We start from the raw sequence: 120,501 nt of genomic DNA, 5'->3' as shown, positions 1-120,501 counted from the left end.
GTTTTGAGGTGCCAGTTGATAACCCCAGGTATTAGGAGAGAATTCCATGTGCCTCTTGCTGGCATCCCACAGCCAGATCCACCAAGATCTCTCCCCAGCCAAATGCGTTTAATCCCCAGTGAAACACATCTGTGTCCTTAAAGTTAAGCATTTTCTAAGTGTTTTGTCAGAATGTTGTGGAGTGAGGCACAAAGGTGGCCTGGGATGGCACAGCCTGGGGCAAAACACATTTCACAACGGGCTGAGGAATCTGGGCAGGGTCAGTGACATGGTCCTTGCAGGGAAAACATCATGGAAGCTGCAACAGCCAGGAGCAGAGCTCTGAGAGCCACAGAGGCTCAGCCTCGCCCAGCACTGCCAAGGCTCCCTGCCTTCCCCATCCTGCTGGGAAGAGCTTGGCTCCAGCCCCAGCGGGCTGACCACAAGCCCTGTCTGCAGGAATATCTTTGTTAAAACGCTCATTCACACTGCAGCCACAGCGCTGGCTGGGAGAACACAGATCAGGCTTTTTGTCAAACAAATCCCATTCCAAGTGTCTGGGAGGACAGGGAAAGCTGCCGTGGGGCTGCTTTGAAGGGTTTACAGTTCACTGCAGCATTTTACAGCTGCAGTTGTTTCCATAACCAAGTCCAAGAGAGGCTGTGAACAGGAAGGAATTAGGCACTCATGCAAAGACCATTAAAGTCAAGGGGAATCTTTCCATTGACTTGAGAGGGTTTGGCTCCCAGCCCTGGATATCAGGGTCTGTTGGGAGTGGGACTTTGCAGGTTTTCTCAGCATTTGTGATGGAGTTCAGCACAGAAGGTCTCTGTGGCCGTTTCTCTGCATGTAAATTAAGAAGTGACTGCTCCTCTGAGGTGCAAGGCCCTCAGTGACCATCCTGGGCACCTCCTCTGCCATTCCTGCGATGACAGCCCTAATACCAAATGGATTGGAGTAGCACATTCCTATGGGAATTCCTATGGGAAACAAGATTTCTTTATGGGCCCTGACTTGTCAGCCCCTGATGCATAAACCGCATATGATGTGTCAGTCCAAGAGGCAAAATACCACGAACCAGAAGCTTTAGCAGATCTGAAAATTGTGTTCATCCCAAGCTCAAATTCCCATGGGGAATGAAGCTCCCACTGGGATCCAGGCAGCTTTTCACTGACTCCAACCCTGCCTGCTCACTTACAGCCAAGAGCTCTGCACAGGTGGGCTCTGTCTTTAGATGGAGGGCAGGAACCTGCACCAAAATGACAGCAGATCTGAGCTGCCTCCACTGCTCCGTGCAGAGAAACAGGGATCTGACCTGCCCTGCCCTGCCTGGGACCTCACCTCTGGAAAATGATGCTTTCCAAGGAGTGTCTTCCCAGGCACCCAAACTGCCAGCACAGGAACCACAGCACACCCCAGGAAACTTATGACTCTTTTAAAAAACACGTGAGAGCCTAATTTGCTGCTAAGAGGAGCAGTGATGCTTCTCTGGGTTGGCAGGGGGAGAACTGGTCAGGTGAGTTCAGTGCTGTGCCAGGCGCAGGTCTCTGCAAGCCAGGGGAGGGAGGAATTGGCACAGGGGAAGTGCTGGGTCATTTTCTGCCTCAGCCACTTCATTTTTCCCGTGCTGGTAAAAGCAGGGAGGACAAATCTCCACCCCATGTGACATGGGAAAGGTCAGACCACAGCTCCAGGAAGAGGGAAATGAGGAGGGTTTGAGCCTGGCCAGCTCTGCTTTCCCATCAGCCTGGGCTCTGGGTGCACAGGAGAAAACATCCAGGGGCTGGAATTGTGCTTCCCACTCCTCCTGGCCTGGGAGTATGCCTAGGAGCACAGCAAGGCGGCCAAGGAGGAGTTATTCCAGCCACAGGCTTAGGAACACCTCTGCCTCCTGGCAGATGCTCCTTACTTGGGCTGGGTTTAGGAAAACAGAGGTGAACAAGCCCTGCTGCAGCCTTCAGTGGGAAATAGAGGGATGAGAGTGTGCTGAGCTGCAAGAAACTCGATCCCAGAAAGGGGAAAAGGGGGGGTGGAGAAGGAAATTCATCCTAAACCCAAACCAACTTGGTGACCCAAACCAACTCTGCAGAGTCGAGCTCTGCCAACAGACTCAGGGAGCCAGAGAGGACAGAAACATCCAAAACACTGATTTTGTGGTCTAAAAACTGATCTTGGTGCAGTCAGTGCCACATCCAATGGGCTTTGGGCAGTGAGTGTCACCTTTCTGACATGGCCTGACAGTGATTTGACTCAAGAGTAATGTGCTGACCCCAATAACCTCTGTGGAGTGACGGTCTGAGTGTTCCCTACGGGAACATCCATCCCCACACCCAGGAGTCTCCACCAGCCCGGAGGGAGAGGCCACGGGAAGCCAGTTGGGGCCTTTTGCTTCCAGAGGGATGTGGGTTTAGGAAATGAGCTTTTCTACCACCTGCTGCAAGTTCAGAGGGCTGAGTTGCCAAATCTGACAGGAACTGGGGGCTCATTAACATGGCTGAGGCTTTGGCACCGGGAACTTTCTCCGCTTCCATTTTTAGGACACTGAGAGGCCGTGGCAGGAGCTCAAGGAGGGCAGGTTTGCAGCACTGCATTATGAAGTCTAGACGGGGCTGGAGTCTGCAGGCCTGGAGAATCCCTTTTCCCTGCCACTCAACACCCAGCAGCATTCCTGAAGCTGGGAAGTGTTTCATTCTCTCATTCAGACAGACCCTCCTGCACTATTGTGTCCCTCCAAAAGCTCCAGCTCCAAAGCTGTGCCTGGAAAACAGCAGTTGCCAGCGCTGCTGACCACATGCCAGCATCAAGTTTGGTTTGACCAAACCCGGCCAGGCTGCTCGGAGGAAGGAAGAAGGGAAAGAAAAGTTTTTTAAATTGCCTAAATCCTATATTTTCATTCCTGCCTGGAATGAAAACTGTAGTTTTGGAGCAATTCTTGAAATATCTGCTTTTAGCTGGTTTTATTCCTGTCTTTTCCTCACTCTGAGCTGACCAGGGAAAACCACCCACCTGGGGAATCCACCAGGCAGGGCTCCCTTCTCCATTAAAAGATGCCCAAGAGGTGCTCACCGATATCTGCCACCAGCCCCAAAAGGAGCAGGAGACTTTCGGAACCTAAACCAAAAATTAAAACAGAAGCAATTTTAATTTATTGGAAGATTTCTGTTGGGCCTTAGGTGCTAAATGCACTTCTATGAGTTGAGGGGCAGCTTGTGCAGGGATAGCATTCCAGCAGCTCCTGAAATACAGCCTGGGGGCAACGCTGGGGGCTGGGACAGTCCTTTCCTGCCCAGCCTCAGGAATGGAGATGAAATCTGGGCAAATCCACCTGTAACTGCTCAACCTGCCGGAGATCCAGTGGCGAGGCCTCAGTCATTCAGCAGCAACTCAAAGAAAGAAAAATAGGATCCAGTGAGGCTTTAGGATTCCCAGGCTGCCTCTGGCAGCACAGGGAGCACGTCTGTGCTTTCCCTAAGTGGATTGAGGAGCGCCCAGGATCAGTATGAGCACATGCCAGATGCTGGGGAATCATCTCCCACTTAGAGCAATTACGAGGATGTCCCAGAATCCAATAAAGCAATTGAGGAGAGGAGCATCTGGTGGTGCTTGTCATGCACAGGGAGATAAATCTGGGTAATAAAGAGGTGTGATTTTTTTTCTCTCTTGAGTCATCACATGCCATTTGGCACTGGGCATGTGTGATTCCTCCTCCTCTGGTGGTTTTCCTTGGGAGGAGATGAGCTGAGCATCCTTCCCCCAGCAGGGATGAGGAGCTGCTCCCCTTCCCCTGACCTTTCTCTGCTGATACCAGACACCAGGAGCTGATCCCCCAATCCCATCAGCATCCCCCAGATACAAATCAACACTTTGCAGCATCCAGCAGCACCTCCAGCATGAGAAATCCCCATGTGCAGCCTTCTCCCTATCTCTGACCTTGTCCTCTCCATGCTCCCAGCCATGAGAAAAGCTCCAGAGCTCCAGATAAGAGAATCAAGGGTCATGGGATTGTTTGGGTTGGAAGGGACCTCAGAGATCATCTCCTTCCTGGAGGTCATGGGCAGGGACACCTTCCACTATCCCAGGTTGCTCCAAGCCCCGTCCAACCGGGCCTTGGACACTTCCAGGGATGAGGCAGCCCCAGCTTCTCTGGGAATTCAATCCCAGCCCCTCACCACCCTCACAGGGAAGAATTTATTCCTAATATCCCATCAGAACCTGGTCTCTTTCAGTTTGAGCCCATTTCCCCTTGTCCTGTCCCTACAATTCCTGATGAAGAGTCCCTGGAGTCTCCACATAACCTTCTCCCCAGAGAACCCACAGCAAGTTCAGATTTAAAGGAGAGGCAAAGTGGCAAAGCAGGGAAGGTTTCTTCCCACATAAACCAGCCAGAAAATAATCACAGTGCAGAGGCAGCACTGCAGATTACACAGCACCGATCCCATCCAGCACAAACACACGGCCGAACAGCTCCTTAAAAATACTCCATGGATGATTCCTAGAAGTAATCACCAGCAAATTTTATTTGTGGGAAAGTGCAGCAGAGCTGAGCTATGTTTAATAGTGGAAAGAAGATAAAAGTAATCTCCAAAGGTCTGAAAATGCAGACCCTGTGGTTGGATAAACTTCAGTACATCCTCATGCAGTAAATGCCAGCACAGTTCAGGGATGTTTCTCTCAGTGTGGGCAGCCATTCAGGGAATATTTGGTTTTCAGATCAGAAGCAGTCATTAAAGCATCTTCCCTGAGCTTCTTTTCACCACAAGCTAAAACATTTCATCCAATAACTGGAGACAGTTGGAGGCTTGATAATTCAGAGCTTTGCAATGAGTGACACTCCCCAGGCCAGGGCCAGCTGAGCCAGGGCCCTTTCCCACAAAGGAATTCACTCCCTGCCCTCACAAACAACTTCTACTCCCATTTTCCTTCCCAGAGACTTCTCAGACAACACTGGGAAAATGGGCTGAGGGAGAGCAGCATGAAGAAAAATGAGTGGGCAAACACTGGGGAGTTTCAGGGACAGCAAACGTCACTCACTGGGACCGCGTGCCCTGGAAGCTCCAGCAGCCACAGGGAGTATCCTCCAGGCTCCCAAACCTCCCACCCTCCTCAAATCATCCTGTCAGGAAGAATTCCAGAACTCAGTGGTCCTTGGAGAATCTGCTCCTTCTTTTTATTCCTTTTTCCTTTGGGCTTTTCCTAAAGCAGAGCTTTTTCTCCCCAAGTAATTTCCTCCAAACTTCTGCAAAGAAACACGACCGGCGTCTGTTGTGGCAGCAGCATCCACTCAAAAAGCACTGAGTGGCCCAAAGTCACCCAGTACACTCAGGGTGTCACAATGTGAACACTGGAATAATTTACACGCCAATTTTTATGTAAATTGGTGCTCTCTGTTTACTTTTGGTGAGATTAAAATGCTTGGCATCAGCTCTGGGTTTTCAGGGCTGTGAATTCAATTTGCAGAGGGCACCTGGGAGAGAGGGGGATAGGTTTTTTTCCCAGGGATTAATATTGCTTGTTTGGAACATCTTAGAGGCTGGGAAACCACCATTCTAGATCACAGCTTATGTGAAAGGCAAAGTTTAAAAAAAAAATTATATTTGCAGTCAAACTCACTTTATTCCTTTCAAGAAGCTGCTGCTTTTCTTCTTAAACCTTTCACTTTGACCATTTCTTTGTTTAAAATCTGCCTGTTTGTGTCCCCAGATCCTGGCCTGAGTCCCCCTTCTCTTGCTTGTAGCACAGGCCTACAACTCTATCAACTGCACAAAATGCACTTTTAATGTCCCCACTAGGGGCCATTAAAAATGGGCTTTAAAGTATGAATTTAATGACTTTGGATAAAATTGAGTTCATGCACAATATCTGACTCTAAAAGTGTGTGTAAATATTTAACTAATTCATGCAGGGAACAGAGCTAAGGGATTTGGGGGGAAGGGGAAGGGGAAGGGGAAGGGGATGGGCACTGAGTGCCATGTCCAGTCCTGCTTTGGGCACCTCCAGAGATTGGACTCCACCACTTCCCTGGGCAGCCCCTTCCAAGGCCTGACCACCCTTTCCAGGAAGAAATTCCTCCTGATTCCGACCTGAACCTCCCCTGGTGCAGCTCGAGGCCACTTCCTCTTGTCCTGTCCTTCTAATGTCCCTTTCTGCACTGTAACTTGTCTGTCATTAATAACACGAGAAGCTGCTGATGTGAGATCCCACACTGAGCAGAAATGAATGAATTCCCAGCCTCCCACTCTAGCCATGTCCAGCCCTTCCTCACCATCATCACCCACATTCCAGCAGGCTCCTAAACAACAAAGGGCTGTGGCCAAGCCCAGAGCTATTTTTGCATTGTTAATGCCCCTAGGAGCCTGTGCCAGCTCCCACAAAAACATCCAGAATATAATGGGAGAAGCCAGACAAAGAAAGAGCTCAGTTGTCACCTTTTTTTCAAGGACATTTTGCAGTTGAGCTTCTCCTACTTAACTGCGTCTCCAGCTAAAGCCAAACGTTGCCATACGGGCAAAAAAAATTCCAGCCCTTAGGAGATGTGGATCCTCAGGGATCCAGCAAAATGACAGCAACCTCAGCTGCAATTATTGCCCTGTAATCTGCATGTCATGAATAAGTTGGGAATTCAGCAATAGCTGCAATCAATGCTCACAGTTTGATGGGGAAGATGGGCAGCAGTTGAGTGCTGTGTAAATATTCATTTTCGAACTTTTCCTGTCAAAAACCCTTCACATTTTTCCTGTGGAGGCCCCACGCAACAAAAAGAGGGAAGGAATGCAGGGCCTGTGTTCTGCCCCCCCCCCAGACCCCCCCCATCAGAAAAATGGATAATTTAGAAAATGAGAAAAAACTTCGACCACAACTAAAACCGAGGCTTTTCTCCTCCTGTTCTTTGAGCCATTTGGTTCCCAGATGTTTTTAAGAGCTCCCAGAGTGTGGGAATCAGAGCCAACAGGGCACCCACACCACAGCCAAGGGGAAAACTTGCTGTTCTGAACTCATTTTGGGTGCATGGACTGAATGTTCATGTTTTGTGCAGTGAAAAACACCGAAAATGGTGATTTGGAAATGCAGGAGGCCCCATCCAACCCACACAGCACAGTGCCAGGGTGGAGGAGAGGAACAAACACCTCTGGCACAACCCAGATCCAATGGAGAAGGTGATCACTTCCAGCTATCCAATAGATTTTTGCTCATCAGCTTGTTCCCTCTGTGATTTATTTTTGACTCTGGAAGTGCTTGGGCCAGCTGGTGGAGCTGACGCAGCTGCAAATCCCATGAGGAAGGTGCAGACCAATCTCTGAACCCCCTCAAAGAGACACCTTCCATGTTAGAGACAGGATCCCACTTTCTTGAGCAGATTTGGAGCATGGGAGAGAGAGAGGGGAGGTGACCTTGTGTGAGCCCAGCAGTGCCGAGGGCAGGTCCCTCACCCCTGTGAGCCCAAACTGTCCCTCTCCCATCACTCTGTGGCCCTCAGAGATGGCTGCAGGGTGGCCCAGAGGAACATCTGGAGCAGCAGAAAGCAAAGAGATGATTCCAGCAGTTTGCAGGAACAGCTGGGGCTCCTCTCACTGCCAATTAAAGAGCTGCCCTGACAGTTTCTTACATAAATATCAGACATCCCCACACATCACCAGCTCCACCAGGCAGGACACAAATGACAAGGACTCCTCAGCTTTTTGCTTCCCACCATCACAGAAGCCCGGCTACCAAGGGCAGCATGAAAAAATCCCTCTCTGTGGTTATTGCACACAGCAGATGAACAAATCCACCTCACTGGCATTGGCCTCTGAATGAGCAGCAAGGGCAGAAGAATGAAAAACACAAGGACAAGCACAAAACCCCCCCAAGAGCCCTTGTAGCTCGCTGGAGAAATGGGATTCTCTGGAAATGACTTTGGCTCCAGCTGAATCCATGTGTGAACCGGAACTGAGAGGAATAATTCACTGTGCACTGACTTTCACCATGGGCCCCGAGATTCAAATCCATGTTCTTTCCAAATGACTGTAATTTCCAGCCCATCTCCTGTGATGAGGTACACAGCCAGCTCGAAATTCCCCCACGGCACTTGAATAAATACTTTAATCTGAGATATAATTTACTACGATTTAAATGTGAGCTCGGGAAGATCTATTTCTGCTGCAGGAACTTGTGCTAAAATTGGCACCAGCTCTCTCCAAGGCTTTCTCCATCCAGAACACTGGGCTTGGGGGAGAGAATCTACCTGTGTCCTTCTCCATGGACTGCAGAGACTTGAAAATATGGAGACAAACAAGGTCAGAGACATTTTCCACTCCTGGAGGCACTAGGAGAGGAGAACAGGCATTAAACACCAGAACCTGCAGCCCAGGTGCCCCCTGATCTCACTGGTCCTTGGTGGCAAAGGGTCAATAAGGATGTCAGGGAAGGACAGAGCTGAAAAACAGCTGAATTTTCTGCTGATAAGAGACCCCTCCTCCTTCTGAGCCTTATTAAAACTATCCTGGCTATTTTCTTGCTTGAAAAAATGTCTTACTGCCAGTTCTCCAGAAAGACTGGAAGTTTTCTGGTGTGAAATGGGATGAACCAAAGGTAACTGACCCCTACAGCAGCACTGGAGGGCAGGTTCAGCCCAAGATCATTGCTCTGGCACAGGAATTCATGTTTAAAATCCTGGGGGCATTTTACACAGAGACATTTGAACCTACACAGGGTCCCAGCATCGTAATTTCATTTTAATTTGATCTGGGCACACGATTGTGCTGGAAAAAAACACAGATTCCTGGGAGAACACTCCCAGGCTCAGCAGGAATTCTGTTACTGCAAGGGATTCATGGATTCTCCTTGGATTATGTTCTACTGGCAGAGAACATCAACGCTGGTGCTGCTTTCCAAGGAAGTGAGAAAACTGGAAGCAAAGTTGATGAGCAGTTAAGGCCCAAACAGTGTGATGGTCAGAAAGCCAGAGGAGGTGGCAGGTGATTGGTCAGGTTGTGATCACCCCAATCCTGCAGCCACATCCAGCCCAGCACCATTAGGAATGAGCTGTTGCTCTCTCGAGATCCTTCCCAGCTCCTCCTTTTTTGTTGTTGCTTCTTTCTTAATTTCTGCCCCATTTATTGCAGAATAAGCTATTGAACGAATCCCTACATGAGCGCTGTGTCCCAAAATCGTGTACTTTTATTACCCAACCCTGTGTCCACAGAGACACCCCCCACCACAAGAGTTACTGCCACCAGTTCCTGTGGCCAGCACTGAGCCAAGGTTAAGGTGACCCTGGTGACAGCAGAGATTAATAAGGGCAGGAAGAGGAAAAACAAACACACACATCCCCTAAAAAAACCTCTGGAAAAGCTGAGCAGGGCCACGGTGTCCCAAAGGCTGCCTGGGAAGAGGAAGGATCTTCCCCACAGGCTGACACTGTGCTCACACACACCTGCCCAGCTGCTCTGCAGTTTGCTTTTGACCATCCCAATTTGCTGGTGCTTTTAAATTAACAATTTCCGCTCTGGACTGAGGATGAAAGGGCTTTTCCCCCTCCCCTTAGTATAGCAAACACTGAAAACCAGTTTGGGATTGACACGTTCGCTCCCTTTCTTTTCTTCCCTTAGCAGTTCTGAAACGTGAGGGTGTTTCCCAAAAGTCAAGGGATAGAGAGATGCTGGAATGAAACAGCAGAGGAGGAGGAGGAGGAAGGGGAAGGGGAAGAGGAAGAGGAAATGGAAGGGGAAGGGGAAATGGAAGAGGAAAATGGAAGGAGGAAAAAAGGAGAGGAAAAGAGGAGAAGGGGAAGGGGGAGGGGAAGGGGAAGGGGAAGGGGAAGGGGAAGGGGAAGGGAAAGGGAAAGGGAAAGGGAAAGGGAAAGGGGAAGTTGGTTTCTCCTTCATCCCATAACTGATCCCTTGGCACTTCCAGTGCCATCCAAGGTCCTTCCCAAATCCCTGCTCTCACCCATAACATGCCCCCAGGATACACAAGCATCCATCCCTCCCTGCTTTAGCAGTTCCACTTTATCTTTCTATTAAAAGCCTCATTTCCCAGCCTGGGTGTGCCTGTGGTTTTCCCTGGGACAAGATGTGCCACTGTAAGAGCAAACAGCAACGAGGTCATAGAATTTCCTCTAAATAATTGAAATCAGTGTTCCTGCAGACACAGAGGAGTTGGGCAGCCTCCTCCACAGAGAGACACAATGTACAATTAACTCCTGAGGCAACTCATTAGCTACTGGAAATTAATGCTGCTCTTTTCTTTAGAGTATTTGCTTTTGAGGATAAAGATGTCCCAATGTCCACCACAGCCTGCCACGCCCCAAAACTGGAGATTGGCTGTTTTCTTTTGTGGTCTGCATGAACCAGTGCTGGGCTGAGAGCTGGAAGTTTGGGATCCATCTATGACTTTCCCATCACTGGAAGGAAGAACAAAGCCCTTCATTTTCTCTGGATTGTGCACAATCCTTGTCCCATCCGCTATCACGCTTTTAAATTATTATACAGGGAGTCCCCACCCCAGCCCTCAGTGGTTTTACTGAGAAACTGGTGGGGAGAGGAGCTATTTCAAGATTTGGAAAATGTTACAACAGCTCGAAGAGAGGTTCAAACCCTCTGCCCTGGGTTTGGGGCCTGGCCCAGACAACAGCAAAGGGAACATCTGTGCCTCTTCCCAGCCCTTCTGCCTGGTTTCCACTGCACTGCCTGCTAACAATAGACAAATAAAATAATAAAAGCTCCTCTCTTCAAAAGCCATTAAAATAAAATAAAAACCCTCTGCAAGCAATCTGTGTTTTATCTTCTTAATGGCCCCAAAGCCTCCAGTTGTCCACAAAAACAATTTCACTCAGCAAGGGTTGAGGAATATTCCTTTCAAATGGTGCACCAGATATCCCATGGAGACCACTACACAGTTAACTACCCATAAAAGTAATTCCACAAACTAAATACTCATTAAATAGTGCGTGAGCACAGCCCGGCGTCATTTGCAGACGAGGAATGTGATTTGCTGTAATTTAACCTTTAATGACACCAGCGGGCTGTTCCTGTCTCCATGGCAGGGGCGGCTCCAGCCAGCGAGTCCATTGGAGAGGGATTGTTTTGTTTTCTCTATCTTGGAAATCAGATCCCATAAACTCAGCACAGGCTGAGCCCCTGCCCGGCCGGCCAAAAACTGCCGCTGTTGCTCAAGAGGTTGGCGCCGTTTTCCGGTCAGTCCCAGCATGTCCAAGACAAACAGCCCCGTGTCACCCACTCTGCAGGGACGTGCAGGCAGCCCGGCCATGTGCAGGACACCCTTCTCCACCAGCTCTGCTTGCAGAGCTTCTCCAGGCCCCCAGGGTTGGTGTCCATCTGTTGGATTTCAGACGGGAGTGCTGGGAGCCTTCTCAGCCCCCACACACCACACAAGGGTTCATGACTCACCCCACCCTCCTGGAAGAGGATGGTTTGGTGTTGGGATTGACCATGGAAAGCTGACAGAGCTCCCTAGGATTTTGCTCTCAGCCAGCTCCAGGGATGCTCAGAGGGAGAGAGAGAGGGTGGAAACAAAGCTGTGCTGGAGGCCCCAGCACACGAGAGCCGCTCGCTTGGACCATGGAGGTGCTTTCCTCTTGTTTGTGCTTAGCTGTGCAAGTTCACTGCCAAGTGGGAGAGGATCTGCCCAGATTCCTGAGCCCTGAGCAGCTGGGAGCTCACCAAAGCCAAGGGATGAGCCTGGAACAGCAGCCAGGAGAGGTAGATGGAAGGAGGGAAATGAAACCACTGACAGAGCTGCTGCCAGGGATGGGGAAGTGTTAGAGGTGCCATGCCTGGGGCACCTCTTCCCTTCTGCCTTCCCTGTCCTGCAGTGAAGGAGGCTCCTGACCCCTTCCTGCTTTGCGTGTTCCTAAACATTGCCTTTTATACCCTATAATTGCATTTTTGTACCAAAAACCCTCTGGAGTGAACGCACTTCCTCTCTCAAGACTCCTCTCCAATGCAAGTGGAGAGGCACTAATTGCCCTGTCAGGGTCCCCAGGGCTTTCTTCGTTATTGTCAGCTATCGAAAATGTGCTCTTAATTTAAGCACTTAGCCCAAATATTTCGTTTTTAATTACAAGCTGAGACAGGGCGTGAGACAGCCCAGAGCAACAGCAAGAGCTTCTCCCACCGATCCCAGGGAGGGATCTCACACCGTCCTGGGGGTGGGAAAGCCCCAGCCCTGGGGGGTTCAGGCAGAGGGGAACACCCCGAGAGAGGTGCCACCTGCCAGGAAAATAAACCCCAGTCCTGGCATGAGGCTGTGCCCTGGGTGGGAGATGGCCTTTGGGGACCTTGATGACAACCAAAACAACCACCATCACCACCATCACCATCACTGCCACCACCAGCACCATCACCACCACCATCACCACCACCACCATCACCACCACCACCAACACCACCACCACCATCACCGCCATCACCACCATCACCACCACCACCATTGCCATCACTGCCACCACCATCACCATCACCACCACCATCACCACCACCACAAGCACCATCACCACCACCATCACCGCCATCACCACCATCACCACCACCACCACCATCACCACCACCACCATTGCCATCACTGCCACCACCATCACCACCACTACCACAAGCACCATCACCACCGCCATCACTGCCATCACCACCACCATCACCATCACCACCATCACCATCACTGCCACCACCAGCATCATCACCACCACCACCACCATCGCCACCATTGCCACCATCACCGCCATCACCGCCACCACCACCATCACCACCGCCACCATTGCCACCATCTCCACCATCACCACCACCACCATCACCACCACCATCACTGTCATCGCCACCAACCACCACCATCACCACCATCACCATCACCACCATCGCCACCACCACACAGGGAGAACATGGACCTGCTGCTGTGAGTCCCGGCTGCACCAGGAACAGGAGCAGAGCTGCAGGATGTCCTCCTGGCATGTCTGTGCTCAGGCACATCTCGTCAGTGAAGCAGCAAAGGCAGAACTTGGCTCCTCCAACTCATATTTTTCTTTTCTTTGTAATGTTGTGTAGCTGCCTTGGTGTTTAATCCTCATAATTAACGGCAGTGAGAAAGGGATAATGCTCATCTCCTCTCTTTTGCAAACATTACAATCTGCAGGGTGGGACCGGGGCAGCTCTGCAGCATTTCAAATTAAAAGGACAAAAAGCAGCAGACAGAGGCATTTACCTTTTGGCAAGTAAAAGGCGTCTCTAAGGAACATGGTTTTAAATCCATACTGTGTGAAAGAATTTAAATTACATACTTACAACTCCAAATATTGTAAGCTGCGTGTCTGGAAAAACAAGAGGAATTATCCTTTGTTTATTAAAAAATGACTTTGAAAGGACCTGGCTGGCTCCTATCTGAAATACAAAGGAAGTATTTCTTAACCTGAGATGTCATCGTACGTTTATTTAAAGCTTTAATGATATGTTTTGGGACATCATCTATGCCTGAACATTTCTCCACTGCAGTTGTCTGGAAGAAGGAGCTTTTTTCCCCCCATCTTTAAATAGTAAATGAGGCCAATTATCTCATGGTAATTCCAAACGGTAATTTGGTTCCGCTGGAGCTGTCAGTGGCCTATCAAAGCAATATTTCCAGGTTAATTTTAGGAACACATCCACCCCTTCCAGCAGGCTGGGATGAGCTCTGCTGAGCCCAAGGCTGGGAAGTGACACTCACCTGCAGCCCAGGGACACTGGCTATGCAGGAAGAGCCATGAACCAAGGAAGCAGAACATGAGGAGATGCCCAGAGATGTGTGTGGCACAAGCTGCAGCAGGATCCCCCCTGCTCCAAGGGACTCCAAGCCATGGATGAACAGGGAAGCATCGCTGGGCTGGCACTGTGGCATTATGGGGCATCACTGAGTTGTTCTAAATAATAATAACAGTGATTTTGCATTGCAGCCTGTTGGGAGCTGGCAGTCCCCAATGCTTTGGGAAGGACTGTAGCACTTCAATTTATTACAGATTAATGGGATTGATTTATTACTTTTTGTTTCTTTTTAATTAGCCTCATTAAAAGCCGAACAATCTTCCTGGAGAACATGCAAACAGCAGGGACACGGGCCCAGGCACTGCTGGTTCCTGGTGCCTTTGTCCAGAATTAGCGTTGCAAACCAGGAAAGATTTATTAATGGTTCCCGGGGGAGATTAGCAACGGGGAAACAGCTCAGGGAGGATTAGGAACCAAGCAAGTATCAGCCAGTTTCTGATGGAGTGTTTGTCAAAAGTTGCTCTTTGAGTTTGAAGTGAGTCCATGAGCTCCCTTCAGCAGCCACGGAGCGGGGCTTACTCCTGGGGATTCATCCGGGTTTGCTGAATTCCGGGGTTTAACTTCACCTGGGTAATCTTTTCTAAAGTAAGTTAAAAAAAAAAAAAAGAGTAAGAAGAATCCTGTTGTTAGTCCTAGGCTGTTGCCTAATATCGGGTTTATGATGTCACTGTTTGGGGGAGCTGCCAGCTCACCCGGCCCGTGCAGGGGCTGAGGACCGGGGTGTCCCCGGGCAGAGTGTGCAGCTGCAGCACACGCCCCTTTGCTCTCCCCTAAGCCACCCGACTAGCGAGCTGGCGGTCATTTCCCCCTGTTTACATCCAAGTTTATGTCCTGAAAGCTCCTTCTCTCCTCCTGAGGAGGATCAGCTCTGAGGCTTCCCATCCTGCAGACCCCAACCCTGCACTTCTGAGCAGCGCCCCTGCCTGCCCAGTGCCCCTCAGGCCTTTCCAGTACAGGCAGGACCATAAAACTTCCCCTTCTGGCACCTCGTGTCTGGTTTAGAGCCTGAAGGGCTCCAAGTGCAATCATTTTACCAGTTTTGTCCCCAAAGGGCACAGAAGGGGGGCACAGCTGGTGTCCCCAGAAGCCCAGCAATGTGGGGAGCACATCCCTTGCTCCCAGTGATCCTTGCTGCTCACAGCAGCACCAGCTGCAGTTTGTGCTTATGATTTCTCCGTGGAAAACACATAAAATTTGGTATTACAGAAAAGAAGTTCAGAGCCAAAACCCCCCAACCTGAAACCCAAACTCTTCAAATATCAAAAGATTGAGCAATTTTGAAATTGCATTTCTAAAGGAGAGTAAGAACCGTCTTCCAAAGATCGGGACACCAAGGGGACAGATGTGCTTCAGGTCCCTGCAGCCACAGCCCAGCCCAGGGGATCGTTTTCTCTTCCCCGCCCCACCCCCCCGGATCGAAGCAGCATCTCAGACTTCAGGACAGATGCTCGTCCAGCAGCCCCTCCGATGCCGTTTTGCTCAGTCCAAACCCCCCATCCCAGCGCACTTCCCAGAGCCTCCCCTCGCCGTGCTGCACGCAGAACCGAGCCCTGCTCCAGCCAGCTGAAAACAAAACCGCGTTTTTCCCCTTTCTGCAGTTTATTTTCTGTTCCCCCTTCAGCACAGCCCCGGAGCCAGGCCAGTCTGGTCACGCTCTCCCCGCGCACAGCCAGTTTCTCCTCTGCTCGCCCCCCTTGGCCCGGTGCTCTCCGACCTGTCCCTTGCTGGGCTCCGCACCCCGCTCGCAGCCGGGCTCTCCGTGCCCCCAGGACGAGCGCGATGAGTCCCAGCCCAATCCCATCCCCACGGCCCGGCCTCTCCCAGCAAACTGCAGGGAGGAGTTTCCCCAACTATAGGGGTTTTTTTAGGAATTAAGAAAAAGCGGCGTCTGAACCATCTGCCAGCGAGCACCGCGGAAGGGCTGCAAGCCCGGCTGTGGGGGGGCAGAGCCCACCCGGGCCCTGCCCGCAGACACCCGGAGGGCTTCGAGCACCCCATCCCCGCGCCCCGTTCCCACACAGCACCCCCGCATCCCATGCCCGCACCAGCAACACCCAGCACCCTCCAGCTCCTGCCAAAGCTCTCGCCGGGCCGACTTTCGCTTTCGGGAGAGGGGACGGAGCCCCGAACGAGCTGGCGACGAGGGCGGGCGGGGGACCCGCCACCTGCGCGGGGGCTGCGCTGGGCGAGCGGGCGGCGCTCAGGGGGCGGGCGGCAGAGCCCGGGGCTGTCCGGCTCGGTCCCCGCCGGCACCGGCACCGGGACCCTGTCCGGGGGAGGCTCCCACGCTGCCGTCCCCCCACCCACGCCCGCTCCCCCGCCCCGGGCCCCGAGCGCCCTGCCCGGTCCCCGCCCCGAGGTGCCCGCACCCCCCGACTCCGCCGCTCGAGCTCCCCCGTGCGCCCTGCCCCGGGAGCCGGCGGCGGCGCGCCCGGCGCTGTCCCCGTCCCCGTCCCCGTCCCCGTCCGCACCGGCCATGCCGGGGCCGCGGCGGGACCGCCCGGCCGTGCTGCTGCTGCTCGGGGCGCTGCTGGCCGCCGACCTCTACTTCCACCTCTGGCCGCGGGCGCGGCGGGAGCTGGGGGGGCTCTCCCCGGGCTGCCCCTGCCCCGCGCCCCCCGCGCCGCGCCCGCCGCCCCGCGCCCCCCGCGCCGCCCCCGCGCTGCGCCGCCTCTTCGCCCACCCGCTGTACCGCGCCGCCCCGCCGGGCCCCGCCGAGCCGCTGCTGGGCGCCCGCGAAGCCCTGCGCTACTACCGGCGGAAGGCGGCTCGCTGGAACAGGTGCGTCCCGCAGCCGCGGCACCCCCGCGCCCGGCTCCCCGCACCGCGCATCCCCTGCGCGGGCAGCTCCTGGGCACCCCGCACCGGGCATCGCCTGGACACCGCTTTCCTGGGCATCTCCTGGTCACCTCCTTCCCCGGTAGCACTTTCCTGGCTATTTCCTGGGCACCCCGGCATCTGCTGGCATCCCCTTGCCGGGCATCTCCTGGACACCTCCTTCCCCGACACCCCTTTCCCGGGAATCTCCAGGGCACCCTTTTCCTGGACATCTTCTGGGCACCCTCCTAACGGGCACCCCTGGCATGATCCCACGCTTCCCGGGCATTTCCTGGGGACCCCTTTCTTGGGCACCCACTGCACCGGCATCTCCAGGCCACCCCCTTCCCGGGTGTCCCCTGGGCACCCCTGCATGGGCACCCTGTTCCCAGATATCTCCTGGACACCCCTTTCCTGGCACCCCTTGCATGGGGACACGCTTCTCTGGCATGTCCTGGGCACCCCTTTTTTGGACTTCCCCTGCACCAGGACCTCTTGAGCACCCCCTTCCCAGGCACCCCCTGTGAGTGCATCTCACGGGCATCTCCTGTGTACCCCCTTTCTGGGCAACCCCTGCACAGGCACCCCTGCACTGGCATCCCCCAGCCACTCTCGCCAGGCACTCCCTGTATGGGCACCCCCAGGCACCCTCTCTCTGAACACCCACTCTCAGGTACCCCACAGGTACCCCACAGGTACCCCCTTTCTGGGCAGCTCTCCTGGGCACCCCTCCCCTGCTCAAGCACCCCCTGCCTGGGAACGAACCCTTGGGTATACCCTGGCATCCCCAGTGCAGCTTGCTCTGGCTCTGTGCCCCACTGCCCTCCCCTTCACCCTTCCAGCCCCTCACGTCAGGCTGGGCTGGGCTGAGGGGACTTTGCCGGGACGCTCCTTCCTGGGGTGTCTCCCACTCTGCTCCACCATCAGAGCCCCACAGAAAGGCACCCCCAGGTCAGAGCCCTCTTCCTGCTGCCTCTCCCAGTCCCAGCAACAAGAAAACTCCCTCATCTCCTGCTCCTGGTCCTGCTCCTGGGGTGGGACTGTCATTGCCCTGTGGCCACTGCCCCGGGGGGGACGGTGACCCTCAGCTCCAGACATCGATCATCTGCACCTTGACTCCCTGATCTAACCCCCTTTGCATGAGGGCTGGGGCCAAGCTGGAAACATCCAGCACCCCCCAACATTCCCCGAGATCCTCCCTGCACCCCAAGAACTTTTCTATCCATGCACAACCTCAGATACAACAGAGCACAGAGCTCCTGGTGTCACTTCACTGTCCCCTCTGTGGGACAGGACACCTGCAAGGGGATGACAGCATGTCCTGGGGACCACCCCAGGGATCCCTGTCCCGGCACTTCCCCACTGCCCAGGTTTGGTTTCCAGCATGGGAGCGGCCCCCGCTCCTCCCATTACCTGTGTGGTGTTTGCTGAGCTGCAGAGGCAGCATTCCCCAGCTCCCGCTCTCTCCACTTCTGTGCATATTCCTCCTATTTCTGTGGGACTCACCCAGTGCTGGTTCCATGTGGGATTCACTGGAGGAGATGATGGGAAGCAAAAATGGAAGGAACAAAGAATGACCTTCACGGCCTGAGCAGCACCAGGGTCTGGAACCTCCTTTGTGCTCGGCCAGGGTCACCCCTGCAAGGCTCTTCCCTCACTCCCGTCTGGATTCTGTTGAATCCTCTGCCACAGCACCTGGAATCCATGGATGGTGGGTTTGGGTATCCCTGGCTGTGCCACAGACCCACCTTGGTGCATCTTCTCAGAGCTGAGCAATGTCTTCTGAAGACATCAGGATTTGGGTACCAGGTGGATGTTTCCCAAGCAAAATCCCAGTGGGACACGGCTTGATGGCACCATCAGAAGCCCTGAGCACTTGCTGCAGCCTCACTTGCAGGACAGTAACAAGTCTGCATTCCCCAGTTTTATCCACCACTCTGTTGAAACATGGGATTTGTGAGGAAGCCATGGCTCCACTTTGCCTTCTGCCCCAAGGCTTGGTTGTGGTGCGGCTGGGAGGAACACGGCGATGCCATTTGTCCTTGATTGACTTTGCTTTGCACCTCCAGGAAGGAAAGGAAGGCAGAGTATTGATTATTCCTCAGTCACTTTGAAATAAATATGTGGTGCTCATAAGTGGGTGAAACCCCTGGAGAGCTCGCACAGGCTGAGGTGACACAACCCCTCCTGCAAAAACCTGCCAGCAACCATCGGTGCTGCAAATTGAGTGTGTGATCAGGTGGCACTTGCCAGGGCTAGTGGATTTTACAAGATTGTTAATTTGCTGTGGGCACAGAGGAGTTTCTGCCTCACCAGAAGCACTGCAGAGCCTGTGTCCTCTCTGGTGTGGCTGGGGAAGGAGCCCAGGGCAGGGTCCTCGTGGGACTCAGGAATCCATGGCTCTCTCTCCCACTCCATGGGTTCAACAAAGCTGCTGCTGCTGTTGAGTCCACAGCAGCTCCACATCCAGAGGCAGGCAGCAGAGGGTCAGGGCTGTGTGTCCATGGGCAGCCTCTCCTCAGCCTGACACGGTGACAGCAGATTTCTCCATTGCCTGTGGATCCAACTGTTGGCAGAGCAGCTTTGGGAGCAGCAGGACGCTCCTCTGAGTGGAACAAGCTGCAGTTTAACCCCATTCCTCCAGCACAACGTGTATGCCTTCATTTCTGTGGCCAGATGGACATCAGCTGGACAGGGACTTGGCCAGCTGGAGCAGCCCCAGGACACATCCCGTTGGGATACCCATGGCCAGAACCTGTCCTCCTCCACGGTGCTCCCTGCAAACTGGCTGCTGCCCGTCCTGTCTGTTCCCAGCACTTCAATCAGGACCGGGAGTTTGATTGCAGGATGCAGAACCAGCTGGAGAGACTGATGGCGATGCAGGAAGGAAACAGCAAAAAAAACCCAAGACATCCACACCTCTTCAAAACAAAACAAAAAAATCCTTTAAAAACTCCAGAGCTTATTTTTATCCTTGAAGAAGCAGCTTCAAAATCCCAAACTCAGGATTCTGGTGGCCTAGGCAGTGTCACCCCATGCTGTGCCCCCCCAGCCCAGCAGAGAGCTGGGAGCCAGGGCAACCCCAGGGCTATTTATAGCAGGGTAGAAATGAACCCTGGTTTTATATCATTATGCTTTTTGTAGAGATCTGGTTTTTTCCAGGGAAATATTTCAGGAATCCTGAAGGAAGCGGGGAGGCAGAGAGAGCTGTATTTTGGGTTGAAAGGCTGGGAAGGGCCTGGCTCAGCCGGAGCAGGGACCATGTGGGTGCAGGGCTGGGATCTGCCTCCCCTTGCATAACCACTGCATTTTTTTCCCCCTCAGTAATCCCTTGCTCTCTGCCACCCTGGGGGAACAGCCTGTGTGTATGGCAGGCAGGAGAGCAAATATGGTAAAATATTTGGGCAGCTTCCCTAGGGAAAAATCCTGAGTCATTCCTGTACATCACACTGGGGTTTATTGTCCCTGGCTGTGGCAGGGTTAAGGTTGTGCCTCACTTATCCACGGGAAACCTGGTGCAGGGAAGCAGGATGGGGGCTCAGGGCACTTCTGCTGGAGCTGGTGGAATGCCAGGCCCACATCCTTGGGCACAGGGAATTTTTTGCCTCCTTTGCAGGCAGCCTGAGTAAAGAGATGGACTGGGAGAGAAATGCTCCAGCTTCCCTCTGACCATGCACACGTGGAGTTCATGCTGTGGTTGACCCAATCCAATGGAAAGACAAACAAACTGGGAGAGGGAACAGGCTCCCATGAGCTGCACATCCAACCTGTCCCTCCAGTTCCTAGATGTCTCCCAGGATACCACTGGAACACCTCTGGGAAGGTTCATCCCCTCTCACAGCCGGACTGGACTAACCAGGCTCAGCCTGCTTGGATGGAGGATGATGGAAAAATCCCAACCAGAGCCCAGCTGCTGGGCTGAGCAGGGAAACAGAAAAACCACCACCACCCAGGAGCCCTTGCCAGCCCCCAGTGCCATTCCTTGGCTAATAAATGCATGGTCAGACCTCACTTGCTCAGGCTCTGGATGGGGTCTGGTCGGGCGTGTGGCCCTTCCTGCTCTGCAGCCACTCCGTCCCAGCCTTGGTTAATGTCCTACTCCTTATCAGCCCCCAGCTCCTGTTTGCTTTCATGGATGGATCCTGGCCCTTTCAGTGTACCCTGGGCTGCATATTCCCTTTATCAGCACTGGCTGCTCTGTACACAGGCCGGACAGTGTTAGTGAGAAACTACAGCTCCGTCCTCTGCTGACTGGAACAAGCAACATTTCAGTTCCACAGTCCCAGCCTGGAGGTCTCGAGGTTGAGGAAAATGCTGATTGAGTGCAGAGATGGTTTTGGGTTATTACTGAAACTGGGAGGCTCCTTCAGCTCCAGCCACCAAAAAAAGGGTGGGGTTGAGCCTTGATTTTAAGAGGTGACGGGCAGGATGCTGCCAGATGACCTCATAGCATCCCTGCTCACTGTGAATTTGGTCACAGAGGCAATTTGTGGCTTTTAGTGACCTTTTTTTCCCCCTCCTGTGACCTTCAGGGAAAAAACTTTCCCAGCTTCAGGAAAAAACTCTGTCAGAGATGGTCAGAGACTCTGACATCTCAGCCATCTCTCCCTGCCTCAGTTTCCCCGTATCCACCCCATGCTCTGCTCCTGGCAGCCTCCCCACTCCCCAGCAGACTCCAGGCTCAGAAAAGGGAGGTTTTCCTCCCCGTGACTCATCCTCATCCCCAGAACCTCTCTCTTCCAGGAGACACAAGCTCTACAGGGAGGAGCTCAACCTGACCTCCCCGGCGGCGCCGCTGCCGCTCCGGCCCGACGCCAGCTGGCTGCAGTTCCACCTGGGCATCAGCCGGGATGGGCTCTACCCCCGCTCCAGCCCCGCCGTCACCAGGCTGCTCCGGGACATGCAGGAATTCCCCATCATCAGCGCCGGTGAGCAGCCTCCTGCCACAGGGATGGGGATGGGGGCAGCTGCGTGGGGCTGGGGGGCTCCGGGCCCCACGGGTCCCTTCTTGGAGCCCGGGAGCAGGGTCAGCAGCAAGAGATGGAGCCTGGCGGGGTCTCACTGCTCCTCCTGCCCTTGCAGACTACAGCCAGGACGAGAAGGCGCTGCTGGGAGCCTGTGACTGCAGCCAGAGTGAGTGTGGCACTTGGGGTCCCAGCTTGTCCCTGCATGCCATCGCTTGGGCTGGCCCCAGTCCCCAACTCCTCCATCCTCACCTCGGCCAGGGACATGCCAAGCCAGGCTCTGCTCCCTCCCGTTAACCCCAGCAGAGGCTGGGATCACAGATCATAAAATTATTTGGCTTGGAGAAGTCCTCTAAAATGATGGAGCCCAACCCAAGTGCCACATCCCCACGATTTTTTAGCACTTCCAGGGATGGTGATTGCACCATTTCCACGAGCAGCCTGTTCAGTGCGGGTATCAGGACACCAGTACACCACTGGTTCCTGCTGGGCAGGGAGGGAGGGAAAAGTCCCCAAGGGGAAGTAACAGAGGGCTGTTGGGAGAGGGGCTGGAGGGAAACCTTCTCTATGGCACAAGGGAGAGAAGGAAAATAACTGGAAAGAGAGAGAGGCGTAGCTGGAAGGGGTGATGGGATGCACTCACAGGGTTGGAAAGCCAGGTCATGCGGGGTGTGTAACGGGGGTGTTCCCAGGAGTTAACATCCCCTTTCCTCTCCCAGTCGTGAAGCCCAGCGGTGTGCACCTGAAGCTGGTCCTCAGGTTCCAGGATTTTGGGAAAGCCATGTTCAAGCCCATGAGGTAAGGCCAGCAGAGCCCCCCTGAGCCCCTGCAGGGAGGGCTGCGACCATCCTTGGTGTGGACAGCCACACCACAGCCACACCACAGCCACACCTTCCCTTTCCTGCCCTCAGCTACCTGGGCAGCTGGAAAGGTTCCATTATTTTTCATTATTCTTGGCTGCTCCCAGGAACACACGTGGATAAACACTGGCGTTCCCACACCGCTGTTGGTGTTGGAAATTTCTCAGTTCATGGGTGCCAGGTGGTGAAGGACCTTGGGACACTTGCTCTCCTGAGATCTTTGCCATGAGGGACTGCTCATTGCCTCCTTTTCCCCAGCTGACTTTGGGGTTTACCTTGGTTTTCCTTGGATTCCCCAGCGTGTTTCCAAGAAACAGCCATCAAACAGGGTTTAAATTGCTTCTGCACTCATTTGCAGCCCCTTGGGACTCTTCACGTCTATTCCCTCTCAGTTTGCTGTCCCTGTGTGAGCAGAGCAGCTGGCAGCACATGGACTGGGATAATATCCTCACCCAGAAGGCAGCCAGCTCCTCCTCCATTGGTTTCCATCCACCTCTGCCCAGTGTCCATCAGGTCCTGGAGGGGAAGGAAAGCATCCACACCCTGCTGAGCCAGGAGGGCTTTCCTGTGTCATGCAGCTGCCTGGGACAATGAGCATCAAATTCCCATGCTGCACATACTGGGGCACTGTGTGACAGCCAGAAAATTCAATTTAATGCAGTTCCCACCTCAGGGATAGGAGAGCATTGGACCAGAGCCCTCCTCTGCCTCCCGGGGGGATGTGACAAACACCCACCTGAAACTCTGTCCTCAGAGGGTCGAAGCTCTGGCACAAGCAGATTTAAAGCCCCCAGCCAGCCCTTCTGCCTCCCTCACCCCCCTGGCACCACCAGGGTGCAAGTGCTGCTCCCTGGCACGGTGGGAGATGGCTCCAGCTCAGCACTGAGCGCTTTTGGCCTGGGCACTGGTGTGGCCACACAACGGCTGTCCCCAAGCCCACCAGCCGTCCCTGGGTGCACTGTCCTTGTGCCACCACTCAGTGTCCAGGCTGCCCAGCAGCTTGGTTAGGTTCACCCCCTGCTTTCTCCCAGGCAGAAACGTGAGGAGGAGACTCCAGAGGACTTTTTCTACTTCGTGGACTTCCAGCGGCACAACGCCGAGATCGCCGCCTTCCACCTGGACAGGTAGGGCCAGACCCTGCCCCTGCCTCCTCCTGCTGGGCCAGCGCCTGCTGCTCTGCCCACGAGAGCTCTGGGAAAAGCCATGCAGAGCTCTGCAGAGCTCTGGGAAGGGATTGCTCTGCAGCACCCCCGAAGAGCTGAGGTGTCATTTAGGGAAGGAGTGGCTCTGGATCTCATCTGGCACCCCAGAGCCAGCTTTGCCTCAGAAGAGATGAAGTCCGGGTTGGAACAGGTCAGATTCTCTCCTGGCTGTCACACATTGTCCCTCCTCTGCATCCAAGTGCAGAGCTGAGCTCTGGGCACAGCCTGGGTGCCCTCCTGGGGAGGGAGGCACACACTCAATCAGCAATCAAGGTGTGCTTTGGGTTGATAAACTGCAGCGATGCAGTTTTAAGCCCTCAGATAATGAGCAATTAACCTGGCACCTCTTCCCAGCAGGGTTTGTGTTTAATGAAATCAAAAATACCCTTCTCAGAAGATGAGGGCAACAGCCTTTCTCCCCTCGGTGGGATGAGCACTGAACACCAAGAGAAGGCGATTTCTGATGGGCGGGTGGGGGTCTCCAGTTGGAGATAAGCAGGACTAAATCAAGTCCTGTAGCTCAGACTCTGAGAAAGGCAACGAAGGGAGCTGAATTCCTTTCCCAGTTCTGCCCCACCATCCCCACAGTGACTCTGCTGCACTCAGCCACCACCACCTCGCCCCTGCAGCTCCCCCGCCACAAAAATGAGGCCAGACTGCTTTTGTGAAGTGCTTTGTGGTTTTTAGAGCTGAAAGATGCTGGATGAAAGCAAATAATTTTTTTCTCTCTAAACATTGCTCAATAAGTAACAGGCTAAATCCTGTTCTGTGCCCAGTTCCCAGGAGCAGAGGGCATTACCCAAGGAGCCAAACAGAGCATCAGCCAGTTCACCCCGTGTTACTGACTCAGCAATCTGCAGCAGCTTCCCTTTGACTGCCAGGAATGCTTTCCTGCCCCAGGCCCTGAGGTTTTTAAGAGTTTTTTTGAGGAATTAGCTGGGCATGAGTGCCTCTGGAGGGCGAGTGCCTCCTCAGCCATGTTGTACCAGGATCAACATCCCTGCTCCATGTCAAAACAACATTGTGGAAGGGCCTGAAGGGCTGCTTTGGCCCTTGGAGGGCCCTGTGTGTGTGCAAGGGGATGGGAGAAACCAAGGCAATGTTAGGGAAAGAGGCAGGAATCCTGGAGAACATCCAGATTGTTCCAGGCAGCAGCTATTAAAATACCAAAATCCAAACTGAGCTGCATTTCGGCCCAGGGGGCAGGGTGGCTTTTTGCTGGAAAGAATCTGGGTGCAGTGATGCAAAGGCTCCTGGTTCACTGATGGAAGGGATGAGGGCAGCACGTGCCACCCCGCTGTGCAGCAACATCCCCTGGCACCACCCACTGTCCCCTCCGTGCAGGATCCTGGATTTCCGGAGGGTGCCGCCCACAGTGGGGAGGCTGATCAATGTCACCAAGGAGATCCTGGAGGTCACCAAGAACGAGGTCCTGCAGAGCGTCTTCTTCGTGTCACCAGGTGGGCGAGGGCTTGGCTGGCGTGAGCTGGGAGGGGGCCCTTTATGGTCTCCATGGTCTTTAAGGTCTCTTCACACCCAATCCCAACCTGTGTTGGTCCGTGGTGGGAGGAAGGGCAGGGGCTGCAGGAAGAGGGGCTGCAGGACTCGTGCTGTGGTGCAGAGATGAAGTTCCTGGGTGAAACAAGCACAAAGATGCGGTTACAGCAGAGGCTCCCTCTCCCAGCTCCAGCTGGAATCATCTGCAAGCTCTACTCCTTTGGCCTGTTTTCTTAACCTTTCCCTTAGCACAGGACCCAAATCTGTGATTGGGCAGGTTGACATTGGTGAGATGGATGCTTTGGGTTTTACCTTGTTTTTCCTTGGATTCCCCAGAGCATTTCCAAGGAACAGCCATCAAACAGGGGTTTCAAATTGCTCTGCACTTATCTGCAGCTCCTTGGGACTCTTCATGTCTGTTCCCCTTCCCTTTACTACCCCTGCCACAAGAACTAGTCACTGTCCCATGGTGGGGAAGGGCTCAGGCCAGGCCACCTTGCATCTTCCTGGAGATCACGGCCCCTTTTCCCCGTTTTCTGCTCTCCTTCCAGCCAGCAACGTCTGCTTCTTCGCCAAGTGCCCGTACATGTGCAAAACAGAGTACGCCGTGTGTGGGAACCCTCACCTCCTGGAAGGCTCCCTCTCTGCCTTCCTGCCATCCCTCAACCTGGCCCCACGGCTCTCCATCCCCAACCCATGGATCCGCTCCTACTCGTTCGATGGAAAAGAGGAGTAAGTGGGTAAATGATGCTGCATCCCATACCTGCACTGCAGGGTACAGACACACAGACAGACCTGCAGAAATAATCCAGGCGGAGGAAGGCTGAGGCTCTGGGTGCCCGTAATTAGTGTAATAATTAATGTAATGACCCTTAAAGCCTGGGCATTGGCTGCGTTTGAATCCAGTCTTCTGCAGGCACAAGGGGGGATTTATCTCCTCCTCCTCTACATCTTCACATGGAAGATGGGCTTGGGGAAATTTTCGGGACATGGCAGTAGCAGCTGAGAGCATCTCCTCTTCTCCATTTCCTGCAGGTGGGAAGTGAATCCTCTCTACTGCAACACGGTGAGGGAGATCTACCCCTACAGCAACAGCAACCGGCTGCTCAACATCGTGGACATGGCCATATTCGACTTCCTAACAGGTAATGATGGAGGGCGAAAGGTCCTTCCTTCCTGCCTTCCTTCCTGCCTGCCTTCCTTCCTTCCTTCCTGCCTTCCTTCCTTCCTGCCTTCCTTCCTGCCTGCCTGCCTTCCTTCCTTCCTGCCTTCCTGCCTGCCTTCCTTCCTTCCTTCCTGCCTGCCTTCCTTCCTGCCTGCCTGCCTTCCTTCCTTCCTGCCTTCCTTCCTGCCTGCCTTCCTTCCTTCCTTCCTGCCTGCCTTCCTTCCTTCCTTCCTTCCGAATTCCTTCCTTCCTTCCTTCCTGCCTTCCTTCCTTCCTTCCTGCCTTCCTGCCTGCCTGCCTTCCTGCCTTCCTGCCGAATTCCTTCCTTCCTGCCTTCCTTCCTTCCTGCCTGCCTTCCTTCCTTCCTTCCTGCCTTCCTTCCTTCCTTCCTGCCTTCCTGCCTGCCTGCCTTCCTGCCTTCCTGCCTTCCTTCCTGCCTTCCTGCCTTCCTGCCTTCCTTCCTTCCTTCCTGCCTTCCTTCCTTCCTGCCTGCCTTCCTTCCTTCCTTCCTTCCTGCCTTCCTTCCTTCCTGCCTTCCTGCCTTCCTTCCTTCCTGCCTTCCTTCCTTCCTTCCTGCCTGCCTTCCTTCCTTCCTTCCTTCCTTCCTTCCTTCCTTCCTTCCTTCCTTCCTTCCTTCCTTCCTTTCTTCCTTCCTTCCTGCTTTCCTTCCTGCCTTCCTGCCTGCCTTCCTTCCTGCCTTCCTTCCTTCCTGCCTGCCTTCCTTCCTGCCTTCCTTCCTTCCTTCCTTCCTTCCTTCCTTCCTGCCTTCCTGCCTTCCTGCCTCCCTCCCTCTCTCCTCCCCACAGCCAGCACAGCCCCTTCAATGTGGAGGCACAGGGGAGCCCCCAGACTCTCCCCAGCAAGGGGAAGCAGCAGCTCTGACCATTGCAGACACTTCCAGCCCAGCAACAAATATTCCATGCAGGTCTGAAAGAAAGCTTGGGATAGTTTCAAAAATTCCCTGCAGGGGAAACTCTGTCTCTCTGTGTCCTTTTGCAGGGAACATGGACCGGCACCACTACGAGATGTTCACCAAGTTTGGGGACGATGGCTTCCTCCTGCACCTGGACAATGCCCGAGGGTGAGGCAGTGGGGGGGAGGAGGTCGGGAGGGGGAAAGGAGGAGGGCACCACTGAACTCTGCTTCACCCCCAGGTTTGGGCGGCATTCCCACGATGAAATCTCCATCCTGGCTCCGCTCTCCCAGTGCTGCATGTAAGTCCCAACTCCACCTTCCTTCCTGCCCAGGAATGTTGGTGCTCCTGCTGTCACTGGGAAGTCACCCAGGCCTGGCTCCATCCAGCAGCTCAAGAAGAACCTTCTAATCCCAGCCAAGGGGCAGGCTGGGTGCTGGAGCATGGGAATCACAAGTGGAAAAGCATTCACTGACAGAGCAGGGGGCACTGTCCATTGGATCAAACTCTTCCAGAAAGTTCTAACAGCCTTTTCCAGCCCATCAACATGAGGTGCTATCAGGAAGCACAAATCTCCATCCAAAATCCTGGTGGAACTTCGATGCAGTTAATCAGGTTTCCTCTTCTCATGGCATGAAGGAGAAGCTCATAAATTTAACCCTATGTTCCCCCTTCGTTAATTCACATAAATCAGCAGCTGAAAGTTAAATTTAAGAGGCAGAAGCAGCTGCTCTTCCCTGGGGTTTCTCTTCAGGAGATGTGTAGCCTTTTTCCTTGCTGTACCTGCTCCTTGTCCCCCTCGGGGTGGTAACTGCACTCTCCCCACACAGCTTTAATTTTAAGAACTGTTATTTGTACTCAGCAAGTCTTTTCATTTCTAATTGCAGGCTCACAGGGAATCCTTCTCTTGAAATTTTGTGCAGTTTGAAATTAACTCTGCCTCTTAATTTGATCTGCACACCGTAATATCCACAGGTCACATCATTCCTGTTCTTCCAGGTCCACCTCCCAGAAACCACTCTTAATTTAATTCTTGTGAAAGGCAGTGCTAAGAGGACCTGAACACCTTGTCATAAGCAAACTAGGGCCAGGAACACCATAAAAGCAACTCGTGCTGTCTGAGGGAGACACACAAACCCTCATTTCCCACAAGAGCCGATCCATTTGGAGTGGGAGAGCACCTAAAAACCACTTGGAAAGGAAGAGAAGAGGTTTTACTTGAGTAAGCACATGGAGACCACAAATTTCAGCCTGCCCTGACCAACAGCCTGGACTCAGCCCACCGAGTCACCTCCTTGCTCCGACACCAAGCTGAGCCACGTGAGCAGGAAAGCTCCTGCAGCCACTCCACGTGGGAGCTCTGGGAGCGCAGGGATGCTGCAGGCAGCCTGCTTCCTTCCCTGTTTAACACACCCACCTCATCCCCAGCTGAGTTCTGCTCCAAGTCTGGCTTCCAGCAGATTTGGGTCTGTATTTTTAGCTGCCTTTCACAGCTCCCAGCCCAGCCCCTGTCCCACACGTCGAAGCCTGCAGGTCTCCTCTCCCAGCACAGTGGTTGGCACAGATACAGACATGCCATGAGCTGGTCCTTTCCCTGAAAGCATCCAAACCCTCCTGGAGGCACAGCCAGGCCTGAAAACAGCCCTGGTGAGCCTGATGAAGTCCCTGGAAGGCTCGGGGTGAAACGTTCAGCAGTTCAGCACAGCCACAGGGTCACAGTGGGAGCGGAGCAGGGCCGGGGCAGTGTTTCCATCTCAGCCCTCTCCGTGCTCTGCCTGTTTGTTGTGTAACTGTTCCAGCACTCAATCAGCTGCTCCCCACGGGGTCAGAGCAGCCCGTTCTCCACCTCCAAGCGCCGTCGCTGTTGGGACCAGAGCAAACACAGCTGGTGTTTACCCACAGCAGCTCCTGTGCCGGCCCTGCCTCGAAGGACAGCGCACAGATGCTCCTTCACATCTGCCCTGGGCACAGCTTTCCAGGGCAGCAGCAGCAGCAGCAGCAGCTCACAGCTGGGGTTTAAGGCTTCCTTGCCAGCCCTGACACTTGATCAATTGATTATTTTATTTTTTCCAGCGGTATTAATGCAGGAAGCTGATGCCTGCCCCTGTGGCAGCAGCATCCTCCTTCCCTCGTGCTACACGCACACTGACCACAGACACACACCTTGCTCAGCTACTCCTGATTTAGGTTAGATATGAGGGAAAAATTTTCCTGGAAAGGGTTGTAAAACATTGGCACAGGCTGCCCAGGGAAATTGTGGAGTTTCCATCCCTGGAAGTCTTTAAAGGATGTGTGGATGTGGCACTTGAGGGCATGGTTCGATGGTTCTGGGACTGCAGTTGGACTTGATGATCCTAAAGGCCTTTTCCTACCTTAGTGATTGCCCCCAGGACCTGGTACAGCCACAACCCTTTCCCAAACAGCACGTGGCCTGCTGGAGCTGCAGAGATCCAGATCAACATTCCCAGTGGATGACCTGGGTAAACAACAGCCACAGAAAGACAAATTCTGGAGTTGGCTAAAATGGATCTAACTACACCTTTTTCCACCTGAAAATTCTGGCTTGGCTGAATCCGAACGGTTCCCCACACATGGACCACTTTGTTTCCAAGATTTAAAGGGCAATGACTACAACCACTGATTCATTTCAGTATTATACACGCTGAAGTCAATACATTTCTGCTGAGGATTAAACAAATGATTTCAGAATACTTCATTTCATGCCCAGAAGCATTCCAAGATTGCAGCTTTTCATCCCATTTTCTGTCAAAGCAAATCATATTTGAATCTCGGTACCCCTTAAGGTGAAAAGTCACACTTACATCAGTTCCAGGAAATATTCCCTCTTTTTTTTGCTCAGAGTTTTGACAGAAGGTATTTTCTCATTCTTGCCTTATTATTTACCTCCCCCTCTGCTCCCGTCTCATAAATGTCATCCTTGGGGGATGGCACCACCCTGCAGGAACCTGGGGAACTGGGTCACCTCTGACTCACTCATTACCGAGAACTTCAGTCATCTTTATCTCTCTGCTGACAGAAATTTGCAGTACAAATACTCTGGGAAAACAAAGGCAGAAGTAGAGGTTTCTGCAAAGAATTTCATTACTCACCAAAATTAAAATTAAAGAACTTTCATTGCAAAGTTCTTTACATTTCTTCACCCATCTCTGCCCTCCTGCTGCCAAGGGGCTCAGCTGCTCTTGCTAGGAGCCACTAAATTGTTGATTTGTTTATTTTCCAGAATAAAGAGGACGACATTACTGCGACTGCAGCTCTTGGCGGAGCCCGAGTACCGGCTCAGTGACGTGATGAGGGAGTCCCTCCTGCAGGACCCCCTGGCCCCTGTGCTCACTGAGCCCCATCTCCTGGCCCTAGACAGACGGCTACAGCTCATCCTGGAAGCCGTGGGGAAGTGCATCGACACCTTTGGAGAAGCCACGGTGGTGGCCAACGACACCGCACAGCCCCAGAGCCCTGCGGCAGACAGAGCGAAGCTGGACACTTAAACAGAGCTCAGAGCCAGGGAAAACCCTGCAAGGCAAGTGGCAGCTTCAGGAACTGGTCATTTCTATGTACAAACACCTGCAGAGACTGAGAGGGGAAACTCCAGAAGATGAAGAATCACTCTGGGCTCCTCTGCTGGTGTTTAACCAGAGCTCCTGTGCTCGGCCAGTGTGTTGGTGTGACTGCAGCAGATCTTTACACCCCAAATACCAGCTCTGGGCTGCAAAAGCTGTGATCTCCAGAGCTGGAGTTGGCCGTGCCCTTGGGAGGGTGGGGGAACACCTGACCTTGGTTTGCTCAACCTCCACGGGGGCTTGGTCTTGCTAGAGAAGGACACGAACTTGACCTGAGGATGAGGGTTGAATAAAGAGATGCTAAGAGCATTTTCTTCTTATTAAGTCTTTGTTCTGCAATCAGGAGTGTGTATTTGAGGAAAGGGCAGCCCCTGCCACTAAGACAGGACATTGATCCAGCTTGGTCAGACCGAAGGGCATCTGCACGTGCTCGCTGTCAGGCCTGTGCTGCAGCAGTGTCACCCCACATCGACCTGTGCATGTCACACAAAGCCTCACAGGGCAATAAAACCACTTCTCCTGCCTGCCTGAAGAGCCAGTGTGGATATAGAGCAGAGGCAGTGTTGCCTTAGACCCCAAAGAAAAAAAACCAACCTAAAAAAACCAAAATCAAACCACTCTGAGACACACAAGTGTATTTACAACTCAAGAACCCACCCATTTCTGGGGAAAACATTTTGCCAGAGCGGGGGGAATCTCTCTCAGGTCATCTCCTCATATCTTTTAAAATAATTTAGGTTGTCATAATTAGCTGGAAAATAGAAATGGTATCCCAGTCTCTGCCCCCTCCAGGTCTGCATTTTGAGGAGATGCAACAGAAACTGGGGACCAAAAGAGGGAGGGAGTTATTGTGGGTATTTCAGTTCTCAGTTCAGCCTTCACCTCCCAACAAGGTTCAAGAATAACTGGATTAGTGAAGCTCTCTTTAATGGCTTTTTCCTTAAACTGTTAGGAATTATTACACTGAGCCTTTTGGCAGCCTGGGGAAAGCAGCTGAGAACTCTGTTGATAATTTATCATCCTTAAGGGGGAAAAAAGCCAACAAAAAACCCCACACCATAACCAATCTACCAGAAACTCATTCTAAACTAACCTTTAAGTTAAACAAAACCCACCCACAGCACTGCAGACCTTCCAGAGGATCCCAAAATCCCTGCACAAAAGCTGTCAGGCAGCATTTCAACAGGATCCCAGCAGGCTGCTGCACCACCACTGGCTTCTTTTCCCATGGACTGGAATTTTGCCCGGCCTAAAGGGAACTCAGTGACACCAACAAGTGCCTGGATGATGCAAGGAAGGAACAAAGCTCATTTGGCCACAGCTGTTTTCCACAGGGGATTGTGCTGGTGCTTCATTTAACTCCACAATAATCTGGCAATGCACCTGTTCCCAAACTGCAAACCACAGGAGAGGCTGCAGTTCTAATTTAAATCTAGGTGTGGCCCTACAGGTGCCCAGTTGTAGGTTTGAGGAAGTTTGGAGTGTTTCTTAGTGAAGAAATTCCTCCAGTATTCCGAGGCCACAAAGGTTAGCAAAACCCCCACACAAACCCCACCAAAAACCCCACTCCAGGCTCCTTTAGTCTCCCAAATCGTGGTTCAGACAAGTCCTTGCATTTCCAACTTTCCAACAGTCTCTAACAGAATCCTTGACTTTTTCACTCTTGGGGACACAGAACAGATGAAAATAGGATTCCACTCCCTCTCAGCATGTTTGCTGTGTTGGTTATTTCTGTCCAGGACAATGAACTCCCGAAGTTTTATCTCCCTCTACCGGTGACTTTTTGTGCTCTCACCACACAGAACAAACCCAGAATTAATTCCATCGTTTGTCATGGAATGGTGACCGTTTGCTGCTTCACCAGGAAGCACATGGCAACAGAAGATAAGCTTAATTTAAAGTTGTAGTTATAGAGTATATACTTCCAGTTATGAGGCTGGAAGTGGAGGGTTTAAAGTTTCACTTTAGGTAATAAAATTCTGGTTTCAGCCTGGTTTTTTCAGTAGGGGAGGACTGGGAAAGGGAGGGCAGGGTGAAGGAAACAAACCCACGGATATTTAAATGGCTGGTCCAGTAACAAAGTTCTTATTTTTGTTCTCCTTTACATGATAGATCCATTTTTATTGTACCTTCAAAGCTGGGTGATTCAGCTTTCTTGGAGCTGGATGTAAAACACATCCAAGTCTGAGCTGCTTCAGGTCACTCTTCAAATTTTTTTCCTACTTCATCACAGTTGAAAACCCCCCTTTTCCATTTCCCACAACAACTTATTCATGATTATCCATCACATGTTCAAAACCTTCTTTAAAGGGGTTGCAGAGATGGGAGCAGCCGACTTGGAAGGGCTCCTGAGCTCCAAGAATCATGGCTGAGCTGGGAATTACCAACTTGGAGAGATCAAAGCAGCACAAGTTGCCAGGAGCCAAAGAGGACACAGGCACCTTCTTGCTGCCAGAGCTCCAGAGGAATTCCCAGGCTGGCACATGGAGACAAGCTCTCCCCAGGCTCCAGGGGGAAGCCAGGACCTGAACTCACCCCTCTGGAGTTTACACCAGGATAATCCATTAAGCTGCTTATTTTCTGCTGCCTCATTCATAACAAACCCTCTAAAGCCAAAGGAAAACACAAGGCAGGGGTGGGGAATAAAATAAAAGAGGCTGATTGCATTTAAGAATTTAAATCATTTTATTGCTTTACCTGCCATTAGGACAATCTATAACAAAAGGAATATAATATAATATATTAGCACATACAGTAAATCAGATTTATAGAGTCAGGTAACAATACAAAAATGGTCCTCTGGTTGACTATAGCTTCCTAGGGCAATAGACTTCATCAATTTGCTGAAGATAGACTAGCAAAAAATTACTTCTAAAGCCCTGAATGTTAGCTAAGGCAAAACTATGCCAATTGTGGTTTTCAAACATATTGAAATTGCACACAAAGGTAAAGCTATAACTGTGTTTAATATTTAACTCAGACTTAGCTGATTTATCTTAAAATCTTGTAGGTAAAACTACAAAAGGGAGTAAACAGCAAGCTAAAAAGATGCAGTAGTGAAACTTGATTAGAAAGCCTTATATAAAAAAAATGTGCATTTTTTTTTTTGTGGAGCTCTAACTGGTTTACACAGTTTTTGGTGCTTTAATGTAACACAAAGAACACATATGAAAAAAAAAACCTGCAGAGTTAAAACTTAAGAAAAAAGTTTTACCAAAAAAAGGAAAAAAGGAAAAAAAAAAAAAAAAAAGAACCAAAAAAAGGTAGCATTTGCTTATTCCTTAAGAACTCTGGCAGAAATCCTCCATTCAACATCTCCTCAATAGAGAACTCAAACCACAAGCATTTCAATCCCCTTCTTGGGATTTCAGTTTCAGAAATACCCTGAAACCTTTTGTAAGGGCTGGATACCTTCAGTATTATTCTGCATCAATTAGCAGACTCTTCCTGATTCTCTCCATGCCTGGGAAAACGTTGGATTTGAATCCACACCACCTCAGAAAGGAAATAAAACAAGGGCTCCATCATTAAAGTAGTTGCACAACAAATGCCAAACTGCTTGCTGTCACTCCCAAATACAAACCTATGCTACTTGATATAAATTACAGTTTAAAGGAAACCTTAAAAATTGCCTACAATTATTGAACCGTGGAATTCAGTAAAAACTTTTGGGAAGTCTTGGTGAGCACAGAGTAATGGAACACAAAGCTGGGAAATACTGAAATACATTTAAGACTCCGCAACAGATTGGACTTGGAAAAAAAAGAGTGAGGATGAAATGAGTGTGGTGGAAATTCCATAAGCAAGAAAAGAGAATGCACCTTTTGGCTTTGAACTAGATTTATAGTGAACCATTTTTTAAATGATGAACTGACAGCTCTAAAACCTTAAAAGCAACTGAGTGTTGCAGGAAAGTTCAAACAAACATTCAGTTTTTCTGCCTCACATTCTCTACCAAGAATAATGGAGCTCTACAGACCAGCAATCTTGTCACCTGCAACTGATGCTGGCCAAAACACTCAGCATTTATTTTCCCTGGTAACAAAGGGTCATTTGAACTGATGGTGATTTTTTAAAAGTCAACTGAGGATTAACAAAACAATTCACAGGGAAAATCAAATGTTTGCTTTCGGCTTCTACACCAATCTAAGCACTCGAACAGTACTAACAGCTGGACAGCTGCACCGTTCTTACACCAATCTAGTACATAGAGACCAAAGTCAGGCATTTAATGTAGCATTTGGTTCTTGCCACCTGGAACAGGAAGAGTTTTAAATGGCAAATCTATGGCTGGAGAAAGAACAAGTGAAAAAGATCAGTTGCGGCAAGTCAGCAAATGGATCAACAACTGCAGTAGTTCACCAGAACTATTAACCTGGAAAGCTTTTGATTTACACTTGACAAGAACAGAACTAAGCAATCTTAAACCAGCAGACACAGGAACAATTATACTGGTAAATTCCAACTGTGGCTTTCTTAGCAGCTGATGCCTCACGATTGAACCCAGGATTACAGTACCCAGAAAATGAAAAAGAAACCCAGAAAACCCCAAGCCCCAAGAAGCTCAATTACAAGGGTAGCTCTCATGTGAAAAGAAATACAGCAGGTGATGACCACAGCCTTAAAATCTGCCCAACAATTTGAGAAACACCTTTAAAAGAACTTTTTCCCCCCCCTTTACTGTCACCTCCTTACTCTATGGCAATGGTGTGGTGCCAGGAGGTCTCTCCCTCGCTGAAGCAAGGCTGCACTGGCCTGAGTTGGACACTGGTGCACAGAGAGAAGCAAACGTCTCCATTGAACTTTTTCTATTAATTTAATGGGACAGAGAGCACAGAAATAATATGCTCTAAATTAATGACAGTGCCATGATAAGCAGTTTATTTTTTTTTTCCTTTTTTTTTCTTTTTTTTTTTTCTTTTTTTTTTTTTTTTGTTTTTAACCAGACAGGAAGCTGCAAATGCCAGTGGTGATGTGGCTCTGCACGAGGGAAAGAAAGCAGTCTGCATTCGTGAAGCATAGCTTGGACAGGGAGGAAGGTTTCAGACAGACAGTGATACAAAACTGTTGTACTGCTGGATGTTCCTCTTGAGGATATCCGAGCAGGGACCCAGCACACGCTCGAACCGGGGCCGGTCCAGCTTCACACATTTCAAGGGGCCACGAGCCACGACGGTGGCAGCACGAGGACGGTTCATCAGCAGAGCAATCTCACCTGGGACAGCACAAAGAGGGAACAGAGTTACCAATCAGCAGGCAAAGAGGCAAAGAAGTGACCTTACTCCATTTCAAATCACAGAGAAGGTAATTCAGGCTTTAGCACTGCTCAGGACAAGTACCTGGTAGTTATGTTAGAAGCACAGTGAAGGCAGTTTAAAACCAACAGCCTACTTGATGATTGTGCTATTAAAAAGCCCGTCCACATTCAAGTCCCTCTGAAAAAAAAAGCCTAAAAGATTTTCAGTACTGTGTCTGTTTGACAAAAGGTCATGTTTCAATTTTCCATGTAATTTTCCTAGCCAACAAGTAGTTATTTTTCTAATAGTACTGCTCAATTCTGGTATTTCTAGGAAACTCAGGACAACAAGAGCATGGTTCTGAAGTACACAAACAAATAAAACATTCATGCACCAGAGAGAAGCCTTTGACCCACTGCTGGCCAGAACAGAGACTCTGTCACGGGGCTGTGGAAAATGAGCATTTTGAAGTCCCACTGGATCCCCATTTCTTAAGTTATGCACAAACATGCCAAAAGCTTTGTTTCAACTGCTGAGCAACATATTTGGAAATGAAGTTTTCAACAAGCCCCTTTTATCAGGAACAGAAACAACCCCTAACATTCCTGCAACAAGCATGGAAGAAAACACAGCAGCAACTTTTGGGTTTCGTTTGCTTGGTTTTGGACTTGAGCTCTCTCCATGTTCAGGACTGAGGAAAGAACTCACTGTTCCTTGGAGAACACTTCTGCCTGCATTATCAGAAGGGATGTTCAAAAGAAATGAGAAAAGCTTCTCCTCTGTGCCCAATTAAAACTCCCAAACTCAGTCACCTCCAAAAGAGAAGCTTGCAAAAGAATGAGGAGCTTGTAAGGGAGAGCTAAACCCCTCAAGGAAAGGTCTGCAATACCTGAACACAATGACTGTGATAATATTTCCTTTTAGAGTGGGAAACTCAAGAGAACACAGAGGGAAATATAAGAAAATATGAAATGACACAGATAGAATGAAGTCTAATCCTAGATCCTGAGCTAAGCAGACCTTTGGGTAGAGCCCATGCACTTGAGTCCATCACAGGTCAGGCCTTGCAACAGAGGATCTGCTGCTTACATCATCTACAGAGCTGAAAACCTGGACAACCAAAAGGTTTTAGCAAGAGGAAAGAGAGGAACTACCTAAAACATGAGGAAAACATTCGGGGTTTTGAGAGGGAGAGGGCTGTATTTAACCATTAAACAGCAGGTTCTGACCAGGTTCCTTTCTGACCTGGAGAACAGAAGGCCAAGGAAGGAATTTTCTTATCTGACTGCTGTCTTCAGCTGTGTAATGAGTGACTACAAAGACAAACCCAGGCTGCACAGTGAAAGACAGAGAGTAAGCAACAGGCTGCAGAACAGGAAATTCTTGTCAGGCATGAAGTAAAAAACCACTCCAACAAGGCTGGTTAGAAAGAGAAAGAACCTGCCCAGAGAGGCTGTCGGATCTCCATCCCTGGAGACACAAGAAATTCAACTGGACACAGCCCTGAGGAATATGATGTCATTTCAAATTTAGCTCTGCTCAGGGCAGGGAGGTCAGGCCAAATCATCACCAGGCCTCTTCTACATTACAGCAGTGTGGAACAATCATATTTCTGTGTGCACACCTGAGTGCCAAGTGACTCTGATACTCACCCAACACTGAGAGCAACCGCATGAGCCCAAAACAGTAATTAAGCAAATCCATCTCATCTCTACCATTGACACAGCACAGACAAAATGGTGACAGTGGTGTCTGTAGCCACAGCTGTCACAATATAACTCACCAAAGTAATCAGAAGGTCCCAGTCTGCCCACTTCAACAAATTCCTCATTTTCTGACCGACGCTGTAACACTGCAGCTGTGCCCTTCAATAAATCACAGCAGTCAAACAACTGGAATTGCCACATCACTCCAAACACTGAATTTCACACAGAATCAGCTGCTTTGCAGAAATAACTGTTCTGAGGTCTCAGTTAAAAAAACATCACAGTCCCTGCACAGTTCACCTAACTACTGTGTAAGAACAACTGCTCCTCTCCTCTCTAAGCATAAAACATCTTGAACATTTACATATCCATAGTGTCTTCTTCCTGGTTTTCCTCATAACGGCAGGAATATTATGTTATGACTAGCAAAAAATCCACAAAAAACACAAACCACCAGACAGAAGACAATGACACCACTAGTAAGGCATTACCAGCTATCTAGAACAGGTCCTCTGAAAAAGATAAACTGCTTTCAGTCAGAAACTTGTCAGTTTTTTCCTGAAGTACCATTTGTGAAAACAGCAAAATTAAATCCAAGCTACTGCATGCCCAGCAAGATGATATTTCTTTAGGGATTCTCTGGAAGTACATTCTTATGTTTTGTTCTTCTCCAAGTGCCTGCTTAGGGACACAATAAAAAAAAAAGCCAAGTTCTGAGCTTTTAATTTTTTAATTACTTACCTCTAAGATAATGAAGAACTCATCTCCAGGCTCTCCCTGGACCACAATCTTCTGCCCATCCTCAAACTGTACCGGTTCCAAGGCATCAGCCACAGTGAGACGCTCCCACTTGTCCAGAGATTCTACAGAGTTAAGAGTTCATTAACTGGAGTGTCTTCTCAAGGCACAAATTACACCTTTTGCTCTGTATTTATACAGAGGTCAGTGTATTTCTGGCTGCATTTATGCATCAGTGATCAAGACCTGAATTAGAGTTATTCTGGATTGATGCAGAGAAGCAGTTGTGATGAATTATCACAACAGCCTGTAATCATCATAATGCTGGGCAACAGCTTCATTACAATGTGGCAATTGATTCCACTCCAGAACAAAAATCTTCTCACTTACCCAATATAGATACTTTACTAAGGAATTTCTCATACATATTTCTCTTTCTCAAAGTATTTCCCTACAAAAAAAAAAAAAAAAAGAAAGCACACAAAGTAAGTTTTCTTTCTACTCCAAATAAAACTCAAGACACAAACAAATTTAACCAGACACACTGTGTTCTGTCTCACAGACCCCAAACCCACAAGACGAAATGTTTTGAAATTGAGTTCTCTCAGTAATATTCCAGTTGAGCAACATTCCTAAAGTACTCAGCATTTACTGCAGCCTTGTTACACTCTCAGTTCAGTTTAATACTGGTATTGTTTTGCTCAGTAATGCAAGATTCCCCCTTGCCCTGTGCCTGAGAGATGCACGTTGAGTAATCAGCTTTCTGATTACAGAAGAGACAGCAGGATTTGGAATAAATAACTCCAGCAAAGGACAGGCACAGGCAGAAGGTCAGATACACAGGATACATAAACCCCAAAGCACAATTCCAGGTCATGAGGGATACTTGCCATCAGGATCCTTCTGTAGCTGTCCCTGTCAATGCCCCACAACTTGACGTTCGTCTTGGCTTTGACGGTGGCAGCTCGGGGGGTGCCGTAGATGAGGGCGAGCTCTCCAAAGCTCCCCCCCTCACCCACACTGGTTGCCCACTCACTGTTCACGTAAACCTGCAAGGCAGAGCGTGGTCAGACACAGCTCAGCTTCCTGCTGCTCTCCATTCCTTTGGGAGTAAAAGGAAATTCTCACATCTGTACAGAGTTGATCACTTCAGGGTTTTATCAACGCTTCAACCCCAGCACAATTTGTGCTTTAATTGACAAAGGGATTCTCCTCTACACCACAGGCACACACTCTGCACCCACAGACTCCTGAGAAATAACATCTCAGCAAGGTCTGTGTCATAAAGAGCTATGAATTAGCTGGGCTGGAAAATAAAGTCTGGTTGCTCCTAAAGCCTGTTCCACACCTCAACTCCACCCTGCGCTCATAAAACATCTGTATTGTGTCCAAATAATTCGTTTTGAAACTCACTCTGTGCAGCCAGACTGAGGCATTAAGGAGCAAAACAAAATTCTATAAGTAAGAACTTAAAATGAGAAAAGCAACTAAAGGCAAGGTCTGTAGAAGAGGCCTACAAATATCAGAGTATTCTTCTGCTAGGAATGAATGTATCATCAATAAACTACCAGGAATGCTTACATCCATTTCTCCTTGATCAACAACATAGAAGTTATCACCTTCATCACCTAAAGAAGAGAAGAAAAAAAATTATTATACACAAACTTGAATATATTAAGAAAGAACTGGCATCTCTGCCAACTTTGATGTTTAGACTCCAATAAGGCTGACAAATTTTTGCAGTTTGCAGGGTGAAATGTCTCATTTTGCTGATTTCACACTCCTCTCAGCCCCGTGAAAGGGGACATCTACTGGTATCCAGGAGATCAGCAGCAATTCCAGGATTACTGGAAAGGCGAACCAGATCTATAAATCGACATAACATTTCTACAGAGCCATCAAAGGACAATATTCCCAACAGATAATCTATTCAAGGAAGCCACATCTTCCTCCAGTGGCTCCCACTCCTCTCTTCAGTGTGAGCTGTGCTTCAGGGAACACAACAAGAATTGTCTGGCTGCAGTGACCCCGCTTTTATATTAAAAAATAAACACAAACTACCAAGAGCACTAGACCAGAGCCTGCTCCCCACCTCCAGTGATTCCCCAGTGCACACACTGTCACTTGCCTTGCTGGATGACAGTCTCTCCTGCGATGTAAGTGACGGGGAACATCGCATCGAAGATGTCACTGAAGGAGAGGACACCAAAATCAGACAAAAGCCTGCACAACTTTACACATCAGTATCCCCAACCCACCAAGGCTGCTCCTGGAGCTCTGTGTGGTTCCACTGACCACTGCAGAGTCACTGCAGATTTGTGACACGTTTAGCTCTTCTGAACTCTGCCCATCCACAAACCTTAACCCCACAAAGATTTGCTCCTACCTCCTTTCATTATCATCAAGATGGGTAAACAGCACATTCTTCTCAATAGCTTTTGCCAAAGCAGCCATGGTTTTATAATCTTTTGGAATAACCTAGGAGAGAATCGGAGAAAGCAAATGGATAATTTTTCTCATTAAAAACATCTGCATTTCCCATGGTAAATAAACAACTTAAATTGCTACAAAACACTGGCTGAGTTTTTCCATTTTCTTTCAAGCACTATAAATACAACCCCAAATATAGTTAATGTTTACAGACAGTTTGAACACAAGGAAAATACAATCTTGTATTTTATGCAACTGAAAAGCACCATTCCATGCTCAGTTTTTTTTTTTTTTTTTTGCAAGACGACAAATACCTGTTCAACCTGTATTTTCCTGGGAACAGCAGCAAGTCTGCTCTGCCATTAGGCCAAATGTTGTTGCAGCTGCCAAACAACTGGAAGCACATTATATATAACATATCTAAATATATGCACATCTAAATACACATGACTTCAAAGGGAACAGGTCTAAGTAATGCATGAATGGTTTAATTGCATGATAGGTTATTCTGTCCTCCGGTTAAACAGCCACACACAGCTCTGCTTTTCCCAGCAATTATGACATAACAGGCTCCAGGAGCCTGGTGTTATTCAATACTCTGGACAGAAGGCGGGTTTAGATAAACTCCTGGATTGTGGATGTAATTTTTAGCAATGTTAAAGAGTCAGAGCACCTTTCTAACATAAGAGGCAGCATCCTCTTCTGTGTAGACTTCTGCACTGATGGCCCCACGTCGTGATCGATATTTAACCACAGGGTTGAGGGGAGGAGGAGGGGAGATCTCATCCTCCCGGGAGTCGGAGCGAGAACCAGACTTCAGCTGATTCAACAACTGCTTTGTTTCCTCCTAAACAGGAAGGAAGACATGTTTGTGTCACATAATCCAAAGGAGAAAAAAAAGCAGCCATATATCATGTTCCAGCCCAGCCTGCCAACACCAGGGAGCTTCCTGTGTACCATTATTCCCATATGAAGGCAAACAGGAGACTGCAGCATCCAAGATCAAAGGCCTTTCAAAACACATGGTAGATGTGCCTTTCATTCCTACCAGTCACATCACAATGGTGTTTATCTTATCGAGTTATTCTCCATTTATTAAACTATTAGTGTGAACGATTCCACTTTCTGCCAGTGTATTCAGCAGGTGATGAAGGCATTCCCCAAATGCTGAAGGCACTTCCCCAGCTGCAAACCCCCCATTTCCTCCCCTCAGCTGCACGGTGTTAAAGCCTTTTTGGAGTTGAAAGACAGAGGAGCAATTCCTCAGAAATCCATGTTACATGAGAAGCTTTTGAAAGAGGTTGAGTCATGGACCAACTTGATACTGATTAACCAACATTTATTTTAGGAGAAAGAAACATGAACACTGCTTTCAAAAGAGCTGGAGGAAGGATGCTGGAGGCCAAAGTGGGATTTTTTTATGCAAACCACATGCAAACCTTGCACAAGGTTACACGTTTTCCTTATATCCCTCAGTTACCTCTTGTGTTGTAGTGATACTGTAGAAGACCAGGGTACTTACAATAAAACAAATTCTAATTAACTTGACACACAGAAACTTGAATTCTTCATAAGATTCACCTCAATCAACTAAAATCAGATTAAAAACAAACCAGTCAACCCTGGAGTCAGAGCATGGACATCATAACAGGTCAAATGACTTTCCCAGTGTAAGGAAACAGGGGTTTGGGACATTTTGTAAAAGAACAAGGACTCATCTGTTCTCCCAGAGCTCCAGCCCTTGTAAAAGCTGGGTTAGTCCCAGTGTCCTTGATCCCAGCTGGGCAGCGAGGCTCTGGATAACAGCACCGGCCTGAGGAAAGGGCCATGGGATAACCATTCCTGGCAGTTTACATTCCCCCTCTCCCAGAGCCAAGGAGCTCCACCGCCTCACATTTCACTTCCTGCTCTTTGCCCATTGATAAAATGGTGCTACATTTCCCAGCCATGGGAGCAAAATGTATTTAAAACTCAATTCTGTCATCTGATTTTAGAGGAACAAGTCTCAACAGAGATGAAATTTAAAATAGCCTGAGCAGTAATAAGTGTTTGGTGTAAACTGCCTCACCATCAACCACAGAACATGTTTGTTCACATACAAAATACTTAACCCATTAAAAAAGACACTTTTTTAAATACATGAACACCAGCTGCTGGGCTTTTTCCAGTATCACATAAAATATTAAATATTGTGATCAGAGATTGAAGCACTTCAGCAGCATTTAGTGAGGGAGCTGTTATCAAAACACTCTTCAAGAGACTCCTCAGGGCAATGCCCTACCCAGGGAGAAGGAAACTGCATTAACACAAAAAAATACAACTGGTAACTCCTGTCTGAATCAAAATTTAATATTAACTTTTTTTTTAGTATAGTAAGGTAGGGATGGACACAGAAATAAGTTACAGGTGGGTAAGATAATGTATAAACTTAAAATATGCCAGTTATTCTAAATAGCCCATACACACGCTCACCAAGAAGATTCTCCCTGAATGAGACAAATCATAGAATAGAACCATAGAATGAGGTTTAAAAAGACCTCCAAGATCATCAGCTCCAACCACCACTGTGTCAGCTAAACTATAAGTCTCCAGATATTCATACTACACACTGCCAGACAACCCTGTGCCATGGAATGACATCCTACAATCTCAGTTTTCATCTTTCTAATAGATACCTTTTATAATTTCTGATACTAAACCACAATTATTACACCAACAGATCAGAGAAAAATTACAGTAGGGCCTGAAGAAATAGAGGCAGTTGTTGTTCTCAGTTACCTTTGGATTTAGCCAGTGTTTATGAGAAAAAGGTGTTTGTCCAAGTCTGGAAGCTCCTCACCACTAAACATATATTGGATAAAGACACTCAGTTTGCTCTGTACTCATCAATATAACCATTCCCAGGATTTGAGAAAGATTTAGGAATAAAGTTCATCTATTTATTACATCCAAGTGTTGATCCTGATCTTTCAGCTGATGAGGCAGTTCACAGTTTTCAGTGTCAGACACTAACTGTAAGCCTTACTTTTTTCCTGACAAATAACAGATGTTTATTAAGTCCATTTAGATTATTACAAGTAATACTGAAGTGGTGACACTTCACATACTCATAGTTAAGTTTATCAGCTACTGAAGAAAATCTTCACAATTTCAGAATTGTACACTGTAAAACCTGCTAATTGTCATTGCACCAGACACAAGTCTCAACTTCTTCTGGGTAATTAGTATTTCATTTATATCATATTTTTAAACCCCCAAACACTCAGGAGCTATAAAAGCTTTTTTTTTTTTAAAGCTCTGCCATAAACTCACAATTGCACAGTATAGCCTTCTAAACTAGCTTGTTCTGCAAAAGAAACACTCAGAAAAATGAGAAAATATTCAGCTATTCAGGTATCTGAGCAGGGCAGGTTGTGGGGAACAGGGACAGTGACTACATGCCCATCACACTTCCTAATTCCAGCTTTCTATAAAGCCCAATGTGCACATAACTGCATCACACACAATATTTCAACCATGCACTTATTCCAGAGGACAGTCATGTCCAACAGCCAGGATTCATCTAGCAGGCTGCAATAATGATATCTACATTAAATGTTCCATGCATTACACAGCCCAGCCCTGCACTGGAGAGCTATTACATCTTTAGCAGGTATTGGTATTACCAGACATGTTTGTACAGCAAAGAGAACAGAGGCCTTAGCACATCACAAAGAGATACAATAAAACCATTTATACAATCAATGTGTAGTAATTAGATTCATCTAACAGCTTTCATAACCCAGAAGAGGACATTTGAATTCCTATAGTAGCTGTAACCATCTCAGAGGCAGCAATTTTAATGTTTCTGAACAGAGATTCTAAAGCATGTTTAAATTTCTCCAACATATTTTAATAACATGCCAGTGAATCAGCTCTGTTTGTGTGCAGTGGAAGAGATGACTTGTCAAGAGAATGAGAGAGAAAATAGCAACCTCAATTCAGTTTCCAATGGTGTTCCTTCAAAAAATCCATCTTAAAAAAAATACTGGATGATACTGAGGTTGAGATAGTTGAGATAATTTTCAAAGAGATGAAAATTCAGAAAGCACATTGAAAAGTTGCTCTGCTTTATTACAGATGAAAAAGACAGGATTTTGGGAGGTGAAGCAGATTGAGTTTCAGGCATTTCTGCTGTAGCAGAGCTGAGGACTGGCTTGGAGCTGGTTAATAATAGTACTGAGCATTTGTGCTCTCCAGACACAGATGTCAGGAGTTTCCTGCCCAGCACAGGATGTTCACTGCTCTGTTACCTGATAGCTGTGGAGGTACCACATTACCTGCATCAACTCAGCCCAGCCCAGGCTGAGTGGGGAAGCCACCCAGAGGAAGCTGCAGCAAGTTTTAAATCCTAGGAGGCAAGAAAAAAATGCTCCAGTTTCACTTGTAGCTACAGCTGCACTAGAGGGCATTTGGAACCCATGAGAAAAGACCCTGACCAAAATTGTGAGAGCATTTTAAGGGGAAAAAACATTACCTAACCAGTTTTATTTTCAGCTTCAGTGTAGGCTGACCGAGTACACAGAGAGCCAATGTGCACCAGAATAAAACCATCAACTTATTCAATTCCAACATTCATGTCATTAAATTCAGAGCTGGACTTGTGGTCTTGCTAAAAAACAAATTAAGTTCCTAAATACTGCATGTTGACCATAAATCCACTGCACAAAAGCACCTAAATAATCCCATTTTATATCCCCACATATGGATTGGTTTAGGATTTATTCTAAGCACACTAATGCCATTTACTTGGTAAAATTTTGTCTATAGACACCCATGGTGGTGTTTTAAAAATTCCCAACCCAGCAGCACTTCAAAACGCAAGAATCCCAGGAGGGGAAGGAGGCATTGTAAAGGGCACAGACAAAGGATTTTTAAGAACCCCATTATTCACTGGTTTGTTGCTGATACTCACACATGCCCCTCAAAAATAGTCAGAGCTCTTCATTTCATAAGCAAAATGTTCCCCAAATACATTATGAGCTACAGCAGGTAGTCTGCACCCCTTGGTCATTCTCTAGTATTTATCCTGAACACTTCCATTAAAATACAATTTCCACCAGACATATTTATGACCTCCAGTGTTAATTTCCTTCTTCTTTACATCAGCAATTAGTAAGTCACTAGAACAAAAAAATAAGATCAATATCTAACTGGGCTATACAAGTACTGAGAGCAGCACCTGCAAACAACTGCTGCACAAGGTCACAGCTGCATTATTTACTAATTCCATGTTCTGAGTACAGTTGTATCCAACCTTTCCTCTGCACAAGCCTTTAATCTTCCCATTTCCACTGCAACTTCTCTTCCTACCTGCTTAGATATCAATATACAAAATTGACAGGTCAAAAGAGTGTGAAATCACTGTTTCAACGCGAATGCTTTCCATTCCCGAGATCCCAGAATGCTTCCAACAACAACAAAAACACCAAAGGCACCTCAGGACAAACACAAGAAGACAGAAACACTGAACTCCCAAGAGAAGGCAGAAACAGGCTCATTCTTGCAGAGACCTGGAATGCAAATACTTCCATTTGAGTTCAACCAGGCCTAGGATAATACCACTGGCACCACTTCTGTGCTCTACCCAAATTACTGGAAATCAATATAAGAATCCAAATGCTACCACCAGCATCCCGCCAAGGTCAAACTGCACAGTTTTCCAGCTCCAGACACACCCATGAATGCTGTGTATCAACTTCCATGAGTAAGCACTGGATTGGGATCACATCTACATCCCAGCTGGGTAAGTCTCCTTGTCAACTTATGCTCTGCCCTACATGCTTTGGTATGACAGAGGTGCACAAACTACTGGGAAACAGGATCTGTTCTCCAAAAGCGCCACTTCCAATCTCAAACAGCCAACACAGACACTGGTCAAATCTGCAGCTCAGCCCCTAAATCACAAAGATACATTTAAATTTGTTCCACTCTCCTTCCCTCCCATTCTATATTTTTACCTTCTCCAATCTTTCAAAGTACTCTCTGATGAATCCCATGGGTCTTTCAGGTCTGACTGTGCATAACTGTACAATGCAATCCTTCAGCAGCTGCTGGATGTTGTGTTTCTGGATGTAAAGTTCACATTCCCGAAGGCTCCGCTCCTCCTCGCTGCTGCTGCTGCTGGAAGCTGCCATTGCTGAAGGGAAGAGAAGGAGAAGGTTAAATAACTACTGGAAACAAAGATGCCGCTGCCTAAAACAAAATTATGCTGCATTATCTTACTGATACCACAGCAAAAATCCACCTTTACCTACCAGAGCAGTAACTACACTGAAGAAAATACTGTGAACTTATTTAGCACCTGGAAAGAAATCAAAAATCAAAACTCTAGGGGCTCTACAGCCACAGGCAGAAAAGGAAAAGCATTTGGTTGAGCTGAAAAAGCTTCAACAATTCAAGCCCTGTGAGCACTCCAAGCCAGAGGAGATTCCACCTGAACTTCCTGCTGCTTAAACTGAGCATTTTGTAGGACTGAAGGCTCACATCAGGAGCTGTGTGGTCTGTGTGGGGTCATGGGGATGGACGATGGCCAGGAGAGAGGTGGGTGGAAGCTGGAAATGTGAGAGACCAAGCATGACCAGTATTCGGAAGTGAGACATGTTCAGGTTGAAGCCAAAGCCGGTTCTTCAAATGTCAAGGCAGAGTCTGCTAAAGGAAGTTATGGATTACAGGCATCACTCCTAAAAACTCCTGTGTAATTTAAACCTGCTCATACCTCATCGCTTATTTCACAGATACACTGCAATTCCAAAAATACCTCTTCAGCTGTAAATAACAAAGAATACAGCTTTAAACATCTGTTATGATGCCAGGTTTTCAAAAGACTTCATCAGCTCAGCTGTGACCTTTTAAAAATGTTCTTAAACAGTTTTTTCCCCCCCTTTCAGGTTTGTATTGGGTTTGCATAGCCAGATTTGGGGAGCTATAGGGAGGCTTCTGTGAGAACCTGCTGCGAGCTGGAGCTCATGTGAGACAGCTCCATGATGAAACTGCCACTGGCCAAGGCTGAGCCCATCAGGGACAGTGGCAGAGCCTTTGGGATAATGTATTTAAGGAGGGAGGAGAAATGGCTACTTCAGCCAGAGAGAGGAGTGGGAATATACACGAAAAACAGCCCTGTAGCCCCCAAGGTCAGTGCAAGAGGTGCTCCAGGCCCTGAAACATGGACTGCCTGGCAGCCTGCGATATAGCCCATGGTGAGGCAACTCTGCCGTGCAGCCAAGCGAGGTCCATGGGGAAACAAAGATCCACCCACAGCCCCTGGAGATCCATGGGGGAGAAGAAATCCCCCTACACCCTCTGGAGGACCCCGCACTGGAGCAAGGGAATGCACAGAGTGTGACCCCATGGGAATCCCGTGCTGCAGTGGTTTTCCGTCAGGACTTGTGACCATGGAAGGGAAATGAGGCTGAAGCAGTGCATGAAGAGCTGCAGCCTGCAGGAAGGATTCATGCTGGAGAAGTCCACAGAGGACTGTCTCCCATGGGGAAGGTGTGAAGAGTCCTCCCCTGAGCAGGATAGAGCAGCAGAGACAACGTGTGATGAACTGACTGCAATTCCCATCCTCTGGGGTGGGGGGTGGGGTAGAGAAAATTAGGAGTAAAGTTAAGGCTGGAAAGAAGGGAGAGGGCCAGAATGATGTTTGTAAGATTTGGCTTTATTTCTCATTATCCTGCTCAAATTTAATTAGTTTAATTTATTACCAATTTCCCTGAGTCAAGTCTGTTTTGCCCATGATCACAAGTGGTGAGTGATCTCTCCCTCATCTCAGTCCAGGAGCCTTTCCTTATATTTTCCTTCCTGTTGCTGAGTTGAGGAGGGGAGTGATGGAGCAGTTTTGGTGGGTGCTTAGCATCTAGCCTGGCTCAGCCCACCACAAGGTTAAAAAACCATTTTAAAATATATTTTTTACATATAAACGTATACAGACACACATTTCATGTCATTTTTTGCATAAGAAAATTACCATTGTGAGAGTTACAGAAACAGGAAATAATTTCTCAGGGCATTTTTGGATGAAATATAAAGGAAGTTACCTGGTACAGGGAGTGTGGCAACAGCTTATTAATATGCAGTAAGATATGTTGATCCCGGGATCAGCTTTTGAAAGGGAAAAAACGGATTCAGTCACAATAATTTTGAGAAATGACAAGTCACTGAAGTCACATCCTGGGCACAGAGACAACATAACAGTGTGCCCCTCCGAATTCTGCTGCTGGAGATTACAGAAGGCTTCGAGTTAATATGGAATTACCAACACTTCAAACAGGTTTCGTTCTTGTCACACTTAATCCCTGCCCAAGCACACACACACGTGTATTGTGCGTTGCATAAACACAAAGCGTGGCCTTCCCACGGGCTGAAAAAGCGCCGAGAAGTTCTCCAGTTACTCCCTTTTGTTTTGCCAGCCCGCACGGTGAAGGTCAGCGCTAATTAAACACCCCGGAGAACCCCGGGGACTCCGTGACCGCCCGCAAATTACGCTCCGTGAGCAAACACGGGCACGGGACACGCGAGAAGGGCAAGACCGGTGCAGGAAATGCGGTATCGCTGACAAAACGAAAACTCCTCTTATTTCTACGAGGCATTTTTTCTGCACATTGCCAAAGCTCCCCCGAGCCCCCCAAGGCGTGGCTGCCCCGCCCAGCCCAGGCCGCCCCTCACGCAGCGCGGGGCTGCCGCCGCTTTAGACTCGCGGCCACCGGAGAGGCACCGACCCGGTACCCCCGGGACGGGGAACAGAGAACCGAGGGGACACAACCGGCCCCAAAGGCCCGGAAGCGCCGCCGGGCGCGGCCCCACATCCCGCGGGGGCCGCTCGGACACTGGCCCGAGCAGGCGCCGCTGCCTCCGCAGCGGCCCCGGAGCCGCGGCCCCGGCCCCGGCCCCGCTCCCTCGGCCGGGCCGGGCCGGACCGGCCCCGCCCCAAGGCCGCAGCCTCCCGCTCCGCGCCCACCCCGCCCGGTTCTCGTCGCCCCCGGCCCCGCTGCCGCCCCGGGGCCGCCCGGCCGCCGCCCCCCGCCCCGCTCACCTGCGGCGGCTCCACCGGGACCCCCCGCCCGTCCCGGCCCGGCCGCGGCCTCCTGCAGCGGCGGCACCGGAAACCGACCGGCCGGACGGGCCCCGCCCGCCGTGACGTCAATGCGCCTCGCTCTCGCCCGGGCTCGTCGCTGCGGCAACCTTAAAGGGGCAACAGGGGACGCGGCGCGGACACGGCCGAGAGAGCAGCGCGGCAGGAGCCTGCGGCTTTAAGGCGCGCGGGGCTGGCGGGAACGGGGTGGGGGCGCTCGCTAAGGGGCGCGGGATCCCCTGAGGGGAGCGGGAATGGCGAGAGGAGTGGGACACCCCGAGGGGAGCGGGAATGGCGAGAGGAGTGGGACACCCCGAGGGGAGCGGGAATGGCGAGAGGAGTGGGACACCCCGAGGGGAGCGGGAATGGCGAGAGGAGTGGGACACCCCGAGGGGAGCGGGAATGGCGAGAGGAGTGGGACACCCCGAGAGGAGTGGGACACCCCGAAACGCTGGGGGGAACGGGACCCGCCGAGTCATCAATTCCGCACCAACACGGCCGCGGGTGCTGGTGAACCCCGGCCTGGAAAGGACCCGGTTAGGAGATCGGAGATCGGTGTAGATGGAGGGAAATAAGCGATATTCAAGTCTGGCGAAGATTTCGCTATAATCGATCTAAATTTGCGTGGGGAATTATTTCATGTGTCTTTATGTCTGAGATGAGCCCTTTGACTCCCTTCACTTTGTCTGACTGTCAAAGCTGTAAGAAATCACTTTAAAAGTCACCGAATATCCGGGCTATGCTGGCAGGGGCAGAGCCCACCTGGGCTCGGGAAGGAGAAATGATCCCTAGAAATGAACCCGGAATTGTGCATTTGCTGATCTTGCAACGCAGAACGTAACTCAGCTTTTTAATGTTACATCATTTCAACCAACACTCACCTGTGCATAACTCACATGGGAAAATCACGTAATGTACGATGAAAATTACTCTCAATGGCAAGAGTTTAATGTACATTTTGATGTAAGAAGATAGTGGTGTTTCTGCAGTGACACACAAGCCAGCAGGAACTACCTGCTGTGGGGTTTCTTGTTTGTTAGCTTTTACATTAAAGAAATAAAGAGTAGTGGCTTGGGTGTAGATCTTGGACCTGCATTTCTGACAGACCCCATCCAGCCCCTGAACTCACATTCCTCAAATGTTTGGTAACTTCTGTCTGATCCGGGCTAATTAGAAGCCAGGGTCCAGGATTTTCTGGCATTAAGCCCAAAGCTGGTATTTTTACAAAAAATATAAGTAATAGCCATTAATATTTGTGAAACACTGTCAAAAGTACAGCATCAGAATACCAAATTACTTGCTCACCTGGTTATAGTTCCTTCTGTAACTCAAAACTACTGGAAATTTCTGAACACCACAAAAAGTCGTCTGCGTTCCCACCTACACATTTATTTTTTGGCTTTTTACCTTCCCTTTTTTCTTTATGAGCTGCCTGCTAATGTCACATCTCACTCCTCCTTGTTTGGACAAGTCCCGGTGCTGTTTTGGGGTAGATCCCATCTGGAACAAAGCTTGGCCCCGTGTGTAAAACCTGTTCTGCAACGTTCTCTCTCTCAGGGAAACAAGTATTCCGTTGTACAGCGTTGATGCAATCCCTGCCGGACTCCTGGAGCCAGGAGAGCAAGGAAGGGAACAGAAGCAGCTTTCAGGAGGAGCCTTGTGATGCCAATCCAGGGTCACTGGACTTCTGTGAAGTCCCGTGAGTCAGCACTGGTTGATCTTTCAAGCTTAAATCACACTTCCATAAGCTGATGCTCCTACGTCCCCATGTGTTAATTCTCACACCGCCAAAGACGTAAGGGAAATTAAAAGCAAACAAAGCCCTCTTCCACTTGGTCTGGTCTGAATTATAGTCAGATCCTGGTCTTAACCATCTAATTAAACATTCCTGAGTAAATAACTCGCATTACCGTCAGCGCTATTCCCGCAACTTTCATTTCAAACAACTTTACGCATCGGTTTCTCATGGAGCAATCTGCTGCCCAGGGCTGTGGCTGCTGGAGACCAGAGGAGAGCTCAGGGGGAAAGTGTGTGTGAGCCAAGGTGGGAAATAAGAGCACAGACGTCACCTACCCCTGCTGTGTGCGTGGAACAGAAAGAGCTGCTTGAAAGGTACGTCAGTGACAGCCAAATTAACAGTGCCTGTGGGGAGCCGGGGTGCTGCACAGGGGCTGGAGTGCCAGGGCTTCTACTGAAGGTACCACCCAACTTAGGACCATGTTCTGTGAGGTGCCAGCATCCTGGAGCAGCCTCGGGTTGAAACCAAATGAATCAAACGAGTGGCAGATTGAAGCAGCCAATGGTTATGTCACACACACAGAGTTTTAGGTGTTAAATCATGCCATGCCCATCACCCTTGAGGTACAAATGGGGTTTCAAAGAGGCACAGCACAACCTGGAACACTCCCGATCAGTGTGGCTGCAGTGTGTGCACTGTCTTGGGGTGGGGTGAGTGGGGAATGAAGACATTTTAGTGGTACACAAATATTTAATCTACAAACAGAAGCTGCCATTAGCCCAAACAGCCCCAAAATCCACATCAGAAAACCAGTGGAATTAAAACCTGTGAGCTCACTGCGGACCGTGACATGTCAGAGGTAGAGTTCACGCTGTGTCCTTTAGGCTTGGCTCCTTGTGTTTTATTTAAGCTTTAACTAGCACTGAAAATAAACCTCTCTTGCTGCTGCATACCTTGGCTCACTGCACCATACAGTGATTCATAGGAAGATCCATAGATTAGAAACCAAAACACACAAAAATGTATTCTCATTTAACAGTAGATTATTTGAGGACTTCTGGGTCCCTGGCCAAGCTCTGGAGTTGACTGTAGGAGCTTGACAGCTTTCAGTGTGACACTCCAGTGTACCTGCATGCAGGCACAGAAGGACACTTGTCACCCAGCAATGCACAGTGTCTGCCAGGGAGTCTGAGCCTCTGGATGAGTTTCACAGTGTAAAATCTGTGATTTTGCCACATGAAAGCTGATAAAAAAAACAGAGCAAGGAATTGATATGATCCAAAAACGGTCTGGAAGACAGCACTTGAACTTCCTGCTCTGACCCCACCATGACTCATGGGCTACAAACCCCTGCGGACCCGGAGAGGTGGCATATGGAGGCTTTGGTCTGGCTGCACATCAGCTGTGTGCCATGGTCCCCAGTGCAGAACCAGTTTGCTATGGGCAGTTCCCAAACCATTTCCATATGTTACTTTGAAGAAGAAAATGACTGGTAAGATTCAAAACAGAGGAACCAAGAGCCAAGAAAAAAATGCCCCGAAGTGCCCAGATCTAACAGATAGACCAGTCAGGGAGTCCATGTCCATCTGCCAGACATGCCTGCTGCAGCACAGCCCTTCAGACTCCCAGCGTGGTTCCCAGCTGGAAGGCTCCCAACACCCAAGGGGCAACACTGGGAACATTTTACCTCCTGAGTCAGTGCTAAAGAGCTCAGCGTGAGGGAAGCTGTGATTATCAGAGCTATGTCACACAGCTCTCCTGTGTTGGCTTAACCGCAGGCTCCATGGCATTTTGAAAAAGCCAGGATACCCTGGTTAAATTCTGACACTGATAATGGTGCTCTTCCTGCCACCCAGCCAGGTTGAACTTGAACTCAGCGTTCTCTTTTCTGACCTAGGGAGTTCTGTCCGAGATCAGTGATTAACCTCTACCTCAACTGCAGGGCAAGAAGCCTCTAAGCACCCTCCTGAAAATGTTTATTGGCAACTCCTTGCTCAGGTGTCTGTGCACAAGCACTTCAAGGACTTTCCCTCTCCTCAACTCCAGGTGAGGACAGGGATTAAAGCAGTGGGAAACAGTTCCAGGGCAGGGTTAGGCTGCCCCACAAGAACTGGGAGATAGAAAACAGCACCTGAAGTGGGGCAAAAAAAGCCCCTGCAAGGCTCATGTCTCCAGAGAGAAGGAAGGTGATGGGAGAGCAGCAGGTCTGTGCCTCCTGCAGTTTAGATGTGAACAAGGCTTTGTTCTGCATCATTAACTTTATACAACCTCTGGGCAGCCTCAGCAGTTCATGAACTGGCCAAGCATCTGCAAATGTGATTCTTGACTTTGAGATCTCTCTGACGCAAACCAAATTAAAGAGCATTGAGATAGTGTGCAGCTACTGCCGACTTCTTTTCCGGGAATGCCTGTGAAATACTCCCAGTGTTTCTTTTGTAACAGAATGTAAATACCCCCACTGAAAAGAATCCTCAGTTCTTGAGCTTTTCACATAGTCTGGGGAGAGTATCATCTGAGACACAGTTCTCCTGCAAGATAAATGAGCACATAAAAGCATTCAAAACAGTCAATTTGCGTATGTGTTTTTCTCTGAAAGCAGGTGGCAAAGTAAACACATTGGTCAGATCCACTCTCCTTGGTCTGGACTGACATCCAAACAATGTCTGGACCGACATCTAACAAACTGGCTAGATCAAGCCATTTCTGAGGCAAGTTGCTGCCTCCCTCCCCCCAAGATAATAGAGCATTTTCCCAGATGGAAGGAACCCACTTGAAAAACAAAAGGTCTTTGAAATGTCAGCTCAGGCTTGCTTGGCCCGCACTGTGTGCCCACAGGAAAACGATAGAGCCTTTTTTCATTCTCCAGCTGTAACACTTACATCTGAAGCAGCAAGATGATTAAGAGATACAGCTCTAGTTTCGTGCTCTCCTACTGATTTCCAGCCTCTCCTGTGGAAGTCATTTAGCCTCGCTCCATCTCCAGCACAATGAGGATAAAAGCACTTTCTGGGCTGAGGGTAAATCCAAGCTCATGAGAGGTTTGCATGCTCCAGTAATGGGGATCAGTAATTGAACTGCTTGAACAAGCTTCCAGCCAGTCACAGGAGAACTGATCCAGTGTGGCTGGTGAAAGAAGTCAGGAAGCTGCATGGACATGGATGGAGGCTCCCTGGGCTCTGTGGGCACCACAGTGCTGTCGACAGTGTAGGTGCTGCCCTGCATTCTCTGTCTGAACTCTGCCATTAATGCATTTATTACACCAACGTTTTGTGCCACTTCTCCTCCAAACCCCTCCTTGTCTCCTCTAGCATGAAAGAGCAGAAAAACCCCCAGGTCATAAATCTTCTGTGCTAAGAGCTTGGGCAGTGAGCCTGCCTCTCCCAAAGTTCTCTCTCACAGCTGCTGCCTGCTCTGGTCGCACCAGGCTGTGTGGGAAGCTGACGTTCCTCTGGTTTTCGGGACCTCCACGTGTTCCCAGTCTCCCTCTCACAATGCAACTTGTTCTGATCTCTCACGTCAGAACATTTTTTGATCTTTAGATAATTACAGAAGAATTACAATTAGTGCTGTATCCAAGAGTTAAAGAGAAGGCAAAAGTTTCTCTTTCCCCATTCCAATTTTGACCCCTTTGCTCTCTGTGGTACAAGCCTTATGATTCTCAGCTGAAAACACTCCAAGACTTTAAAGAGTCCAGTGTGCACCCCAAAGAGACAGGAAGATGAGCCACCCTTGGCCTGTGTTGCTCCTGTGAGCAGTGTCAGGCCTCCAGTGAGATAATCCATGACCAGGGCAAGTGTGATGTCCTAATGCTACTTAGGGAAACGGAGTATTTGCCAGAGCGAGGACAAGATAAGGAGCATTAATCCAACTTACAAGGAAATGCAACATCCAGTTGCGAGCTCTCCCCTGACCTCATCACAGCACGTCTGCAAGGGCTGCTTCCAAGCACAGTTCCCTCCCTGGCAGGATCTGGGACAGGGTCAGCACCTGAAACCGAAAAGGAGCAAGTACCAAAAGCAAAGCTCACAAAGCCTTGGTGACATCCAGCCTGGCTGTGGAGTCTGCCATGACTGCTCCTGTCCTTCCCTTGTCCTGGCTGATGCCAGTGCCGGCACACAGCTCTCAGGGTCTCTCTCCATGAATCTTTCCCAATTTCTGTACCCTAAACAGAGGGCAATGAGACTTCCATGTGCACATGGCACACACACCTCCACCGTGTTCTCCTTCCCCTCCCCACATCACGTTAGAATCTGTCCAGACAATTTAGCAAGACAAGCCAGTCTGCTGGTGTCACAAATGTGTTCTGTCCATTTTTACTTTCCCACATTTTTATATTTGATACAGGAAGCATGATATATTAAAAAAAAAAAAAGAGAGAGAAAAAAAGGGTTGGAAATTATGACTTCTGTAGTACCTACATCTTGTTACCAGGATTCTTCCAAACTCAGAATGGCCTCTGACAATCAATGCAGCTCTCTGCTTTCTTCTTTTTTCCATGGCCTAAGAGGAAAAATCTCCTTATCAGCCCTGACAGAAACCACAAGTAACTCATCAGAGCACGAGGAGAGTGCAGGTATAAAATGCACTTTCCCTTCTCCAGCATTCTATTATATTAGCAGGGCTGTTCGACTCTCTCTGACATCAGTGCTTCTTCCTGCTGGTGCAGGTAATCCATTGGATAATCCACAGAGCAGGATTTAGCAAGCCCGGTGCGGAGGCACGGCTGTGTGTGATGTGATGCTGGCCCGGCACAAGGCTGTGTGCAGCCTGCTGGGGGCACCAGATGGCAGCATTTATTCTGTCTGAGATCCTAAACCAGCCGGCACCGGCACTTCAGTGCTCGACACTTCATGTATTAAAGCCCCTAAAGGTCGGGCTGCAGCCCCTTCTTGCTCCTCCACCTGCACGATACACTCGGGAAGGGTAACAAAAAAGAGCAAAGCAGTGTCTGTGCTACCTCTTCCACAGGAAAAAGTGGTTTCCTTGCTCTGAGGAACACTTGCTCTCCTTACTACACATTCACCTTTTCCCTTTTTCTCCCTGCCTATTCTTCTGCAAGGCTCAACAGGTTTCTGGTTATCAGGAATTCCGGTGAAGGATATAAAGATGTTTAACAGATTTAGCTCTGCCAAGAACTCTTTTTTTCCTCCTGTAGCAGATTTAAAATACCAGACCTATCAGTGGAGCAGGCTTTTATCTGAGAGGGAAGAATTTAGCTGGAATTTAAACTCTGAGCCAGGGAAAAGCCTAAAAGCTCTCAAAAATTATGGAACTCTTCCCACGTGGAATGGCAGCATGCAGGATGCCATGGCTGGGAGAGGCTCTTCTGGGCACAGCACTGGTTTCCCAGCTTCTTCACCTCTGTTTCCTCTTTAAGGCTTCAGTACAAACACCCAGGGTGGAGATCACAAACCAACATCCCTCACACCATGTTTTCTGCACTGGAAAACATTTAAGATCAAATGGTCACACTCTGGACTGGGTTTAGAGTTAATGACTGAGTTGAGGTTGTTACTGTCAATAGTTACTGCAGTCACAGGATTGTCAGGAAAGGGAAGCAAATTCCTGATATATTCTTCCCAGCAAGCACACGCATCAGCACAAGGACTGTCCTTCTGGTGTCTGGCAGGGCTCTCTGCTGTCCTTGCCAGACCATTTTCCCCAGGTGTGACATATACTCATATCCCAAGAAATACCTTGGGATTTAACTACTACCCTAATTACCACCTCCCTCCAAAGCTGTGTTCCTGAAAAATCACTTTGGCTATTTCTTTATGTTTGAGACACCTCATTTCTTTACCAGAAAGACTCACAGTTTCCACACAGAGCACCTCAGCTTCTATTTCACAGCCAGCACCCAACTGCTGCAATGTTCCAGAGCACAGATCCTGAGACTTCCAAGGGCTCTGTGCGGCTGGGCTTCACCAACACACAGCAGCTTTTCCAGCCTGAGGAGCAGCTTGCCCTGATCTTACATCCATCGTGGTGATATGGCTGGACTCAACCTGCTCCAAAGGCCACCAGCGCTTTTCACGCTGTAGCAGAGGACAAGTTTCTCCCACCTCTACTGATTAAACAGCCATTGCAGGCAGTGAGCTCAAAGGAGGATTGACCAACATGGTTGCATCTGTCAAGCTGCAAAAACAATTGTGTTACCCAAGTCTTGGGTGCTTTATCAAGGTTTCATTTTAAAACCATGGTGATTGCCCAAGCAGCAAACATCCAGCTGTAGCCGTTGCTCAGAAACCGTTTGTTTTTTTTTTTTTTTTTAAACACTAGGCACTGTCTCCCTGGTTTTGTTTGTTGGAGGGCTTTGTTTTGTTTTTAAACTTTTTCCTGCTCCACAACCCCATTTCCTGTCTGACATCCCTGTTTCAAAATCGAACTATGCTGGTCCACAGGGACAATTTCAGGACATTCAAAAACAGCTTTTCTGTTTCATATTTGGGTTTTGTTAGAACTTCTACTAGGCCCCTTGGAAAAGAGGATGTTTCCCCCCCCCAAACATGATGTCTTTAAAATTATTCCCCTGCAGTGTCACTCAGGTGCTTTGTGTCCTAGGGATGATCCACCATCCACCTCTATCAAAAACGGTGTTTTGAAGATGTGTGTTTTCCTACTTCCTCCCCAAAATCAATCATCTTCACAGTTGCAGGTTCCAAACTCCCTCACAAGGGAATATTACGGACACTCCAAGGCCCACACGCTGCAAAGGGGGATTAATCCAGGCAGATATATGTGTCCACATGGAATATGCCTCATGGAGATGGTATTGCATGTGGCTCTTTTTCCAAAAGTCCTGTGGTGCACATCAAGTGATCTGGGGCCAATGACTTCAGCACTCACATGAGGATTACTCATCTAATTAGGGGGTTTGCAGGCTCTGCCCCTGCGTTTCTGTGCACTGGTAATGTCATTGCACTGACTCCTGGAATATTTGTCATTTAGCGACTGCCTCAGGGGCTTATTTCCCTTTGTGTTTTCCCTGGTAGATTTGAACCCCCCCCCCCCCCCCCCAAGGCAGCAGAGATGTTAAGCACAGGAGTAATGCACAAATGCCGTTAGGTTTAGGGTGCCAATGCTGTAAAGAGGGAAAAACAACTCTCCAAAGCACTGTTTAGCCGAGGAAGTGGAGAGGCGGACTGACTCGTTTTCCGGTCATTGGTATCACCGCGGTGTCACCATCACTTTTCTCCACCCCACCCCCTCGCCCATGCCTTGCCTAAGGCCACCCCAGGCCCCTCCAGCAGCCCCTTGTCGCTGTCCCGCCTCGGCAGCACCGCTCCGGCCGCGCTCCCCAGACGCGCTCCCCAACCTCTGCCCGCGCCCGTCTGATGCAACCACAACATCACCACGTGGCCACTCGCAGCTGTTCCGCGCCGCCAGCCAATGGGAGGCGGTTCCGCAGCTCCGGGGGGCGGGCCCGCCCCGCCCGCTCCTCTCCGATAGGTCACTCCGCGCGTCCAACAGCGGCGAGCGAGCCAATGGGAGGCGGCACCGCCCGTGCGGCGGCGGAGCGGGGCCGGGCGCCCGCAGCGGCCGAGGCGCCGCGCCCGCTCCATGGAGGCCGCGGCCGAGGCCCCCGGGGCCCCCGCGGCGCTCAGCTGCTTCTCCTACAACCAGGACTGCACGTAAGCGGGGCGGGCGCCGCGGGGCGGGGGGCGACGGCGGCCGGGCCGCACCGGGCGGGCTTGGTCCGGCCCCACGGCCCGGAGCGGGGCGGGTCCCAGCGCCCCCGTGGCGCTACAGGTCCCCACAGGGATGGCCCCTGTAGGACCCCCCCTTCGCCAGACACACACACACACACACACACACACACACACAGGGGCCGTGGTCGGGGCGCTTCATCCCCACCGGAGCGGCCCCGGCCCCGCCGGGCACAGCCGGCTGTCGGTAAACACTCGCCACGGCCCCCGGCTGCGTCCCGGCGAGCCCGAGGGAGGCAAATTCAGAGCGACCGCCGGGTTTTGCCTCCCCCGCAGCTCGGGAAGCGTTTGGGGATGGCCAGAGCCGCGGCGTTCTCCCAGGGCTTTGTCTGTTGAGCGCTGTGTGGCCACTTCGGAGGTGACTAGCGTTTCCCAGGGCTACCAAACCGCCCCGGGAGGCTCCTGGTGAGCAGCCCGTGCCAGAGCACCGCCCCACCTCGGGATAACGCCCGCGTTCCTTGGAGCCTCTCAGCCTCACACCCTTGCTAACGTGTGGTTTACCTGCTTCAATTTATTTAAGAACCGTTTCCAAGCGGGACAACAAAAACCTCCCGAAGCAGTGAGCCACACACGGATGTGGCAGCCGTAGCCTGGAGCCAGGATCGGCCCAGATCGTGGGGAACGAGATAAGAATCAGAGATATGAGCTTCACACCTGGAAATGCCGTTTCCTTTGCAACCCTGCTTTGCGTTACTGTGCCCAAACAAAGGGTGCTTTGAGGGACGTGGATGTGCTGCTGACGTGAACCTGCTGGTCACTGCCGCCAGCACAAACGCTGTGCATTGCTATTATGGGCTAGCTGCTAGTTTAAGACCTAGATATTGCTGCTTGCTACATCTGGAACTGGGCAGAGACAGCACTTGACAGGACTCTGCCCACTACCCTTAGCAGTGAGAGCAAAGGTTCCACAGCCCAGATAAGTCACTGTGTCAGTACAGGTGGATCAGCCCTGGCTTAGGAAACAGCTCCTTCTGTGTCCCACGGGTCCTGTCTGCAGATCCTCCCAGGCAGATCTGTACCATCAGGGTACAGATCAGGGCCACAGGAAAGGATGAGTTTGCTGTCTCAAAGGGTACTTGCCTTCTGTAGGTTGCAACAGCCTCCAATGGAAAACTGAATTCCTGAGCTGGTTACTCTGTATTATTTAGGTTGGAAACTGAAGTTGTGCCTTCACCGACTGCTGTGCCAGGAACTTCTCATTTCCTCTATGTCAGGGTTTAACCCCAGCCAGTTCCTCACTCAGTGAGGTGGAAAGAGAACCAAAAGGGTAAAAGTAAGAAAATGTACGGGCTGAGATAAAGGCAGTTTAATAATTACAGCAAAAGCCACACATGCAAGCAGAGCAGAACAAAGAATTCATTCCCCACTTCCCATGGCAGGCAGGGGCTCAGCCATCCCCGGGACAGCAGGGCTGCATCACACACAGCAAGGAGGCCAAAGGCCATCACTCCAAATGTCCTCCCCTTCCTCTTTATCCACTGAGCCTGACACTGCGTGGCCTGGGATGTCCCTGGGGTCAGCTGTCCTGGCTGTGTCCCTTCCCAGCTCCTTGTGCCCCCCCAGCCTCCTCACTGGAGGGGTGAGGAGCAGAAAAGGCTTTGACTCTGTGTAAGCACAGCTCAGCAGTAACAAAAACATCCCTGTGTTATCAACCCTGTGCTCAGCACAAACCCCAAACACAGCTCCATACAAGCTAATGTGGAAAAAAAATCCCATCTCACTCAAAACCAGTGCACCATCCCTCAGGGACTCCTGCTATCACCTGGAGGCCTTCAGCTCAGAACTAGCAGGTTTTTGCTTTCTCTTTGCAGCTCCCTGGCAATTGGAACCACAACTGGATACAGACTTTTCTCCCTAAGTTCTGTGGAGCAATTGGACCAGGTCCATGAAAGCAGTAAGTCTCCTGTTTACCTGGGGAGGAATATGGACCAGCAGTGCTTTCAACTGGTGGGAATCCTTCACCTTTGTTAGAGCCCAGCTTCTTTTCCCCTGCTGTCACCCTTAAGCAGTAGTTTGTGCTGCAGCCTAGCATTCAGAGGCAATTTCCCACTAGAATGTTTCAGGTACATGGGCAGGAGCCCACAGGCTTCCAGCACAGCTGCTAGATAACTCCCAGGCTTTTAATCCAGTGCGGTATTTATGAGCAAGATGTTTTTAACAGGTTTTCCATGTAAAGAAGGTCATTCCCAGCAGGCCTGCAGCTCTTAGCTGTGCTCACAGCAGCATGCAACACACACTTAACAGCCCAAAACAAGCCTGGCCTCATGGAACACGGACTCCAGGCTGCTTCAGGCCAGAAGTGCTTCAGCTGAGATGCACTGAAGATAACACTTCCCAGCTGGATGTGTTCATCCCTCTCCAGTGGCTACAGAAGGAGCCTCAGCAATCAGACACAGCTGCCTCATCTGGAGCAGGGTCCAAGCTGCTTTCCCAGAGTCAGGCAAAGGGAAGCAGGTCCCTGCTGGTGATACACTCAGGGTGATAGGCTGAGGCACAACCAGTCCCACATGACAACTGTGAGGCAGCCTTTGTTCCTCCAACACAGCCCAGGCCAAACTGAGCATCACTCTGGGCTGGGGACACTGGAGATTGCAGTCCCTGGGGATTTAGATGCAGGGCCACAGGACCATTGCACTCGTGCCTTCTCCATACAGCAAGAGTCATCCCAGACAGACCAGCCACTGTTTGCTTCCCTAGGGAGGCTGGGAGAAACCAGACACCACACACAAGAAACACTGAGCCACAGCCAGCTCATACCTCACCTCAGTAAAGCCTTCACACTCCCTGACCAAATCGAGGGAGCTCCTCCCTTTATATCCCCTTTGCAAGGATCAAGGGCAGCTGGAGAGCCCGAGGATTAGCTTCAGCTGGGCCCTGCCCAGGAGAGAGAGGCACAGCAGCACTGTCAAAGAGAACTGTCTTCATTTTAGCCTTCAGGGGAGGGTTCTTTAACCCCTTCCTGCTCTGACCTAATTACTTTGTGCCAGGCATGAGAAATTTTTCTAAGAAACAGATGTTGACCACCTTAGCACTGAGCCTTCCAACCCGATCCCCTCTTGAGCTGAGTCTTGTTGCTTCAGTCAAACCAAGCTGAAGGCTCTGCCTTGCTCTCCTTGTGTGCCCAGATGAAATCCCAGATGTTTACATCGTGGAGCGTCTGTTCTCCAGCAGCCTTGTGGTTGTGGTCAGCCATGCCAAGCCACAGCAAATGAATGTCTACCACTTCAAGAAAGGGACAGAGATCTGCAACTACAGCTATTCCAGTCACATCCTGTCCATCCGGCTGAACCGGCAGGTGAGAGGGGTTATCCAGAGTTATCCCACTCTGGCTCTTTGCTGCTGTTGCCTTTCCAGCCGGGACCATCCTGGGGAGGTTTGCAGGGAGACTGTGAGTGGGATTGGAGGGGTGGGTGCCTGTCCACTCCTCCCAGCCCCACACGAGAGGCCCCTCACAGGAGCAGGAGGGCTGTGGGTGTCATCTGCCATCACTGTTTCCTTGAGGAAAATGAAGCCAAGGCCTTGTTTTGGTGGCAGATACACAAAGGCTTTTTGTCATCTGCTCTCGTGCCTGTTCAGGGGACAGCTCTGCCAAAAAACCACCTTTTCATCTTCCTCCTTCCCTTGGATTCCACATCCTGACTTCAGGCCCACGTCTGCCATCTTGGTTGCAAATGAGACCTTCAGAGTTGGTTACAAAAATCCAGGAGTAACTTGAACTCTGTGGATAAGGCAAAAAGCTGCTTTCCAAGTACTGCCAGCAGCCTTGTTTTGGTTTTCAAGGTATAAAACCCACTCAGGCCACTTAGAATGAGGCTTTTAGAGTGTTATTCTCTGAACTGACACAGCCTCATGCAGCCCTGAGCTCTTTTGGAGGATTTTAAGTCATCTTTTTGTCCATAATTATTTTCCAAGTATATGCCCTAAGAGGCAGAGGACATTTTACAATGAAGAAATAAGCAGTCTGGGTAATTGTATATAATCAGCCTCTCCTCAGTTAGCAACAGTGAGACCTGCAGTGGGTCTCTCTGGGCTGAGCTTCCAGTAAAGCTGTCTTTGACCAGGAGTTCCTGTACTACAATTAAATCTGTCCTAAATTGATTTTTTTCACTTAAGCTTACAGTGAAACTGGCAAAAGAGAGACTTCCTTTGAATTGCAGATAGATGTGTGTGTGTGTGTAAAAATAAACTGGGAGGTTCTGCTGAGCAGCTCTGGGAGATCAGTGTGAATAAAATAAGTTCAGGCTACTCCCCGTGTGCTGCTCTGGAGCTGCCTGAGGGTGATGCACAGTCCCAGTTTCTTGGCTGCGTTATGAGCTTGGGTTCAAATCCTGAGCTGAGCTCATCCTCTGGCTGTGCCCCAGACACACCTGGAGGGATTTGAAGATGCTACAGATGTTTAGAAACACAGAATCATGGAGTCATTTAGGCAGGAAAAGACAGATAAGACCATCAAGTCCAGCCATTCCCCAGCACTGCCAAGGCCACCACTAAACCCTGTCCCCAAGTGCCACATCCACACATCTTTTAAATCCCTCCAGGGATGGTGACCCCACCACTGCCCTGGACAGCCTGTTCAATGCTTAATAACCCTTTCCATGAAGAACTTTTTCCTAAAGTCCAATCTAAACCTTCCCAGTTTGGGTAGGTTGAAGAGAAATCATTGTTTCAATCTATGTTCAAGATTTCAACTGGCCATTATGATTGTCCATGTGACACTTGAACGCTTACCTGGGCTGCTGTAGGAAAGCTGTAACTCCATTGGAAGTTCACAGGACAAATCCCAGACAAGGCGTTAACGCAGGAAGATGGTGACAAATTAACCAGGAACAGGTCTCAAACAAATGGTGCATGTTTCAATTTGATCTCTCTGTGAGAAAGTCCTCACTGTGCAAACAAGCAAATCCCTCAGTTGTTGTTGTTGTGGGAATCCTGAGTTCCAAGCTTCATGATAACTCTGAAGTGTGTTAAGGTAAATCCTGATTTGTCTCAAAGTGGGGAATCAGACTGTGCTGTGAGACTGCTCGGAAGTTCCTGGGTTTTCATTCACTGCTGAAGACCTGCTGAGCTCTTTGGAGAAGTTTGAGGTGTTTATCTGGCTGTGTCCAAACCCATTTTAGCCCCCAAATACAGCTCAGTTGTCTGACCTGATCCATGTGAAACTAAAGAACGAGCTGGTGAGCAGTAACATTTTGGACAATTAGCAGTGTCATGACCCTGTGTAGCAATCATAGCACCAGCACCTTCTCTGAGGCTCTGTCTGTGTGCACAGTGAGGATAAACCCCATCCCACTGACCCTCCCCTGGCCACAGGGCTGCACAGAGGGTGGCAGGGGTCAACCAGCCCTCTCCAGCTCATGCTCAGCTTGTCCAGACCTCCTTTGCCTCTTCACCTCCCAAACTTTCCTGGATTTTGTCCCTGTGGGTGCCAGCATCTCTGGCTGCTGCTTTGCCATCATCTGGAAACCTCTCTTCACCTGGACATCAAGAGCAGCCCGTTCTGGGAAAGCGCATGGTGGCTTTGCCCAAATCAGCTGTATAAATATTCCTCTGCTTGCAAGTGGATGGCTCTTACTGTAGAAAAGGCAAAGTCTTCCTGGAAATGCAAAATGGCTCTGACACAGCCCCAGATGCTGTGGTTAGCAGGAATAGAAGTGGGAAAGAGTTTGATCTGAGAGTAATGGTGGAGCAAGGCAGAGATTTTTAATGTGGGTGTTTCAAGTTAGTGACTAAGCTCCACATTTAGATACTAAATAAGTGGCCTCATTTCTAAAAAGGTGGAGGCTTCCTGTAGATGGATTCGGGTGCTCCAGCTTCAGGATGGATGGGGTCTGGACTTAGGCTTTTATTGGGATGTTTTCAGTGCCTCTGGACACTTGACACTAAGGGAGGTGGAGCTGTGCACTTGCTGGGCTTACAAAGCACAGCCCTTCAGCCAGACCCAAAGCCTGGTCCCAAAAAAAGCCACTGTGCAAAAAGCCTCTGTGGTGACACATAGGGATCTGGACCAAGCTGAGACATGAAGCTGAGTGGCCACAGTGGCCCAGTGCTTAGGGTACAGCATCAGGCTTTCCTTTTCCTTTCTGTCTTTCCTCCCCATGGCTTGGCTGCTCCTCATGGCTGGGTGGATGTCCCTGACGGGGTCAGCAGAAGAGGTACAAGCACCTGAACATGGGAAATCCCAGCCCCTCAGCCAAGATGATGCAAGGGTGACTGTCCCTGAACAAATGTGTCAGCTCTGTGTTTATGCAGTTCTGCAGGGCACATAAAGCTGAGTCTTCCCTGCTGACACCAAATGGGAAAAGGAACATTGTTGTGCTGAACAGATGCATGAAGTTTAGCAGCAGTGGCAGGCCCAGCACCTCCGTGTTCTCTCCCAAATCAGGAAGAAGTCAGGGCAAAGGACCTGTGTTCCCAGCTGGAGGCACACTGACCAGCAGGACTGCAGCCTCCCTGCTGCCAGGTCTTTGTGATCAAAAAGTAATTTGTTATGAACTGCAAAGGAAAGTTGGGGGAGGGATAGATGGCAATCAAGGCCCGTGGTGGGATGTAACTCTGATGGGTCTTCCTGTTCCTGGGGATGTGGAAGATGCAGAGGAGCAGAGAAGAAGTCACGATCTTTTATCTTCTCTCTAAAGCAAGACCAGATGCAAAAACTCTCAAAACAAGAGTCATACAAACCCAAGTGTGAGAGGGGATGGAGAAGCAGAAGAGATCACATTTCTGTTACATTTCAGTGTGTGGGAAACTCCTGTTGAGTTTGATAGTGAAGGTTTGGGTTTGGGAAGTGTGGGAGCAGCAGCCAGAGGCATTGCTGGTGAGGTTCTGTGCATGTCCCCTGTGTCCTTGCAGAGGCTGGTGGTCTGTCTGGAAGAGTCGATTTACATCCATAACATTAAGGACATGAAGCTTTTGAAGACTATTTTGGACACACCTCCCAACACGACAGGTGAGCATGGGAGAGCTGTGAAACTGAGCTTTGTAGAGCCACAGCATTGTGTTAGAATTTAAACCAGCATGTGGCTTGTGTAGCCTAATCCAGCACTGGGAGGCCAGAAATGCATGGAGGCAGTCAGTCAGGCTTGGAGAATCACAGAATAAGCTGAGTTAGAATGGACCCACAAGGGTCACTGAATCCAGCTCCTTGCCCTGCACAGCACCATCCCAACAATCCCACCCTGTGCCCAGAGTATTGTCCAAACTCTGCTTGAGCTCTGTCAGACCTCGTGCCGTGACCCAGTTCTGTCCTCAGCAAAACCCTGCTCTGTCCAGAGCAGATGCATCAAAGGAGAGTAGAGGTGGGCAGCGGGTCTGACTTGCCCTTGGGGTCAGCTCCAAGGTGACCACCAGGGACAGAGCACACAGCCAGGCCCAGCACCGATCCCTGCCAGGGAGTTCCCAGCCACCTGATGTTATTCCGTGCAGGCTGCAAACACGAGGGGCAGGGCAGGTGGCTGCAGCACAGATCCTGTGTGTGTGGCACGGGGTGATTCCGGCTTTCCTGCTGCTGGGAGAGGAGCTATTTTTAGCAGCAGAGAGGGAAGCTTGGCCGGGTGCCCGCGTTGCTGTGCCATCCTGCTCGGGCATCTCTTCATGGCTGGGTGCTCGGGAAGTTGCTGATGTGCTCACGCTTGGCCTCGGGGCTTTCAAGGGATGCTCTTCCAGCAGCTCCCCTGACCTACTTCAGGTCTCACCAGATGGGCTCTCTGTGTGGATTAAACATGCTAAATGCTGCAAATATAATTAAAGTTTAAAACCTTCCCCAGAAGGCCCGGCAGCAGGATGGGCAGGGATACTAAGGCCTGGAGCTGTTCTACAGAGGGGCTGGAGGATCAGGTCATGGTTTAAGAGCAGCATCAATCAGCCAGGACAGGACTGGGATGCTGCAGATCACAGGCTTCATATGGGCTTAGTGTTTTAAACCCCTTTTACTGCAGCAGCTGTCATTGAAATGAGTGACAAGTGCAGTGCCCCTGTTGTCCCTGGGCCATCTGCTTTGGTCCCAAGCTTGACCCCAAGGACAGTGTGTCCAGTAGGTCAGGGCAGTCCAGTCTCACTGCTCTTTGTGCAACTTGTTTAGGAGTGGGGATCTGTGCTGGGGGATGTAGGAACACATGGAAAATGTGCCACCCCCCTGAAGTGTGTGCCCTGGGCACGGTGACACCGGCACAAGCAGGACCAGGGTTTGCTGCAGCCACACTGGCCAGTCACAGTGAGATCTCTGGTTGTTCATGGCCAGCACCTGGCTCCTGCTCCAGCCTCCTCCATGTAGGAGAGGAAAATACCCATGGTGTCCAAGTCGGTTGTTTTTCATGTGATTCATGTCAGGGGCAGGATTTGAACCAAGGAGGTCACAGTGCTTGTGGTGACATGTGTGCCATGAGGGCACATCTTGGGAATGACTGCAGCTTTGGAAACCACCTCATGTGGCTTCCCCCAAGCCCTGGATGTGCCTGGACCTGCTGGCCTGAGGGCAAGACCAGGCTTCCTGGACACAGTAACATTTTTCCGTGCTGCTCAAGGAAGCCACCTCTGACGTGGCACTCCCAGAGATGCCATCCCGAGCAGTGCCAGCCTGCCTCCTCCCTCCTGAGCCCACCACTGCGAGCACCAACCCTCATTATGGCTGGGGGGCTGCTGACGGCAGAGGAGCATCTTCAAAGGCTGCCCGTGGCCCTGTGATCCTTGTTCTTTGAGTGTCCCTGAGGTCAGCCCAGTACACTCACATCTGTGTTTTCCCCTGGCCTGGTTTCCCAGCCGCTTCTCCCGGCCAGAGGAGCAGAGGGAGCGGGTGACTCACCCCGGCGCTCAGAGCTCGCTTTGTTTAGCTCCAGCCTTCCCTGATCCTCTCTGAAAGGGCTGTACTGATCCCCCCCGTGCTGCCTGGGCCGGGGGTTCACCATCCAGAGAAGGCAGGATGCTCATCCCAGCAGCAGAGTCTCTGGGCTATCTTTGCCTTCCTCTATCCCTCCCTCTTTAATTGCCTTTTAACTGCCTGCACTTCGCTGCTGCCGTGCTCCTCATGCCTCTCCCGATGCGCCATCCTTGGCGTGATGTGCATGCCTCTGGATGGATGGGGAGCGGATCCTTGGGGCCTCTGGCTGATCCTGCAGCTCCTGGCTCCGCTACGGTCTCTTTGTTTGGTTATAAACAATGACCTAAAACGAGAGCTCCGGCCGATCCTTCCCCGCTGCTGCTGGGCGGGGGCCAGGGCCATGTCCTGACACGGGGCTTGCATGGCGCGACACGTCCGTGCGTCTACGTGCGGTGTGTGGCTGTCCTGCTGGCCTGTTCGGGGACCGCGGCAGCGTCCCCGGTGCCTTTAACCCCGCGACTTCCTCCGCACGTGGGATTAGGTGGGACCCCCGCCGCGGGTCAGGAAGCTCAGGTCGTGCTGGAGCCTGGAGTCGGGTTTGGGAGGGCTGTGAGTGCAAGGATGTGGGGCAGGAAGCGAGCAAGGCACGTTTCGTATGTGACAGGATTCACCGGGCTGCATCCTCAGCCAGCAGCAGGAAGAGATCCTCTTTTCCGAGGTCACCTGGGGGACAAGCGGATGGATGTACCCACACACGTATCCATCCATCCATCCATCCATCCATCCATCCATCCATCCATCCATCCATCCATCCATCCCTGTCTCATCCTGTAATTCCTGCCCACTTTGAAAGGAGCATTTGGGAACCTTTGTGCTCATGTTGGCACAAACCCAGATGGGTCTTACGGGGATGAATTCCCCCTGTGCTTAAAATTTCGCTGCATTCAAGTTCCTTGTCCGCTGGAAACTCCCTATACAGCTGGCGCATTTCCTTTGTCTTTCTCTGCTTCCCTTTTCCATTCCGAGCAGAAGGAAATGGCATTGCCTTCAGCCAGGCTGCAACGGGGCTGCACCTACGCCGTGCTGCTCCTCTGAGCTTCCAACCCGGCACCTACACCCTGTGCACATCTGGACGTGTCCAGATGTGTCTGGACAGGAGTGCTGTCAGCCCTCAGACCGACACGTCCTTCGCTGTTTCATGCACCTACTACTGCCTTCTCCAGGGAGATAATGCAGGGGGAAAGCCCAGAGCGTGCTGAAGAGCCGGGTCTGGGTTCCTTGTGCTCGGGGACCGGGGAGGGTGGCAGGGCACAGCCGCCGTTCTGTCCCGTACCAGCAGATGTCCCCACGGCCGAGGCATTCCCAGCGCTCTGCGCCGGGCCCGGGCAGCCCCAGAATGAGCCAGAGCCTGAACCCCCGCCGTGCCCCGCTCTGCCCTCCCCCCGCTCAGCCTCAGCCGTGTCCCTGTCCCCCTGCCAGGTCTGTGTGCTCTCTCCATCAACCACGCCAACTCCTACTTGGCTTATCCCGGCAGCGCGACCAGCGGAGAGATCGCGCTTTACGACGGAAATACTTTGGTAAGTGCGAAGCTCAGCCTTTGGATACCGGCAGGGGCTGAAAACAAACAGAGCCACAGCAAAGCCAACGGGGCCCTTGGGAAGGATGAATAAATACACTCCACAGAGCTGGAGTGCAAGGGAATTGCCTGGGAGGTACATCTGGACGTATCCCCTTGCTCAGAATAGACAGCTCTGAGATCAGGGCACGCATCTCCCAGCACAGGATATTCGGGGAAACGTGACCCACTGCCCTGCAGCCCAAGGGCTACTGCCAGGCTGACATTGGGGTTGCTACGGGAGCGTCAGCAGCGTATCCCCTGGGAGTGATGTGACCAGTGTGGGTCGGGGGGGTTGGAGCTGCTCCAGGCACAGCACAGGACCCGGAGCAGCCGCTTTGCCGCACTGTGGGCTGGAAGGGATGCCGGATCCAAAGTCACAGAGAGGGCAAAGTGTCCAAAGTCCTCTTAGGAAATCTGTCCCTGGCTGGATGCAGGGTCATGATTATCTGCTGTTTATGCCAGGGCTTTGGGTTACATAAGGCTGGTGGCTCTGTATGTACAGCGGGAGCTGAGGATCTGCAGCAGGGGAGGAGCAGAACACAGGGAAAATGCTGCTGCTGCAAGAGGTGCTGTGAGGGCTGGGGCTCCCTGCAGGTGGTGTCACTGCAGCAGGACTTGCTGTGCAGCACAGAGTTGCAGGGAAGCCAGCTCTCATCCTGGCAAAGAAGTGCCAGGCCTTGGAGAGGGTGCAGGCACAATCCCGAACCCTGGAGAGGCGGGAAGCTGAGGTTCTCTGCCCCTGAGGTGCATGTTCTGTAATCACAGTGGCCGTAGTAGGTGGGGAATGAACTCAAGGCAGGGCAGAGATAAACTGCTGAGGTTGTTGAAGGGATACCATCAGCACAGGACGATCCCATGAATCCATATCAGCAGGTCTGGATAGGGTGCGAGGCAGGAATGCCCTGCCCTCACACAGTCCAAGGACCAGCTTGTCCCTTTGCACTCGCCTTGTGTTACCTTGTGCCTTACAGAAAACAGCCTGCACCATTCCTGCCCACGACGGGCCTCTGGCTGCTCTCGCCTTCAACTCCACCGGCTCCAAGTTGGCCAGTGCTTCTGAAAAAGTGAGTGAGTATGGCTGCAAGTACCTTCCCTCTGCCCAGGGCTGCATCAGCACCCCTGAGCTGCTCCTTCTTAAACACAGCCAGCACAGAGGGACCGCTGGCTGATCAGTGTATCAGGATCAGACTGAGCCCAGCTAGCAAACAGGAGGAGCCTTTGCACATCCTGAGTTTCCTGGGTGTGTCAGGGAAAGGGTTCGGGCTCCTTGGCCTGCTCCTACGTGATATTTCCATTTGCATTTTTTGCAGGGCACAGTCATTCGTGTATTTTCCATTCCTGGGGGGCAAAAGCTCTGTGAATTCCGGCGAGGGATGAAAAGGTCAGTTAATTCTTCTGGCAGTGACACATACACAGAGGGCTCCCAGAGCCGAAATGTAAACACAGGGACACAGGGCAACATCAGATCCTGGTGGCTTTGGCATCTTTTGCAGAAGGAAAACAAGAGCAAACGTATCAGCTCGAAATGTCACTGTGCCAGGCTGTGCCCAGCTCAGTGATTCCCTTCAGTGTGTCACAGAGCAGGGAAGAGACATGGGGTCACTCCATTTACTCTGTCCTTTCTTTTTACTTATTTGAAATAATGAAGTCCCCAAAATTGTCAGAGACCTCAGTCTTGCTGAACGCGTGCAGGAGATGCTGTTTGTATCCCACTGTTCAGCACTTTGGATATCCTCCCTGGTCTCTGCAGCAGCAGAAGCTGCAATGAGACTGGCACAGATGTTCCCTCCACAGGCAGCTCTGTGAGCAAGGACATTTCCACCTCTCTGGCTGTTTGTCACTAGCTTGAGGTTACCCCCAGCCCTCTGAGCAAAGGGATTAAGGAATTGTGCAGTGAGCCCACAGGCTCAGCAGCAGCTGTGCAGGATGATCCTCACCGTGGATGGGTCTCCTTCCTCCCCATCCACTTCCCCGTGAGCCAAACCCAGCAGTTCCCCTTTCATGAATTGCCATGGAGTGACCAGTCTTGTCCTTGCTCGGCTCTAGATATGTGAACATCAGCTCCCTGGTGTTCAGCATGGATTCCCAGTTCCTCTGTGCTTCCAGCAACACGGAGACCGTGCACATCTTCAAACTGGAGCATCTCACAGACAGGTGAGGGATTAGCCTGGCTTAACCTGCCTGGCCCAGGGCTGTCTTTGCTTCAAAGGTCTGTGTTTACTCAGCTGCTCCCTATGTCCTCACCATGTACTCTCCATGACCAATACCAGCTGCAGAGTGTCTTTGTGTCCTGAGGGACTCACTCCTTGGAACAGCCACACACTGCACCCCTGCTGTCAGGCTCTCTGGGCCTCTCTGGGTTTATGAGGTGCCACTGTCCCCTGCCTTCTCCCTGTGCTTCCAGCCTCACTGGTGCACAATGTACAGGTGCTCCAAAAAACCCTTCACCTGTGTGAGATGAGGATCATTTGGTCTGTCCCTGATGTTTTGTCACCCTGATCATGGTAACCCCACTGACACTGCTTTGTGACCCCCTCAGTCGGCCAGAGGAGCCTCCAACCTGGAGTGGTTACATGGGAAAGATGTTCCAGGCTGCCACCAACTACCTCCCTGCCCAGGTGTCGGGCATGATGAGCCAGGACCGAGCGTTTGCCACCGTCCGGCTGAACATCTCCGGACAAAGGAACATCTGTGCCCTCTCCACGTACGTACTGACCCTACTGACCTCTGCCCCCTGGGCCAGGCCAGCCTTGTCTCATCCCCCTGCCTCAGAGCACATGGTGTGAGTGCTGCTGTGTCTGTGTGTGTGAGGGTTTTGGCCTCAGGATGCTTTTCCCACCAGGATTCAGAAGCTGCCTCGGCTGTTGGTGACAACATCAGATGGACATCTCTACATCTATAACCTGGACCCACAGGATGGAGGGGAGTGTGTCTTAATTAAGAATCACAGGTAACTCTGCCTCCTCTCACACCTCATACAGAGGCTGATCTTTCAAAAAATGAAAGGAAATCTCACCTGGCAGCACAAAACGGAGCTGTAGGAGCAAGAAAGTTAGAACTGAATTTGTGATTTGAGCTGCCTGAGCTGACAGATGTGGGTGGGAAGCAGGGACACAGGGGGTTTTGCAGCAGAAACCAGAGACATCTCAGATGCCATGGGAGCTATGGGACATGCCAGCTTAGACTGGGCAGGCTGTGCCTTAGGAGGTGCCCCCACAGCAGAGCTCTGACCACTGTGGTAGCAGGAGAGCAGAGCACCTTCTCCAGATTGGAGTGGGTGCTGGAGAGCTTGCTGGGGGTAGGATGGTGTGAAGTGACACTGTGAGCTCTGTAAACAAAAGCCCAGTGCCAAAGCAGAGGAATTTCTTCATGGAAGGGGTTGTTAAGTGTTGGACAGGCTGCCCAGGGAGGTGGTGGGGTCACCATTCTTGGAGTTGTTCAAGGAACAACTGGATATGGCCATCAGTGCTCTGGTCTGAGTGACAAGCTGGTGGTGATCAGTCAAAGGTTGGGCTCGAAGATCTTAGAGGTCTTTTCCAACTGAAATCATTCTGGGATTCTGTGGAAACAGAGCCTCCCCCGCCACTGTTCAGTCCATATGCAAATCCCATTAAGCACGTAACCCCCCCGCACACATCTGGGCTGCTTGGCTCCAGATGTGAAGCCTTTGGGGTGGGGTGAGATGTAACATGTGCTCCAGGCTGGGACGTGGCTGCCAGCCAGGAAAGTGCCAGCAGCTTTTGGAAAAGCCACAAAACAAAAGCACTTCAAAGCTGCGCTGTCCAGCGCGCGCCGCCCGCAGCCCCCAGCCTCGTCATGTGGGCTCCTCTGTGCATCAGAGGGCTGAAAAGGGCCCTTGGGTCATGAGTTACATTACATAATACGGTATCTCTGCTCAAACTCCATCCTAAACTAGCCAGGGCTGCTTTTCCCATCTAGTTTGCTCCTGTTGGAAGCCCTTCGGAGCCCCCTCTGTGATTAGAAACACTGTTTGCCTTTGTAACCTAAAGCTTTTGTGGTCAATCTATTCCCTTCTGTTCCTGTGCCAGCATTGTCCTCCAGCCGAAGTGGTGCTTTCCCTATCTCCTTCTTCACCCCCTGCTTTCCTTGTGGAGCACAATGCTCCCCTGTCCACAGCACTGCTGGGGCTGCTGCATGCAGGGATGGGGATGGGTGATGTGCTTCGAGGAGATGTGGATGCATGAGCTTGTCTTAGCTGGAGCTGGGGAGGAACAGGGATCAGGACGAACTCTTCTCCCCTCTCTTGATCTCTACCATTAGTCTGCTTGGCTCAGGAAAGATGGAGGAGAACAAAGAAAATGACCTTCAGCCTCCAGTACCTCAATCTTATGCAGCAACTGTAGCCAGACAAAGTACAGTGCCTTCAACTTCAACCATGCCAGGTAAGCACCACATCTGCCCTTCCTTGGGCAGAAGCCACAAAACCACCTGGGGCAAAGTGGAAAGCGTCCCAGATTCCAAGGGTTTATCCAGGATCACCTTGTGTGCACTGCACACTGGGTCAGCAGGACTTTGGAGCTCACCTGGTTCATCCCCTGCCACAGAAACAGGCCAGGAGTTTTCTGCTCTGCTTCCTGGGCCCCTGTGCCAGCTCTGCTCGCTGTGCAGAGCTGTGCCACAGACAGGGCAGAGCAGTAACCACTGTTTGTCAGACAGCAGCTGCTGGTGGTTTCCAGGAGTTGCTTCTGTGGGTATAGAAGTCAGGGCTCACTGTTTCTGTGGTGAGATTGCCTCAGAGTCTCTGAAGCTGGTACACCTTGCACTAAAGTGCTGCAGGAAAAGACTGGGTGGCTCTCTCATTATATTCCTGAGTCTAAGATCCACATACAAATGTAGATCTTACTCTGAAATTGGTGATCAGGCTCATGGCAAGAGGAGGAAAGCTGCTGCCACAGGAGATGACTGTGTAGTTCATCCATAATCCATAGTGTCCGTGGAGACACCTTCCTCTTCCTTACTCCATGAGCTCTGCCAGGAAGCCAGAGGAAGCAGCTCAGTGCTGAAAAGGTGGTAACAGTGTCTGCTGCCTGTTGCAGCCTCCTCCCATCCCTTCCTGCAGTAACACTTTGTGTTTTCCCCTGTCCAGGTTACTCGGAGGACGGCGGAGCCCTGCGGGGGGAGGTTATCCCGGAGCATGAGTTTGCAACTGGCCCAGTCTGTCTGGACGATGAGAATGAGTTTCCTCCTGTGAGCATTCGGGACCCCTAAACCTGCAGTGCAGCCCTCATGCTAAGAAGGGAGTAGTAACCTCTCCCAGAAGATACTCCATTGCCCCCTCCTAGTCCCAGCTCACTGTGAAGCCTAAAATAACTGAATGGGTTCTAGGGACAGTGCCAGGAAAATGCCACCCCCACTAAACAGCAGCTGGGGATGGGGCAAAAATGATCAAACCTAAGTAGAAATAGATCTGAACAAACTTGCTGAATGGTGTTCAGATCCAGAGCTAACCTCTGTGCCTTGAGCAGATTTCTAATATTACCAGGAATAGTTTTAATTGGAACAATTTAGAAATAAAAACTTAATACCCCGTTGCATTTTCAGTCAGTTGTATTAGTTCATGGAATGCAACTGGAACATACCTGAACCTCACCAGTCTCTTCATTTCCAAGCTAACTGAGAAGGAAACTCGTTTTCCAAGCACAAAGATGAAAGGAATAACAGAGTTTTAAACCATTTTATGATTTTTATATGGCACTTTCTCAGTTACTGTTGGAAGGAGCTAGTGGATTTTTCAATCTAACTTCAGCCTGGCAGTGTCTTTCCGGCTCCTTTCCCTATTCCACACTCATTTATTACGTGTCTAACCCCTAATTGGACAAATGTTTGTCTGTGCTATGATCTGGTTGTAATCAGTAGTGTCTTCATAGCAGTCATGCAGCAGAACATTGTAATGTTGCAGCCTTGGCAGGCTTTTGGAATTCCTTACTTCATTTTTACATATCCTGCTGCTGGAGTTTTGCCTGAAAAGGAGGAAGTACAAACCTTATCCCAGGATTCGTTCCATGTGCTGAGCTGACCTCTGTGAGGCACCTTCCTCTGAGCTGATGCAAAGTGTTACTTAGATTAAAGGAGACTGGCTCATGACTCCCTTTGAGCCAACACCACCTGAACCCAGCTCAACTCACACAACCCTCCCTCAGATTATTTCTTTCCTTACCTGTAACGTTCCCTGCTGCAAACTGGGAGCAGGAATTTCCCAGTTGTCCAGCTCCATTATTGAAGGATATTTAAAATGTCTCCCTCTGTGTGCCCATGGAGAAGGTGATGGCCCAGGCCCCTGGAAGGAGCAGCAGGGACAGAGAGAAATCCTTTGTTTCTTTCTGCTAAACCTGCTCTTGAACTCGTGGTTTGGGGACAAGCAAATGCCAGCACGCAGGAATCACGCTGCTCCTGAGTGAGGCTTCCTGCTGGGACTGTGCTGGATGAAAGCAGCCCCAAACCCCTGCTGTACCACAGCAGGTGCTTTGTGAAATGAACTTTGATCCCTCCAAGTCCTGTCATTAACCTGACAGAGCCATGACATGTGTATTGTTAGGGAGGAGGTGGTGTGGGAAGGGAAGGCTCTTTCCAAAAATATTCCCTGATAACAGTGGCTGAGCAAATGGAGCTTCCAGATAAAGCTCCTGCTCTTGGGTTTGGGGTTTGCCCCTTGCAGTGGGAGCACTCAGGATGTTTGGATGCTCTGGACTTCACTGAACTTGGCTGTTTTCTCAGCACTTGAGCTCTTCAGTCTCAGTGAAGGGGGTTTCAGGCATCGGTCACTCCTGTGTGGAGAAGGAGGGAGAGAAAACCTGACCTTATCCAACAAAAATGTTTTGACAGCGTTCGGCTTTGCGGAAACATGGGAAGGGTTTTGTTTGTTTTCCAGTGTGCAACAAAAAGACATTTAAAAACCTCAAAACTTGTGACAAAATGGAATATTCACCCGCAGCCCACGGTATGGCTTTGAACTCAGACATGGTTCTGGAGAAACAGCAGTACTCAAACCCCACAGTTTCTCCCCATTTGAAACCTCTTGTCTTCCCTTAACCTCAAGCAAGACTTCAGAGGCTCAGCTGTTAAAGAGTGAGGAAAAACAGTTTCAGTCTGACATAAAATCTGTCAAACACTGCCTGTTCATTAAGTGGAAGGAGGGACAGATCAGAGAGGAGATGAGAAGCCCAAGGAGGACTCATAAAAAGTGGCCTCACAAGAGGGAACGTGGATGTTGCTGCTGCTGGTGCCAGGATTGCGGAAGGATCCCGCGGCAAGAGGTTAAACCAGTTCAGTGACAACTCCTGCGTGGATGGGGTGCATTAAACACTCCCAAGTCACTGCTGATCTTGGGCAGGGAGGACTCAGGTGTTACTGAGGGGGACAGGGGGCTGAAGCCGTGGGTGCCGTGCTGGATGTGCCAGGAGAAGGCTGCAGAGTCCTCACCCTGCGGGATCAGAAGGTTTTACGGGGTGGGAAGAGCAAACCCAGCTCTGGCTGCAAAACTGTGGCAGTTTGGGCTGTTTTCTGGTCACCTGCCTGAGAAGCCACCCCTGCTTTGTGGGTGTAGCAGGGAGTGAGGTTTCCAGTGGTACTGGGAGCTGCTGGGGTGTGGTTTGGGCCAGACAGGGCACTGCAGTTTTGGAGTAGTGCTGTGAGGTTTGGCGGAAGAAATCTTACAGGATTCTGCAAGCAGCACGGCCTGTGTGCACCTGAGGAGTGCAGCCAAGGGATCTTCCCAAAACTTCTGGGATTCAGTAGGAAAGGTGATTTCCAAAGCAGGTTGGTCAGTGCTTTTCCAGGCATAGCTGATCCATCCTGCACTTGGCTGCAGGGCCCAGAGGGGAAGGCTTTATCAGGGGAGCCATTTCATTAAGTCAAGTGAGACTGCACATAGCAATCAGCTCTTCTAAGGCAGCTTCCCCTCACTGATACTGCATCACTCTTTAAAACCAACTCCTTCCCATTGGTTTTTGACTGCTCCAAAACGGTTTGGGCAGTTTTCTGTGCTGCCAAAGAATGCTGCTGCCTGTAGGAGGGAGAAAATCAGGGGAATCTACAACAGGGCAGAAATCATGGGGTCCACACGCCCCTCTGCTGCCCCAGACCACGGATCTTGATACAAGGAACCAGGCTGCAGATACATCTCTGGCTCTGTGGAACCAGTATTGGCCCAGATGTCTCCTGGCTGTTCGCTGGATGGTATTTCCCTCATTCTGTGGCATGGATATGGACACTAATTATTTTAACTGATTATTTTTCAACAGCTGGCTGTTAGCAGAGGAAAGGCCACAGGTTTTCCAGTGAGGCTCTACTTGTAATTATGTTTCATAGGGGATGAGTGAGTTTGGCAGAACCTGGCTCCTGCACTTGTAGCTCAGACTGGCATTTTGGGCAGCTGGGGCTTGCAGGATTAGGCCCAGCTTATCAGTACATTATCTGAGGTCCCTTGGGAGTTGTGCCATCCAGTGTCAATGCTTGTGCCTGGAAACCTGGCAGTGATGGTCCTGCAGCTCGTGGAGACAGACCTGGGAGGAGGAGCTGGCAGAGACCCTCTACAGCAGGAGCTGTGGGGCTCACATCCCTCCCAGCTCAGATCTGGCGAGGCTGAAGCTGGGAAAAATCTGTGCCAGGGCTGCCCGTGCCTCGTCCAGGAGCAGGGGCACATTTTACCTGGGATCTCCATGGCAGGAGTAGCGGATGGGAGGTGAATCAGGGTCCTGCTGCTGCCTGTTCTTCTCTGCTCCTGCTTTACTGTTTCACTCAGAGGCTTTGCTGGTGTTTAGGCTGGGCTTTGCCTCCCCTTATCCTGTCTAACACGTTGGAGTTTAACTCTGGGGTCCATCCAGAGACCTTGGAGCGACACAGGGATGCCCAGCACACATCTTTCCCTCCGGCCACGCCAGAGCTGAGCTTTTTGGGAGCACTTAGTGATGCAAATGCATTTCACCCCAAATGACTGCACTCCCCCAAAGCTTGGCTGTGCTCAGCCCAGTGCCAGCCAGAGGCCACACTTATCACTGAGCCAGATGGTTCCTGTTCCCAGGACTGTCAATTTGGGGAGGGGGAGAGCAAATAAATAAACCTCTCACCAATCTGCCTTTGAGTGGAAAGGAAAACACTGCGGGACGTCCCCTGCTCCTCCCGTGTGCGTAAAACCAACTGGAAACGCTCCCTGGTGCTGGGAAAAGTAAGGCCCTTCTGTTTTGATTTTGGTAGATAATCTTGTGCCGTGGAGGTCAACCGGGCAAGGCGAAGAGGTCGTGAGGAGAAGGAAAACATCCACGCTTAGGACAGCTGCTGGGAGGTGCTTTGGAAAAGCCAGGAGTTTCGAAGAACAGATCTGTGAATCCCCGAGATGAGAAAAAAAATAGCAATCCAAGGTGGGCCACACTTTTTCCTCTGTGTAAGTGAACAGCTGGCCCCTGTTTCAATTTGTGTCTGGGTGGGGTGTCAATGTACTGTATGCACAAGGCTCTATTTAACAAACTCTATGTTAGAACCACAGTATAAATGCTAATTTAATCAGATTTGTATGTAACCAGAATTTTATATACCCATTTGTCCCTTTTCTAATTTATGCTGGTTTATGTGTATAAATGTACTTACAGGAAGAGATATTAAACTTATGTCTTTGTACAGTATATACAGACTATTTTAACCCAGGCAAAGTATTTTTGCAGTGATATTAGAGAAGATGCCATTTGCTATGTTGAAAGACAGAATAAAGTCACAGTTTGTCCCTGGCAGCTCCTGCTGTTCTTTTTGGGGCCCTAAAGGTGTCAGTCTGGATTAAGTTTGGGGAGTGGGAGGGGTTTCGGGGGCTGGGGCAAGGGCAGCCCACATGGGTGAGTTCACACAAGTCCTCTTATGGCCAAAGAAAGATGTGGGTGTGTAAATCGGAATCCAGAATTGCTTCAGAACACCCTCACTCAGCTGCTGAGAAATCCCAGTGGTTTCTCAAGTTTCAGTTGCACCTTCATTTCTGCCTTTGCAGCTCCCCAGGCCTTTGCACCTGCCCAGAAATGGCCCCACAGGAGCTGTTTCACTCCATCTGTGCCTGTGTTGGGATCGGCAGGAGCAGCTCCTCTGCCTGGAGCCCTGATCTGCTGGGAGACCCCCGGGCAGGGACCTCTCCCTGACCTTCCCAAAACCCCACAGTTACATCTCTCTCTTTCCTGCAGAGCTGATGGGGAGCAGCCCCAGTTCTCTCCCTGTTCCTCAGGGAACAGCCTTTTCCCAAACCCTGGAATGGCACAGCACAGTCCCTGAACCCCACTGCGGCACCGCGAGTCCAGCATCCTTCCCACACAGATGGCAGCCCTCAGGGACAGCCCAGGACCCCCTTCCTTCCTTCCTTCCTTCCGAATTCCTTCCTTCCGAATTCCTTCCTTCCGAATTCCGAATTCCTTCCGAATTCCGAATTCCTTCCGAATTCCTTCCGAATTCCTTCCTTCCTTCCTTCCGAATTCCTTCCGAATTCCTTCCTTCCGAATTCCTTCCTTCCTTCCGAATTCCTTCCGAATTCCGAATTCCTTCCTTCCGAATTCCTTCCTTCCGAATTCCTTCCGAATTCCTTCCAAATTCCTTCCGAATTCCTTCCAAATTCCTTCCTTCCTTCCGAATTCCTTCCTTCCTTCCTTCCGAATTCCTTCCGAATTCCTTCCTTCCTTCCTTCCGAATTCCTTCCTCCCGAATTCCTTCCTTCTGAATTCCTTCCTTCCTTCCGAATTCCTTCCTCCCGAATTCCTTCCTTCCGAATTCCTTCCTTCCGAATTCCTTCCGAATTCCTTCCTTCCGAATTCCTTCCTTCCTTCCGAATTCCTTCCTTCCGAATTCCTTCCTTCCTTCCTTCCGAATTCCTTCCTTCCTTCCTTCCGAATTCCTTCCTTCCTTCCTTCCTTCCACAGACAGCTGGGTCTTGCCATGACCCCGCTAATGAACCTCAGCAGGCAGCTGGCAGGGCAGGTGCTCCGTTCCCAGAGCACTCCCCTTGTGCCAACCAGGAATTTTCTCTCTGCAGCCACCAAACTTCAAAGTCTCTGCCCCAGAAGGGCTGATTGCTCAGAGGCTGTGCCCTGTCCTCCCCTGCCTTGCACTCCCACCAGCTGCTCCTGTAAGGTCTCTTCTTAGGGGAAAGGCAAGTAAATTTCCCAGAGGAATCCTCTCCCAAAGCCAGCTCTCACAGAAGGTACTTTTAATCCAAGAACTGTCTCTTTCCCAGATAAAGAGCCCTACAAAAAGCCTTCCACATGCCCAGGGTCCAAAGGGAACCCTCTGTGTGCTCCCCCAGTCCCACATCCAACTCACCTCCCTCTTCCCAGCACGGAGCAGAGGAAACCGCAGCCTCCATCCCTCCCCATGGCCAACCTCCGGCCTGGAGTTCACAGACACCAGACTCAGGAAAGGAGCAGCCTGAGCAATTATTTGCTTACAGACAAAGCCGTGGTGTTCTCTTTTCCACGTGGGGATCCAGCGTGGCTCCGTGAGCCCCGCGGCACCGGCAGCCCACGTGCTGCACGTTGCAGCAGGGAATTGCAGCCGGATCCTGGGAATAATCTGCAACCGAGACATTGTCTGCTGCAATGTCCTGCAGAGCTTGAGCATAAGCCCTGCTGATGGCAGGCAGCACTGCCTGGTACTCTCTGGATGCCACATCCAGAGGCTCCTGCTCCTGGATGTCACGGTCCAGGTTGAAGATGAGGGGTGGTTGGTGCTGCACTGCCAGCCCAGTGCTGCCGTCACAGGCCATGGCCCCTCCTAGGGAGGAAATGGGAGAAAACCCCTGGGGTCACAGGGGTCCAGGGATCACCTCTGCACTCCTCACCCCCCCAGGACAGCCCATCCCCACCCCATCCCAGCTCTTATTCCAAGAGCATTCCTGAGGCCAACCCCAGGCTGCAGCACCATCCTGCAGACACGGGTCGGCACATCCTTGAGTCTGCTCTTGGTTGAATTAACCTGTGGGGTTTTCGTCTGTACCTGCAGGGATCTAAGAATTCCAGAGGTTCTTTCCCAGACTTTACTACCTCTGGTAGGGACACAGTACCTGTGATGTAGAACACCTTGTACTGAGCCAGCCGCAGTGCCTCGATCTCGCCGACCTTCCCAGCTGCACCGCTGTTGGGGTGGAGCAGAACCTGCAGGAAGGACAGAATGTTCCATGAGATCCACTCCCTCCCCAGGTGAGCCACATCCCACCCCTGCACACATTCACAGACACCATTCAGGCCTTGGACTCTGAGCAACCAACAGATCTGTGATTGCTGAAGGGTGGAATGATGGCAAAAGGGCCCCAGGAAACACCAGCATCTCCCTTGGACCTTCCTGGACTGGCAGGAGCCTCTGAATTCCTCCTGATTCTATGGTAAGAAAGTGATCACAAAGGTGGGGGGGCTTCCAGCAGAGCAGGGCAGATTATCATAAAATCCCAGAATGGTTTGGGTTGGAACGCTCTCAAAGCCCATCCCATTCCACCCTCTGCCATGGCAGGGACACCTTCCACTGTCCCAGGCTGTCCAACTTGGCCTTGGACACTTCCAGGGATGGGGCAGCCACAGCTTCTTGGGATAACCTGTGCCAGGGCCTCCCCACTCTTAAAATTCAGAATTTCTTCCTAACATCCAGTCTAAATCTCCGCCTTTTACACCAAAACCATTCCCCCTTGCCCTATCACTAAATGCCTGTGTAATATTTGGGAGCCAGGGTGGTCTCAGGTGCTCTGTGTCACTCAGCACCTCCCTGGGTGCTCACAGCTCCGCCAGCAGTGGGGACATCCAAGGGAGCTGAGCACCGGCCGGGAGCCAGCACAGCCACGAGCTGCGGGTGAGCTCATGCGAGGCAGAGGGGAAGGTGAGGTGCTGGAACGTCGCTCCCACATCCCTCCTGTCCGTCTGACTCACCCCGCTGTGCAAGGGCTCCCTTCCCTGACAACAGCCAGGGAATGGGTTGAGGAGCAAGGGAAGGAGGGAAGGGTGGGTCGAATCTCTCTCACTTTTGGTATTTAGGACACTTGATCCACACAGGACAGCTGCTCTGGCACTGGGGAGTGAGGAGACAAGTGAGCTGGACACTCCAGCGGCTCCTCTCTCTGATAATATCTGCCGTGGAGCCAAAGCCTTCACTGAGGGATGAGTCACTTGAGGTTTCCTCCCCGGGAATTTGAGTTAAAAGTGATTCAAGAAATTTCCACTGTGCTAAGAATTAGAAACATCTGCTGGAGTTGTAGGCAGCTGCAGTGCCAAGTTTAGTAACAGCACTCACAGCTGATGAGCGCAGCAGTGCCTGAGCAGGTGCCCGGCACGGAGCCCTGCCCCTCAGGGAGCATCCCAGGCACCCTGGGCACCCCAAGATGTCCATCCCACACTGCCTGGCAGAGCACTCCCGGGATCCCAGGCACCCAGAGGTGTCCATCCCACACTGCCTGGTCCAGATGTAGCCACTGCCTCACAGGACTGGTTGGAACCTCATCCAAGAAATGCCAGGATTCACGGTAGGGGGTGATTTCCAAATCCTCTCACTTTCCTTTATTGCCCTCCATTGCAAGGTAAATTATTTTGGAATTTGGTTGGATCTTTATGTTTTAGGGGAGAAATATGAAGGGTGTAAAGAGGAAGAAGTGGCGGAGGGTGAGCCTGGTGCAAGGAGGAAGCTCTGCTGCAGAGTCCCCTTCTGCTGACACTCCTCAGGCAGGATAAAAGAGCTCTAAAGGAGGAATCAGCAAATATTCAAGGCCTTATGAAGCCAAGGGACCAGGAACTGAACGAATTCATCTGTCTCCAGCCTTTAAGCTTTGCCTACGCCTTTAAACAGCACAGCTGGGCTGCTGCCAAGGGCACTCAAACTTCCCTTCCTACCAACAACCATGTTCCTAAGCCTCTTAAAACCCCACATTTAGAAAATATGTTATAATTTACTGCATAATTAAGGAGCTTGTTTTGAATCAAGAAACATTCCCAGGTCTGGAACTCTTCCATTAATCCATAACTATTATTTTAATAAATAAAAAATAGAGAAGGGAGGGAAAAAAGCCTTTTCTCCCCTGAAAATTCATTGCTTGAACTTGGTTCTCTGGGCTATTCACATTCAGCTGACGGACAGAGGGATTTACTGCCCCTGGTACTCTCGGTGCTCCTTGGAGGACGTGGTTTATTTTTCCTGACAACAGCCCTCGCTCTCAGCAGGACCTCGGTGTCACCCCAGCCCCGTTCCCGGCTGTGCCAGTGACAAGCACAGGCTGGGACACTGGGACAATGTCACCCGGGCAGCCCACGCTGGGAGCTCCAGCCACCCCAATTAGGAATGTGTGGAAATTGGGCTTTGAAGTGAGCGAGAGAGCTGCTTTCAGGAGGATTTGTGTCAAGAGAAACCCTGCACGGGGGTCACTATCGGCCACTCGCGAGCAGGGGGTGAGAGGGGGGAAGCCAGGAGGGGAGGGAGCGGGGACACGCCTGCTCCCGACCACCCCACGGGGCTGTGTGTCCCCTCCCAGGTCACCCCATCCCACGGCAGTGCGATCCCACCCCCTGGGGGGAATTCCACACAGGAATGGCTGCACCCTGACACCCAGCAAACTATCACTCCCAGCAAACCATGGCTGCCTGCAAACCATCACTCCCAAAAAACCACCACTCTCAGCACACCATTGCTCCCAGAAAACCATCATTCCCAGCAAACCATTGCTGCCAGCAGCCCCCCAGTGCCCTGCTCCCAGCGCTGCCCGTGCAGAGCAGGGTTAATCCCAAGGAGCAGAGTGGAGCCCGCTGGACACATCCCATCCTCTTCCCTGCTCCATCTCCCGGTTCAGCAGAGGGTTCCATAAATACAAAGCAAATACCAAACCCCTGATGGACACAGAAAGCAAATCCAAGATCCCGCTGGGAGCTGGCTCGCGGTGCTTGCAGGAGGGTGTACTTTAAAAGCAAATTCAGGATTTATCCATGGGACTGCTATTAAAGCCGCCTTTTTAAAATTCTTTTGGTTCTGCAAAAATCTCGTGCAACTCTGAGACAACCGTGTGGCCATCCTGCTTGTCCTGCAAACTGTGGGTTTTGGGGTTAAAGGAGCTGCCAGCAGCTGGTTGTATGACAGAGCTGCAGGATATGGGGTGGGCTGTCCCATTGGAACACTGTCACCCCAGAGCTGGGAGGAGAAGGGGTTTGTTACACCTTGATCTGGTATGATAAATAAATGGGTATAACCAGGTTTGAGCCCCTGGAATCTCCCCATTTTGATGTACCTTTTGGGATGAGAAAGATGCTGTGCTGGGCACTGCAGGCTGCCACAAGCCTGGGCATCCCTGGGCTGGAGTCCCTGGGATCACAGACACAGCTCTGAGGCACGCAGGAAGGTGTCAAGCTGCAGGCACAGGCACTTCCACTTCTAATCCCAGATTTGTGAACGAAGCACAAAACCATCTTCATTAGCCCAGAGCCCTTTTACCCTGATATCCCAAGCCCAGCCTGGTACAGCACCCAGCCGTCTCCAGCTGTCCTTCTCCTCCTCCAGACCAGGGGCTGACGCTCCTGTGGATCTGCACATCACCAGTCTGAGCCTTTTTCCATCCCCACTCACCTGTTTTAGCTCAGGCTCCTGCTGTCAGGAGGGGCTGTCACCGGGGGGTGGCTCTGCCTTACCTTGTGCCCTACATCCGAGCAGCCAAAGAGAACTGGGGACACATCCAAGCCATCAAAGCGCCTGTTTGGGGGCAGCGCTGCCCCAGCCAGGGCCACCAGCGTGGGGAAGATGTCCAGGACACTGGGGAAAGAGGGGACTGTCATCACAGCAAGGAGTGAGAATCCATGGAGGGTCCCCCCAACCTCACCTGTGCCCCACATCCCTCACAAGAGGAGCTCCCAACAGCCGAAAAGGCTGAACCCAGCCCTGTTCCTGGCAAGCCCTGGCTTCACACCCCTCACACCCCCAGCCAGCTGCTCGGGTTCAGTCAGGATGTGCCTGGCAAACCCTGCACCCACAGCCCCTCCCGCCCTCCTGAGCCCCCTGGGCACGGGAAGGCAGCAGGTCAGTCACCGTCTGCACCAAGTGCCAGCACAGGGGTTTTCAGGCTGGTGCCAGCAGCTCCTGGCACCCCAGGAAATGCGGTGTGGCTGCTGCAGGGCGCAGCACGAGCCAGGATAGAACAGGAGAGCGGAGCTGCTCCGTGTCCCACAGACCCCCTCAGCCTTTCCAGCCTGTGCAGGGCCTCAGCCATAGCAGAGCACCTGGGACTCACCCCAGTCCTTCCCGGAGCAGAGGGACACGGGGAAGGGGCAGGTGGCCCAAAGTCCCACCAGCTCCGTGAGGATGCAGAGAGGGACAGTCCCCACTTTCCCACCTGCTGCCTGTCCCCACCTGACACATCCGTGTGGTGTGAAGGGGCTGCAGGAGGGGTGGGGTGGGGATCACCCAGCCCTGCTCCCAGCCCTTCACAGCCTGGGCACAGGCTCCCCCTCTGCCGGCCCTGTGTCCCAGAGGGGTCCAGACTCGACTCCAGTGGGATGGGAACATCCTGCTCGCAGCCCCCACATCCAGTCCACACCCTCCACATCCTGTGGGGCACAAGTGTCCGTCCCCCTGGTACCACCAACAGCATCCCTCCCTCACAGATGTAGTCACAAGGTGACCCCACATCTCTAAAAGGAACCACCCACACCAGGGTGTCCCATGGCCCCAGGGGACAGCGGGACATCAGCGTGGCCAAGTGACACATCGCAGCGCTGCCCTCGGGGACGAGGCTGTGGCACAGGAGGTGACAGCTGCAGTGCTGCCAACAGGGACTCAACCCTCACCCTTCTGGCTACAAAACTCCCGTGCCAGCAGCTCTGAGGGCTTGGCTGGAGCAAGGAAATTGGTACAGGAGGCAAAAGCACCAGGAACTGGGGTCATCGGGGTGCTGCCGTGGTCCTGGCACTGTGACCTGATCACCATGGCTCTGCCACCACTATGACCCTGCCCCCGCGTGTCTCCTGCCCAGTGTGTGATGGCAGCTGCGTGAGCAGAGAGAGGAAAGAGCCCTGGGTTTAACAGCCCTCAGCTCTCCCATTGAACGAGTTTTAATTCAGCTGCTAAGAGACAGAGAGAACAAATAAGAACAAACACTGCTGCGAGGCAGCCCCGGCCGGCGCTCACCGAGACGGCCCCCCCAGCCAGGCTGGCCCGGAGGTGCCCAAAAACATCCTGGCTCTCCACTGCAGTCCCTGCAGCACCTCGCTGGGGGCACAGCAGGTCCCCCAAAACAGCAGCTCACCTGGGCAGCCTGTCCCTGGTCCCAGGGGTGCCCAGCACCTCCCCAATCCAGCTCCCACCTCAATGCATGTGGATGCTCCCAAGCAGCCCTGACCAGTGGATGGGACCTCTGGAAAGCATCACCAGGGTGGGAGGACAACATGATTGAGGGCAGAGGTGGCTGAAGATTCCCCCAGCCATGGGCAGGTGTAACCCATGGAAAAGACATGAAAAATAGGATTTTGGTGGAAGCTGGCATCAAAGCCAGTGGCCACATCCTGGGAGCCAAGCTGGGAAAGCCGTGCTTGAGGGAAAGCCCCACTGCCAACCCCTGCCCTGCCAAGAAAGATTCAACACATTCAACATCAACACTCCACCATCCTGCTGCTGCCTGAACACGGAGGGAAAAGGGCCTGGCAGTGCCCAAGGACAGCAGCTCCCTTCCTGTGAGACAGTGGGCATCCCCACATCCGGGCAGGACTTGGCGGGAGCACTGCCCTGCCATGGTGCTGGGCATCCCGGCATCCCAGGCATGACATGGCAGGGAAACCCTGCCCTGCCTGGCGATGGCAGGGTGCAGGCAGCTGCAGCAGCTCTCCCCACACCCCAGCAGCTCAGCCAACCTGCCCAGCCCCACGCCGCCGGCACAGCCAGGATGGTGCAATCTCCTCCTTCACCACCTTCCTGACCTACTTCTTCCGTGCCCTACTTCGGGTTGGGGCAGGGAAGGGCAGAAGCACAGTGGGTGGCTCTGGCAATTAACTATAATTAAGAAAAGCAGACAAGGCAGTTTTGTGCAGAGCCTGGCGTGCAGGTGCTGGTCTGTGGTGAGGCATCAGCGTTTCTCTGCTGGCTGCAGCTCCCCGGCCCCTGGGCATGCTCACCCTCGCTCACCCCTGCACTCCCTGGCCAGGCAGGACACGGAGCCACGAGGTCCTGGGCAGTCCCAGCAGCCTCCCTGCCCGAGGCAGGTGTTTCCATAACCCCAGGGGAAGAGGAGATCCGTGCGATGGGTAAGGCCTTTCCCTGCCCAGCCCTGGCTCTTCCCGGGGATCCCACCAGGCTGAGGTCCCTCTGCGTGTGCACAGGGCTCTCCAGCCTCTCCCGCACACACATTTCATTCGCTCCCCAGCCTCTCGGTCTTCCCCTTCAACTGGGGGGATTTCAATGTCCCTGTTGCACATGTTCATCTTTGGGGGCTGTCCCCGAGGGTGACAGAGGCACAGAGAAAAGCCACCTATCCTGTGAGCACCTCCCTGTCCCTCGGTGTCCCTCCACATTCCCTGTCCCACCTCGGGCCATGGCTGGGATCGCAGTGGTGACACTTTCCCGAGCATGACCCATTGCTCACGCCCCCCAGGCTGGCTCTGTGCTGCCTCCCAAAGAGGGGGTGCCCTGTCCTGATGCCAGGGCATCACCCTGCAAAGCTGGGCATGGCCCTGTGGCAGTGCCAGGCTCTGCTGTGGGGGACACCAGCTGCTCTGTGACTCCTGGGGAGCTCCAGTCACTTTCCAAGCACCTGGAGTGCTGCACGTGCCTCTGCTGGATTTCTAGATTTCCAGCTGTCCAACCTGTCAGACTGGGGCTGGGAAATGCAGGAGATAAGGTCTGTGATTAGATAATCAGAATTCCTGGGCTTGGAGGCAAGGCTGCAGGGAAAGGCTGGTGGCACAGGGGGATGGGGACGGGCACTGACCCTGCACATGCTGCCCCAGCTGCCCGAGTGGGCAGGGTCTGGCAGCTCTGCCCCACGTCCCACGGCAGGCAAGGATTTGGAGGCAAAAAACCATGGGGTGCTACGTGCACCCCATCCCCTCCGCCAGACACCAGTGACTCAGCTTATGGCTCAAACCTTCCCCTGCCTGCAAAAATCCAGCTCCCAGAGCTGCCCTCGGGCTGTGGAACGAATGAGTGTCTCCAGCTTATCTCACGGACCTTAGAAACACCCAACGCTGCCCCAGGGCCCACCAGTCAGGACTCGATTCCAGCAGCTGGGACATTCTTTCCCAACACCAAACAACCCTCCAGCCCCATCACCCTGTGTGCTTCAGGGATGAAAGGGGACGGAGCATCCCAATGCCCAACAACCCTCCAGCCCCACCACCCCAGGGATGAAAGGGGACATTCCCCCCGCCCTGCCCCAGCACAGGCTGTGCCCCACGCCCTCTGCCAGGGAGGGCTGTCAGGAGAGGTGCAGTTCCACGTGGAGGGGTGCAAGTGCTGCATGGAGAGGGGCAATACAGACCCTCCCTGCCGCCCTCCCCAGTGAGGACGGGCGGGGGGCAGCAGCCCTCGCCCTCGCTGCCGCCGGATCCCGGCCCGGCCGCATCCTGCAGGGGATGCCAGCTCCATCTCTCCAGCCAGCCCTGCTCACAACCGCACCCTCCTCCACATAAAGCCATTCACAGACCACAAAGCCTGAGCCTGCTCCTTGGTGGGGAGAGAGAACATCGTCATCTTTTAATTATCGGGAGGCCCTTGGCCACCGCGGCCAGGAGCACACGGAGCCCGGTGGCTGCAAGCGCCAACCCTCCAGCCTCACAAAAAGCCCTTTCAGCTCCTCTCTGCTGAAGCATTAAGTCTTGGGAGAGGACAAAAGTACAGTCTGGCACAAGGCAGGGAAGAACCAGTGCAGGCAGCTGCTGCTGCCAAAATCCAGGTGATGACCTGGGTCACAGTGCAGGGACGGGGGTCTTCCCAATGGGGCCACCCTGCTCACCGAGGGGCTCTTACCTGAGCAGAGCATGGCTCGTCCTCCTGGCAGGGACACGGCCAGGCCAGTACACCAGGGCTGGCACCCTGTGCCCTCCTTCCCAAGTTGTCTGCTTGGCTGAGCTCCCACCTGCAGGAGAACAGGGCAGCGCTGGGCATCCTGCTGCTACTAGAAAACCTCCTGACCCGGGAGTTTCCCCGGGAAAGGAACTGTGCAGAGCAGAGATGGTGTAAATTACCCCAAAGGAGAATGGTTTCACTGGGCCAGGGAAGGAAGAAGAGCTACAGGAGTTTTTCAGAGGGAAAGGGAAAAGAAAGGGGTCTCAGCTGGGCACTGGTTTGTGTTTCTCTGCTCCAGTGAGTGATGAGAAATGCAGCGGCTGCCAGAGCCATCGCATTTTCAGCCACTTTTGATGCCAGGTGAGAGAATGGAGCAGGCAGGAAATGTAGGAATTTATTCCAGGGGCTTCTGTCCTCTGCAGGGCTCAGCACCAACAGCCCCCCCACCCCCGCCCCGGCCTGCTGGAAACCTGCCTCATTAAAAATACCATCCTGCTAATAACCCTGCTGCCAGTTAATGAACCTGATCCATCGTTTCCCTAACAGCACCCAGTGCACGCCTGCTCTGCCCTTGGATTTGAGATGCACAGGGATCTGCCCAGTCCCTTCCTCTGCCTGGAGTGCTGAGCACTGGGACTGGGGTGCTGAGCACCAAAATTGGGGTGCTGAGCCCCGAAATGGAAACACCAAGCATCAAAACGGCTGGAAGGGTGTTGGAGAGCCTCTGCCTTGGCTGCAGCCCAAAGGGCCCCAGGCAGCTGGAGGGAGAAGGAGCTGGGAATGGGGCAAAGAGAAAATCCCAACGCGATTCACCGAGCAAACTTCCCAGGAGCAGCCTTTGTGCGCTGCCTTTCAGCGTGCGCATGGCAACGGCACTAGCCCCGAGCCATTTCCTCCGGGCACAGCCAACAGAGTCCCCGCGCTGTCCCCAGCCCGGCCCGGTTTCTCCAGGAGTCACTGCCTGATGCCTCGGGCTGATCCATGCTCCCAGACTGCCGTGCCCACAAGGACACGTGTGGCACAGGTGCCACAAGGACTAGCCCAGGGAAAAGGTTTCTGACGCTGGCATGGACCAAGCACATCCCCGATCTCTCCCATTGCCCACCCAAACTTTTGGTGTTTCCCCCTGCCCTCAGACACCCCAGGAAATCACAGCAATTACAGCAATTAATATGAATCCCCTTCTCTGCACAATATGAAAAAACTCATCCTCCTGGGTGCATTTCCAGGGTTTTTCCATGCATGGTCAGGGTCTCTGGAAGGACATCAGAGGGACATTTCCTGACCAAGCCACCCCAGTACCTCTGGCTGGTCAGGTCAGAGCAGCCTGGGAATGAGGTCACATTAACACTTTGGGAAGTAAACAGGGCTGAAACACCCAAACCCAACCAGGGAATTTTCTCCAGAGTGGGGATGATGCAGCCCTGCTGCTGTGGGGACTTTCCAGGCTTTCCAGGAAAGCTGAACTGTGCATTCCCGTGGCGGGATGAAAACCTTGGTCCCACCACACACACAGCAGGTCTTCAGCACAGGGACACCAGGTCTGGAACTTCCCCAACCTGCCTCAAAATATGCCCAGCATCATATCCCCAAAATGTCTCTCTCTCTCCCAGTATCCCCCTGTTGCTGGACTCTTGGCCCCAAGGTGGGAGACGAGTTTTTGGGGTGGGCTGGGGGCTGTGGGAAGCACAGAGGAACGGGGAGCACACACGGATACGCTGCTCTCTCCCAACTCCAGTGACCACCTGAAATGAGTGGAAAACATCCCTGGAATTTGGGTTGGACCCTAAAACGAAACACTGAGCTACAGGAAACTTACAGAAACACATAGAAACACATAGAAACACATAGAAACATATAGAGCCGGGAGCAGTCCGTCCTGCCCTGCCCTCCCACTCCTGGGGGCTTTCCCTGCCGGGGAACAATCCCCGGGGCTGGGAGGGCCGAGCATCCCACCCCGGCAGCCCCGGGCGGTGCGGGCAGTGCCAGCCCAGCCGGCAGCAGCCCGGGCCGGCTCTCCAAACATCCGTGCAGCCACCGGCCGAGGGATTTCCGAAGTCACCCTCGCCGCCAGTGTTTGCAGCCAGCTCGGAGCGCTCTGCCAGCCCGACCTCCTCCCCAGCCTCCACCGCAGGCAGGAGGGGCTAGGAAGGGGCCGTGTTTTCCTCGCCTGTTCCCGAACGCCGCAGTCTCTGTACCATCTGCTCGGGCTTGTGACCGTGGGTTGCTCAAGAGCAACAACCCGGGGCCGTCAGCGGGGTTTGTTTACTAGAAAATTAAGGTTACGATTCCATGCCGGGGCCAGGCGAAGGAAAGGCTCTGGGAATGGGACGGAGCCAGCGCAGTTTGCCCAGGGGAGCGGCCGCGGTCCCACGGCCGGGGCGTCAGGAAGCGGAGGAGGAAGCCCCTCGCTGCTGACCCCGGGCAGGGGCAGCCGAGCCTGGCACGTTAACTCCGCGTAATACAAGCAGAAGTGGGAAACGCCTGACTCATGAATGTTTCTGGCCGCCTCGGCCGAAATAAACCCACCAAGCAGATGGCTTGGCCGGAAAAGGAGGAAAGAGTGAAAAAAAAACCTCAACAAAAAAACCCCAACAAAACGGTGGAGAGAAAGAAAAGCAAAGTCCCGGGGCATGGGGAGGGTGGTGGGTGCTCTGCTCAGGGCGGCATGGGGGCTGTGAGACCCTGACGGGGCAGATGGCAACATCCCATCTCCAAATCATCACTCACCTCAAGCTCCGGGCTAACAGGGACCCCAGCCCACCCCCTGCAGCAGTTTTGGGGGAAACTTGACTGTTTGAAATTAAAAATGTGTTCTGGCGTGTTCAAGCCCAGGGCAGCAGCCAGGGAAAGGCTTGGGGTGGAATGCTGCCCACATCCCCTCGATGGGCAGTGAAGGGCTTTGTGGAGCAGCCCCCCCCTGCCCCCGGGGACTGGGACCCCCCCACGCTGCCACGTTACCTCGCTGCCTCTGCCAGGCACCCACGAACGGCCCCAGGCGTCCTGCCAGCTCACACTTCTGTGCCCAGGGGCCATTGTCACCTTCGAGAGAAAGAAATGTCCGCATGAGAGACACCAAGACCAGAGGGGACACCTCCACCGTGGGGGGTAGGCAAGGAGAAGTGACCCATCCATCCCTCCTTGCCACTCCTGTGATGCCTCCCCACACGAGCAAGAGCAGCTGGTTGATGGATTTTGGTTTTTAAGTTTGTTTGCAGGGGCTGAGTGCAGGGCGAGAGGCTGGAGTGCCGCCAGGTCAAGGCGGGGGGGGCACGGTGCCACCAGCTTGGGGTGTTAATGAGAGGCCGAGTGAGCAGTTCCTGTCATCAGGAGCAAGACATCCTCATTAGGGAGGCTGCTCAGTGACAGAGAGCGGATTTGGGCTTCTTAATGAGCGAGGATTTGTGGTTTAATGAGTCACGGCCCCACCACTTCAGCCCCGCAGCTGAGGGGGGTGGCAGGGTGGGCACCCAGCTGAGTGGCCACAGCAGCCCAGGACCCCCGTCCCCAGCTGGGACTGCTCCCCATCCACAGAGCAATGGGAGCATCGAGGGCAGGGGACAAACACAGGTCCTGCCCCACCCCAAGGTGCAGTCCCCAGCGTCACCCCCAGCCCCAGTTTTCCTGCTGTACCTGCAAACCACAGGAGCGTGTTGCCCTTCCCGTGGCTGTCAGCGACCTCCTTTATCCGTCCCACCAGCGCATCCATCTCTCTCAGGGAGGCTCCGTAGATGCCCCTACCCGGAGCGGGGGGCAGCGGGGGGGTCAGCGGGACGTGCATATGGGCCAGGGCCACGTAGAGGAAGTAGGGGCGTCCGCTGTCACTGCGCAGGGGACAGAGGGACAGTGTTCAGCCTTCAGGGGATGGCAGTGGCAGGAGATCACTGGGGTATTGGCACTGCTGAGCCTGGGGACATAAACCAGTGGCCTTTCTGCCCCTGCAGCTCCTTGGGGGAAAACACCCCACGTGCATCACCCAGCTGCAAATTCTCCAGGCACCCACCGCCCTCACAGGGAGGAAGCTTGGCTGAGCTGAGCCTCCCCTGCTCCTACTTAAACCTCTCCCCATTGTCCCCTTGTTGTCAACTGTAGACCCACTTGGGATGGACTTGCCCCTTCCTCCATCTCTAGTGGCCAAACACCCCACACTGGTGCACACACCCACACCTCCCTCCCCTCTCTCAGGGGGCCCATTTTGGCCCTTTGTCCCCCTGCCCAGCTGGTGATGTGGGCAGAGGATGGGGACAGCAGGATGCCCACACCACCCTGGGCACGGCCTTGGCAGTGCCACTCAGCCCCGCAGAGGCAGCGCGGCATGTTTGCTGCCATGCGCTGCCCCGCTGCCTGCTCGCTCCTAAATCATCACAGGACACGTCCTGTTTGCTTGTTTACAGCTATATTTATCTGCTCCAACGAGGCCTGCTCTTCCTCAGGGACCTCGGAGGGGAAGGGTGGGATGGCCAGCGGCGGGGAGGGGCCGGATCCCGGGGACGTGTCCCTGCCCGCGCACGCGCCCGGCTCCGGCCTCCCCCGGCTGCCTCCTGGAAGCTCTCAGGGCCCTTCCAACGTGCGTTTCAGCACTTCCTTCCTCTGCCCGTCACCCACCTGGATGGAAAATGAGTAAACCCCGTCCTGCCCGGAGCTGCTGCATCCCCCTCATGACACTGGAGCCCCGTGGAGGGCTGTGTCCCCCTGGCACCCTGCCCATCCCTGCAGGACGCGGGGATTCAGGAGAGCTCATGTGCCCCTTGCTAACTGCTACTGTGAGACCTCTTCCCATGGGATGCCAGAGACGCTGGAGCAGAGAAAGCCTCTTCCCCTGTCTCGCATCCCACTCAGGAGCACCACTCCAGTATCCAGATGGACTCATGGATGGCTGTGATGCTCAGCTGAACATCCCTGTCATCTGCCACACGGACACCTCGGAATTGTCCTGAAGATCCAGCAAACGTTTAATCAATAACTGGAGTCCCTGACTTTTGCTCCCACGCTCAGTTGTGCTCGAGCAGTACCACATCTCACTGTCACAAATTGCTCAACCTTGACTGGTTAAAAAAACACCGAGGTGGCAAATCCAGTGTTCTTTTGTTGCCCTGAATGAGTCAGCGAGGGGAAAACTGGAATAAGCCATCAAAGGGAAGGGGAGAAAAGGCAGGCACCTGCTTAATCTTGTTCTCCATGAATGCAGATAACCTCAAAACACTTCTGGGAGTTTAAAGGTTTTTCCTATTAACCCAGAGCTTACACACTTGGATTCACAGCCAAAGAGCATCTTGGCAGCTCAGAGGGCTGTGGGTTTGGTAGGAGAAAGGGTTGCTGCTGCCCCACAGCCCAGAGCCTGGGTATCCTCAGCATCCCAAACGAGGCCAAGCCACCCCATGGCCAATAAGGGATAAACTACAGGTATTGTGCAACAAAACGGCACCCAGGTTTATAGAGAGCCATTTCCCCACAGGCTGCTCCCTGCCCAGCCCTTCATTCAGCTCTGTTACACAAACCTTACCCCGAGAACCCCCCTTCCCCGGGCCTGCGTTATCCCGGAATGCAGGCAGGGGACGGGCTCAGACAGGGCTGCCCGGCAGCGTTTCCTCTCCTCACTCTGCAGGGAGGCATTTTGCAAAGTCACAGCTCGTAATCCGCCAATAATGGGGACTAAAATTACACAACCCGTCAGCAGGGCTCGGGGGCATCATTCGGAGGAGCCACTCTGCTCCTCGGGGACAAACACACCCGGGCACCTCCTGTTCTGTGGGGCTGGGGGAGGCACATCCTGAAGCCCAGGGATCTCGGAGTGCTTTATCCTCAAAATGGGTCCAATCTCACACCTGGGGCGTGTTCAAACACCTCCGGGTGCTGTTCTGGTCCCACCCTGGGCACCATTCAGCACCTGCTCACATGCCCCTGCCAGCACTTCACACCCATGGAGGCACCTCCACCACCCCCCTGCCAGCTCCTCCACAGGGATGCAGGGATGGACAGACGGATGGCAGCGTTTGCCTCCCTCCCATCCCCACCAGCCTTGACATCATGCACGTTCCGCCCAGGAAGGAGGCACCGCCTCACTCAAAGGCTTTGACCTTCCTCAAAACTGGTGGTTTTAAAAACACACGCCCCCTTTTAGAGGACACCAGGACAGCCTCAGTGCTGCCTCCTCCAGCAGGAAGCCAAGCCATGGACACCCCAAATCCGAACCACGGCACAACACCCATCTCCCCTGGTGCGGGGGAGTCCTGCAGTGACCCAGGAGCTCTCCCAGCCATGGGGACAGACAGGGGGCAGCGGGTGGCCCTCACCTGGCCCGCTGGATGAACCGCGATGCCTCGTCCGCGTAGCGCGTGGCCAGGCTGCCGAGCTCCACGGGCTGCTGGATGATGGTGACGTTCTCGAACAGAGGCAGGGCAACCTCTGTGTAACAGTCTTTCCTCGCCTCCCTGCTGGGAACAGCCACCCCAGGCTTGTCACCGGAGCAGGCATGGAGCCTGGCTGTTCTCCTGGCTTCCAGAAAGCCGAGGAGGGGACAAGAAAGGGAGCGGTGCCAATGTCCCCATGGCACAGGATGCTCCCAGCCCTCACCCCGCAGGGGAAAACTGGGTGCACAGAGCATGAGGGGAGGTAACCACAGCCAAGGGCAGCCCTCAGGGCTGGGGACACTGCTGCAAACACCCACCTCCCAGTGCCAGCACTGGAACCCGCGTGCCCCGTACCTGGCACTGGTGCCATGCCGCGGGCAGGGCGGGCAGGGCGGCAGGTTGTAGCCAGGGGTGTCTGTGCAGCCCATGTCATGGCTGTAGGGAATCCCAAAGTAGTAGTCAAAGCCTGAGAGGAAAGCGAGGGGGTCAGCGGGGCCAAGGTGACCACAGGGCCCTTGGCCCGTCCCCGCTGGCACAGTCCTTACCGCGGAAGTTGGGGTGATGGCGGCCGTGGTGTCCCAGGTGCCACTTGCCTGTGTGGAAGCCACAGAACATAATTTCAGAGGTGACACAGCTCTGGCCACTGCCAGCCCTCACCCACGAGGTGCCCACAGTGCTGGGGGCTTTAATCAAGCTACAAGAAAGGCTCCTTGTTTGTGCTGGCCATGGTTCCAGAATGCCACCTATTTTTGCAGAAAACCCCAAAAAAATGCATAAGGTATCTCATGCCTGTGCAAAGCGACTGTTTCCAGCCTTAAAAGGCTCTTTCATGTGTGTTCTGAGCAGATGGCTTCCCAACCCCTCCCTAGCATCCAGCTTCATCCTCTGACCCCCGGCACACGCTTGCTCCCACCGAACGCACCAAACCAAGAGGGAGAACTGCAAAAACTGGGGGGGAATGGAGGAACAGAGGGATTTTCTGCCAGCACAACAGCAGGAGCTGCAGGTGCAAAGGGTTTGTGCTGGCTGAGGGGGACCCACAGTGACAGGAGGGTGCCCAAAGCCACGGGGCGAGCGGCACTGCCCGTGGTGTGGGATGCAGGATGGCAGAGCTGCCGAGCACAGTCCTGTTTGCTCGGGAACACCCAGCACATTCCTCGTGAGGTAAAGCAATTAGAGATTAAATGGAGAAGTCTGGGTTTCCGGCAGTGCCGTTGAAAAGGAAGATTTTAAGCTTGGCATTGCAAAATCCAAGGGGGATGTGTGAAATCTCCCTCACGTGGTCCTTCAGATTTTCCTTTCATTGCCAGCGTTTCACCCAAGTACCTGCAGCCCCTCCTCTGCCAGGGCATCTTTGTCACCCCCTGCCACCTCCCCAGCTGCCCCCTGGCACTATGGGCATTACCTATAGCTCCTGTGCTGTACCCAGCCTCCCGCAGGACCTCGGCCAGGGTGGTCTCGTTGAGGGGGAGGCCCCCGAGCGAGGTGATGGCGAAGTTGTGCGTGACCCCGTTGCGCACACCCAGGCGCCCCGTGAGCAGCGAGGCACGGGATGGGGAGCACGTGGACGCAGCTGAGTGGAAATCCACAAACCTGCAAAATGAAAAGACCCTTCAACTCACAAGACCCTGTGTGCTCTAACACTGCCCTGGCCCTCCCTGCTGCCCTGCACACTCCCCCTTTTGCTCTGGGGATGAGGACAGGGAGTGGGAGATGAAGGTTCCGGCAGGGATGGATGGATCTGCTCCCCAAGGTACCAGGCTCTGGCTGCCCTCCCCATGCACCCAAACCCACACCAATGAAATCCCTTTGCCTGCCAGTCCCACAGGGCTGAATTCCCCTGTGCTGCAGGACAGTGTAACCAGGGATGCTTTGAGAGGGCAGGGAAGGGGGATAGTCATTACCTTGTTCCTTCGGCAGCCAACTGATCCAAATGCGGGGTCTCCTTTGTCTCTGCCCAGTTGGCACCCAGATCCCCCCAACCCACATCATCTGCCAGGATGACGATGAAGTTGGGCTGCATGCTCACCACACAGGGAGCCCAGAGTCCCACCAGCGCCAGGGCAAGGCCCAGCACCGCCCATGGGGACAGGGACAGGGCCCCCATGGTGCCACACGTCCCCTCCCACCCGCGCTGCGGCACCAGCGGCTTCGTCTTCCCCAAACTCCCTCTGCTGTGTCCCTGTGGATGCAGCTGAGCCTTCCACAGGCTCGGTCCCTTCCTCAGCTGGTGGGGCAGGGCCAGGGGGCCGGGGGTCTGGGTTTGCTCCCTTGGCTGCCGACCGAGCTGCGACACCTCCTCCGTCTTTCACACCCAGGCACAGCTGATATTCCCGAAACTGGCGCCAGCAAAGGTGTTATTCTTAGAAGTCAAAAAACACCCTTTGAAGTCACTGTCACCCTATTTATATCTTTCCTTCCTTCCTGGTAAATATCTAATTAGACACCAAACTGAAGCGGCATTTTCCCCTCCAGGAGTGGGTTTGATCCACGGCGGTGGCTGCTCTCCCCTCACTGCAGCCAGAGGATGTTTGTGTCCAAAAACAGCTCCTTCCCTGCAGACTGAGCCCCTCAGCCTTCGGGTGGAGAAGAAACTGCTGGGGCTCTGTCAGTCCATCCTTCACCTCCTTACAGCATCCCCTGTGCAAGGGAAGAAACAGAGTCAGGGAGTGCTCCTATGCCCCAGCCTGGGGCAAAGCACCTTCTCCAGACACCAAGGCTTTGCTTTGCAGTTGTTCTGCTGCGTGGTTCACAATGGCTCAACTGGAAAGGACTGGGAATACGGAGCACCCCTTCCCTTCACCCACTGCTCAGGCTGGGATAGTTTCCCATGCTCCTGCCATCCCATGCTCCTGCCGTCCCATGTTCCTGTCATCTCGTGCTCCTGCCATCCCATGTTCCTGCCATCTCGTGCTCCTGCCATCCCATGCTCCTGCCATCCCATGTTCCTGCCATCTCGTGCTCCTGCCATCCCATGTTCCTGCCATCCCATGCTCCTGCCATCCCATGCTCCTGCCATCCCGTGTCCCTGCCACCCCGTGCTCCTGCCATCCTGTGCTCCTGCCACCCTGTCCTCCTGCCATCCCGTGCTCCCTCCCCCTTGCCAAGGGCTGTCTCCTGAGTGCTGCAGGGGGCACAGCACCACAAGGGGGACATGCAGGGCCCTGCCCTCATTTGTGACAACTGACAAGTGTTGGAAGCTCATTGCCTAAATTTAGTTGTGCTCCCGCTGCCCCACGGCTGCCAGAGCAGGCAGCACAGTCCGGCTGCCAGAGGGAGCTGCTCCCAGAGGTGAGGAGGCAGGAATCCATACAAACCCAGAAGGCAAAAAACCCCAGGAATACCCAGGATTAAGCACATCCAGCTGCTTAGGGCAGGATTTGGCCTCCAGAGATGGAAAGGTTCAAGGACAGACCCCCTAGAGACCAATGGCAGAGATGGAGCTGTGGCAGAGCTCTACAGAGCAGATGGAGCTATGGAATACAATGTCTTGAACACAAAGTTATGGCCAAAGGGAGATGAAGCTGCAGAGATCTGCCAAAATCCCGCTGGGTCCTACACCAGGAGCTCTGCCCTGGCTGTGGGGATGCTGTGGGGATCTGTGCCTGGGTTGGGGATGGCCAGGACCCAGCTGTCCCCAGTTGGTACCACAACCTTGGGGCAGGAACGTGCCATGAAGGATGCAGCTCCCATGGGATGGTCAACACAGCCAAGCAGGACAAGATCCCTTAAGACAAACCAAGAGGGAGAGCAGAGAAGGCAATACTGGGAAACAAAAGGGAAGAACAGGACAGGAGGAGGCAGGAGAGGGAATACGATGAGCCCCATCTGTAGGCCAAGAGGTTTGTAGCTTGCAAAGTAAATTATTCCCAGCTTTTGCTGTTCACATCTTTAAAAGCTTTGGGCTGTCACTTGGATCAGCAGCTCCTGAGCTGTCAGCAGAGCATTGCAGTATCAGAGATGTGGCTCCATTCATAATTCATAGCTCAGAGTGTTAATTTATAAAGCCTGGAGGCTCTCAGTACATCAGCTGACAGGGGTGGGATGTGCTGGGTCGTGGGGCTGAGCTGTGGGAGGGGGCTCAGCTCTGGGAGAGGCTGCTCAGCCCTGCCCCAACAAAGCCCATGAGCTCAGGTCCTGTTCAGCACCCTCCTGCATCCCCACAGCTCAAATCATTGAGATTAGGTCTCTGGACATGTTTGAGGGCAGCTAAGTTGCCTTTATTTTCAAAACAAAAATTCCTTTGTAATTTTCTTGGATTTCTTCATGGATGAGAACTTGAAAGGAGCAGCTCTGCTAGGGTCCAACACCCCCTCCTCAGGGGCTGAGCCCAGCTGGGCCGAGGACAGCACAGAATTGAGCCACCAACTTCATAGGAGCAGCATGGTCAGGGAGACCTCAGCCCCATCCCAGTCCCCTGTCCGGGACTCTCCACAGGGCAATGGAGCAGGATATCACCCTGTGCTAGAACTGGGGTCTGGCAGAAAATGAAGCACCAAATTCGAGCTGAGCCCCTAAGGCAGTTGGTGTTCAGGCTTCCTGGGAAGACTCGCCACCTAATCCTGCCCTCCGGCACCTCCGCTGGCATCCAGCAGCTCCCGGGCCCCTCCCAGGCTGAGTGTGGTCTCTGTGCCAAATCCCAGCCTCTCCAAACATCGCCCAGGCAGCACCATCCCAGACCCTGTCCCACTCCTGAGGGGTGGCCCTGCACCCCACAGCGTCCCCCAGGGACCCCCCCCCCCCCCCAGCTGCACCTGCAGCCACACGGAAAAACCCAGCAAACCTCAAAAGAGCTTAACAACCCACAAACCTCTGTCCCTTCCATTTGCTTTGCGGAGGGGTGCCAGGGTGACACAGCTAACAAAAACAATCCACACAGTTTTCAAAGGACACTCTCTCCTCCCTAAATTACAGGGAAAGTCATCCAGGGCTTTTATTTATAATGCAAATTCATTCATTAGCATCAAACAAAACTTCTTGATCCCTGATGCTCAGAGGCCGTTTGAAGGCGAGGCGGAACAGGGCCCGTGGAACATCCACATCCAGACCACATCCAAACCCCGGCAGAGCGTGAGGCCATCGCTTGGCATCCACTCTGCTGCACTCTGAGCCCTCTCTGACCCTTTTCAGACCAAATTCCCAGGTGAGTCCGGGCTGTGCTGGCTGTGCCCCCACCCCATGCTGTGCACATCCCCCTGGAGGAGGTGGGTGCCTCCCTGGGATAAATCCCAGCCCCTGCTCACCACTGCACCGGGACCTGCAGCCTCTCTGCTCCCCTCCAGCTCTGCTACAGCCAGACCCACCCAGAGCTGACCGACCAACTTTTAGCTATTTTTGCAAAAATAAAAATGACTCAGAACAGATTCCCCAGGCTGCCTGTGGCAGGAACATTGCGGCACCTCGCCTTGTGCCAAGCAGGAAATACTGCACAGGTGGCTGCAGCTGGATGAGCTACCTGGGAGGAATCACTCCCGGGATCCAAGGCCTCCGGATAATCGGCATTGGCAGCGTGCTTCTCGACTGGACACGGCGCACCTGGGCGTCACAGCACGCACCTTGTACCAGGGGAGGATTAAACAAATAAATAACCTGCCTTTTGCAAGCCAGGCAAGGAGCTTCACAGGAACCCAGAGAAGTCCAAACCAGATAAACCAGTTTACAAAAGCCCCAAAGCCTCTCCAAGCAGGACATCCCAGGGCTGGCCCCTGAGCAGAGGAGGGGAGATGCCTCTCTGGGATGTCACTGCTGGCAGTGCCACCATAGAGGGGTCACCTGCACAGCGCTGGCAGTACCTGTCATGTATTTATTACACATTAACCAGAAAGTTCATGAATCTTGGGGCCAGCATGATCATTTTCACATTTTTCACATTCTTTCACATTTTCACACCTGAAAAATGCAAAGCAGTGGCTGGAGCCCAGAAAAACCAGCAGCCCTTTAAGCACACCCAGCTGTGCCGAGCTATCCCCTGCCAGCTCCCAGGGCTCATAACCCACCCAGGGTGTCCCAGCTCTGATCTCCAGACCAAACCCACCCTGGTGGCCCTCCTGAAAGCCCCAGCAGGATCCCCATCCTGGCCACGAGGAGCAGAGAGATAAGGACACAGCAAGGGATGAGAAATTCAGACTGGAGCAGGTACCCGCTGTTATCCAGGACCACACCAGGAGCTCCCAGTGTCTCTCCTCTTACCAGCTGGAAAAGTCCGGGAAACTGAGGCAGGCAAGCAGAAGTGATGGCTCAGGCTCTGCTGACCTCACAGTGGGATGGGACACGTCCCCATGGTGAGGTTCCTGGTGCTGAACCCACTGGAGGATGTCCAACTACAGCCTAGAGGGGGTGGATGGCGGGGCAGACAGGCTTTAGGGGGCAGAAAAATAAATCTATGTTTTGTTTGCAATTCAAGCTTGCAGAGATTTTGATTTGGGCAGGGAAGGGCAGCTGGTACCTGGTGAGGGGTCTGCCCGTGGGGGCAGGAGCTCTGTCTGCCCCGTTGGGCCTCCCCAGTGCTGACATGTTTACCAGCAGAGCTCCATTCCCAGCACAACCGTCCTGACAATGCTCTGAACCGAGTCAGGACTTCATTCCAGGAAAAAGGTTTTCTGCTGGAAGAGTTTATACTAGTTCCCCTCACAGAATAAGCAGCACCGACAAAAACATACTTCTGCAGATTTACCAGGATTTCTGCCAGCTCCTGGGACAGGAGAATGTTTTTCACCCAACTCACTGCTGGGTCTTTCAGAGAAAACATTTCACATGCTGAGCAGGGCTGGGCAAACCCCCGCAGAATAAATGAACTGGAAGTCCCTGAGCCATCCGGCTCAGCGCAGGGGCCCGCGCTCCCCTGCTCTTCCCAGCCCGCCCCGTTCTCCAGCTCCCGGCTGATTTATGCCCACAGACAGGACGCCTGCTCTGCTTCCCCGTGGATTACAGAGCCCTCAAACACCAGCCATGCTCCCGGGCTGCTGGCGTTCCCGGGATGATGAAGAGGCACGTCCTGGTGCGAGTGCTGCCAGGCACGGGATGGACCCAGTGGATGGGCTGGGGAAAAGAATCCCGGGAAGGCACAGCCAAGCCAAGCAGCAGGGAAATCCCCCCAAAGGGGGCAAAGAGTATGGGGGGAAAAGGATTTCACAGGGGGGCTGGGAAGCCCTGGGTTGGAGAGGCTGCAGCCACCATCCCTGTCCCCCCACAGGGCCCCTCCAGCCCCCATCGCTCCCCAAAGCCTTATTGCTCTTGGAAAGCCCAAAGGAAAGGAATGGGAAGGTGAGGCAGAGACAGATGGAAAGGACTGACAAGAAATACCAAGGAACAAATCGCTTTGGGTTTTTCATGCCAGAGATATTTGCATTCTTATTTCTCCCCTGGAGGCACAAACCTCTTTTGTTGTCCCACAACCACTTGCACTGTCTCTGCCAGGAAGAATTTCAGCACGGGGAGGGTGACCCGTTCCCAAGGAAAAGCCTGTATAACGGGATATTGGCTCTGCGAGGCCAGAGCGATGATCGCCCTTTATCTGTACCCCTGAAAGACAGGGCATGGATAAAGGGCAACCACGTCAAAGGTTCCCTCGGAGGAAGGGGTTTCCTGTGGGACAGGGAGATTGAGGCTCTCAAGGACACACAGGGCACAGTTCCATAGCTGAGTACCCAGATTTCTGATGGATTTCTGATGGATTTCAGCTTGTTTAGGATGGGACTGTGAGGAGTGAAGCTGCTGAAACCTCCCTGAGAGCACCAGCACTTGTTGGAGGCAGTGGCTGTTGGACCAGCATTGCCAAGAGAAACCAGCAGCAGCTTTCCCAAAGTTCCTGAGCAAAGCAACTGACAACTTGCTTCATTTTGGGGAATTTGCAGAATTTTGTCCCAGCTACCTCCTGCCCTTGGCTGTGTTGCCCCACCGGGACAAAGGAAGGGAAAAGCAGCAGAAGGGACTCTGGCCAAACCAAACACAGCAGCCCTTACAGTGCGGGAACATTTCAACCTGGGTGCTTTTTCCAGGGGTATGAACCAGGATCAGCAGGTTCCACATTAACCCAGAACACTGTGCTGGGGTCCTGGGCCAGCACAGGGGGCAGATCCCAGGAGGGCAGGTGAGGAGAGGTGTGGTCACCCACCCACTCTGACCCCTCTGCTGCTCCCTGCAGGTAAAAGTCACTGGCCCACAAGTCACAATGAATGGTGCAAGACTCCGAGTCCTCCTGGCAGCATCCATCTGTGCCAGCACACAGAGAGCAGGAGCAGGATGCAGCAGCAGCAGTGAGCTGAGGCTGCCAGAGCTCCAAGAGAGTTTGGACAATGCTCTCAGGGATGCACAGTGTGGGATTTTTGGGGTGTCTGTGCAGGGCCAGGAGTTGGACTCGATGATCCCTGTAGGTCCCTTCCAGTTCGGAATGTTCTGTAATTTTAGGATGACTGAAGCCCTGCTCCCTCCCTGCCCACCCCTGTAGGTGGTGAGTCGGTCTCTCCTGCTTTGTTTGACTCATAAATCCCTACTTTTTAAGCTTCCTACATAAGGGACATGTTTTCCCTTAAAAATGCAACTAAGGAAGTTGGTTTCTCCTAAATTGCAACTAAGGGGAATGCTTTCCTCTTAGAATTCAACCAAGGGACATGTTTTTCCCTAAAAATATGCAACTAAAGGGAATGTTTTCCTCTTAGAATTCAACCAAGGGAGATGTTTTTCCCTAAAAAAATGCAACGGAGGGAGATGTTTTTCCCTAGAAATGCAACTAAGGGAGATGTTTTCCCTAAAAATGCAACAAAAAGGCACGTTTTTCCCAAAAATGCAACTAAAGGAGATGGTTTCCCAAAAAAATACAGCCAAGATGTTTCCCCTAAAAATGCAACTAACAGAGATGGTTCCCCCTAAAAATTTAACTGAGGGAGATGTTTTTCCCTAGGAATGCAACTAAAAGAGATGTTTTCCATAAAAATACAACTAAGGGATAGGCTTTTCCCTAAGGAAAAAAAAAAATGCAACTAAGGGTGATGTTTTCCCCTAAAAAAAACAACCAAGAGAGATGGTTCCCCCTAAAAATTCAAGCAAGGAAAATATTTACCCTCAAAATGCAACCAAGGGACGTGTTTTCCCCTAAAGTTGCAACAAAAGGACATGGTGTTCCCTAAAGATGCAGCTAAAGGAGATGGTTTCCCCTAAAAATGCAACCCAGATAGATGTTTTTCCTTAGAAATGCAACTAAAGGAGGTGTTTTGTCGTGAAAAATACAAGCAGGGGGCATATTTCCCCTAAAACGGCACCACACGCAGCACCCAAAGCTCGGAGGGGACAAACACATTGTGCCACCCCCAGAAGCAGCACCGGGGGGGGGCTCCGGCATGTGCTCCCCGCATCCCACCGCTGCGAGCCCAGCCCGGGGATGCTCCAGGCACCGCATCCCGGGGATGCTCCGGACCCCGCCGGCGGGGGCGGCCCGGCACCTGCCGGAGCGCCCCGTGCGGGGCAGGTGCGGGCCGGGGGCTGCGGGGGCTGCGGGACCCCCGGGGCCGCTCCGCTCCGGCCGCGCTGCACCGCCCCTCCCGCACACGCGGTGCCGCCGCTGGGCGAGCCGGGCCCGGCGCCGCGCACATGGGCGCTGCGGAGCCGCCGGCGGAGACCGGCTCCAGCCGGTATAAAAGGGCTGCGAGCGAGCACCGAGCAGCAGCAGCCGCCGCCGCGGGCAGCGGGAGCAGCAGCGGCCGGAGGCCGGCGGGCAGCGGGGCTGCCTCCTCGCCGAGGGTCGCCCGCTCGCCCTCCCGGGCCATGGGCAGCCCCTGACCCCGCCGCAGCACCGGGTGAGTGGGGCTCCCGCCCGGGGATTCCGGGGAGCTGGGTGGGGGAGGGCTTTGTTTCCCTTTTTAATTTTTTTTTCCCCTTTTGGGGCTCTTTTCAACATTATTTTTTCGTTTTTCCAGCGTTTTCCTTCCCCACCTCCCCTCGCCTGCATCCCTGTATTTTTAGCCCGCGGCCCCGGCGATGCAGGAATCAGGGCTGAAATGTTGGGAAAGTGATGCAGGGAAGGGGGGGCCACGCCGGGCCCCTGCGCTCCGGCTTCTTCATTTTCAATTTTTTTCCCCGCCATCATTATTTCTTTTAATCTTTAAATGTACGAAACATACGCCCAGGTTTGCGGTTTCGCTGGGTTGTTTTTCCCTTTTTTCTTTTTTTTCTGTCCCCTAAGCGTGCTTCCTCCCGATCTGCTTTTCCCCCGATTCCCCGTGCAGTGACACAGGAATTCATGGCAGCTCCGTCCCCTCTCTCGGGGGGTCTCCAGGCACTTCCCACAAACTTCGGGCGAACGCCGGGGGTCCCGCCCGTGCCCCTCGCCCTGCCCGGCTGCAGCAGAGCCCGGCGCGGCAGCACCGCAGGGATGCAGGAGGATCCCACGCCTCGCTCCATCCCCGGCAGAGAGGATCCCCCGGGAGCCGCGCACCCGCCATGCGGCACCGCAGGAGGGGCTGCGCGGCGTGGGGACCCCCCTGCCCGGCCCGGGGACCCCTCGCGTGGGCTCCCAGCCCGGCCGAGCTCCCGCGGGGCCCCGGTGCCGGTGCCGCGCACTCGCCTGCTCCGCCGTGCGAAGTTCCCGGTGGGCTGGGGCGGCGCGGCCGGGGCCGCCCGGGCTCCCTGCGCCGAGAACGTGGTGCCGAGGAGCCGAGTCTAAAATGGAGGAGGGAAATGCCTGGTGGCTGCCGCGGACGGCGGCGCGGGGGGAGCGCACGCCGGAGCCGCAGGTCCGGGCGGGACGGGGCCGCACACGGGGCGGCCGCTCACGGCCACCGCTCGGTGCCCTCCCGGGACGGCTGCGGGGACCCAGCGCCGGGGCTTGACTCCACTGTGTGCCGTGCAGGTGTGCGGTGGTGACTCTGGCACCCCCCAGGCGGGTGTGGCGGTGACCTCAGGACTGTCCCCCCCCCCCCCAGCGCACGCGTGGCGGTGACCCTGGCACTGTCCCCCAGCACAGGTGTGGCGGTGACCCCGGCACAGCAGACCCCCTGTAGGTGTGGCAGTGAGCCCAAGACTGTCCCCCCAGTGCAGGTGTGGCGGTGATCCTGTCACTGTCCCCCTGCACAGGTGTGGTGGTGCTGTGGCCTCGGCTCAGCCCCCCCCCATGCAGGTGTGGCAGTGACCCTGGCATTTGTCCCCCTGCACAGGTGTGGCGGTGGCCCTGGCACTGCGGAGCCCCATGCAGGTGTGGCAGGGAGCCCAGGACTAACCCTGGCACTGTCCCCCCTGTGCGGGTGTGGCGGTCACCCCAGCAGTGTCCTCCCCCTGACTGTGACACCGGCGCTGTCCCCCCTGCAGTTGTGGCAGTGCTGGGGTTCCATGGGGAGCTCTGTGTGGGATCAAAGCCACCCCTGCACACCCACAGCCCCCGGGTGACACAGGGCAGGGTGGAGGACACCCCGTGTCTTATGGGGTGATCCCCCTCCAACCCCCCCTGCCCTGGGGGGTGGCAGTGATGCCAAGGGCTGCAGGGGAGCTGCTGGAAGCGGGGTTGTCCCCACCCCCCTTCTTGAGGTGTGGGCAGCCCTGAGCTGCCATTTTGGGGATGCAAATCCAGGCTGGGGAGGACAGGTGCCCCAGGGGTTCCTGCAGCTCCACCAGTCCAGCCCGCACTGGGTTCCACGGTGGATCTTTCACGAACTGCATCCATCCACCCCCATGCACTGACAGATGGATGACAGCTCCAAGCTCCCGGGCTTGGCTGCTGGGAACAGCTCACCCGGGTGCTGAGCCGAGAGTTTCTGGTCCTGGGCTCACAGGGCACCAGCAGGAAGGAGCCCACAGAGGGACAGAGGCAGAAACATCAGCCCAACTCCCACACTCAATCCCTCGGCAGCACAGGGTCCGGCTCACGGTGCCTTAGGGTTGCTACAGCTCCCAGGCTGTGCCTCTTTCAGTAAAATTCAGCTTAAACTGATGCCTGGCTCCCTGTCCCCTCTTTTTCCAGATCCAAAATGACGGTCAAAGCTGTAAAGATGCCGTGCACCTCTGCAAACGTTTATACTAAAGTGCCTGACGGAGGATGGGGCTGGACAGTTGCTTTTGCGTTCTTTGTTGTGGAAGCCCTGACATACGGCATCATAAAATCATTTGGAGTCTTCTTTAATGACCTGATGGAAAGCTTTGATGAAACCAACAGCAGGATATCCTGGATTATATCCATATGTGTGTTTGTACAGACCTTCACAGGTAAGAGGAGCAGGCGCTCAGTGCAGGTGCAAGGGGCAGTCGTGCTGCTGACTCAGCATGCAAGAACCTGGCACCTAGGACTTTTGTGCCTCTAATGGTTCCATTATAAATTAAATCACAGCCATAAAGCTCAGAGACTGCTCCACAAATGCCAAGAAATATCAGTCTCACCCTGGTAGTCCCTTTGAGCCCCAACTCGTGTCCTTGGGTGGTGCAGGGACATGGTCCGTGTCGCTGAGCCTGACCCAGTTGTTCAGGTCTCACCAGCAAGGGGCAAAAACCAGAGTTTTCAAACCAAACTCTGCAGTGAAAAGGATTAGAAATAACTTGAGCCTTGCTGAAATCCAGTGGTGTCTGGGCATGTGGCTGCAGATTTGTCCCAGGCTGCCACGTGCTCGTCTTTAAGTCTGTTCTGGTGATTTTTTAGCACGTCCTAAATGCTGTGAGCTGTGCAGTGCTCCGAGGGTGGCTCCAGGGTGACGGCTGTGCTGTGCAGGGAGGTGGCACCTCGCGGGGGACCTGGGCAGGAGTATGAGAAGAGTCTCTGCAAGAGATGGTGGCTGTGAAGTTGCTGAGGTGGGTGTTGACCACGGCTCTCTTCCCTCTCCAGCTCCTCTGTCAACGGTCCTCAGCAACCGCTTCGGCCACCGCTTGGTGGTGATGGCCGGAGGGCTGCTGGTCAGCACTGGCATGGTCATTGCCTCCTTCGCCCGCAGTGTGGTGGACATGTATGTCACCATCGGCATCGTCTCCGGTGAGTCACCCTGGCCTGGCCTGTCCCCTACCTGCCAAACTCTCCCTCCCGCGGCTTCCTGCGAGCCACGAGGCTTTGGTCCCCACACAGGGGGTGTGCTTAGCACTGCTGCCCCTCCTGAGCTGATCCCGGAGCAGGGATGGGCCCCAGGCTTGGCTTTGTGCCCTATCTCACCCCAGGCATCACCCTGGACTCGGCCCTGCACTCGTGCAGCTGCACCGGTCACTTCTGATGGACTGGGATTGCTGGGGAGACCAAAGCTGTGCCCGGGATCAAATTCTCTAATGCTCCCTCTGTCTCTGGTTTCTTTTCCGGGTACTTTTCCCCCTCTCCTGCCTGGCCTGGGTGTCCTGCTCATGTCTGTGGCCAGGAGCTTGCCTAGCTTAAGGGAACAGTTGCTATAGGCTCAAATACTTTAAGCAGATGAGGTCCTCAAAGTGGGCCCCGCTGGCTGTTTGGGAGCAGAAGGCATTATCTAGCAGGTTTGGGAGGCTGGGACTCTTGGTTTGGGTTTTTACTTTCCTTTTTTTCTTTTTTTTCTTTTCTCCCCTCCAATTTACAAAAAAATAACATTCTGGTTTCCCCAATGATTTTCTTCCAGGGTGACTTGCTGAGTTGGCCGAAATGATACTGTAATGACCACCAGGAAAGCCGACTTAACATGTTCTTGCATCGGTGTTTCCCCCTCCTTTACTTGTTGTTATGGCAATTTTTGGCATTTATTCACAGGCCTGGGATACTGCCTCTCCTTCCTCCCGACTGTCACCATTTTATCACAGTATTTTGACAAAAGACGCTCGCTGGTCACAGCGGTGGCATCCACAGGGGAATGTTTCGCTGTCTTCTCCTTCGCACCAGGTACGGTGCCCACATGCTGGGAGTTCTTACGTGCCATGCCCAAGGCACAATGCTGTTGCCAACCTTTCCCCAAGCAAACGGGAGCCAGAGGCCAAGTCGGTGCCCACAAGTGGTTGCTCACGTGCCCGTGGCACTCGTGCCCCGCAGGCAGAGTGACAAGCAGTCCCAGGGGCTGGGGTGACGCTGCCTGAGCCCCCCTGGTGTGCTGTGCCAGCGCAGGACGTGCCTGGCTGATACGCAGCCCGGCGGGCTCCCTATATAGATCTGGCAGGCTAAAAATAAGCCCAAGCAACTTCAGCTATTTAAAACACACACAGTACACAGAACTGCTCCTAAAGGTTAGTGGGCTTGTGCTCGGCACGGGCTGCCAAAGTGTTCCAGCCTTTTGGGGACCTGTCCCCAGGCGTCACGGCCCTGTCACCGCCTGCCCTTGGAGGTTTATGTGGTCTGCTGTGCTCATGTACCCTGGGCTAATACCCACTGCAAAGCTGCTTTGGGTGCAAATGAAGGCTGGTAATTAAGCAGTGACGTGAACCTTTGAGCAGGGCTAAGAGACTTCCTCTGCTAGCTGGTTTCAGGGTGGAGGCAGCTGAGAAAGGAAACTCAAACACCGAGTTTGCCCTCCTTCACTAAAAACAGCACCCACTTTGTCCCCAAACTTGCTGAGATCTCAAAAGGAGCTACCAAGAGGGTGGCATCTGCTAGCCAGGTGCTAAACACAGCTTTTCGCTTCTGTCTGCAGCAGCAGAGGGAAGGAAGGTTGGTGCCAGACCCCTGGGCAGGAGGGACCCTTGCTTAGCCTTCTCCAGACACACCTGGAACCCTCCAGGGGTCAATGTCCAGTCACTTCCCTGGCTGTAAATTCAATCCCTTGGCGTAACTACAGGCTTTCCCAGTTACACTTTTCCTCTTCCCTCAGCAATCACGGCCCTGAAGGAGCAGATTGGCTGGAGGTACAGCATGCTGTCTGTCGGGGTGCTGCAGCTCGGCATCACCGCCTGCGGATCGCTGCTGCGCCCCATCATCATCAGAGAGCAAGAAGAAGTGAAAGCACAGCCTCCAGAGGAGTCCACGGAGACAAAGTACATGCTTGAAAATGAGCAAACCTGCACCTCAATAGAGTCCATAGACTCAGGAGTTGATATAACTACCTCACCCAGCAATGTGCCTGGAAAAACCAAAGCAGAGCCGAAAAGTGAAGAACCAAAGCAACACGGACAGAATCCTGTTGAAAATAACAGCACCCCTGCAGAACCAAAAAGCAAACTACTGGACTTCTCTGTGATGAGAGACTATAGCTTTATTTGTTATGCATTCTTTGGCCTGTTTGCAACCCTGGGCTTCTTCGCTCCCTCCCTCTACATCATCCCCCTGAGCCGCAGCCTCGGCATCAGCAAAGACCACTCTGCCTACATCCTGTCAGCCATGGCCATCGCCGAGGTCTTTGGGAGGATTTTTGCAGGCTGGGTTCTCAACAAGAAGCCAATCCGCAAGATCTACATCGAGCTCATCTGCGTCATCCTGCTGTCGGTAGCGTTGGTTGCCTTCCCTTTTGCCTCTGGATTCTGGGGCTTGATGATATGTAGCGTTTATTTTGGGTTCATGCTCGGCACGGTAGCGGGCACACATATTCCCCTCCTGGCTGAAGACGATGTGGTTGGCATTGAGCGGATGTCTTCTGCAGCTGGAGTCTACGTCTTCATTCAAAGCTTAGCTGGGTTGGCTGGACCACCCCTTGCAGGTAACTAAAACTTTGGTCTTAATTTTGTTTTGGAGGTGTTTGACAGCTACTGGTGCTGATCTCTGTCTAGAAAGTGTTCTGGCAGCACTGATCACAGCACTCCCCTAAAAGCCCTGCAACCAGTACTGGGAGTCTCCCAGAGCCAGAAGACTGCAATGCAGCTCTGCAGAGTCCCACGGATGAGGCACTGAGGAACCTCAGAGGGAAGGGAAATACTGCAGTGCTACCCTGATCCTGTTAGAAACCCAAACCTGGCATCACTTCAGGCACAAGCAGAGGCGAATCCCTCTCGCTGTGCTTGTGCCACACACTGCAGAAAGGTGAAGTCTGGCAGAACAAACAGATGCCTGATGCATCTCAGGCTCAGCATCCCTGCGGTGCCCAGGGGCTTCTGACTCGCCTGAAGATGACACTGCCTACCCCAGAACACAATGGGTTTACTTTTTTAACGTGGCATCCATTTGTCACCGAGTTTTGGCTGCAGATAAAATACAGATTAAAACCCTCCAGGAGAGCAGGGCAGGGGGGAGTGGGCTGTGGCTAACTGCTGTGAATGTTTCTTTTAGGTGTCTTAGTGGATATGACAAAGAACTACAGCTCAGCCTTCTACTCCTGTGCTGCTGGCATGGTCCTGGGAGCCGTGTTTCTGGCCCTGGTGAGGCCGTGCAAGACTGGGCTGTGCCACCAGCAGCAGCAGCAGCAGCAGGTGGAGGAGAGCACAGCGGGGTCACCACCAGAACTACCAGATGACTTTATAGACATGGATATTGGAAAAGCAGAAAATTCAGGAAAAGGCTCTGACAGCGTGGTATAAAAAACCCTGTTCCTTCTCCATCTAATGTACTCGGTGTAAGGCTGGGGGAAATGTCAGCTCTGCTCCACGTTTTAAAACTCCATTCTAAAGGGAATGTGAAATTTTAAATGTGAACAGTTGCTACCAACAATTTTATTTTTTTTTTTTAATATTAGACAGAACTTTTTTAACCAACAATGGAAAGCTCCATAGAAAATACGGATAGTCACCTAAGAATAACTTCTGTCTAGCATGAAGATGTGATGCACACTTGCTTTCCTGATAACAAGCATAGGTAAAGGTTCAACTGATCCCATAAATACTGACAACAGCAACAGCAGAAGCAGCTCAGCCTCTGACTGTCACCCATCCCCTACTGCAAATTCCACGCAGACGAGAACCCGATGATCCAAACTGGAGACAAGCATTTCATACACCACCAGTAGCCAACTGAATCCTCTTCTAGAGGGATATAGACTCCTGTTTTAGCTTGGAGGAGGAGGCTAGGCTAGATAGCTGACAATTAGAAACCATTGCTAATGATCTTAACTTGAATGTCACAAATGCTGGGAAATCAAAGGCTCCGTGTGTCTTTACAGCCAGTTATTACTGCACGTGTTTCATAAGATCATTTTTCTTCTCCTGACTGGGATCCTTAGAACTGTTTTCTGTTGATAGTCAGATCTGATGTACTGTTTCTAATTTAACTAGTATTTATTAATTTATTCTGAGATTGTTAAAGGAGGTTAGCTTAAATAACTGGAGAGGAAAAACGATCTTCTGCATAACGGAAAGCTGTCTTTACATCAATCTCTTCAATGCCTATCTTGTATTGCTTGTGAAATTGTTGGGGAAATTACTCTTACAGCATAAAGTGTAGCTGTTTTTAATAGGTAAGTCTTAAGTAACCCAGTTATTTAAAAAGGAAAAAAAATAATGAACTACAGATCCAGCATCTCTTTCCATGGAAAAAGGCTCAGCTGGTGCCCACGGACCTGGCACTGCTGCCGGAACCAGCCCACCCGCAGGGAGGATTTGGCCCAGGATGTCTTAATGTACCCAGAACCTTCACTCACAGGTGCACAAGGAAATCTCTGCTGCAGCCCCAGCTGCCTGTGGCCCCCCCAGGACCTTCCCCTCTCACTCTGCTCCCCACCCTTGCCAGCCATGGGGGCCTGGGGTGGCTGTGCTGAGCTTCACGCCCTCCCCAGCTCTCCCCTAAAGTCAGCAAGGGGCTTTTTATTTTTTGCTGCTGACTTCAGTGAGAAATGAAGTGGAGCCTGTGCATGAAGGGATGGATAAAAGACAACATTTGAGCTGTTCATTCAGTCTTAATGGGAGAGATTCCTGCTCACGGTGACATGAGCTTGCTTACCCCACCTATATGCATCTTCTTGCCTCTAGGCAACTCAGGGGGACAAATCAAACAAGTCTGTTCTGGTTTGGGGGAAAGGAAGAACCCCAAGCCACCATTTCTGTGTATTTAAGTGGAAGTGGCATCATCCATTAACTGCTACGCTGACCTGTCTGTGTTTTACCAGCCATAGAAATGTGGGACAATCTGTAAAAGAAAAAAAAAAAAAGAACAACCTCTTTTGGGGAAGGTGCTTGATTTGTTTTTTCTGTCTTAGATGTCAAAAAAAAAAAAAAAGGTAAAAAAAAGAAAAAAAGAAGAAAAAAAAAGAAACAGGCACTCTTGCAACCAAGTGGCTGGAGCAATTCATCCTCACTGCCCGGGACCTGCGGTCTCGTGTCCTTCCTCTGCCTCAGCACTTTATCACGGCCAGCAGAACCTCGCTGTGTTGCACCCAGGACTGGAAGATCCCTTACAGAGAACTAGAGTTGTGTGAATCAGTGATCATTGAACAAATAACCACGTTGCATTACGATGTGCTTTTTATTTATTGTTAATTTATGATACTTCAAGCGTTTTGGTAAATGTTCTGTAGCCTCTCCTTGTAAGGTTATTGAAGTCTTTGTGATACGAGACCTCACTACAGCACTTTGCTATTACAACTGCTTGGAAGTGGAATAAGGCCTCCAGGTTTTGCGTGTGTGTGGAAGCTCCCTGTTCTGCAGATTTGCGAGGTTCTACTGTATTTAGTTTGTTTGGTTTTCTTTTTTTTTTTTTTTTGTACAAGTTTCCAATACAGATCAAATAATACGTTTGTCACTGACCTCACAGTCCGTTTCTGTTCCTGTCTGTGTCGCGGCACGAGCAGGGGAGCGAGTGGTGAGTGTGTGTGTGTGAGGGCACAGCACAAGCAGGATTTACTGATTTGTTTGTAACGTTACCGAGTGGACTCTGGAAATACTCTTAAACACTGAGATTTGCAATAAACTTTTTCTTTTTTTTTTCTTTGGTTTTTTCCTCTTTTTCCCCTTTTTTCTTTTTTAATAATAAACGCCAAGAAGAAACTTCTCCTCCTCTACCTCTTCTCCATCCCTGGGCATTCCCTGGGTTTGCTGTGGGGTCCAGAGATGCTTCCCCTCCCGAGCTGTCACATGCCACTCCTCCAGTGTGAAGTGGCTTGCTTTCCCCGAACATTGGGCAATCCCAGCTCTTTAAATGAGCTGCCTGGAAGCTGTGGATTAGTGCTGACCTCAAGGGTGCTCTTGTAAACCCTTACCCCAGGAGCCCTGATTAGAGGGAGCCTTTTCTTCTCCTGAGTGGTGCCTGAATTAGTGGCACTTGGGAGCATTACCCTCCCCTCCTGTCTTCACCAAGCACGCAATCATGTAATTATTTTATCATCGCTCAATTGCTGAATACTTTCTCCATGCCAGGCTAAGCAACTCATGTATCAGAAAAATCTACTTTAAAAAAACCCTAAAAAGCCACTAAATAGCAGATTAATCACACTGAAGAGCAATTTTCTCTCTCTCAAACCTAATTTCTTGATCTGCTCTTCCCTGCCCACCCCATAACTCCCAGCATCCCCAAACCCTACAAGAAGTAGTGCTGCCACGTCCCAAATATCACTGCATGCATTAGGCTTGCAAATGGTCTGCCTGCTGAAGGAATCATCACGCCACTGATGTGTATTAAGTACAAGCTGTTTTCACTCTGGTTGCAAAAGTCCTGGAGCAGAGGTGAGCCGTGCATGCAAGCAGAGCAGGCTTGAACGCCAACACCAAAGTCCAGGGAAGTTAATCTGTCTCCAAATTCCACTCTGGCTCATTTACAGCAGTGAACAAACATTATTTGCAACAGTTTCCTCAAAAACAACCCCCCCCAAAAAAGGCGTTACAAGGACTGCACACAGTTCACATAAATAAAAGCACATTTAACTGGAGCACTGTCAGATGTCTCCCTGCGCAGAAAGATTTTAAGAGTCGTTTTTCCCACCTGGTTTAAATTAATTGCCTGTGACCTTCTCTGTTATCCTGGTACAAAGGCATTAAAGCCAGAACAAAATAGGATAAGGACATATTTATTCAGTAGCACTGTTCATCTATTTAGCACCCTGGTAAATAGGAGAATGTGGGGCAGGACGTGCCTCAGCAATCCGTGGTATTCCTCTCAAAAGGAGTTGTATAAACTCTTGTAGTCAATGAGGCCAGTGCTGGCCAAATGTAAATAGAGGAAATTACACAAGGTCAGCTTGCAAGAGGCCAGAAGCCCTCAGACTGTAGGTATCTCTCCTTTCTGGAGCAGAAAGGAAGCTGGACTGAGGGGCTTTGCTTGTTGTTTTGGAGAACTTAAAAAAAAAACCAAAATGAAAAACAACAACACAAACCCAATCAAACAAAAAAGACAAAACCCATTTGTCCATTTTTCCATTAAAAGGAAGGGGAACCTCTTGTTCTTTTTCACTTATTTCAACAAGATGACACCAGGTTCTTAAGGGGACAAATGAATCCTTGCAAATAGCTAAACTGGGTTTGGAAAGAAAGCAAAGTAGGTGCTTACAAAACAGCTTGAATGTTTTAACGCATCCTCTCAGATGTTACTCGTTACCATCTGAGATCATTCTGTTCCAGCTGCCTGTAGTAAACACGACCTGAATTCTCACACTGATGCAAGCCCAGCAGCAGCCTGCCCTCCATGCCTCCTTCCTCCTCAAAACTCATCCTAAAGATGCTTCACAGGTTGAGTTTAGGAAAGCCATGTTTAGGAAAACATCCCTTGAACTTCTGGCTGGTTTTGAAGGCGGGGAGAGCAAGCACTGCTGCCCAGAGGGGTTGTTTTACACGTGACGGCCATGCTAAAAGGCAGGACGCTTCAGGAAGAAATTCAGGAAGAATTAATTTCTCCATGGAAGGGGCAGTCAGGCATGGGGAGGGGCTGCTTAGGAAGTCCCCATCCCTGGGGATGTCCAAGGACATGGCACTCAGTGCTGTGGTTTAGCTGACAAGGTGGTGTTTGATCTAAAGTTGGGCTCAATTTTGGACATCTTTTCCAACCTTAGTGATTCCATTCCATGACTCTGTGATTCCTGCTTCCCACTGGACACACACAGGGAGGGCTCCTGGGCATCCCCAGCTGCTGTTGGTCCCCAAAGCTGCTTGTCAGCCACGGTGCCTCCCACCGATCCAGCCCTCCTCTGGACATCATGGCAGCAAACCACAGAGTTTTCCCCTCCCTGGACCTATTCCCATGGACTTTTTCTTGCAGGACTTTGCAAATCCACGGCCACACTAGCACAAAACTCGCTCTGCAAATTGCACTAAGTCATCTAATAAATCAAATGCAATCCCCCCCTCCTTCCTACTGCAGTCGTCGAGCTCCAGTTACAACAATTTGTGGTAAAATATTACTCACCAGCACTTTGGCCTGTGTGAGCAGCTCTGCCTCGGTACAGACAGCCCTTAAATCACAGCTTTGTCACAGAAGCCACAAGCATAACCAAAAGTCTCATTACACACAGACACTCTGAGGAGAATGCCAAGGAGACAATAGTTCCCTTCACTTCCTTTTGTCAGAGCTTTCATTAATGTTGTGAACGCTTTTTCTGCTTTATCCTCTGCCGAGTGCTGGCCACAGGCAGCCTGGCAGAGGAGCAGCCCAAACCAGCCCCAAAGAGCCTGAGAGCAGTGAGGTGGGGTGAGTGGGGTGAGGGCAAACGGGGGTGCTGAGCACCACCCCGTGCTCCTGCTTCGGTGACCTGTTCTTCCAGCAGGGCTGGTACCTCCCATCTGCCTCTGCTCCACTGATTCACTTTAATCCCCACCGGTTTGGGCTTGGGCTATGGGAAGTCATCACAATTCAGGATTTTGAGCACTTCTGGGCTTTTGCCTTTTGCTGTGATGCGACAGGTACTTTTATTTTTCGCATGTTGCAAAATGAGACAAAGACCCAAATTCCTCAGTGAAGAGCCAAGGCCGTTTGTGAAATTACACCTGGGGCTTGAGGATGGCAGGGGACAGGCACAGGGGGCACCAGCACTGCTGGGGGTGGGGGCTTTCCATTTCCCCTGCTGCCCATGCACAGGCTCAGGGGGATGCTCCTGCCTAAGCTGAGCACCCTCCTAAATCCTGCTGGGCACCCTCGCAAGCACTGTTTTGGGGATGGAGGGAACAGTCCAGCTCCCCTCACTGTGCCCTAACCCCCTGGCTCCACCTCCATGCTGAGGGGAGGGAAGGTTCCCCTCAGTGGGTATAGACTGTAAATGAATGATTAAATAATGATGGATGGGGATATACAAAAGGGTCCAGTTCTGACACTGCCACTTGGACAAACCTGCCACAGGAGCCTTTCATCACTCAGCCTTCTGGCTGCCTAAACTCTTCCCCTCACAGGTCCTTGACCCCACTTCCCCTGCTGGCAGTGACCATCCCATGGCTCTGTGTCCTGGCCAGAGCCGGCCCTGGCAGCCGGAGCACAGGGATGACATGAGGACACTGTGACACACACGGCCCCTCCTGCTCCAGATGTGTCCACAGGCAGGAGCTGGCATGGCAACTGCTGCACCTCGACATTCCCACATTGGAGAACCGGGAGTGAGAGCTGCTCCTGGCTGGCACAGAGAGGAGGGAAGAGCAGAGCAAGGTGCCCTCCACACCCTGGCAGGGGAGCCGGGCTTGCTGCGGGATGGGATGAAGCCCTGTGGGTGCAGGACGGGATGAAGCCCTGTGGGTGCAGGACGGGATGTACCTCTGCTGCTTCTACAAAAGCAGCACACTGGGGACAAGCCAGCCTTTGCCAAGCACTGCAATGCTGGGAAACTGGAAACAGGGAGCAACAGCTTGGAGCGGAACCCCAGAAGAGCCCTGTCCTTGCCACAGGCCGCAGGCTCCCTGCCTGCCCTGAAATCACTCCCTTCCCCTCCTCTTGCTGCGAGCCCTGAGCTCACCATGACTGTATCCAAACACTCCCTGTGTCAGCACCATCCTCACGCCCCAGGGCTGCTACCACAGGCTTATCAGCCCCGGGCAGGCACAGCCCTGCCCTGCACTGGGGCACCCTGGGGCTATCAGGGCCCACAGACCCTGCTGGCCTGGCCCCACCATCCTCCCCCACGGGTGACAGTGGGGACAAGCACGGTGTTTTCTGCCCAATATCAGCTGCTCGTAGCCCAGCCAGGGCTTTGCTGTGCCCACACACAACCCCCCATTTGCACCTTCAGCAATGCTCATGTCCACAGAGACCCACTGGGCCTTCGCAGCTCCCCCTTCTCGGGCACTCAGCAATTCCCCACCCAGAAGAAAAATATATTAAACAAACTATACCTTGGAAAGGGTCTGCAGGCACAAAGGGAACTTCTCTCTTTCCTCTCCTGTTTGCTGCCCTTCTCCTCCTGCCTCTACTGACAGAGGTCAGAGCCGTTCCCAGCTTTGGCCAATATCAAAAGCACAAAGAACCCAGCAGGTGAACCCTCTCCCCCATCAGCACTTAGAGCAAACCCTGATGCAAACAGAGCACCCAAATAGTTAAACACAAAACCCCCTCCAAGCTTTAGTTCATGAAGTGTTTTCATGGAGACAGCCCCAGTCCTCCCCAGAGCTACACAGGCAGCAACACATCTCAAAGGTTTTCACTCAGCCTCCTTTGCACAGCTTTGAGTGAGTCAAGAATTCCAACCTCAGTGTTTGTCTTCAAGGACAAGACACTGACCCTGCAGCCTGACCTACCTGTGGAGTTCTCCTTGGTTAAAAGCCCCTCCAGCCCAGCAGAGAGGCCAAACTGCTCAGTGTGTAAAGTGGGAACTGGACATAAACCTTGTATCTATGTCAAATTCTGTTTTGTCGACCAAGGAAACAATAACAGTAAATACTAAAATCCGTAAGTCATTCTATTCCAAAGGAGTCATTTTTCAAATGCATATGGATGCACTCTGGGGTGGACTTCTAACAGCAGAATTCACATGCTTTAGAGGAGTTAATTGTTCACAGTATGTAAGGGCAGGAAGGGAGAACAAAAGCAGATCTGTGAAGCTGAGAGCAAAAATTAGTGCTGAAAATTGCCCACAGTGGGAACTCTGCCCTGTCAGCCTGATTTGGGGCCCAGGTACAGGGGAGTAAATTTGCCAGCACAGAGCAGGAAGTGTCCTACCTGGGAGAGGTAAAGAACGGAAACCTGCCCAAATCCTGGTTACAGTAATTACAAAAACCATCCTGACACAGGAAATTAAACCTCTCACAAAAAGCACCCATTAGAACTGTGAACCTGATTTAAAAAAAAAAACCCAAAAAACAACAAGAGACAAACCATGTAAATAACCTGGATTAAGTTCAAGGCATTTTCTCCTGAACATGGTGAAATATCTTAGATGCAACCAGACTTGTCTGCTCTCCCTGGAGCCCACGCTCTGGGCAGATCCCACAGCACACCCCCAACTCAATTTAGGAGCGTTCAAGAGTGATGAAGACAAACATTCCTGGATACAGGCGGCTTCAGCACAGACCAAATACCGAGCATCATGTTAGCAACCGGTGTCAGCCAAGAGATACAAACATTAGCTTTCCAGAGAAGAATTTTTAGTGTGCTGGTAGTTCTTTGTCAGACAGTAAATTTTAAAATAGTCTATA

General features: G+C 52.2%; 5 protein-coding genes and 1 pseudogene across 9 annotated transcripts; 4 read left to right on the top strand and 2 right to left on the bottom strand.

Moving 5' to 3' along the window:
* Positions 1–16,239: 16,239 nt before the first annotated feature.
* FAM20A (FAM20A golgi associated secretory pathway pseudokinase) lies at positions 16,240–30,950 on the top strand (the record flags this gene model as incomplete). The annotated part of the gene is made up of 11 exons (XM_082294071.1): positions 16,240–16,544; positions 21,324–21,508; positions 21,663–21,713; positions 22,264–22,342; positions 23,436–23,528; positions 24,951–25,066; positions 25,655–25,835; positions 26,139–26,248; positions 27,268–27,349; positions 27,423–27,482; positions 30,423–30,950. The coding sequence occupies 11 exons, from the start codon at positions 16,240–16,242 to the stop codon at positions 30,685–30,687; spliced, it is 1,527 nt and encodes a 508-aa protein (XP_082150197.1). The 3' UTR covers positions 30,688–30,950.
* A 2,470-nt stretch (positions 30,951–33,420) lies between these two features.
* Positions 33,421–50,029, bottom strand: PRKAR1A (protein kinase cAMP-dependent type I regulatory subunit alpha). 2 transcript variants are annotated; one of them, XM_082294132.1, is made up of 12 exons: positions 49,944–50,026; positions 48,949–49,012; positions 46,870–47,048; positions 41,544–41,717; positions 40,827–40,918; positions 40,569–40,630; positions 40,022–40,068; positions 39,331–39,489; positions 38,831–38,891; positions 38,444–38,565; positions 37,780–37,861; positions 33,421–35,974 (listed from the first exon to the last, which is right to left on the bottom strand). In XM_082294132.1, the coding sequence occupies exons 3-12, from the start codon at positions 47,044–47,046 to the stop codon at positions 35,802–35,804; spliced, it is 1,149 nt and encodes a 382-aa protein (XP_082150258.1). In that variant the 5' UTR covers positions 47,047–47,048; positions 48,949–49,012; positions 49,944–50,026; the 3' UTR covers positions 33,421–35,801. The 2 variants fall into 2 exon arrangements, with proteins under 2 accessions (XP_082150258.1, XP_082150257.1); XM_082294131.1 differs by lacking the exon at positions 48,949–49,012 and having other exon boundaries at positions 49,944–50,029.
* Positions 50,030–59,220: 9,191 nt separating this feature from the next.
* On the top strand, positions 59,221–79,592 carry WIPI1 (WD repeat domain, phosphoinositide interacting 1). 3 transcript variants are annotated; one of them, XM_082293828.1, is made up of 13 exons: positions 59,221–59,351; positions 61,238–61,320; positions 62,552–62,721; positions 66,276–66,372; positions 69,718–69,815; positions 70,828–70,920; positions 71,167–71,237; positions 71,903–72,010; positions 72,396–72,560; positions 72,699–72,806; positions 74,138–74,259; positions 74,964–75,064; positions 79,070–79,592. In XM_082293828.1, the coding sequence occupies exons 1-13, from the start codon at positions 59,281–59,283 to the stop codon at positions 79,115–79,117; spliced, it is 1,335 nt and encodes a 444-aa protein (XP_082149954.1). In that variant the 5' UTR covers positions 59,221–59,280; the 3' UTR covers positions 79,118–79,592. The 3 variants fall into 3 exon arrangements, 2 of the variants coding, with proteins under 2 accessions (XP_082149954.1, XP_082149955.1); XR_014226948.1 differs by lacking the exon at positions 79,070–79,592 and having other exon boundaries at positions 74,152–74,259; XM_082293829.1 differs by lacking the exon at positions 79,070–79,592 and having other exon boundaries at positions 74,157–74,259.
* LOC309580092 lies at positions 75,095–79,039 on the top strand (annotated as a pseudogene). The gene has a single exon. The product of its transcript is annotated as an uncharacterized misc_RNA (transcript).
* Positions 79,593–81,281: 1,689 nt separating the features above from the next.
* Positions 81,282–98,302, bottom strand: ARSG (arylsulfatase G; the record flags this gene model as incomplete). Its single annotated transcript, XM_082294070.1, has 11 exons — positions 81,282–81,610; positions 81,900–81,990; positions 85,486–85,606; positions 89,807–89,915; positions 92,807–92,887; positions 93,479–93,669; positions 96,139–96,279; positions 96,550–96,661; positions 96,741–96,788; positions 97,601–97,788; positions 98,100–98,302. The coding sequence occupies 11 exons, from the start codon at positions 98,300–98,302 to the stop codon at positions 81,282–81,284; spliced, it is 1,614 nt and encodes a 537-aa protein (XP_082150196.1).
* Positions 98,303–105,859: 7,557 nt separating this feature from the next.
* On the top strand, positions 105,860–114,119 carry SLC16A6 (solute carrier family 16 member 6). Its single transcript, XM_082293930.1, has 6 exons — positions 105,860–105,986; positions 108,143–108,384; positions 108,995–109,138; positions 109,868–109,996; positions 110,916–111,737; positions 112,304–114,119. Exons 2-6 carry the CDS (start codon positions 108,150–108,152, stop codon positions 112,549–112,551), a joined length of 1,578 nt encoding a protein of 525 aa, XP_082150056.1. The 5' UTR covers positions 105,860–105,986; positions 108,143–108,149; the 3' UTR covers positions 112,552–114,119.
* Positions 114,120–120,501: the final 6,382 nt, after the last annotated feature.

This window comes from Coloeus monedula (genome assembly GCF_965178545.1).
Source record: "Coloeus monedula genome assembly, chromosome: 19".
Taxonomy (NCBI): domain Eukaryota; kingdom Metazoa; phylum Chordata; class Aves; order Passeriformes; family Corvidae; genus Coloeus; species Coloeus monedula.
Note: the sequence above shows the minus strand (reverse complement) of the source record. Positions and strands in the feature narration are given on the sequence as shown.

What these genes read in the sequence shown, in the direction of transcription:
- PRKAR1A (XM_082294131.1), bottom strand. Translation starts at nt 47,046, where the DNA reads ATGGCAGCTTCCAGCAGCAGCAGCAGCGAGGAGGAGCGGAGCCTTCGG. An exon ending in ACTTTGAAAGATTGGAGAAG is followed by an intron (nt 41,718 to 46,869) that starts GTAAAAATATAG and finishes CTTCCTGTTTAG; the next exon opens with GAGGAAACAAAGCAGTTGTT. An exon ending in TAGTAAAGTATCTATATTGG is followed by an intron (nt 38,566 to 38,830) that starts GTAAGTGAGAAG and finishes TTAACTCTGTAG; the next exon opens with AATCTCTGGACAAGTGGGAG.
- WIPI1 (XM_082293828.1), top strand. Translation starts at nt 59,281, where the DNA reads ATGGAGGCCGCGGCCGAGGCCCCCGGGGCCCCCGCGGCGCTCAGCTGC. An exon ending in TCCTACAACCAGGACTGCAC is followed by an intron (nt 59,352 to 61,237) that starts GTAAGCGGGGCG and finishes TTCTCTTTGCAG; the next exon opens with CTCCCTGGCAATTGGAACCA. An exon ending in TGGCCAGTGCTTCTGAAAAA is followed by an intron (nt 70,921 to 71,166) that starts GTGAGTGAGTAT and finishes CATTTTTTGCAG; the next exon opens with GGCACAGTCATTCGTGTATT.
- SLC16A6 (XM_082293930.1), top strand. Translation starts at nt 108,150, where the DNA reads ATGACGGTCAAAGCTGTAAAGATGCCGTGCACCTCTGCAAACGTTTAT. An exon ending in GTTTGTACAGACCTTCACAG is followed by an intron (nt 108,385 to 108,994) that starts GTAAGAGGAGCA and finishes TTCCCTCTCCAG; the next exon opens with CTCCTCTGTCAACGGTCCTC. An exon ending in CACCATCGGCATCGTCTCCG is followed by an intron (nt 109,139 to 109,867) that starts GTGAGTCACCCT and finishes ATTTATTCACAG; the next exon opens with GCCTGGGATACTGCCTCTCC.